Source organism: Takifugu rubripes, chromosome 13 (assembly GCF_901000725.2).
Source record: "Takifugu rubripes chromosome 13, fTakRub1.2, whole genome shotgun sequence".
Taxonomy (NCBI): domain Eukaryota; kingdom Metazoa; phylum Chordata; class Actinopteri; order Tetraodontiformes; family Tetraodontidae; genus Takifugu; species Takifugu rubripes.
Genome location: NC_042297.1, coordinates 10,166,546 through 10,310,724, shown reverse-complemented (window position 1 = coordinate 10,310,724; position 144,179 = coordinate 10,166,546). Strand labels below are relative to the sequence as shown.

Below are 144,179 nucleotides of genomic sequence, written 5' to 3'. Positions count from 1 at the left end.
GGGAAAATGAGGCTAATTTGAATTAAGGTGATGTCATTTAACACGATGTACAAGATAATACATAAAGCCAGCATCTTTGTAGAGCCTTTGTACTCTTAAAGCTTTTATGATCAAAAACAACTTAACCTTTGAACTATGCGCTAGTTTTCTTTTACTTTCTACATATTGATGAGCAAAACCGTCATGCGCGGACATTTTGGTAGGACATTACAACATCAAAGGACTGTTTGAGGGTTTCCACACCTGCTTGTTGGCGGTTAGGGTCTGGGTTATGTAAAACTGTAGGAATCACAAATTGAACACCTTTTGTCACTGGATTACACACATTGGAACTTTATTCATGTTTAAATGTCATGTCGAAAGAAAAAAGAAGTGCAGGTAATGAAGTGCTAGGGGACTCCATCCTGTTAACAAAAGAAGTCCTTCCCTGTAACTTTTTAGAAGACACAGTGCAGGTGACAGCTGAAGAAATACAGACACATTAAAAAATAGACAAAAAAGTGTTCAGACCCCCGCCAAGCTGGACATTTCCCCCATTTACTATGATGATATAAATAGGAAATAGTAATGAAAGACATCATAGCAGATTGCTTTGGTCAAATCTTCTTTGATCTTAAAGGCCAAAGTGACCACCCCAACCCCCCTCCATGTAGAAACGTACACAATAAGTGTGGATCATCTCATGAAATCATGTTTTTTATGTTAATCTCTCTTATTTATTTATATTTACTTTATTTCAGTTTTTATTAATGAAAAACTGAAAGCTCATTACTGAGTGTGGGTGACCGAGGACTTTACATGAATAACTCACACATGGGGTGTTTCCTGAAGCAACAGCAATAAATGTAACAGACAGACAGACACGCACACACACTCACACACACACACACACACGCACACACACAAACAGTAGCTTTATTTGTCTCTGCTCTGGTCAGGGGTATAGGCGATGCTGTGGATACCACGATCACTACAGCTTTGGAGAAAACTCTCCTGTCCTGATGGCAATATTCAGACCTTCCCCTTAAATCTGCCCCCAGGGCTGCTGGTGGGTATCTTCTAATGAGGAGGCAGCCATTGACCACGTCCTTTACTTGATTCTCATTGGTGACGCATGCTAACAAGGCTCTTGATCTTGAATTATAAACAAAAGCGAGGCAGTTTGAGAAGACATGCAAGACACACGTATACATTCGATCATTTAAAACATGTGCAATAGTCGGATTTCTGTCAATTTTCAGTTAAGCAATATTAAATTACCAGATGTGCTCTGGTACATTAACATTCACGATTTCAAGCTATTGATGAACAACAGTTTTGAAAGCAATTGGATACCATCAAAGCTGTATTTGTAGATTAAGGCAAAAAAATTTGTCCAAGAGATTAAAATAGTTAAACACATTAATCACCCAGTTGGTCAGAATGGTGTTTTCACCACATCTGACAGGAAAGTAGCTGTTGCTACCGAAGAAGTTAAATTGAAGGTAACACTTCAGACCGCAGGGACAGCGGCCGGACATCTCACACCTCTTTACCAGGCCTGGAACAAGACAACAGGCCTTTTCCATTTACACCCATTGATTCTGACGCTGACATGTGTTTGAGTCTTGTTTGGCTAAAAGTCGAACTTTGGGACACGTCTAACTGCTCGATTCATGTTCTCAACCTCCATGATCGAAAACTGTTTGAGCGAGGGAGATTATGGGAGTGCTCTAGGTAGAGAACAGTAGCTAAAATACCCACAAAAGAGAACGATTTGTGGGGTGTTAGAATTTTAGCTTTATAAAGTTCCCAGCATCTCCAGGTTGAAAAGGAACATCTGTGCCGCAGGCATTTAAAGGATCGGTTGAATAAACAATACATCACATCATGCGTAGCAGCTTTCTGTCGGATTCCATGAGAGCATTGGATAAAATTTGGGCAGTAAAGCTGCCTTGCTGTGTATTTTACTGCCCAAACCGTTCAGCCTGCATTAATGATAAAGTGTAACTAAAACTGGCTGAAGAAACTCAAAGCAACACAAACTGAATTCAGCACTTTGTCTGGAGGCAGCCTAACTGTAAAAAAATGGTGAAACTTGTCCCTCAGCATGGCTCTCTGCCACACAGCTACAGGTAAGGAACTAATTCCTCTGCCTCCATCATTCTGGATGCCATTTCAGTGCAAACAGAAAATATATAGATGATGTACAATCTTTATTGTTTGCCGTTATATCAGTTTTTGCTTTGTAAAGTCGATCAATAATGATATAAATTCACATCCAATTTTTGGTGCCCTCATCATGCTCCCAGAGCTTAAGACACACTAAAATCCACAGTCTTCCAGCCCTTGTGTTTGTCGAGGCATTCATTTAAGGTGGCCTCTGCAGTAGTGGCGCGAGTCTGTAAAGTGGAATCATCTTTCCCGTGAAAGGACAAATAGTTAGAACTCCTCTTTTAGAGTGATCGTTAAGGATAACCACTAACACCACATCCTGAGAAGAGACAATTACCTGCAATCACATGGGCCACCAGTGGAGTGGCGTTTTATGCAAGTGTTTGTGTGTGTGCACGCGGAGGCTTGTTCGGCCCTTCGATGGACGTCTGGCTGGCCCCCGTCTGCCCAGCCAGTCATCTGTCACCATTACAGGACAAAGGCAGCAGCATCTCAGGGCCATTACTGAGATTGCTAGAGATGATTTGGAGTGTCCTCCTCAGCACCGAGAAAATCATTTCCTCACAAAGAGGCCGACCCTCATCTCTGCGGGCCCCTGGAAGCCTACAGGGCGGACGGCAGAGCCACTGTGTTGCTTGAGTCGCCTCCAAGAGTGATGGACATAGAGAGACGGAATCAGGTGGAGAGAAAAGACAGTCAGAGTGGAAAATGTGGCCCATGCTGAGGGGAACACGTATTAAAGCACCGAGAAAAGTATGAAAAATTAGTGCACCTCTAAAGGGAGCGGAGGGAAAAATGATATAAGGTGTGCTGCAGACCTGCGAGATGGAGGAGGGAAAGTTTAGGATGAGGTTGACATAAACAATCTCCAACACCCTCTCACAACTCACAGTTCATGCACTAGAATATTTTTGCACTCATCCTTCGTTTCTCTTATTTAACTCTCTCTTTCTCTCTCTCTCTCTCTCTCTCTCTCTCTCACACACACACACACACACACACACACACACACACACACACACACACACACACGCAGTCACTTGAAACACACAGACCAGATTTGTGGCTTCATTTACAATCTAGCTGACCTTGGCTGGAATGTGGATGGGTGTTTAAAGACCAGTGAAGTCAGAACAGTTTGTCTATATATGTGTGTGTGTGTGTGTGTGTGTGGCTGGACAACTGGCCAGTGGCTGCAGTACTGGACTCAGTCCACCAAAACACTGACCTGTTCACACACAAACATGAGCACACCTCTGACACACAGAGATCATGATGAATTGTCCTCTCTGCAGGCTCAGATTGTTTTTAAGGTTTAATTCAGTTTCTTCCTGTGCTTGGATGAGCAGCTGTATATGTGTGTGGATGTGCATGTTTATGCGTGCGTGCGTGTGCGTGTGTATTGGCGTGGGCCTTTACACCTCTGTGTAGGTGTGCCACAGCATGTATGTGAGAGAGAAGCAAAGAGGTGAAGGGAGAATGAGGGAGTGAAAGAGAGGCGTTATGGATCTCAGGTTTAATGTACTCGAGCAGGTCACAGAGAGGGGGCTTCCAGTCACCATGGAAATGAAAAAACCTGATCGATACTCAAGGTTACGACCTCTAAACTCTGATCCCTCCCCCAAATTCATGTCCTTTCTATCCATGTTTCCTCCTGACCATCTATCTATCTATCTATCTATCTATCTATCTATCTATCTATCTATCTGTCTGTCTGTCTGTCTGTCTGTCTGTCTGTCTGTCTGTCTGTCTGTCTGTCTGTCTGTCTGTCTGTCTGTCTGTCTGTCCGTCCGTCCAAACAATATTATGATTTTTTTTTTTTTTACTCAATGTTAATAAGCTCATGGGTTGAAGGGGCACCCTGATGGAGGGCAGCTATTTCCATTGCCTAGGTGTGTGTCGGTGTGTGAGTGACGTGTGTGTCCTGTGATGGCCTGGTGACATGTCCAACGTGTGTTCCTGCTTCTCACAGAGGCTCTAGTGGAGCGTTGGACTGTGTGCCAGTGCGTCCTGAGAGCCTGAGGAGAAACAGCCACTTGATAAACAGTAGCAAAATCCCTTTAGATCATAGGTTGGGATTCCGCCTGTTCTGCTCAGCACGGCCCAGCATGGTTGTGGATTGGGTTTTCATGCCACACGTGTGAATGTAGTTATTCTCTGATTATAATCTTTGACCTTGGAACACTTGTGCAGCAATGGGGAGTGCCTCTACTGAGACTACTGGACTGAAATGGTGGCACGGACTGTCATACACTTTCACAGTTTCATATATGAGCAGATTGTTTTGCAGCAGAAATACTAAAGTCCATCATATTTATGTTTTCAGGAGAAAGGTTAGTCAGCAGGGAAAAACAATGAATTGCACAAGAGGAAAGACAGAAGTGAAGGAAAGCGGATTAACTGTCAAGAGTGGAGTGTATTCATCAATATGGAGACAGCATCCGTCCTGTCTGCAGGGCAGGAAAATATCAGACATCTTCCAGTCTACAAACCACAGACCAAAGTCTCCGTCTGAAGTTATCAATATCAATTTATCCTTGCCTTCTTTCAAACTGTATAAAAAGAATGGGCTCTCTTCATCAGTGCTAAACAATAAACTCGTACCATCCGGCACGAGACGTAGGGCAAAAACCAGAGAACGGGGCTAATGAAGATTGAATACGAAGATTCTGGGGGTTCTCATCGATAATAGGGCCACTTTTGACATGAGTTTATCCCGTGGTTTTTCAAAGGCATCATTTATCACCACAGGTGCAGCAGAAGTAAATACACGTGCAGAGTTTGTGCATCAATGCACATCAGAAGATGCATAAAAATGGCATTAAAATGTGAATGTCACATCATGGCTCAACAGCAGGCCTGACCCCGCCACCCCATCACTCATTTTTATTGAAATAGGACGTCTCATCTGTGCACTAATCTGTCAGCAAAGAAACTAAAATAAATGTGATGGGAAAAGGCAACTACGTGTCCATATGAGAATTTCCATCGGATCTAATTGTCCTCGAACATTTTCCAAAGCAAATCAACAAAAAGTGAGTGAATGAGACGTAATGAGCTGAAGACGGCAGAGGGGGTGCCGGCGGGCTTCCACACTGAGTGACTTTAAACCCGTTAAACCCTCCACAGATTGGGCTAGTGTTTTGACAATGGCCAGTAAACTATCTAAATTGCAGTGTTTTAGCACCTGTCTTTCTGTGCTGAGCTGGGCGGCGAGGCGTGAGCCTGTCAGCCTTGTCAAACGGCCTTTCTTTCTCTCTCGCGTTTCTCCCTCACTCTGCACGGCTGCTATCATAATCATTGGCCTTTCAGACACCAAACTTTGTCCCTTTATCTCCGATTGTGCTTCTCCCTCACTATCCTGCAAAAATTACCCTTTCATTTTGTTGTGCCATAAAATTACAGCCTGGTGAAGATTGGCAGTGTGTTCAGCAAAGGGGGGGATCAATGTTTTTGTTGTGTGTGTGTGTGAGAGAGAGAGGGAGAGAGAGAGAGAGAGCGAAAGAGAAAGCGTCTTCAGAATGTCAGAATGTAGTAACGTGATCGATGTGCCATTGTTAGTGAGTGTGTATGTGAGTGTGTAGTTAAGTCTTACAACTGAGGACAATGCCGCTTTTGGTAATGGCAGACAACAGCGGCAGAGACTCCTTTTTTTAAAGTCATGTTTAGATTTTTTTCAATCAGTAAGAGGAAAATAACAAAGTAGTACTGGAGGTGAGGACCTGCTGCGCAGCAAAAAGACAAACTGGACGTAGTGCTGTTGATCTCTATCAAACTATCACACGGTTTGTTCTCCATCGACGCCTCAGCTCCTACAGGAGTAAAATCCAAACACGTCGGAGACACGCAAACGCACATCTCATCCCAGAGTGCAGAGTCACACCCTGGATTAAAAGCGAGGGGGGCCCCATCGCAGTAATTTCCTCCACAAAAGAGGTGACATTTTGAGTTATGTGAGTGTGTGTGTAGGTGCGTGTGTGTATACTGAAAAATGAGTGGTTTTGTGAACCTGAGAGACAAGAGGGTTTAAATCCAGGTACATTTTATTTGATCTTATTGCTGTTATTAGTGTGTGCCCGAGCCGAGCCAGATCCTTTGGCTCATCTCAAAGCTGCTTCAGGCTTTTGGCTCCTACATGACATCATCATTAAATAGTACTTAAAGCTTTTCTAATTAACTCATACTTGACCTATAATTGCAATCTGAGTGTATTATATTGTTATAAAAAATGATGGAACAGCACAAGGCTAAGAGCTAAAAATAAACTGACTATAATCACACTCATACCTGCAAACGACTTACTAATGATAATGTCACATAGATTTATCGTAAATAATGTGATCAAATTACAAAAGTGAGTGCTACAGCCTGCTGTTATCAATACAAATGCAAAGACAGAAGCAAACAAACAGGACTCATTTATTTAAATCCTACAGTGACATGCACAGATTGTTACAAAGCAGCAGTTGGTCCACCTTTAGCTTTGATTACGACCCACTTTTGCTGTGGCGTTGTTTGGATAAGTCGCTTCACCCACCTCCCCTTTACCCTACTCACCCTTTGCTCCAGAGTTGAATCTTTGTGCTCCTGAGCAAATTGAAGCCTCTTTCCCCGATTAGCCTAACTTTCTTATGGCTGCAGAGCTGTTTAATCCCATTCACTTGAGTTCTCGTCATATTTTGCATGTGGACACGCGCTAACCTTCACCACCAAACACAACCCTGAGTCAAACTACTCTTACTTTTATCTGCTCTACCAAGTGATGACAAGATGGTAAAACCAATTTTGATTCATTTAGCCAAATGCGACCCTGTGTCCTCATATGAGGATGCTCTCTGGAGTTTGACAAAGTCTTCACAGGTCTGCATTCACGTTCATACCCAGAGGCCTCAGCATCAGGACAAATGTTACATTTAGTGCAGTGGTGATATAATTTAGGGATGCTGCAGAGGCAAAATGTCAGGGAATTCCATTTAGAGTGCTTGTTTCGCTGTATTGATCGTGCCAGTTCTTTTAGCTTTGTCTCTTTAAACGGAAGGAGTTCAACAGCATTTTAGTTTGATGTCATCTTCTACTGCTTCATTAAAACTTTTGTGCGTGTCTCTATCCTCAGAATTTATGAATGTTATATCGTTTATAAAGATGCAACAGCCAGCTTGTAATTTAACATAAAATACAGCCAAGTTTTCCTTTAATTTAATTTAATTTAATTCCATCCATCCATCTCAGGTGCAACTGCGAGGGCACAATCAAGCTAATGAGCATGTTTTAGGTCTGCAGGAGGCACCCAGAACCAGATAACAGTGCCACATAACCCAATCTGCACAAACCGACATTGCTCGAGCTGATTAGAAGTTACTTTAGCATTAATAACATCTGATTAAGTATAATAACATCTGGAACTTAAATTTCATTCTTTTGACAGGGACTGAGCTTCTCACCTCTCATTATTCTAAAACATATTAATGGCAGGACAGTCTACTGTCCACTATAGAGCTATAGGCATTACTGTATATACCGGTAGCTACTATATCTACAGCGACTGCATCTGATTAGAGCTGAGCATGATCCTAAAGTTAATATTATCTTTCCAACACCTCATTCGGTCCACCATTGTCTCATTACAAGGTCTCTGTTCTGCATTTTGCTCTCAACTCTGAGGCTCGGAGACGGCAGCTCCCTGCGGTTATCAGTGTGATACAGCCTACCTCCTTGGATCGCTCTTTGTCTGGTAAATTAATAACCACTATCGATATGAGTGTGTTTGTGCAAGGAGTGAGAGAATCAGGCCCTGATTTCTGACGCCGCCGATGTGTTATCTCCGTCTTAGTTTGCTCCGCTGATACTCCGCCGCTTCCTTGTTGGCTGAAGAGTCAAAACAAACACCGACCGGGGTTTGCATTAAAAAGACGGCCATCTAATTGGGTAAACAGTGTTGTCTTTGTGGATTTTGTCTGGTATTTTCCTCATAATGCATCTATTTAAACAGAATACAAAAGCCTCTTTGCTTCAAAAGTAAAACGTGATTTATTCATCAATCGGTCTCACGCTAAACTGAGAAAAATCGCATCTTCTCACACCAGTTCATACTTAATTCAGAAGACAAAAAAGTAAACACTTTTTTTTGGGAAATCCACTTGAAAAATAAAATGTTAAATTCAACTGGGCACAATTTGGAAAGATACACAGCTGCTAGATTCGTCCTCCAAGTTGTATCACAGTAAAAAAAATCAAACCATTGGGGTCAAAATAGCTTCCAGAATTCATCGACTGAATTTTATTGAGGCACAGGTTTATCAAGGTTCTGGAGAACCTCCATCATTCTTAAATCGAAGAAATTTAGTATACGCTGACAGCTTCTCAGAGCTGGCTCCCAGCCAACATCTGTCCTCATTGAAAGACACCAGAAACCCCACTTAGAATTTATAAAAGAGGCACCTGAAGAACATCGTTGTCTAGTCTGATTGATCCAAGATTGAACTTCTGTCTTAACTCATGTTTTGAGCGAATCAGGAAGGGTTGATCAGGTGCCCCAGACCGTCCCTGATCCAGAGCACTCAGAACCTTTGATGGGGACATCTGAAACACAGTCAACACAATCAAATTTGTTTTTACTGTCGTCAAATTATTTGTGCGTGCAGAGCGCAGCCTTCCTCATCCGTTAAGAATAAGAGGCAAAAAAAGAAAAAGAGAACATCTTAAATAATTGTTATGCTTTTCTGTGTAACCCGGCCGTGTTGAGAGAATATACAATATGGGTAATGGGACTTATTGAGCCAGCCCACCTCCTGCTAACCCTTGACACAAGACATCAACGTCTGCAAAGCAGGCCGAGCTTTGTTACTGGAGTAAAATCGTTTGATATTTATTGCTCCTCTCTTTTCTCGGCAGTCTTTCTGGATCCATACCAACTTCTTTTCTCCCATGTATAAGCACGGAGACTGACCTTTATGGCTTTTGAATAGCGTGCGGCTGTTAAGACCTCTTCATCCGCAGTGTGGGTTCTTTGTCAGAGCCAGGCCTCTCTGGTCTTGCAAAGTCTTAGAGTATATGGTTATTGTATCAAAAGAATGCCAAAAGAATATGGAAGACATTTATTTGCGGCGAAGTGAAGCAAGAGGCAGAGTGAGAGGCAAGCTGCAAGGTGCCATCAGTGCAGAGAAATGGGAGTGAAAAGGATGAAAACCTATAAATGAAAATCAATATGAGAAGGCAGGAAGGCATAAGAACTGGAGGGGGGTGGTAATAGAATAGACTAAAGATAAATAATGAGGACAAGAGGAAGGGGAAAGAAATGTGAAAGGAGAGCGGAAAGAAGGAGACAAAGAAAAATGATTGCAGAATAGAATGAAGGTCAGTGTAATAGAAGACAATATTTGTTATTGTGTGGCTGTTCTTCTCATCAATGGACTCAAGACAGATGACCGACAGCCTCTCTTCCTGCTCTGAGGAGTAAAAAGTGGGTGTGTTTTTTTAAGGTTTTCTGGCAATAAAATGAAAACTTTAAAGTCTAAGTCACGAAATTAAAAGAAATAACATCTTGAAAATGTATTCCACAATGGCACAATTGTTAATTCACCAAATGTTAGACCTTGAAGATGATTTAGGTGTTCTGTTGCCTCTATGGCCTATTTTCTCTCTTTGGCCTATGGTCATCTGTAGCAGAAAACTGAGGGAAATTGTCAAATTTTCATATTTGTCAGAATTGGTTTCCTGGGCAACTGGTTGCTGGGCAAATGTTGAAACAAGAGAGAAATCTTGAGTCATGATGTCACAGATGAGATCATAAAGCCTTACAGAAATGCTTTTAACGACGCTAACGTGGCTGATTAGCATGCTAGTATAGAACAGAAGAGAATCATATCTTACTTACACAAAATCAAAGGAAAACAAAACAAAAGCAATAAACATAAGATAACAATTTAAAAAAAATTGAAATAAATATATATACACCACATATACATGAAGACATGTACTATATAGGCACAATTAGACATCACCAACAATAGCAGCACCCTGTATCACATAGTGTCTTTTCAGACCCTCATATGTGTCTTATAGACATGACATTGAAGTGTTTCATGCTTGGACATTGTTTTAATTCTTCACGCTCCATATTTTTACAACACTGAAGGAAATGCAAAATCTTGAAGAAAATATGTAGAAATCGTATGTTGATCTTATCATGGTCAAATGATAAATATTGGCTATGGTTTACAAACGCTCTTTAATTCCTCCTTTAAAGTGCTTTAAACTTTTCACTTGAAGTCCCCTTTAAGTAGTTGTATTTCAGAAAAACTTAAATAAAACAGCATTCTTCTTAACTTTTCTCTTGAAATATGTGACTGATATTTCATGTGATTATAGTACAATAGCTGTAGGCGCTTAAACATAAGACATAGAAACAGATTTTATAGATTGGATAAGAAGTCCTTTAATATGGCATTTTATAATCAACACAGAGACAAATGACAGCGCATCAGCGTGAAATTACAAGAGAAAGATGTCCCCCATCCCCCCGGGACATCGCTTTTCTAATGAACATTATGTCAGTGGGGTGTTTTACAGGCAGGAGATCTATCAGACAGTCCTGAGCCTGCGTCGCTTTAGCTGAAATGTTAAGTGGAGGAGCGGCACGAGCTATCAGTTGTGTAGCAATCAGCCCTTCTGGGGCCGCCTGGTTCAAGATTGAGCGACATGTGTTCAAAGCCCAAGTTGGGACAAATCTGTCCTGCCAGGATGCCCGTAACAAGCCCCTCCCCTTCAGCTCCAGGAACGCTCTTCAACGTCCAAAGACCGGTTCAGGTCATCTCCTGCCTGATTCCATGATTATAGAAATGTGTTAGTGACGCTGCTCTGGCTCAGCTTGTATCAGCTGCTCTGGGATCTGTATCATTTGTAAAATCTATTTGAGTGTGTGTTATGCAGGAATGTTTGCTTGCGCACAGAGTGCACGGGTGTAAAATAAGCTACTTAATCATATTTGAAAACACTGGTGATGCATCTGAGCCTCTGGACTGTCGATATGTGTCTGTGTGTATAAATGCAGCATCACATCATTCCCAGGGATATTTCCACACATCCATCGATCAGCTGCAGCAACACCCGGATTGGATGATACCAGCCCAGGTTACAGGAAGCCCGTTTGGGCCAAGGACAAAACTGCTGCGAGGAATAAAAACTGCATGGCGTTTAATTTTTATTGGTGAGGCAGCGGGGTGAAGGAATTGATCCGAATGGTCAATGAATGTGCAAGATATATTGAAAGATGATGATAAGGATGAGGATGATGATGAGGACGAGGACAAGGATGATGATGAGGATGTCTTTTTGTTGTACAGTGATGACAATGTTGGGTGAGATTTGTCCAACCGTATTCCTCATCCTCAATCATGAACAGGGCAGATACTTCACCATCACAGCTCACACTGGAAACAGGCCAAGAGAGGAGAGAGAGGCTGGCAGCAATTACACACACACACACACACACACACACACACACACACACACACATACTGATCACAGAACACCAAAAGCACAGAGCAGTGAGGCCAGTTCCATCTGTGATTCTTCAAAGAATTTGGCTGATATTGATTTGGTGCCAAGGTTAGCAGCTCATTCAGGCAGAGTGGAGCTTTCAGGAGCAGCTGGAAGGAGCTGAGACCACAGCCAGAGACGGAGGCTGAGACCTTGAGCTCAAACACACGGCAGCGTATCCTCTGTCGGGGCTAACAATGTCTCAAAGCACACCATCACAATTGCAACACAGACAAAGGCAAATAAAAACACACACACGCACACACACACGCACACACACACACACACACACACACACACACACACACACACACACACACACACACACACACATGCATGCAGAGTCTATGTGGACCTCCCTCCCACAGCATTCTGCACTGAAAATAGAGTGGAAATGAATAAAAAGGTGTGTGTGTGTGTGTGTGTGTGTGTGTGTGCGCGTGTGCGTGTTGTAGAATGACACAAGCTTATCTGTTTCTTTCTGTTTTTGTTTATTTTTTGCAAGAGAGTGATTGAGGCAAATTATTTCAACCCTCCTCCTGGGATAAATGACACGCATGTTGCCTTGTGTGTCTGTTGTGACGCCGCTACTACAGCAGTCAGACGATGCAATACAAAACACCCCAAATCTCAAAAATTCCCCATAAATATTCCCTGTTTCAGCATCAGTGTGAAATGTTAGAAAATTGGATTTTATTTCTTTCATTCTTGCAAAATAAACTCAAGTGTCTAATGTTGCCTTCCAGAAATTTCTACAATAGGAATAATAAGAATTCCTTTGCTTTAACTGGCCTTGTGGTGGAATAATGCTAATAAAGTTTAAGTTATTGTTTTAAGGCTGCCTGTGATGCTGTAGTCTTTTCTTCTGTTTAGGAAGTCATAAATTGAATTCTGCTTGAAGTCCTGTCCAGCCTCTCCATCTCATCATCTACAGGCGCTGCATCTGCTTTGGATGTCGGACTCCATGTGAACGCTGCATTAATTCCTTCATGTCTGAGTTCCAGTCTAGTCTGTCCAGTGGTTTCACAGCAGAGAATTTACGTTTGCTGAGCAGATTTTCAGATGCGAGGCCGATTTTACTGCTGATATAAACACGTTTGACCCTCTTTGCCGCATTTTCACAAGGTCGTTTGTTCACCTCCTGCACTTTTTAACTACAGAGTTAATAGACAGAACATGTCTTCTCTCTGAGCTGTGAGACGGTCACACAAATCCAGATAAATCCGGGGTGTATATATCCTCAGAATAGTGATTTATATCATGTCTGTGAGGATTTAATGAAGCAAAAGCTAATTTGTGGGTTTATATTTTACAACAGTTTACAGCTGCTGGATGTAAAGACTGCATAAAATGTAACTTCATCAATATAAGGAGGTATCAAGGACCTCCTCCAGCAGGGTTACACGTCCAGTTGTGACGTTCTCCTACTGATTTTCGGCGCAAAGAGGAGAGTTTAGCTATATACTGCAGCCCAAAGGACCTTTAAGGACGTGTTGCTTTAGATACCTCTGTTGCAGTGAGAGCTACAGCTGTGGGCACTACGGTTTACAATCGTACTTCACATTCTCTCGAATCCGACACTGAGACCTGGAAGCGATTTCTTCACTTTGACACACTCAGAGAGGCGTGATTAATATTTGACGGTGAAATGTTTGAAGGTCAGTGTAATATAATAGGTTATCAATGAAGTCTTCCTTTGGGGCGTTTTGTTGCAAATGTGGTTTGATTTTAGATTAAACATTCCTGAGATCCTTGTTAAAATGTTTCTAATGATGAGGCACACTCTGGTCTGGGATACAAATCACAACATGTGCCCCCTTCTGGGATAAGAGCAGTGGTCCTTAAATCAAACCAGCAAGTAACAATCTTAAAACCTTGAACGTCACCTCAGAACTTTTCACCAGTTTCTCCTGACGGTACCTCATCAGGAAGGATTTAAAAAACTGTGATGGGTCCGATGGATTTTTTCCAGTGCAGGTCTGAGAGAGCTGCTTTTTCTTTTCTCTTGGTTGTTGTACAGCCAGATCAATGATGACTACAGGGGGAGAGTCCAGCTCTGCCTCTTCACATGTATACGAGCCCATCTGTGAAGAAGACCTGCTCTGGAATCGGGTCCAGGTACACGATTCAGGCAGACAGCAGTTTTCATGTTTACTGTGGGGTTTTGCAGGAACCTCGTGTTGCTCCTTGTTGGAAATCCCCTCCCTCGGTTCAACCCAGAGTAAAATCTGATGTGTCCCTCGCCTGGAGAGAAGGATCCTAACTAAAACATCAGGTGAAATCCAAGGAAATAAATTAAATGTTAAAAAAACACACCTGTGTATGTGTGTGTGTGTGTGTGTGTGTGTGTGTGTGTGTGTGTGTGAGCGCGCGCTCACACTCGCGCCCGCGGACTTCCACCGCCTCTGCCGTCATCATTCAGACTAATCCCCTCACAGACCCCTCGTGCTGCTCTTTGAACGGAGTACAAAGCGTGTTCTGGGCTTAAAACAGCAGCACAAGACACAAATAAAAAAACCTGCTGAGACTTTTGACCTTTCGGCCTGGATTACAGTTTTCAAACGGCGTTCAAGGAATTCGGCATTCGCATCCACGCAGCATTTCAAACAGCCTCCCTGCACCCTTCATCCCTGCTTGTTCACCAACTTAATGGCCCTTCTTCCTCTTAAATATCACAAACGGGCAGGAGACAGCGTGCCCTCTTTTTCCCAGACTCAAATATGCTTTAGCGCTGTGTGTTTTTCTTTATTTACACATAAATTAGAATCACTCCTGGGTGGATATAAGAGACAAAAAAAAAACAACCCAATCCTTTCTTTGGTGCATTGTTTTCTTTTTACAATTGTTCTGATTAATGAATGCCCCAAAACAGAAAAAAGCACAGGTGAATGACAGAACATTCGATAGTAATTTTGGGTCATTTGAGGGTTGGGAAAGACAAGAATAACATTAAGGCGGGGATTGTTGGAGTCATTATCAGTGATGGCGCTCCAGGCTTTGTCTCTTGATGACATCACACACTTCGGCTCGGCTTTTCCCAGCTTCCCATTTTAGCAGATAGTTATCCATGCCCACCGTTATTGATTAAATCGTCAGCAACACGAGGGATCGGGCTGTTTATTCTGGTCTAGGCAGGATGTTTCCTTTAAACAGGCGCTCGCCTATGATGCACGTCCGTCAGCTCGGAGGCAGGCGAGTGTGTTCATGTGCCAACAGCTTTGCATTAGCAACAATGTCAACACTCAATAAGAACAAGCTGCAATTTCTTTTATTTTTTATTTAAAGGGAAATGGGCCAGAACCACAGCTGTGGGGACCGTCCTGTGATGGTGTACTGGGATATTTGTCATTGTCTGGTGATTCAACCCACACCCACATGCCCTCTCTTAACACCTCCTCCCCCCGTTACAGGCCCCAACACACTCACACACACACACACACACACACACACACACACACACACACACACACACACACACACACAAACACGTTTCTTCTCACTCCTGCTCGGCCGTTGACGCCTCTGCGAATCAATATGTGCAATTCTGGAGAAATACTGCATTACCATGGCAACTAAGCCTCCTGTCCTATAGAGAGGAGAACTACAAACTGTACAGTCTGGTTTTCTGTCCCACCTCCTCCCCTCATCTTCCCTATGTTACAGGAACTGTCTGGGAACATCAAGGCAACGCCGTGCTAGTGCTGTGCTGGCATTAATGCTCTAGTCTGTTTCTCTCTGGTTATGTCCTGTACAAATTCAACTGTCTTTTTAATTATGTTATTCTTCAGATATGTTTCACATTATTTTCTCTGCGTTTTTGTGGATATAGAATCTGATATAATCTCTCTATATATATTTAAAAGATAGCACAGGGACACCTTCTCTCCTCTCTCATTCTCATCTTTGTCAACCACTTTATCTTGGGATCCCTGTGATTTTCGTGTGTGTTGAGTGGCCTGGACTGTAGCGGAATGTGTTTTTGTTCACCTGCCGGCAGCTCAGCGGTCCAGTTGTGGCAGAAGCACAAGAAGCTCATTTAAATTCCGCTGCACAACTACTGCAGAAAATGAATTTATTGGTAGCTGTTCTCAGCGCCAGTGATTTAGCTGGCAGCACCCTGCCTCTCTCATTCTAGATGGATGCTGAGAAGCGCAGGTGAAAAGTTCATGTTTTATATTTCGGACCACAAATCAACGGCCTCATTTACTGTCTTTAAAACTGCGGTACAGACTGACTGATTATTTGTGTGTGTGTGTGTGTGTGTGTGTGTGTGTGTTAGTGTGTGGCAGTTGCAAATGAAACTGGCTGACGAAGAGTAGGAGGGTGAGGGTAGATTTGCACCGACCAGGCTGCTGGTCTGTTCCCAGGAGGTGACCCGACAAAACTCTGGATCCTAAAGAGCAAAAAATTGTAAATCGCTGTAGATGCCGTTGACCAGGGAACATTAGGATAATGATAAGATAAGTGCTTGTTTCTAACCGAGATAAACCTGATATTGTCCAACATGTTTCTTCACTTATTGATGTCATCCTCCTTTGTGAACACTTTCAAATCCATCACCTACAAAAGGCGCTGCGATAGGTGTGTGTTTGTGAGGGTGAGCGCGTGTGGATGGGAGAGTGTGAGTGCGCACGTACATCTCCCCAACGTCGCTACGCTCCACAGATCTGACAGACACCAGCCGTCACCAAGTGTGACAGATCTGCAGCTAAAAATACACTCATCGCTCTCCCCCACCGTCCCTCCTTTCTTTCACCTCCATTTTCATCTTCTTTGAATTCTGGTTTAAAGAGGACTTTTTGAACATGTCCTGCATCAAAGGCTGGAGAATGTGTGAGCCCAGACTTGAGCTCCACTAGAATGATTTCATTTGGCTGCCCCCTGTGTGAAGCAGCTACCTATGGCTGTTGTTGTCACAGTGCCTGCAGAAAACTTCTTTATGGAAACGAAAAATCGATGACGAATTCATGAAGGACATTCAATGACATTCATATTCAGCACTCCAAAGGGAGGATTAAAACATTCAGCGCTGGCTCTTAGGGCCCTGACACACACGTACGCATGCACTCACAAAAAGAGGAGGGAACGAATGAAAAATAAGCTGTTCACTGTAGAACAGAATAAAGAAATCGCCATTATGTAAAAGTTTTTTCTTCATGATTTTATTGCAGAAAGTTATTATAAGACAGAAGTTTTGAAATCCGCCATTAAAAAAAGTTTTTACGACAAGATTTCTTGAATAGTTGTCCTCATCATCCCCTGCCCACGCACACCGCCTGGAATTACTCAATGGCTCATCATACGGAAATCAGCAGAGGCACTGCAGAGGAAATCAATAGCGAAATCATGAAGGAGATTCAGAGAATATCATCAGCTGTGAGGGGAGCCTAAGGAGAAAAATGTCTGAATACAGACGATTATCCCACTGTCTTTGTCCAAAGTGCTACACAATGATCGATACTGTATTTTTTTGGTTTCTGATGCTGCTGTTATGCAGGATGCATACCATCTTGAACCACTTGATACAGGAAATGCCTATCTTAACGGGGAATTTTAGAGTGTTGATGAGTTCGTTTTTTTCCTAGATGTGGAATGCTCATAGATTTCAGGTGGAATGAGCCACTCAAAGCAGAGCAATGAAAGCTCCACCGCCATCACGTGATGAAGCACTGTTTAATTCCAGCATTTAAAGAATGTGGAAAATCGTCACAATGTACAAAGTGAATAAAAAACTATTGATTTTTGGCTTTAAACGTGTGCAGGTAGCAGGTGTGTTTTGCTGAGAGTCGAAGCTTGTACAATAACACCCAAATGCTCCCAGGCTGTGCAGCAGAGCTGCTCACCTCTGGTGGCTCCTCCAGGTAGCTGTGGATTGGAGAGCAAAGCGACTGTAAGTGAATTGGGCATCCTCAGTCTCCCCCAATCACTTAGAGCCTGTGCATCAGCGCATGTCATCCATCATGTGGACCAGAACATGCGCCAGACAAACTGTGCATCAGCATTCTGCGGAGGCCTCAGCGCTGCAATCTCGGATCACTGGGGCTACTGGTCTACACCCGCTCTGACCATCCAGGAGAGGAACGACCCTGCTGCGGTGCCACAGCCAATGTCCAACACCTAAAATGACCTGGTCGTGCTCTTAATTTGGAGTTTTTTGCTGAGTGTCAACACCACTGTGAAAGTGGTGCCAAAAGGGGACAGATGAGGTCTTGATCTGGGAAGCAGAAATGTGTGTGAGTGCATGAGGGAGTGTGTGTATGATAGCAGGGAGAGACCTTTGTGCACTTTGGTGTGAGGCAAGAACTGGTGTTACCAGGGTAGGGTCAGTGCAGTAACCTTGGCAACGCATTGCTAAAGGACAGTTGGGCTTATTACTAAATGCTTGACCCAGAGCTCGGCCCTCTTTTGGAGGGATGAGCTCCATCTCCTGATGGCCTAACGTAATCCATAGATGGAGGACCTGTTTAATGGATTACTACACCTTTTCCATTCTTTGTCTCTCCTGCTGACATGCACATGCTCACATGCACCGACCTGGAGATTATCTTAAAACAATGATCACCAGTATTGAACAGATGGTAAGAGGTTGTACATCACCACATTGATTGAGAGTACCGCATGATAAATAAAAATTGGTATTTTATGAAGGAAAAAAGTGATATTTTAGCGCATTTATGGGAAATACAGTGGCTAGCTGAGCGCTAGGTGGGCAGGCCAGGTGCGTTTTAAATCAATTCCATTATTTATTTATACTATAGATTTCAAAGCTGAATTCAATAGCGAGAATTTTGCAGCTCCACCCCTTAACCTCTAAGCCACGTGTAAATCCATTCCCTGCATGCCCGGAGTCGATTTGTGCACAACTTAAAATCAGAAAACACAACTTTTACCAGCATGCAGGGCTACTCGATCGTGAGAGACAGAGTGAAGATTTCTCAGACTGTTTATTTAAAACCTTAGCGCAAATAAAAGATGCTATTTGTTGCTTATAAAGTACAGATTTACGTCGAAATGTCTTTCAGGCAAATAACTTTACATAAATAAAGCAGACCTTGTCTTGGTTGTGTGAAAGCAATTTGTATGCAAACAAGGGTTTGCATACTGGGGCTGTGAATGTACAGTGGGACCTCTACTTACGAATGTCTCTACATGCGGAATTTACAGGTTACGAAATGTCTCAACGGGAAAATATTTCTTCTTGTTACAAAAAAAATTTCAGGATACGAAAGGCAAAAATACGCTACCGCTGCTATTTGCAGCTCGCGGAGTTTAGCGAAACATGCTTGTAGCTGCTCTGCCATTGGCTATCGCCGAGCATCTTACTGCAATCCCATTGGCTAGGAGGGAGATCAATATGTACACGTTTGTATATATCCCAGCGTCGCCTTCGTTTAACTTTTATTTATTGTGGGTGTTCCTATGTTGGTCCATTAGATGGCGGTGTTACCACAAGTGTTAACGTTCATTGCTAGTAATGACGGCTAATGTAAAATTAGCCTATAATAAAGTTCATTTTGTTCCTGGAGAAGCCTTGCACTGAATTCCTACATTTATTGTACGGCAATCTAATTGTAACATGTATTTGTTACATGTTTTGACGCATTTTTATGATTTATAAAAAAAATATGTCCGAATTCTTGGGGGCTTGGAACGGATTAGGGCATTTACATGGAAAATGCGTCTCTACTTATGTAATTTTCAGGTTACGAAACAACTTCCGGAACCAATTAATTTCGTAAGTAGAGGTCCCACTGTATGTCCCCTTAGTGTTTGTGTTGACTGTCATGACATTACTAGCCCCTTCGCCGGGAAGCATGAATAGTGCAAGAAACAAACAATTGCATATTGCAAAATAGAAATACTCCACATTGATTCAGCACAGACTCAGCTGGCACCGGGCGCAATCGCTTGTCCTGTTGACACATAGACGCAGAGGAGTCCAGTAAGACAAAACGCTCCCGTGAGCGAAGCTATCGACAGGACAAACATCAAGGAGTCCCCCTCATCTGGGCCCCTCTGTCACCCAGTGTGTCAAAGCGGACCCTCCTGACCTCCAGACTCCAGAGCCTCCACCTCACACTGCTGGTCACATCAAACTTTCAGAGGCAGAAGGTGTGGGAACATCACACGCATGCACGCACACACACACACACACACACACACACAGACACACACACGCACACACACACACACACACACATCCTTAGTAAGGACTTTGATAGCCATATCTGCCCATCTCCCTACCCTAACCAGAAGCATCCCAACTAACCCCCCTGACCATAACTCTAACCTCATCCTTAAAACATGTCTTAACCCTCAAACAGGTTAGTGAGGTTGCAGGGACCAGCCAACATGGACTCCATCCACAGATGTCCTCACTTTGTTTGTAGAATGAGCACACACACACGCACACACAAGAACAGGTACTCAAACACAGAAAGAGACTACAGACCGGTCACGTCCATTACTTAAATATTAGTATAATCAAATCACACTCTACAGAGTTAAAATGCTACTCTTTAACATTGACGTTAATTTTATTAAGCCTTGATAAAACCATGAGGACACGCTCTGCTTGTGCCACATAGGACTCTGTTATTATAGTGCTGCATGACAATGTAATCCTATAGTAGCGAAACAGCACTCTCCCATCTTCATTAGCCGGAGTTTAAATTCCTGAAGCCTCTTTGAGTACACTCCACTGGGGAACTGTATCCCGGTCCACACCGCTGCAGACGGAGGTGGCGCCTCTGCAATTTCATTTCGTTTAAAAATACTCCCCAAACGTTGTTAGGGCTGCATTAAAGGATCCTGTGTTAAAACAGGCAGGAGGAGAGGATTGAATCAGCTCGCCGTGGCCCGGCACTCCTCACAGCTCCACTCTGCATTACAGGCCTGTTGGGTTACACTCTCAGCAGGAGACAGCGCTACCGCCGCCCACGCTAACTGCATTAATGCCTCCGTGTTGTTAAATACACAGCACCTGTGGCTACAACTTGAGTTTGAGTCTCTAATTAATGTTCTGAACAACAAAACAATGCGTGCTGTCAGAGGCTACCGGAGCCGTCAGGACCAAAGAATCTGATCCGGCGAGATTGAATTCTGACCTTTTACAACCACCCAGTTCAACAAATATACATTTCTTAGATATCAGAAAGGGTAAGGCTGACTATAAAGAGCCTATAGTGTATCAAACCTGTTGGAATTTTAGAGATTATAGAGAATTAAATACTGTACGGCTACATACAATTTATATATATTTTAAAAAAACGTCTTTTTTCTGGAAGAATAGAGGAATCAACAAATGTCATTCATACTTTGTAGCACTAAGAATCTATCCATCGTGTGGCAAAATATTACAATATCAATAGTTTCAGAATAAAAAGACATGATCTATTACTGATTTATCCCTCTTTTGAAAATCAGCACATGTCAGAAAGGTTTGTGGATGAATCAATCCTACTGAAAATCTGTGACAGAAGACTCTAAGTTCATTAACAGAGTTTGTCTTGACCTGATAAAGGTACAAAACTGCACACTTTTATGCATCTGTTTTGAATTTCTCGTCTAATGAAAAGGTTTTGGAATTCAGTCCACACTTCTACAAAATCAAATCTAAAGACAGGTTGATTTAAATCCTTGTTGATATTCATTAAACTGGATGCCAAAGATCCAGCACTGTCCTAATCAATATCGATCCATATAACATACTTTCAAAGAAAGGAATACTTTATTTTTTTTTCTCCACTTTCCATCCGTCAGACTTGTATTACAGATATCTTACTGAGATAACCCTGGAAAGAATACCATTGTTTTAACAATACAGTATGTACAGTCAGGTTCATAAATATTGGAACATCGACACAGTTCCCATGTTGGCTCCCTACACCACCACTATGGATTTGAAATTAAACAACCAAGATGTGCTTTGACTGCAGACTTTCAGCTTTAATTCAAGCGTCTTTACATCCAAGTCAGTTGGACATGTCTATAAGGCTTCATTAATGTAAATATGCTTCAAAATAATCGAGCGTTTGTCACATTTTGGTCTAACAGAAAGTTCCCACCAACGGGGAGAAGCCGAATCTCTCAGCACCACACATACGGGGCAGAAAGTGAAAATTATCTGTACGTGTTGGAGAAATCTATTGATTTTCCTGCGGTCTGAAAAGGACTGTGCTCAGACGGCCCCGGCTCTGTCTTTTATTTGTACAGTCTGTATCCGCTCGGCGTTGATTTGCATCTGTCTGGCTGTGGAAGCTTTTCGGGGCAGTGGACTGCAACTACTCCTACATGAATAGAGAACCAAACCCAGTAGCCTGGGAGTTTCTGTACATTGTTATTTTCTGTCTGTCAGCTGTGAAGCCCCATCTGCAACACCACTGTGGTGAACAATGAGGTTTCCTCAACCAAATCTATGACATAAAAAGGTAGTTCTCACATTGTATCATTCCTAATATACATATAGATATATCTTTCACAAGTAACTCCAGATGTTCCCATACAACCTGGAATATGTCAGCTGACAGCTGACCAGACCTAATTGGTCTCTTAAAACTAGACTAAAGGATCCACCATTCTCCATATTCTTCCTTCCCTCTGTTTTTGCCTGTTTTGTCTCATATTTGCAGCTTACTTCTTTTTTTTACCCTTTCTCTCTTTGCAGGTCGCAGGAGCCCATCAATGCAGAAAAGGAGCTTCTGTCTTTATTTGTCATCCACCATCAGTTCTGCATGCAGACATTCTCTACACTTAAGAGCAGACATACATTTTGATTTAGACCACCAAGGGACCTCACATGATGACATTTTATTAGCTAGTAGGCAATAGAGATCATTTTATTCTAATGTAAAGCTGTGTATCATCAGCATAGTAGTGAAATCTAAGGCCAAGATACCGAGGACCTTTGCAAGAAGTCCGAAGACAGAGCCTTGTGGTATGCCATAGTTTACTGAGGATAGGCAGTAGTGTAGACTACCAGTGGTGATAAGATCCCCTAGTGGAACCATGACAGGGCAGTGCATGTTAAAGTCTTTGAACCACTTAGAACTGACAAAGAGTACAAAGATGGGCAGTCATGGATACATGTATGAGGAAGGTCTAGATGAATAACCTCGGTAACTAGGAGCATTCCTCAGAAGGACACAGGTGGCTGATGACGAGAGACACTACAAAATGCCTCTAATATGATTTGAGTCTCTTCTATTAAGAACTTTGACAGGATTATTTTCACACTTTCATGAAAACCAGGTTTGATTCAACAGACAAATCTACTTTGTTCTCTTTTTCTTCTTTGTTTTATTGTTTATTTTCGAGCACCACAGACTGACTATATAAGTCAGCCAGGTGAATTCTCAACATATTTACTGCCGCCCTGCATCGGAGTAAAGACAGAAACATTGTTGAGATGCCTGTAAATACCTGATGCCATTGCCACTGGAGAAAGAAATTACACTTGGGCCATCGTTGAAGAGAGGGTTTTTATCAATAAGACACACCACCAGCTTTAAGAAGAGACAAGAAATCAGACATTTCACCAGCTTTTCTATGTCCCTGTAACCTGCGGCCGCTTGAAGAACGCCATCAGCGGAATATCTTTACCCAAAAATGCACACAGAAATGTGTACATTACCCAAATCTTACCCCAATACCTAACCATCCCAACTGACCCCCTGACCCGAACCCCAACCCTAACTTTAACCTAAACCCAACTCTAACTTCAAACTTAAAAGATGTCTTAATCCTGAAAAAGTCCTTTGAATTTGTGTGGCTGAGCTAAATTGCCCCACTTTCCCAATAGAATGAGGATTTTGGTACTCATTACGGATATATAATAGTAAATGTGAGAACATGCACACATATGCGTGCACACACACACGCACACACAGCCCAAGTAAGGGGTCAATACTCCGTCTTTCCTTTTGTGCAGACTCAGTGTCATGTCAAGGTAACAGATAGACATTGACCCTCCCCTCATGGACTCCAATGGACTTCTGAAATCAAGATGGATCTCGGCTTCTTCACATTTGCACTCTGTGAAAAAGCCCTGGGCATTCATCAAGATGACACGCCAAGAAACCCCCTGTTTGTATTTCCAGCACAGATGGACAAAACGACGGCTCACCTCACCACAATGCCGTACAGACTTATCCGTGCGTAGTCCACAGCTTCATTACAGGCTGGACTGGGCAACTCATTGATTTATCCCCGAGTCAAGTTAATACACAAATAATGTGCAGTTTGAGAATTAGTGAAGAGAAATAGCATTTCAATACTTCAAGGCTTTTGGTATTCATTCACCTTCAGGGTAAATCATTTAGCTAAATCAAATAAGACCATTCATCACAACGGAGCTTTGCTTAAACCGTCTTTTTATGATTAAAAGCTTCTTAACGGACTTTTCTTTTCCTAATACGAGCCCCAGGTGGCGACGGAGGCCGCCACAAATGCAGACGTTGCCTCTCTGCATGTACCGAAGCGAGCTCGCGAGTGCGGCCGGCCTTTGTGCGACGCGTCGAGAGCATGTGTTACAGCTGAGGCAAGCAAAAGAGAACAAAACCCGACTGGTTCCGAATGAGTCCTTTCATCAGACGATCAGTGACCGGTGGGAAACCTTGAGAACCCAAACTGTGTTTTAAGTGAGGCTGCAACTGCTGGGGCCATTATCCATTCACTCTTAAACCTTTCTCCTTCTGTCTGTATGGTTCTATGTGTGCATGCAAGTGTGCCAGGGCCTGTGTGTGTGTGTGTGGGTGTGTGTGAGCGTCCTTCCCCTTCTTGAAAGCCCTCGGAGCCTCAGGGAGCTGTGAAAAATCAATACTCTTCGGCAGCTCTGCCTCTTTATTCATTTAATAACTCACTACCATTGCATTACTGTTCCACTGATCTCCCATCACAGGGCCCAGATTGACACCTTTGTGCTCTTTTACCACACTGGAGTTTGATGTAATCAGTTAAACCTCCACCTCACGCCTGACACATGCACCAAATGGACCTTGAATACGAACACGGGTGCATCAACAACGCTGCAATATGAAAAAGAGGAGTCAAAGTGTACAGCCTGCTGGTGCGAGTCGGACTCCGTGCGCGTCTGGCGTCTGCTCGATCCTCTGACGGCGAGCTCAATCAGTGGGCGTTGAGCGGGAACAGAACAGGCAAATAACGGCAGCGCTGTGAAAAGGCGAGGCTGGGAACTAAGGGACCACCTACCCACCAGGGCAAGCCAAAGACACAAGCTCCAGTCATCGATGCGAGGACGAACTCAGCGCATTATGAGTGTGCAAAATGTTGAAATTCTGCCATGTGAAACAGTCGGAATGCGCGCATGCGTTCCTACGTGCGTGCGCGCCTTTGTGTACCGTGATTGTGGTGGTGGATGTGGGGGTTGCCTCCCTGTGTGGGACTCGGAGCAAAGAGCAGGTGGGCTCGGGATGGAGCAGAGAATCTGTATTGATTGTTTTTGTGCCTCAGAGCTGTTTAGCCGTTGTCAAAGCTGCCTCCACCAGCTGAGAGGCAAATTGCAGCATTTACACCGGGAGGCGTTTTCCTTTCTTTCTTTTTTTTCCTCTTCCAAATGTATTTATTTAATTCTTTTTCATTTTACAATGGGAGATGTTTTTACATCCTCGTGTGTCAAGAATGGTCTCGCTACATTCGACCTGCTTTCTGATGAATTGACGGACAGAATTTAAAGTCAGAGAAAGCAATAATGTAAGTGTGTCTCCTGCACACACTTACATTATAGCTTTAGTACTACTTTACTACTGTGTGATTTTACTGTTTAGAGCCAGGATGTGTCCACATTTGTGTTTCTACTTCTAAATATTCAGTGAGGTTTACGATTAGCTTTTAACTGTTTTAGTAGGCAGTTGGACAGAACCATGTTTATTCATTTGACCCATAGAAATAGAACATCAACGTGACTTTTTGCTCTTGAATGATGACATTAATAAAACAATCCATTTAATATTTGTCAGTGAAATTGGGGCATTTCATGTTTACAGTTTGCTGGGTATTAATCAAATATTGTCATTTTAAGGGTTAATTTGCATCAAAGACACATCTCAAATGACATCACAATCGTGTTACTTGGCTAGGAGGAATCGCCGGGCTTCTGGGTGGAGGCACAGTTTGAAAGTGTAAAACATGCAATTCTGTGTATGGTGGTGGGGTCCAAACTGCAGCAATGCTACGCTGACCCACGTCTCAAAATAAGCAGCAGGGTTAGCATGCTATAGCCAGCTATCAACATACACCTTTATCTCTATCCTTTTATCCTACAAAACTTAGAAAAGACATCCTAGATGTGGCCAATGTGTCACTTTATTGTGGAAAACTTTTAAGCTACCTGACAGATGACACACATGAAAATAACAGCAACAGTTTGCAGTCCGATGATGCTGCCCAACCATCCAAAACTGGATTCAGAGCTATGTGGAATCGTTCTTTCCTTTTAATTTGACATGTTTGAAATTAGGAAGATGGGTCAAAACGCTGCACATTAATGGTACCTCTCTCTTATATCTTAAGAACTCAGATGGAAACAAGCAGGCGGTGGATAAAATAAAGAAAAGAAGGAATCTGTGCTTTCGCTGCAGGAAGGTAATCCTGTCCTACGCAGCTGATTTCTCCTGCTGACAGCCATAACAGAAAGATGCAGAGAGAGACAGGAGAGCACTGCAGCCAGTCTTTCACCACCATAAAGCAACAATTTATCCACACCAAACTTTACAATGCCATGCTCTACCTGGGCTGACTGTAGGTGTGTGTGACTGTGTGTGTGTGTGTGTGTGTGGGGGGGGGGGGCTGGATGGGGTGTATGATTTTATGATGGTGCTTGAGCAGAGTATGCACGCCGGAGTGTATTTGCCGATCTAATAACCAGCAGGGAAAGTTAATGACATGAAAGGAGCTGCTGTTTGCCAAACAGACGAAAACACACGATTGATTGATAATGCAGGGAGGCGGGCCGTGTCGGTCAATAACGCCACGGCGTATATCTGTAGGGCACTAAAGTGGCGTCTGAAAGCAGCCGCACAAATACCCCAAAACAGGTTATTGTACACTAATTGAAGCGTTGAAGAGAAGGTCATTGACGGCTGCAGACATTGTTGGTGTGTCACTAATGGCTGGTTTACACCAGCAGATGCCCCCCTCCCGCCCCTACACACACAAACACACACACACACACACACACACACACACACACACACACACACACACATAAAGTCAGGTGCTATCAAGTGCTTCAACCTTCGGCCTAAATGGCTGCACAATGACTCTTATTATTTTGTCTGATAGTAAGAAGGTAAACGTGTTATTATCCCTGTGAGGTCACGTGGGAGCCGGCGTTTGTTTGTCTTACTGTTAACAAAATAACACAAAATGTTAAGAATTATTGAATGGATTTTTCCTGAAATTCCCAGGAAATGTTTAAAATGGAAAACTGTCCCGATCTGGATTCCAGAGGAACTTTGACCTTTGATCTTTCAAAGCAAAGGGGCTTCCTACTGCCTGCTTATATGCTATACTAGTTGTATGTCACAATATGTGGGGAAACGTGCTGTTTGGTGGTCTGGGCACTGAAGGGCTTTTTCCTAGTTATTTTATTATCGATTATGCCATTTTCATTGTTTTTAGCTCCCAGGTGACGTTTCACTTCATAGAAAAATTTTCGCCATTGAACTCGACGCAGACACAAAGATGCAGAAGAGGAGACAAAGGCTGATGTTGTTGTTGCTGCTTGGCTCGGTTCCATGCAGAGAAGCTGACATTAAATCATGCATCGTGCTTGTTTGCCCGTATGCGTGTCCAAGTGTGCGCGTGTGCGTGTGTGTGCGTGTGTGCTTATTGATTGGCTTACACAGCTTTATAGCGCTCTGTTGTAAATGTCATGTTTTTACGGGCTACTGTTTGATATAAACCTGATTAAAGTATTTGCTTGCTAACACACATTGCAGGCAGCAAACGGTTACAATCAGATGATTACTCAGCAATTAGGAACCAACAAAATGACTATGTGCCTATCTGAGTAAACAGGTGAGGTAAACAGGACTTGGGGCCCCTCTTCCCTCACTTTTAGTCCTTTTTTCATGTCAATAATTTCCCATGGCACCTTTTCATGTATCACAAGGACAGAGGATAGCCACAATTTATATTAAATGTATACATATACTTTATATATATAGATCCCATATTTCTGTACACACACACACCCACACATTACAATGTGCAGTAAATTTGCTGTGTTGACATTGGTTTCCCTGGAAACACGTGCGACTATACAAAATAGATGTACAACATTGACTGGGCCTGTAAGGGATCCACTTTATTGGTTGTAAAGTGATAATTGGCAGCCAAATTGATCTGACAATACCGATCTGAAATGCGCGTATTGGCTTAAAGATGAGTTGAAAATCCATCGACCACAGCTCGGTCACAAAGCGGCTGCTCTCTTTGCAGAGAAATGAGCACGTCTGTGTGGAGCAGGAGTTGCTGAGGTTCCATAGCCCTCAAAGGTCCCTTTCCATTTTTATACAGAATATGGGATCTAACATGAGAACCTTCTTATTCTTTCAACAGAAATGAGGAGAAACAACACATTTGTATGCTGCAGAGATGGGAATTAAATCTCCATAACATTTATGAAAAGGAAATAAACGGATAGTAGGAAAACCACAGGATTATATAGCATATAGGATACTATATAAATGACTCACGAATGGATTTATGTGAGAACCAGAAACTCCCCAGAGAGGCTCTAACAGCACACTGCTGGATCACTGGAAATAAGGATCCCCCTTTCATGGTTAAATTAAGGATAATGTAAATGAAAAAGAAGTTAAAAAGATGATACCTGCCTATTTGAACATCTTATCTATAAGTAACTGTCGATTAATGAATCCGAGAGAACATTTTCCACCCATCAGGGTCCATAATTATTGTACTCTATAGATTCTGAAGGCTGCAGTGTGTGTGTGGGCTTTGTTCTACCTCATCCTCGCTGTATTCAGCCCTTATTGTAACCTCCCTCGTGTGCTTTAATACAAGAGTTCAGATACCTGTCTTAATGGTTCTGATGGCTTCTGATCAAAGTGGTCACAGATTGCCTTTGATAACTTTCAAAGGTAGTTTGATAAAAGTCTCTCCTCCAAGGTGTTTTGAGTACGTTCACAATAATGTTCAATGACAGGGAGAAAGGGAGGCTCGTATTTCACCCTTTCACAATTTTTGAACACCAGTAACGTGTTCGTTGATCAAAATGATCTAGTTTTCCAGGAGAGAGGCTACAGTAGGTAGAAGGGTCTTTGTGCGTTCAAGAATTTCAGGGTGGCATCTCATTTGGATTGTTACACTTTGACCAAACGACAGCTTTCAGCCCAGACAAACACTGATGATTTTGACCATTGACCAACAGTTTTAGTCCAAATTGATCATTTTGGAACACTTTCACTTCATTTATAAGGGTTTTTAAAACCAAGCAAACAGAATACTATGTTTGGTTTTGTTTTTAAAACTAGCAACTGAGGTTGATCACCTCAGTAATCTACCTAAAATATACTTTCATCCTTCCTTTGTTGCTTCCTTGGCCAAGTATAAAAACTGTCAAATCAAGTGTTATGTTCATCCCCCTTCATGGACACATTTGAGTTAAAGTGAGGCCCCTCAGATACACACACAACACTACATCTACTACCGCAGCGTCTGTCACCCATCATATTTGGCCAAACTGCTTAGCAACCCTGCTGGATGTATTGATTTGGCTTCGTGTATGTGTAAATGTGTGAATAGAATATAGGAGGCAACATGCTGAACGAAGGTGTCTGATGGGCTCTGAGTTCATGCAACATGGGTTTTAAAAGTCTCAACTATGAAACTACAGCGACACGCAGCGGCCATACTGCATTATTACAACTCGTCATCACAATCCAGGCTGATCAGTTTTGCACATACTAGACATGCAGCCGGAAAACATGAACCACATGGTGTATGTGTGAGTTTCTGACCCATCCCTGAACTGATTTCAAATCAACACATAAAATCAATGCGCTTGAATGCAGGGTACATTTGATAATGCCAAATGGAGTGCAGCGCTCACATAACCCCTCCCCAAAGGTGCCCTGATCTCCTGAGACGACTGGATCGGTGCTGAGCCGTGCGAGTATAACCATGTTCTGACTCATATGGATATACCCTTTGTGAACAGTGACTCTGGTTGTATGTCAGCACTCAGGGCAGAGCACACTCGCTCACCTTTAATTAAATGCCAGCCTTGGCAGGAAGTGTCCTGCTGGAGGGGGCCTCCCTCCTGTCTTACGTCTGTCTTCTTTCTTTTTTATTATGTAAATTCCTTTTCCCATTGTGTGAAACAGAACTATATTTCTACAGAGAAATAGATATTTCTGAATAAATGAGATGGTTCCTCTCTATGATTGGACTGCAAATGCGTCATACATTGTCATGTTCTATGGGAAATGATGTACAGTATGTGCATTCGAGTGTCGCTTAAATCGCACCTTGGTCATGCTCCAAAGGGAGCCCAGGGCCCACCGCACCAACATCTGACACTGAGTCTGACAATCTCATCCTGGTATCTAACAGCAGTCAGGGAACCTGCGGCCAGCACATGTACGTCTGAGCAGCCCTCCGAGGATGTGCCATCGCTGACCTGCTGCTAAGCCAGGCGTCCTGGAGGATGCTGCAGGCAGCAGGATGTTCTCCACAGCAACTACAGAGACTCTCACATCTTTCACATTTGCTCAGTGTGAACCTGCTGTCGACTGGGCAGAGAACAGGTTCAGCAAAGCTGCTAGCAAAGCTGCTAGCTGCACTACGTGAGCAGATTCTATTGGCCTAGTGCTGCCACTAGTGTTGAGGAGGGAAATGCAGAACTAGTCAAGAAGCAGACAGAAAAGGTGGAGGGGAGGAAAATGGTTTGTGGCCACCAACTGCAAAAACCCTTCTTTGATGAGAGGGGGAAAAAATATCACTGTTGCCTCCTAATTACACATGTTGATGTCCTGGGGGTGTACTTGGAGTTATGCTGAAAGATGTCAAAATAGCTGGAATTGGTACAATATGCGCATAATCACCATCTAAAACAGCAACACACAGCCTTAAATGAAGACATTCTTCCAAACTTAGTTCAAATTCATCTTTATGTTTCAAGCTGGGTCCTGTTAAAACATCAAACCAATCCCGACAGCACTGAATTAAATTCACCCCCTTTACTTCTAGAGCTCAGGCACATTGAATTACCCGGGATTTGCTTGGGTGAGCATGAATAATTAATGTAGGGAATATTAAATAGTGATAAGTCCTCAAGTCCTGGACTTTGCACACGCCGACCCCGACCTGGATTTTAATAGTCTCTGCTCTTTCACTGCACGTCTGTGACTCGCCCACAAAACTGACTCTTCACAGTCTGAAGTTGTCTGAGCCCGATTATCATTTTCCTATGTATCAAGTCAACATTCAAAATCTATATTCAGGAAATGCTTCTTTTGATAAGAGTACGATAGGATTTACAGCATAAGTGCATTCAGCTTTGTCCTCATATGAAGCAGAAACGTGTTGATCACTGGCCGCTGTATCAGGTTTGACCTGGAATATTGAGAACTATATTTATTAAGTGTGATGATCATCACAGTTTTTCACTGATAATAGACAAAAGTGCAAACTATAACAATTTGGGCAATCACTCAATAAAGAAGTGGAGCTAGTTGGCTCCTTATTGCTCCCATTAATAAAATGGGATCCTCTGAGCTAATGTTATCTCTGGCATCTCCGTTGTGGCAAACTGGACTCAGAAAGGCAACTAAAAGTATGCCTAAACATAAATCTACAACAGCATCCAGCCAACATATACAATGTCAAAGGCCTGGAAAAGCCCTGATCAAAGTATTCGCTTAATGACATTTAGAAACAAATTAAAATGCCACATTAGCCAGTTTATTGCTGTCTCATTGCCAACTACATAAGGAGCACTTCAGTAATCGATGGTGAGTTTATGTGTCTGCATCTGTCTGTGTTATGAGCATAAGTTTCTATTGGCACTGTGAATATAAATCACTGAATGCAAATAAAAATATATCGAGCGAGTTTGTGGCATCAGAATATGAGTGCAACGATATGGTTTCAGCCGCAGCCTGTTCTCGGGGAAGTCAAACTGCCTGCTGACGTCCAGACAATTTGCTGCCATCAAATGATGATTTGACCGCTGTCCTGTTTCTTTCCCCACTAGGGGGCAGTATTGATGTGTGTTCCCATCCTTGGGTTCTCTATTGGAGCATTTACATTTGCATCTAGCAGGATTATTTTGGATTAAAGGGTGTGTACCACAGTGTTTTTTAAAATAATGTCAATAATATTTAATAAAAATAATAATAATGAAATTTAAAAAATGCAACATTTTAAAAAGTCTTGAATTTTTTTCTCTTTTTGTCTCCAGATCTTGATATTGTAATACCACAATATATTAAAATTATTTCATTTGTTACACTACAACAAGACATGGTTTTAAAAGGGTACGCTGCAATTACAACTACACCGTTCACGTGAATGGGCAGTATTATGTTATGCCCCCCTCAAGGCATTTTGAAGCCCTTGGAGCAAAGTCCAAACTGTGACGTCAACACGCTGAGATTTTTTTTCTTTCAAAAATGCTTCGAGAAGAACTGCAATAAATTAGTTCAACCTTTGCCTTGTGTACTGTCTCACTACACAGCACAGTGTGGTGCTATGGAGCTGATCCATCCATCCATCATCCATCCATCCATCCGTCCATCCACCCACCCACCCACCCATCCATCCATCCATCCATCCATCCATCCATCCATCCATCCATCCATCCATCCATCCATCCATCCATCCATCCATCCATCCATCCATATTAGCCCAAGGCAAGAATAAAAGGAGGACTGGCTGCTATCTTCCAGCTGAGCAGTTCAAATTAAATTTCTTAAATAAATAGCTATAATTAAAATTAATCAAAGGAAGTGATTGTTAAGACTGTTTTCCGCCTGCGACAGGCTACAATTGTTTTAAAAGGTCCTGCTGCTGCGCTGCATTTATGTTCATAAGTGTTTCACAGTAGACACAGTGTGCAAAAAAATCACTATGCACTATACGTTTCTATCATAACTTAAATGACAAAACAATAATAAACAATTAAGGAAAGTCCCCCTGATACAGTACGGTATGAGCAGCATGTTATTTCTGTTGGCTGAGAAAAATGTCATATCTCAGACCGTGTTTAAAGGACCATGTTTTTAGCTGAAAATGCAAAAGTTTTGATATGAAAATGGGCTCCAGAATGGAATGTTTTGAAAATGCTATGTCACTACAGCTGCAGGCAACTGAATTCGTATAGACAAAGAACATTAAATAGAAGAACTGTAACAACAAGGACGGGACTTGTTGGTGCCCTTCACCATTTCGACCAGTAGAAGGCTTCTTCCCCCTCAGTTCGGTTCACTCCTACAATTCCTTAATGTTCCGAGTATGAATGTGCAACTACGCGTACATATATCTGGTGCGTTACTGCCACTCATTGGACTGGCATGTGTACTGCAATATTTTGGTGTTTGTGGACACGGAGCTCATCGTTGTTGATTGCATGGGAAACGGATTTGGAAAACATCTTGTAATCAGGCACTTAAAGTCTGTCTCCTACAGATACCTTCGACAAAAGTATTTTTTATTGTCACATGTATAAACACATCAAGTACAGTTAAGAGAAAACAAATGGAATCTCACATTGTGTGAGTGAGCGTGACCTACAGTTACGGGTCAACATCAATGTCACGGCCTTAACAACGGTGAACAGTACTGATATTAAAGGTTGTCACCATGGTTGAAGCCTTCATCTTAAACTGTCAACTGCTCTGTTGATGTGGGGACACAGTCTTCACCTCAGACACACAGCTCAAAGGTTGAGCTCTTAAAGGTACAAAGTTGCACAAAGTTTTGGCTCACAGTGGGACTGTGCATCGTGTAAACCGAATCAATAACCGAATGAATGGACACAAAAAGGTTAGATCCTCAATGAACTAATTTGCAACAGCAAATAGGATTCAGAGTTCACAATGAAGTATAATTGTTACCTGGCTTTAGCCTGTGGAAACATTTATTGAACTACTGAAACACATTTATGAGCCCACTGGAGTTCCCAGAGGGGACTGAGGATGAGGAGGACTGCATACCAAACTCAGGCTTCACACATCAGACAAGTCCAGAGTCTGATCTGTGGTCAGCCATTGGACAACAAAAGTGCCACACTTAGAATCAGCCAAAGATCATGTCAGGGGAAGGCCATAATTATGATGTTGGTGGAGTAATCCATATATGATCATGATTTTACTGACATATTAATAAACATTATCAGCAGCTCAAAGAAGTTCATTAACTGATAAGAATCCAACGCACCCTCCAAGCTAAAGGGACGGGGTCATTAGTTTCAACAAGCTAATGTGACCCAGAGGAATGATTTCCACATTAGCACTCTTACTGGTTTATGCTTGGGCTACCAGTCACATACAACTGTGCAAAACAAACACACACAAAAGAACTTTTAGGTTTGTGTTCTGTAGAACATCTTTAGTTAGTCAGTTAGTTTGTCTGTAGCTGGAAAACTACAGCTGCCCATGTAGCTACTTTGACCAGCAACAGCAACATTTGCCCCGTATTATGGTGTACAAAGTGTCGCTTTTATCATACGTTAAAAATAGTCTCTTTTTTATGATGAACGTGGTTTCCTGTGTGTAGCAAAGCGACTGAAGACTCCCAGCTACACAAAGAAATCAGTTTCTTGGCAGGTTGTTGTGGTCCGGATGTGCAGCCGTCCTCCTGTAGGGAGGAAGGAAGACAGTCCCTGAACAGGTCTGGCAGCAGTGTTCATGCGCCTGCTGATGTAAATGTCCACAGTGTTTGGAAATCACTTTACAGCAGAGCCTTGCTGTCTGCACCACAACACTTTCTGTACCACTGGGTGAATTGGACAGCTGGTAGTTTTATACTAACATGATCCACACATTCTCTGCTCCTTTCCACTCCTCCATACTGCTATTCTGATTCAGGGGCATGTTAACCTTTTCTTTGTTTGCAGATACACTCTTATGGTTTACATTTTTTACTGTCACTTGTCAAGTCTTGTGTGCATAGTTTACATTCAACAGCCTTAAACAGCCACACACACACACACACACACACACACACACACACACACACACACACACACACACACACACATGTGCGTGGAGGACAAACTTGTCTTCATTCTGTCGTTGTTTCAGGAAAAATCTTATCTGCAATGATTCAGCATCCCCTTGGAGATCATTAAGGTCATAGAGATAATTAAGGTTTCAGCTTATCATTTCTGATCAAATCTAACATAATGTAATATGTCACAACATAATCCCCCATCCCAGCCTCTCTCTCTCTCTTACATGCATTGTACAGTTACCTCGACAGGGTCAACACAGGCTATTATTTAGCCTTTTTGTAGGGCTGAGAAAAAACCTTAAACCCCAACTTATCTGCAATTAAACATCTTGCACTAGTTTATCCTGTAAATTAGTGATAAAGTTGTTGGGCCTCAAAAGCTGGTCGGACCTCTTGAAGTCACAAAAATGTCCACGGACCCCACATATGCATAAAAATGAATGCGCACAAACTCACACACAGACACACACACACACATCAAAGCTGTTACAGAAAAAGGACATTTTAATTGTTTTCAGGACACACCCACACATCCATTACATAAAGAAAAATCTGATTGTAATCAATTTAGCCTGTTCTGGTCCCAACAGAACTTTACAACTTTAATTAGTACAGGGAATTTAATTTTATTTTAAGTTTGGATGATATGATTAGCAAAGGGGAGTAGAGCCTTTCTCTATCAGGATTATGAATGCTATCTTCTGAAAGTCATTGCTAATCTTGTTAAAACGGGGAACAAGCGTGGGTTTTACCGCATGTCGAACTTAAAACACAATTACTACTTTGAGTAGGAGGTGAGAAGATAAGAATCTCACCAAAGCCACATGGTAGCGTAAGACATATTAGTGTGTAGATGCTAACAGTTGTATGTATGCTTTATGGATATTATATCTAAAATTAAATGTGACAAAAATGAATTACAAAAAAACTTGCTACTTAAGCTGGATAGAAGGGAATTCCAAAGTTCCATTTCCGTTTTTCCATTGTGGTTTAAATTCTAACTCCTCTCAGTGACATATTGATATCAAATGATGAGTTTTGCATGTTGTCCACTGAGCCTGTTATTTGAACATTACTGCAATTATTTCAGGATTCTACCCATGAAGGAAAGATCTGAGAAATGTTTTTGATGCAGCAGTTTAAAGACAGCTTCATACCCCTGCATATGAAAATACAGAAATCTACAAAGTGTAAATATATATGATCCAATGTCTTGACTAATAAATGGAAAACAAATTTCTGTGTGTAAAATAAAAAATAATAATAATGTAGATGAACTGAAAACTGATAATATATGAAGTTCCCATTTAGTCTTACATACAGTTGAGTTCTTTTTCAAGATTTCCAGATGTTTTTCCATGTTTTTTTTTCAGAATGGAAGCAAATATTGAAAATAAGATTTGCATATAGACCTGAAAAAAGTAACAGACATTAATACTTTTCAAAACATTTCAATTGCTATTAAAACAATCCATAAACACAATCTTGATGTAAACCACCCTGATGTTTTTATAATCTCACTTCAATGTTTTAACAACTGTTTTATTTTATTTTATTTTTTTATTTTAAAGGCTTGAGAAAAGCGGATTTAAAATCCACGGGGAGATCCTGTGATCCTGTGCTGGAGGCATCGGGGTCCAGACATCAACAGCAGCCATATCAGCAGCAGGATGAGGCAGACACTCAGCAGTGGTCCTGGCAGCTGACAGGTCCGGCGGGACTGAAAAACTGCTGGAGCTGATCAGTCTGTGAAGACTTGGATGGTGATGAGGAGGTGGAGCTGAGGTTGGAGACAGCAGCAGAATAATAGACTAGCAGTGAAGGTGGTTCTCCTCTTCCTCCGCCAGAACAGATCCTCTCCATGCAGATCTACCTAAGATTTTTTTCCCTACGTTATTAAGAGTACAAAGATAGTTTTGATCAAATGTTTTTTTTGACCAATTATTTTATTAAGAAGAAACAATTGGAAGGAACAATTCTGAGATATGACGCAGTTTGTCTCTTGAATGTCTTGAGTGTCGTTTAAAATAATCACTTAAATTAAGGCACAAGAAGGTTTCCTCTCACACAAACCATGGAATTAACATTTAAAAATTTCATGACCAGAAAAAATTGTTCTTTCTTTGATTTTTTTAGAACAAGAACAAATGACCTTTTCTAATTCCTAATGAAAAACTGAGGTTCAGAACTCATAGGACGTCTTCATGGGGCCCTCTCACTGCAGCAGGTGCAAACTTCATCTGCATGCGTTCTCCGTGAGTTTGTCCATCTGGGAGTGATTAGATGTCCTCTGAACTGAAGCTGGGTGGTGGACCCGTGTTGAGCACGTTTGCTGGTGAGACAGTTTGAGTGCGGTTAAAGTGTCCTTGCATCTCTTTGGGCTCCAACCTGCGTTCCTGCCAAGATCAAAGATGTGTAAATATGTTGGGGACAATATGTCTTTATCGATGTGAATGAATAAAATCCGACTGCAGATGATGATGCACTGATGAATATGATAGTCCACAATGACCCTGGGCAGTGATTAACCAAAAGATGACAAAATAAACATTAAAGGTTACTTTAATTACAGGCCTTGATGGTGTCCCTAATGCTTAGCTATGGTAAACAAAAACACTCATAATCTATAAAAATGAATCATTATTCATAGCACACATAAACTGAAGCCTCTCTGAGTGGCAGCTACCTAACAATGTCAAACCAAGATGCACCATCTCCACATCCAGGACCTTGTTTTTTTGTAAATTCAGTATTCTTTAGTGCGCTTACATTTCCACAAGGAGAAACCAGATGGCAAGTCTGCTGCAGCAGGCTGATTGTGTCTTGCGATTAAGGGTGAAGTCTTTCTGAACCAGTAAAACTCCCATGAATTACACAGCACTCCCCCCCCTTCCTCACCCTCTCCCTGCAACTCACCATCACTCCTTATCTTCCTCCCCCTCTCCCCTTGGGACTCGGCCTGCCTGCGTGAATGTCTCTTCTCTGTTTTGTCACATGTACCTGTCTCAGAGCGGTGTTCGCAACATGGGTTGTGTTGCAGAGGAATGGAATTCATGTGTCTCCATTTTTGCATTGAACCACTCTACCTGCCACATGTCGTTTCATCTCCAAGCATCTTAAGGTCCTTAACCCTGTCATTCTGCATTTCTTTCTAATTCCCTCCACTACAGCCAATACTTGTAATTGTCAAATCGCTGTAACTGGCATTACAACAGCTACAGCATTGTTTTAGCCAACATAATTTTACATGTCCTCATGGCAAAAAGGGAGCCATTAACAGACATGTCATGATGGTGCACACTGCAGGGAGGAGCAATTTGGTATTTTTAACCAGAGTGCCACTTTGTCAGTCTTTGGTCTGGGTCTAATGCCTGGCTACATGTTTATATCCTCTTTTGTCTTTCCATTGTCACAACAACAAATAGAAGAAAATGGGTACTTATTGAAGTGAATTTTAACTGTGATTAATCCTGACCCATCTGAGAACTTTATTTGTTTCTAATACTAATATAGTCTTCAGCCATTTAAACTACAGAATTAGGTTGCCGTAAAGCGGAAAGGGGGGAAAAAAGATTTAAAATAGAAGCTCCGGAAGCAAGAAGGGAACGGTACCGATAATGAGAGCTGACATTCTGCTTTGTGTGTGCAGGGGCAATAGGAAAGCCGCTCTTCAGGGTGCTGTTGTGCAAGTGTGTTTGAGCACCAGTGGATGTGTGTATATTTGTCTGTGGTTTTGACTGTTTGAGGGCAAAGGAAAGCCTACTCCCAGGGAGAGAGGATGAGAAGGATGTTGATTGATGTGAGGCGATGTGCTCGGCAAGCAGAAATAAGCTCCAATGATTCCAAATTCAAACCTGACATTTCACCCAATCCTTGACCCCATGACTCTCTGCAGCAGTTGGATATTTAACACAGACACAGGTATAGGTGATCCATATTGTCCACCCTGACCAGGCAATTTCTTAAAAATGGCAGGCATTTATTATTCAATAAAAATCAATATTAAATCAGTCTTTATTTAGCACTGGAGATAACTCCAACAACTCTGAGCCATTTCATTTTATTTATTTCCAAAGAAAGTACCGTACACCACAGAGCTGGGATTGAGGATAGTTTGGGTTTCTCTACAGAAAATTCTCTTCCCATGACCCAGAAGGGTGCGGATCTTTCGACCCTGCTACCAATAGGTCGCAGCCTTTGCAGATTAAAGGTTGTATAAGTAATTCTGAGCAAAAAACACAACATTCTCAAAACAAATCGGAGTGTGTGGCCCTTTCCCCTGCACCACTATGAAAGATAACTGGTGCTGAAGCCAAATTATTCTCTTGTCTTCTCATGAGACAAGCTGCTTACAGCTTGAGTGGAATGACTGTAAGTGAACAACTGTCTTGCTGATGCAACCTTGAAGATCTACTTAATTTGTAAAAGGGTGCATTGAGGATTGGTTGCTATTAGAAACCAAACCAAGTCAAAAAATAAATTAAGAATTAACAATACAAATAAGTAGAAGATTTCAGCACATCGATTAAAATCAGTTCCAAATCAGTCAGCAAAATGGTACTGCCGCTGGTCTATAGGTATCAGAACGGAAAGCATATAAGATGGCAATACATGCAAATGCAAAGTAAATGCCTTAAAACAAACATGGTCCCAGTATTCTTTGGGTGCCACAAATTCTTTACCTATTTCCAGACCCCAGGTGGGTTTAGGGGAGAGTGGAGTTTGGAAATATTAGAAATGCGAAGTGAAGTTTCAGATACAGCGGTAGGAGCTCTAACGGCAGCTTCTGCTGCAACTGGAAAATCCTCAATTGTGGTTTGGTATATGGTTATGATGCTCCTGGGATGAATCCAGTAGAAGGTTCAAATTACATCTGAAAGGAAAGGGAAGTGAAACTGCCCGTCTTTGTGACGCTCAGAAGGAGATGACAATGGTGTTGGGTAGTGGGAGGACTGGGATACAATGTTTAAGCTGATATTAAGACCTGACATGCAGTAGGTGAAAAATGGAAGGATAAATGGATGGATGGATGGATGGATGCTCAAAGCACCTGTCGAGTTCAGCCTGCTCACACTTTTTTCTCTTCCTTAGATGTTCATGCAAACTGAATGGGTAAAAACAGCATTTTCTCTTTTGTGGGCTTAATAAAGTCTTCTTTGGCTACTTGCTGATAAAATCAGCTCCTTTTCAGCCAAGTGCATCAACTAAAAGAAAAAGCAAGTATTCAAAAAGCTGGACTTTTTCAAAGTGACAGTGAACGCAGCCTCGGGGCAAAAGGTGGAATGAGAAGGAGGTGGGGGCAGGATGAAGTCATATGTGCACATGTTTGTGTATGAGATATTATACAGCAGCTTCCTTTATTGCTTTGCAGATCGGAGATCCCTGTGTGCACATTTTGTTTGGATTTAATTAAAATGCTTTTAGAGGATCCTTCAAGCTAATTATGAATATTCCTCTGGGGCTTTTGATGTATCACTGGATCAAGTCACTTCTGCGCTGTCCTCACTCCAGACAGTGTGCACAGTATTAATTCTTTGACCGAACACATCTGCCGAATAACCATTCTGATTTATGGTGAGGCTGCTCAGATTTTACTGTTGCTGCATTTATAATGGTCGATGATAAATGATGACAAATTTGTGCACTCTCCAAATTGCCTCTGCTCACCTGTTCTGTGGTGTATTCAGTTAATTAGCGACGTTCAGCAGAATTTCAGGCACATCCTGTCCCTAAAGGTGGGGGGGGGGGGACTCCCTAGACAAGAAAGTGAACAAGAAAGTGAAATACTCGAGAAGATTCTAATGTTTTCTCAAGCAAAGCTGCTGCAATATAAATATGAACGGAACGAGTAGAGAAGCTGGGAGTTGCCCAAATCTTTGCCAACAGAAGACGGTGGCAGCTGTTCTACCTTTACAATTTTTGGTCATTCAGCAGCACTTCATCATAACTCACTTCTATGAAACGTCCCCACCTCAGATCTATAAAGTATCCAACTTTTTTCTTGCTATCCTACATCAATTTGAGCTCTGGTTCGAAGCATCCTGGGTAAATCTGTCCTCTTTTCTTTGTAAAGTCTCCTTATGTAGCCGAGTAGCCGCATCTCCTCTGCAGACTGGAGACTGCAGGTTTTGGCAAGAATGAGTGACTTTAGAGCCAAGAGTTAAAGATTCTTTGGTCAGAACTTGGATTAGGTTGCTCCTGCAATGGATGGTGGGGACGGCGATGATCGATCTCATGAGTGTATCGATCAGCTGAGACAGAGTTTTTGTCTCCCCTCGCTCTCATCCATTCCCACAGGACTAAATTGATGGGAAGTCTCCTTTATCCAGTTATCAATTGGAGAAATTTTCTTGAGACGCTTTCTGTCTGTCTGAATACAAACTTTTCTGTCTGTGTCTTCCTGTGTAATCTTATTTGCTTAGCCAACACAAAGTTATCTGCAGACCTGGCGGTGGAGATTTCTATTGTTCTCAAATTTGATTCAAACCCTCAGAGACTCAAAGATCATTGTTTTTTTTCCCCAAGTCTCTTTAATGTGAGCTTCATTGTGTTTTTATATCAGCTTACATTTTAATAATGATCTTTTTTAAAAAAAAATACAGCCCTTTATACATTCTTGGTGTATTAACTGTAAAATTGCCTTGCTTGATTGGATTATATGATGAAAGTGGGGCAGAAAACACACCCCAAATTAAAATGTTATAAAAACATCTATTTGGAGGGCATATTGAAGAAAGTAAGCAAGGAGAACCTACTATGTTCTCAACTATTTGCCAAAATCTTTATTTCAATAAAAGTTTCCCCCAAAATATCAGTGTTTGCAAGATTTTTTACAAGCTGCTCAGTTTACTGTCCACATTAAACTGTAGACCTTGAATTAATAAAATATTTTAACCAAACATGTTTCCTGTAATTTCTTTCTCCATGCAAAAACATACCACAAAAATAAACATTAATAAGAGAATGACCTCTGATACATATATTTTTCTGATGTTGTCTTGGTAAATATGAGTTGTCACCCTTCCTTGTTTTATATTTAGTTATATCATGTGCACTAATAATCAAAATCAACAAACACAAAAACGCAGAATTGCTGAAGATAATCACAATTTAAATGTCAGCACATTCATGATTAAGACAATATGACTCCGATGTGGCATTTTGGCAACAGTAGCATGCATATGTGTGTTTATTTTAGGGATTTCCTTGTTGCTACAATGAGTAATAGCATCACCATGTTTCTTCATCAAAGAAGGTAGGAAGAAGAGGAGCGTAAAAGCTGAATTACAAAAACACTGGTTGTTTCTTAGATTACATCCTTTGTCCTGAATATTTTATAATATTGCACCATTTCTCTCTTCTATTGCACAAAATATTGGTTTATTTCCAATGAGCTATTCCCACATGTGCACACACATGCACATTATGTTATTTGTGGGGGGCCAAGCAATTGTTCAGAAAAGATGTACAAATAAAAATGAAAGTAATTCTCGTTCTCAACTCACACAAAAGGGGTTCTAATACCAGCGTGTCACAAGAATGAATGGGAAACGTTATTTGCTTGATTTGTATTTACGTTCTTTCTGAAGTTCTGAAGTTGTTCTTGCTGAAACAACAAACAAATTTATTGACAATTTCTATTGACTCATCCTGTCATGCTCTGACATTCTGAATGGAACATTTGCTTCTCTGATTTGCTTTCACCAATGGGAGAAAACCCATTGTCTGCATACAGGCTGCACACACAATGTACAGAGAATAACACTGGTTTGAATACAAATGCTCTTTGTCTTGCATTTGTTGTCCTGGGTATTTCACGTGAAGGTTACTTGCCTGACTGAGAGACAGGGACATTTAGAGGAGACAGGTGGGCATCATTGCTGCTGAGGGTGTGATGCTAACAGAGTGATAAGTGCCTCTCTCCTATTATTACACTGGAGCTGAGCCCTGAAACCTGCATGTGAGCAGCTGAGGGAGGCACAGATTGATTCTGCCCCTTCTGAAACTTGGCAAACTTCCTCTGGATGATGAGAATATTAATTATGTCCTTCATTTGCTTTTAATTTGAAGCTCCTCTGTGTGCAAGGAGATCACTTTAATGTGTAATGCTATTGGTCTCTGGGTGTGATGTACTCAAGAAGAAAAATACCTCCGGTAAAGAATTACACTCCAGAAAAAATGGGGTGTGAAAATTTGGGATGATGTTTCATCATCTCTTCTCTTTGCTTTTATGGTTTGTTTTTCCTCGTGTCAGAGAGATATGTGTGTAACACCCTGCTGTCAACAGCTATGGCTAAGAACTCAATTGTGATATATTACATTACAGCGCCGCACAGATGCAAATTCACAAGGAAAAGTAAACAAGAGCTCAGTGCTCGACGGTTGTGACAAATTCAATGAAATAGGTTCTAGATGGCTCTACCTGAACTGCTGCCTGACGCATCTCCGATGGAGTCGTGGCGCCGGCTGCGGGGTCGTCACCTTCCACGATGAACAATGATGAAAATATGTTTATCCCTTTATGTGTTGATTTTGGAGCATGACGAAGGCAGATGAGAAGAAGAACAGAGGGACACGATAGGAGCAGCCTGTAGCGGTGGGAGGATGAGCTCTATGGTAACATTATTGGAACTTTAAATATAAAAGTGTCTAGATGAAGCTGTTGAAAACTCTCCTTTCCTCTGGGAATTTATCTTCTAAGATCAATTTTTCTCATCCAAACGATAAGCATCACTGGACTGAGACATAGCTGCGCCAATGAGGACTGGAAGTAAAACGGTGTTAAACTCTGTTTGGAAAGTGTTGTTTTATTAAACACGGAAATTTGCCAGCAGTAAATGCTTTCTTGAGCGTACCAGGACAGTGATGTATAGCCTCATCGATCTTCATCACACCTCTGTGAAAGAGCCAAACCGCTCTTGGAGCTGGTGTGGGTGAGCAAACGAGAGAGAGAGAGAGAGAGGACAAAACCCAAATATGTGCACATTCACTAATTAGTAATAGTGAATTTAAGAGAAGGATAGAGAGAGAGATAGATATATATATATAAAGAAAGTCAAACTGTTCAGAAAACCTCTCAGTGTGTCCCTCTGAGGTCTAACTTACTGAGGACTGACCATGTGTTGCACACACACACACACGCATGCACGCACGCACGCACACACACACACACACACTCACACAAAAACAACTGCAGAAAATTGTCAGATGTGCATGTAAATTCTTGAACAGCGGGTTTTTTCAGGTTTTCTTCCCCGGCCCTGATTGATGGGGGACTGAGGCAGTATTATTTTCAGCCTTCCTTATCCGCTGTCAGAAGGCTCCACTAAGACATTCCCACACAAACGGCTGAAGCCAGTGCGAAGGGTACGCTTGAGCAGGAGGACAGACATGATGTCATCACACAAGGACATGGAAAACCACACAGAAAGGTGACGAAGCGGCGATGATGTCGTGCAGACGATGTGATATTACAGTCGACAGTGCACGACCCCCTTCACACATCAGAATCTGAATATTTTATATGACTTGTGTATTGGCCATGTCCTGTAGAGGCACCATGGCTTTAAAAAAAACAATAAAAAACCTGAGGCGGCCCCGGATGAGCGTAAACCCTGTGGGTGTGGGTGTGTGGTGGTATATAAGCCTTTCAACATGCATGTGTGCATGTGTATGCCAATAAGACTTTGCTGGTGCATGTGTGTGTTGTCTATGAGCACAAATCCTTACTTTGTAGGTTGGAATTACTTAACATCTCCCATTTGTGGAGCGATGGTGGGCTTAATGTCCCTGGATTAGTCCTCCTCAGATCCTTGAGCGAGTGTTTGATGCAGACAGTCGGGTTGTGCATGTTTATCAAACCGTTTGTTCATGTAGGAAATTGTATTGATTGCATGCATCCCACAAATGTTTAGTATCCCATTTCAAGGCTTTTGTTTCATTTTGATTGTAGGCTTTAGCTTGGGAGAAGATGCTGAGCACAGTTTTAGACCTGGTAGGCGTTGGTCATGGTGAAATAGCTTAAGTGAACAATGGAACATATTGGCTTTAAATATAAATATACTCAAACAGCATATGTGTGAACCCACTCTTGGGTGGAAATAGCTGAGAATCACACAAATCCAATCCTTGGGGATATAGATCACAGCACTTCTGACAAGCTTTGGACATCAATAAAGATGAGGGAATTCACAAATCAGAGATTAGAGAGAATAAATAAATAAATCTGCTGCTGCAGTTCAAAGATGGCTTGTTGCTCTACTTCCCATAAAGTCCAGTCGCGGGTGTTTGGCAGAATTTTGCTGCTGGTAACAGATTGTAGACAGATAGATGGAACATTATAAGATGTCCTGTTTTTCTAATCAAAAATGGGCCAGCTGTCTAAAATTAATCAAATGACAAAATAAGAACCAAAAAAGGTTGTTTGTTCAACCCAGATCTGTACGTTGGAATCAATCAGACGAGAAATCCTATACAAAGCCCGGTTTAGGCCGGAGAAGGTCCAATTCCTCAGGAATGAATGCAAGGAAGCATCTTAAAACCAAACATCGAGTACATCCATAACCCTGATTTAAAGTTTAAAAGGGTCCTGGCATCACATCTAGGCTGGTCCCCTTAATGGGTGAATCAGGCAGCAGCAACAGTCCCAGACGGACCCTAGAATTAAATATCCTGACGCGTCAGCACCAGAGTCAGCACCAGAGGGGTCAGTGCAATATTAGACAGCTGGTTCTAATGGTTCTGCTCCGTTGTTACTCCTGAAACCACTGGTTTTCTAGGGACTGGACAAATAGATGAGGAGGCCCCATCATCCATCCTTCCATCCATCCATCCATCCATCCATCCATCCATCCATCCATCCATCCATCCATCCATCCATCCATCCATCCATCCATCCATCCATCCATCCATCCATCCACCCATCCATCCATCCACCCATCCATCCATCCACCCACCATTAATCCCCATTTTAATTTCCAGTAGCAGTTTGATAGGATTTCTTTGCATTTGCATAATTAATCAGGATCGCTTAATTTCCATTTGCGTGGGGAGGGACGTTCCGCACTAGAAAATCAGTCTCACTTCAGGGACTAAAGTGAAAAGTTGGGCTCAGCACTTTTGATGTTGCCACCTGTCTTTTGGCAGCAGTTAAGGAAACATTTCACTTTAAGGCTGTTGTTGTTTCTGGTTGGAGCACATTCATCCTGTACTTCACCAGTCTAATTTATGCTTAAATGCACTTAAATTACACTTAAATGCACACAAAGCAAAGTTGAGGAAGGATTAAACTGCCCTTCATTAAACAAGTTGAGCTCATGGGGAAAGGCCGTTCGCTAACTTTTAGCGTTGTTTCCAATTCCCCGCCGTTGTCAGAAGGCAAGGAAATCAACCTGCTCACACCCCAGCTCATCATTTATTCATCATGTTTTTACAGCCCCTCATGATTTTCGTGATCCAGAGATTTTCAGCGTCCTACGTCATCCTTCTGATTCGGCTGAAAGTGACAGTCTGACGTGTCTGAGGAAAATGTGGTGTGCAGCTCTCCGTGAAAATGATGCTTCCTGTGCTTCAGTGGGTCATGAATTGCTCTGTTAAAACATTGATAACTGGACACAGAAAGGTCTGGAGAGACTTTCTAACACAAATCGCCATTAAGTGACTTCCCAACACGGAAACTATCTTTAGCAGATCTCATCTCAGGATTTCTAGGTGTAGACAGTAAAACATACCAAAGAAATAAAAATAGAAATGAGTTACCTGAATGGTCTGAACATGTTCCAACCTTTCCAAACCTAGTCCTCCATTCGTAAGCCTCAACCCTTAGTCATTAATCCCTTAAAATGAAGATATAGAGTTGAAAAAATTATTCTGTCTACCAGTGCCTAATTCAGGCTTTTAGACGGTATTTTGCTTTGGAATGAACCTATAACACTTTAAATCCTTCACACTCAAGTAGGAAACCTCTCAGTATCATGGTGATATGATGGACAGATTGACTTTAATGTGCTTTGTGTGTTTAGTGGTGCCATTCCTGTCTTATGGGGATTATGTTTCACATCACATAGATTTAGTGTGACAGATGGCATGTGAATGTAGGAATTTTATGTGTTTATGATGTCGTCAGATGTCCTTATTATTTACGCCACAGTTCTACTCTAATTGTACAACATCTCTGCATTTAACTGCACATATAGCTGGGTAATCATCCAAACAGCCATTTAGGTCAAATCATGGACTATAATAGAACATAACTGCGTGAAGGAATTTGTGAATGATCTCAAGACGGTGCCAAAGGAGGTAACGGCGCTCTGATTGTCCTGTAATTGCATTCTTGTGCTGGCGTAATGTTATTGATGTGTTTCATCGAAGACTGGCCTTTCAGGGCAGGAGGAGAGTGACAGATTGGGCTATAACCTGGGGTTGCAGGTTAGAACATCAAGAAATGTCTGACAAGGTGGCATCAGGAGCGTTTTGACAGTGAAGTTCCACACTGCATGTCCAAGATAAGCTACCATAATTGCATTTGAATGCTTCTTTTTTCAGACACTTCTGGTCAATGCCTTCCAAAGTGCTTGCAGTTCACTAACACTAGCGCTCTGCTGTAATGTGAAGGCATGAGCTGATGTGTTTGTCTGCTCTTATTCCACTCGTAGCATGTTTACCGTCCTTGGACTGTGATCCAGTGGCGATCAGGCTCCATTGTGGCCGAGTGTAACGGCACTGGTGGTCGTATTTCCGGCCTTCTCTGAGAGCGGCGCTGTCTAAGACAGCATGCCACAGGACATTACATCACTTCTCATCTTCTTAAATCTCCCAGCCATCCAGTCAGAGAAGCGTAGGCAGCAATAATGGCGAATGAAAATGCCACCTCTAACTAGGAACAGGCCTGCGGCACCGAGATGATGTCCCACGAGGGAGGATTGTCCAAAATGAATCAGCCTCTCCCCTTGAAACTTGGCAAAAGAAAGGCATCTTAATAGGGCTGTCGAAATTAACAAGTTAAATATTTTAATGCTATAACTGCATGCACAGACGTGAGATCCTTTTTGTTGTTTTAATTGACTGCATCACACTCGGATCCTAAAGTGTGGCCAAATGAAATTATCAAGTGAAAGTAATTGTTTTCTCTGCTCAGCAAGTGTGACGGATCTTTAGTCAGCGTTTCTCCAGTCGGAAAATCAGCACCAAGTAGAGTTGGCTCCAACTAAGCGTGTTCTAGGTATAAATGAAAAAGACAGAGAGCAGCAGGTTCCTTCTTTTAAAAGTAATCATCTTTGATTTTTGATTTGCTTTCATTTAAAAAAAATCTCTTTGATTAACTTGGACCACAGACGATGCCATCAAGCCCCACCGAAAGCAATCAACGCTTGTATTATTTAAAACTTCACATTTGTTCCTATGAATATTATTATTATTATTTTATTGTTATTATGAATATGCTATGAATTTGGCTTCGGAATTTGCAGGTGGAGGATTCTGCTGTAAAACAGAATGTCTTGTCTGCCAACTTGGCTGCTAACGATCACTAACCGAATCATATAGAAATCTGGTTGGGAGAATTTCCATCAAGCTGACCCGTGACTGCTCACTGAGTGTTTCCATGGCAACCCCTTTGTCCCCTTATTCATAAATTTGAAGCCAGTACATTCAAACACACCCACAAATACAATGAAAGTATGCTAGTTATTCTCTTTCTTTCATGACTAAAATACCATTATTATCCAATATATTGCCTGATATTGCCTAAACTTATGCTGCTGTTTAGGACAGCACCATCATTAATTACATAGTAATAAATGTCATAATTATTTGATCAAACTAAATCATTTTCCCCCAATAATTTCCATCTTTTTACGAGGTAGTGAGATTCCATCATAGCTTTCATCTAAATTAAATTAAATCCTTTAACACAAATGCTGCAATTTTATTTTTATTTGACATAAATAGATACTTGTAAAACAAATACTGTATTCTGTGTAATACTAATAAAGCTGAAGGACGTGAATACCACAGGGAAGCTATTGTCGTCATGAGCTACATTGGCAGAGAAACCACTTACAGCAATCAACTTGATGGTGCATTCACTGTCTTCTATGAAGGGAGGGAAGGAAATTGGATACTTAACAGAAATTGACATTAAGTGAATAACCGAAGGCATCAAAGTGGCAATATGCTAATGTTAATGCAAATTACACCGCAGATTCCAGTAAATGCTGAAAATGATCGCCTGTCAAATTTTTCTTCCAAAAATTGGAGTAAATATACTCTCGTGCTCATCACAATGATGCAGCTGATGCTGACGGTAGCCGTGATGATTACTCGACTTGTTCAGAGAATATTTCTAAACTAATCTGGGCTGACTGGATATGTTGCCTGACCTGATGTAACCTCTTAACAGGAAATGGATTTTCTATAATGAAATTCCGCTGGACAAAACCCAGGCTCCGGAGATCATTGAGGGGTCAGGGGGCGCTAACACACAGTTCTTGATGTCATGTTTAGGAAAAGCCTTAACGTCACAAACAGCCTTACCTCTCTGCATTGCACGCTATAAAAATTCTTCCCTTTCATTCAAAATTATTATTGGATCATTTGATAGTGATGTCGCCAAAGAAGTTTTCAACCCACAATATTGACAGAAATGTTATTTTCTCCTAGTTGTACTTTTTAGCTGGAAACTTTGCCAACCTATTTATGACTCTGTCTTGGAGGAGTATGTATGGATACAGTTACTTGCCACAAAATTACATTATGTTCTGTCATTTTTTTTTTTTACTGCTTATGATAGGGAGTGCAAAAACTTTAGAAACAACAAGTAAAGCAGTAAGAGAGGTTGAAATTTTTCATATCCTATCCTTGCTTTTTGTTCCTGAAAGGTATATGATAATGTATGTTACTAAAGGTCGTTCTCAGCACGGTACGTTGCTCCGCATATAAAACAGGCACAAATATCCCCATTCAAAGAAAGACTATTCTCTCTTCCCATCAGCTGGATCTTGCAGTCGGTCCTGCTTTCTCTATCCGCTCAACCATATTCCACTTTGTGGATCCGTTTCAAGCACCGAGCGATAACGGCTGTCGGGGCAGACAGGAAATGGTTTACGATAAAGGTTTCGTTGTAGATTCTTGTGCAAATATTGCAGAAGAATATGGCTTCATATCCATTCTTCAAACAGCAGCTGCAGAGATGGTAATAGCTGCTTATCACAGCATCCTGTCCTTCATTCAGAGACTGTTAGAGAACCGATGATGCGAGTCTTATCTAACCTCCGACAGACACAATAGGCAGCATTGAGTCAGGACTGGATGCAAGACTGCCAAAAAGGTAAAAGCAGCAAAGTAGTTCCTCCAAGAGAACCCGCTGCTGTCCTTTTTTCTATTTTCCTATTGATTCAGGGACTTAAAACAAGTCCAGCTACTCACTTCATTTCCTCTCCTTCTATATTCCCAATCAATCAGTGATATTGAAAAGTTACAGCATTTATTTTACAAGCAGAGATGCCCAAATTTGCTCTGCTCAACGTCTTTAAAGAAATGTTTTTTCCATTTGTGTCCATATAAAATTTTGTATGTATCAAGCAGAGGTAAAGAGAGTTTTCACCTGTGCGATCATCCAGGTGTTGCATCATCTGTCAGGGTAAAAGAACATACATGACTCTGGTTTGGTGGACACACGTGGTAAAACCCGCCGAACCGGAGCAAAACACTGATGTTTCAAGATATGATGTGAATAAAAATACGAAAGAACGGGTTTAGAGGTAGAAAATGACAACAACAGATGCATTTAGGATGAGCACACAGTGATAAAAGAGCAGGGAGTTTCAGGGCTGAATGGTGGCAGGGATAGATGAAGTATTTGGGTGAAAAAATACCTAATGTTTTAGGACAGTGCCCACGGCTAAATGTTGGTCAGTCCAGCCTTGACTTCGGCAAGTTTAAATTTAATGCAGTAAATTTAATACAAAGGCTTGTTTTGCCCTATATAGGTTTATGTTGTGTGAATAGGTTTGACCTCTCAACTCTGCATATCACTGCGATGCTATGACATTTCTGCTATTGCGTAGAATCAGCATCACAGTGGATTTTGGCGTAGCTGCGGAGGTTTGGCTTCATATTTAGGGTAAACAGCATCAAAGCTGGATTTGTATTGGGTGTTTCCTCATGTGGAAACCGTATATACTGTATGTGACATAAAGGGCAGGGATGTAGAGCTGGCAAGATGAAACACGATCTCTAAACCATCTATTCCGATTGGAAGCTCCTTCCAGAAACAGAGAAACACTATATTTGCCCATTGGGGATTTGGAAGAGGAGTCAGTGTGGGAAAGACGGTGGGGGAGGGGAATGGAGCATTTCTGAGGGAGCTGCGGTTCAGAGGGGAATGCTTTTAGTATGTTTCTGCTATTTCATAGGGGTCCCCCCCTCCCTCCTCCTCCATCACTTCTGCAAACACTGCCACTTTTCTACTTTAGTGCGATCTGGATCAAGCAAATCCGCATCAGCTGCGGTCGTGTTACATCACCGAGCGTTTCGAGCTACTTTTTTCAATACATTGTTTTTAATCTGATTTTTCTAAGCAGAGCTGCAGCTCCCATGCATAATTCTCCCGCTCTGCGTCCGTCCCTTTTCTCTTTACGTTGTTGTTTTGCTCCCTCTGTGCTCCTGCATCCATGTGTGGCGGCGCGTAACAGTTGATGCCGTAGAGTTTGAGCAAGACTACGTGGGCGAGTGTCAGCCTTGATTAGACCCAACGGGTCTCATCACGTTGGCACCCACACAGCACATTATTTCTGACTTGATGTAAACAGTCACGAGGCCGAAGGATGGAGACGGTGGTCTTCTTAATCCTCACGTCACAGCTGCCATCGCGGCCTTCCCACCTCGGCGCAGCGACAACTTCAGATTTCCTCAGCAGAGTTTAATATCGCCAGATGAAAACACAAAACTCGATCCAGCGTAACAAAGGCCTCTGAAATTTAATATCACACTTATGTGATATTAAATTTCTTGGTGCTGTGTCCTTCGCAAATAATTCATGTCTCAAGCAGGTACAAATATAGAAGACACGCAGCCTTGTCACATAAGCTCAGATTTCAACAACATAATAGGAGGAGCAGTGAAGAAAAGCTTTTCATTGAGCCAATAGGAGGAAAAATAGTAATAATTCATTGTTATTAAAGTTAAATCTTGTTCTCAAAGTCACATATTAAAACCTTAGCTTGATTATGTTGTCCCTCAGCCATCCTCAGTTATCAGGATGTTAACCTCGCACCAAACATGACACATTAACCCATTAAAGGCTGGTCACAGATCAATGCTAAGTGTGATTCAAAATGGGAGAAACTGCCGAGGATGAATGCAGTCGGGGCATTTATATTTATGTTCTGTTGCTCCATCTGTTGTTCTCCAGTGTTGTTTTATATATGTTTTCTATATGTACACGCAAGGCAAGCTGTTCTTCGTAGATGGATCCCTCCAGGTAGAGTATATCTTTACGCACAGATGCATTTTCCAGTTACGGGCGATAAATCAAATCTTCCAAACAAAATTATCAGCAACCATATTCCCAACATCCCTGGAAGCTGTTTCTGGCCATGAGCTCAACACTGGGGATTAAATCACATACCCCCTGCCCCCTCCTCCTCGTTTGGGACTTGAACGACTCTCCACGTCCGTCTAGATCTTAAGCCTGACACGACCAAGACCAACTTGATCGGCAGGCAGAGGTTGACATTTGGCTGCTTACTTGGACAAACGAGAACACACACACACGGAAAAAAAAATCGTTAGTATTGACCCTTCTTGTGAGGAGTCAAAGTAAGTTTTGCTCGAGTTGTTGTTTAATTCCTTCCCGTCCCTCACGGCGGTCGGCGCTCTTTTACTCTGACCTCTAATAAGTGATGTCATCAGCCGTCAGTGGGAAGAGGGCACTCCTCTGGAACAGCCCTTTCTCGTCCGTTGCAGATGGAGGGAAAAATAGAGGAATGTCCTCTCCCTGGGCTCTGGTTACCCAGCCTCATTTGCTTTTGCAGAACCGCCTGAGCCTGTGAGCAATGCAGCATGTGTTTGTGAGACATGCGCTGTTGCTTGCGAGGCACACACGGGTGCATGTTAATGTACACGCTGAACACAACCACGCGCGCCTTGTCGACACATTTATCACCAAGTCACCACGTTGAACAGCTGCCAACATACCACAATGCTGCATGCGAACCAAAAAAACCCCAGAAAACCCATGACACACACACACACACACACACGCTCATATGCATATTCATCCCCATTCAAGCCTTTTCTTTTCTCATGACACATCCACACACATCAGCTGCCAAATGGTATTCTTCCTGAGTTTAATGTGGGGAGGGGGTGTTAGCTGGAAGAGAAATTGCTGTTTTTTTACACAGTTTTGTTGCTTGGAAGGAATGCTGAATTGCATCCCCTTCTCCGTGTTCAAGCAGTTGTGGGTTTTTGGCTTGTGGACATGCAGCTGGATCCCGTTCACCTGTGCGACCTCAGTATGAGGTTACAAATCCATTCATGCAATGCATCATTCCTCTGATGATCCCAGCACCCTTATGCTTGAAGGGGACAGCTCAATAAGCAAGGATGTATATGCATTGATGCACATTTAGTCAGCAACAAAACAACACCGTGGACTTTATTTTTATGTGAGTGAGGGTTGTTTTTTTTTGTTGTTGTTGTGAGCAGCCGAGCATAACAGAAGATTGGATCAGACAAGTGTGGGTTCTGCCCGTGGAGCTGTTGTGACAAAGGGAGTAATTGCGTCATGAATGGCATGACGTGCGGTTCAGTCAAAAAGCAAGAGTATTAAAATTCACAAGGTTCGGTGGTCAAGGCTGGTCGTCCACTAATGCTCATCGATGCTGAAGAAGCATCAACAAACGTGACTGGCGGTGGGAGAAACTGCAGTCGCTGAGTGAGAGCCGAGGATTATCACTGCAGAGGGAGAGTGGGTGACCTGAATGGTTTAACTGTCTTCAAACTATCAAAAGTTTTGAGGGCACCTTTAAGATAATAAAAGTAAGAAAGCAAGGCTGAAGTGCAGGGATAGTGTTCGCTGCTGCATACCTCAGAGACCCAGAGCCATCGAATTTCATTACTTTGCACGTCAGTATGCTATTTTCCACACTTTGTTTTTGGGTTTAGCCTGTCAGCTACACAAAAAATGTGATTTCCCAACAGCATTATGTCAACAGAGAAGACCGGCTCACAAAGCAAGTTCCTCTGTCTGTGCTACAGTGCAGACAAAAGAAGTGTTAAAAGCTCTTTGTTGTGAGCTGCAGGATAGGATGAGTGCAAGCATTCTTCCTCCTTCTCATGTTAAAGGGAATGCAGTACTGTATTAGCTCACTTGTCTGTAAATACAGATCTGGACTGGAGCTTGATTACACTGCTCTTTCCTTCCATCTCAGCTTCTACTTGACTTTCTCTCCTGTGTAGAGAATCTCTTCTCACGCTGTCTCTTAGTGGTTCAAACTGCTGCTTTGCTCTGACTCCAATTCAGACCATTCGAGTGGCTTTTATTACAGAATAGATTTCCTGTCTGCTATTTCTATATTTCTATTTCTCTCTATTATTTTTAAGACCAATATTACATAATCAAATTCTTTGATTTTTATGTCACTGCTCATGCGTCGCTTGTGAGTGTTTAGCTTCTAATTCTGTTCACTCCTGCTTGTTGCAGTGATGGAAAGTAGCTGCACAATATCTACATAAAGCTTGAGGGAAGAAACTACTGATGCAGCATGGTTGAAAATGTTTGGAGGTTTGAGAGTCTTGCAGTGCTCTGCTGTGAGGTGCTTAGAAGCAGAAATAATATATTTGGTAGGACCCCACAGAGGAGCATTAAGCTGTAAAGAAGGAGGTTCCAGCCACACATTGTCAAGCCATAAAACTCACAATCTATTCTTTGCTTTTCTGTACTCACACCAACCTCCTTTATTATTATATCATTATTATATATTTTCTATTTATAAGTGCCTTCCAGGGACCTCAGGTGACCTTATATATGATGAAATACATTAATATATATTAAACAAATTAGAAACATTTACACATGCCAGATACATTCTGAAATGCTGCACAGGTGTCTGTCTTGATATCACAAGGGACTGAGTTCCATGGACGAGGGCCAGAGCCAATAATGGTGGACAGGAGGGAAGCAGAGGATAACCTGAGGGACCAGGAGAGTGTGTAGGTGTCTAGAAATTATGTGAGGCAAAGGGGAGCAAAGAGTGACGCTGTTTGAGAACTGGGTAGATCTGGACATGTGCAAGTTGCAGTTTGGGAGGGATTTTTGGGGAAAAGCATGTAGAAGTATATCAACACAATCAAGTTGGGATGCGATGATGGTGCCGCCCTCTTCATCAACACCAACAAGATTCTAACGCGACTCTTCACGGCTGATGTAGTTTCTCCTGTTATCGCCTCAGAGCAACAGAGCCTGTTGTGATTATATAAAGGGTTTTACCGAAATAACGTGAAACGCTGTCTTTGAATATAGAGACTCAATTTAGAGTTTTGTCAGTAGTAGGAAACTATGTTTATTAGGAAAAGTCTTCAGTATCATCACTAATACCTGAAGAGAAAAGTGCACCACACCAGGAGTAAAGTAAATAACACAGGTTTTTGTGGGGGTTTTTTGCTTCCCAAATGCAACGCACTAGGAATACAACTTAATCTCTGAGAAATGAAAACTTTGTTTCTGTGTATAAAGGGGAGCATCTGAAAGCCAGGTTTGATTCACTTACTCAGGACAAATTAGATCACAGAGGAGCAGATGAAGAAAGACCTACAACTAAACTGCCAGACGGGCAAAATCCATCACAATATCAACTAGAAATGAACTAATAAGTCATAAATAATGTCTAGCTGAATGAGCTGGAGATTATCTCTTCATACAGGAGGCCTCGGTGCTCGACATCAGCAGCAATTATTCTTTTGAATTTGACCACTGAAGCCTTTATTAGTCTGCTACACCAGCACACAGACTGTGTACATCGATACACATGGATACTGCAAATCTCAATAAATCAAACGTGAAACATCAGTTCATTATGCTCAAAGGCAGTTGGACGTCAAAGTGTCATGTCAAAGGAGTTTGATTTTTATGTTACAACAATAATGTTTATTATTTCACCTGTTTCTTTATGCATCTTGTTCAGGACACAAATGAGGTGATTTATATAATTTTTATTTTTTCCTCAGAGAAAACCTTTAAGATGTTAAAATATAGATATGAAGATTTAAAACAAAAATTGTTATGACATAAAAAGAATGAACATTCGCCGCTTGACTATAAAGTTCCTCACATCCCAGCAGTTTCTGTCTGTTTGGCCATTCTGGTTGACGTGTTTCTCAATTCCTGAGCAGAAAAATGCAACAAGAGCAAAAGGAAGGTCATCATTTGCTGCCACAGGTGTTTGGCCTCCAAATCACTCAAACAGGCACAGTTCTGACCAACGCGTGAGTTGCACAGTCGTAGAAAAACAGTCCAACACAACAAACAGGCAATGTGATGGTATCTGTGAGATCAGCCGAGGCAGCAGAGTAATTGCCGAAGATATTTATCACAGTTAATGTAGATGCCAATTTAATATTAGTTCACTCTCCTGATTGAAGTAAACCTGGGAGGCTTGATAGAATGTCATAAACTAAAGTGTCACCACGCGGCGTGCGGCCGATTGTTCAAGGCTTTCAATCAAATCTTTCATCGGGTATTGGGGGCAGTGGCATTATGGAATTTGATTGATTGCATGTCTTGGGTTAGGTCACTCTGATTCCATTAGGACTGTTCACCTGCCGCTGCGTAGGAACATTCGGCTGCCGGTCGTCCTTGAACACTTTAGCGAATTCGACCAAGTTCAAATTGACGCTGCTGATTTTTGAAAGTGTACTCGACTCTGGATCAATGAGGGGGGGGGGGTGCATTGTGATGATTAAGTAAGGTGGTACATTGCTTTTTTCCTTAAATGGCGAGAGCAGCGGGTCGCTCGATTGAGCATCGACGCGACCGCATCCTCGGACATTGGGTCAATCCGTGGCAATATGCGATGTGGTGATTTGTGTATTTTTCTAATATGGCGGCTACCTGACCACAGTCAGAAAGCTAAGAGAAATTGCAACAAAGTGGTTTCACCTTAAATAAATAGAGTTCAATCAATTTTATTTAGTATTGAAAGTATTATTATTAGTATTGAAATTGACTGGACAACCCACCTGCAGTGTGGTGTAGCTTCATATGTCAGTAGATTCTATTAAAAAATAAATCAGTAGTCATTAATTAGCATGTGTTTGTGCTCAAAGTAGCTAACTAGAGTGTGTGAATGCACCCGTGTGGTGATCTCTCACCCCCAGGGGTGCACGGTGGGCTCTTTCTGCAACAATACACAAGAATATTAAGACAAGGCCTGATGCTGGGAGCTCACACTCACTGAACTTGCTAATTGTTTTCTACCCTAATGGGGAATTCCTCAGAGCAAATGAAAATAACAGCATAATACTGATTTTCTGCAGAATGCAAATGTGTATTATACCACTTAATTATTATGTCCAAATATTCAATTGATTGTTAACTCAAATAGCTAATTAGCCGATCACATGACAAAAATGACTTTGAACATTGCCTGGTTGTTGGTACGAGGACGGTCTGGTCTGATTCTTTCAGAACCTGCTGATCCACTGGGATTCTCACACACCAGGGTTTACAGAGAAGGGTCCGATAAAAAGAAAATATTCAGTGAGCAGCAGTTGTGTGGACAAAAATGCCTCGTTGATGTGAGAGGTGAGAGGAGAATGGAGAGGCTGGTTACAGATGATAAAAAGGCGACGCTGGTTACAACCAAGGAATGCAGAAGAGCATTTCAAAACCTTTATGAAGATGGACGACAGCAGCAGGACGCCACACCAGGGCCCACTCCTGTCAGCCCAGAGCAGGAAAGTCAGGCTGTAATTCAGAGTCTCAAAAAAACTGGACAGTAGAAGATTGGAAAAGCGTTGGCTGGTCTCACAAGTCGCATGGATCTGTCTTGGGTTGTATCAAATGTTCAGGCTGCTGCTGGTGCTGCAGTGTTGAGGGGGAGATTTTCTTGGTCCCTTTGTAACAATTTAGCATTGACTGAACGCCGCAGCCTGTCTGGCTATTGTTACTGACCATGTCCGTCTCTTTATGACCCCAGCAGACCATGTCACAAAGCTCAGATCATCTCGAACTTGGTTCCTTGGTAAGAATCCAGATGAAGCCCATTGCAGTCTGGTGGGGTGGGAGTACAGGTTTACAACAGTTAAGGTTTATTTACCGGTTTATTTATCTGCCTCATCACAATTTAATGATGGCATGATATATTTTAGGAGGACCCGGCCAGCATTCATCAGGTTGAGACAGCACAAAGGGTCACTTTGATACCGACTGTCACTGATATTAACATCGGATGGAAAAAAAGACCCCAAAACAATTCTATTATTTGGTGTCGGCTAAGGTTTAGCGCTGCTGTGGTAGGTCATCAGCAAACAAACAGGAAGCGTTATATCCTGGTCATCTGCGGTTTCCCACCGATGGATGAATTCCAGGGAAAGGCCATCTGTTCCTGACATTCCAAACCTCTTCTGTTTACCCAGTCACAGCCTGGACCTTCCTCTCTCAGTAACCCAACAGAACTGCCTTGCTGTGAGGATATTAGGCAGAAAAACAACATATAGAGTCTGTTGAAGACTTTATTCTGTATTTTCTGTATTTGCTCATCTCTGTAAAACTTTCGTCCACTGTGACCAGGTCTGTCTCAGAAGGGTTCTGCTGTTTGGCAGCTGATTAGTTTAGCTTTCAGGTCAGTGTTTTGGTTCTTTCTCAGAAGTCTGGTTAAAAAGATTTTTCCTCACTGCTTCTTTCCAGTCAAAAACCTCCTGTAGGACCAACAGACAAAGACCTGATAAACAGCATAATATAATACAATATAAAAATAATAATAATATAATGAATCAATGTTGAGATTTAAAATTAAATGTATCAGCGCTGAAGAAGAAAGAAAGGTGGACTCAAGATAATTTTGGGCAGAATAAAGTTTTATTTTTCTTGGTCATAATGATAAATACTTTGTGTTGGTACAGATTCTTTTTTTGAGAAGCTTATACAGTATATTGATTTAGGCTACTGTACTGTACATTTATATACAGGATATTGTACAATGTATTCTTCTTACACCTGTGATCGATAGTTTGCTTTAACACTCTTTTTTCTTAAAATGAGTACAATAGTTAGCGTATCGCTACAGCAAACCAGTAAAGAGACAGATTCATCAGGGTGTGTTCTCAAGGACGGTCCTAATTGTTCTCAGGAGGAACTCAACACACAGTGTGTGTGTGTGTGTGTGTGTGTGTGTGTGTGTGTGTGTGTGTGTGTGTGTGTGTGTTGAGGAGGCCACATTCATCACTGAGGATGAACATGAAACCCATGGCTGACAGAGTCTCCAACAACATAAAACACACAGATATTTCCTGCTTATTTCCAGGTAAGGACACTCCATTGGGAGTAGTTCCTCATTGAAAGTTGGGATACAGAAAATAATTCTGCTTTTGGTTTGGTTTGAAATAAATCCACCTCTAAGTGAAACACATCCAACAAAACCAAGATATTTACCAGAACCTGCATGTCAGCGTTTCACAGTTACTGCACATTCAGCTCTTTTAAAACCAAGTTTAAAAGTATTCGCAAAGACAAAAGTGAACATTATGTTTCCAGGCTCAAGCTCAGGATCTGAAATGATTGAATTCAGCCGAAGTGAAGCGTTTCTTGGTACATAAATATTTAAGAACTTTGTCAAATGAATGTGTGTTGGATGTCCAGACTGGGATGATTGGTTCTTCTGCTGTGTGGAACAATGGCAGAACAGCTCCATCTTGGGAAGTTAAAGCCCGTTTCCTTTAGGCCGGTTTAGAATGATGTTCAAAGTGATGTCAGTAATACGACCCCAGTGTCATTTCACCAGTGAATGTTTATTCTTCACCACCTAGATCTTCTGGATTAATGATCCCTCCCTACTGAGGTTATTTTTGTTGGAAATTGTGGCTTCAGCTTTCACTGAAGTATCTGCGGTCAGATCATCCTCTATCCTCCTGGATATGTGACCTTTTCCAAGTGATGGCGCGTCTCGGTTTTAATCTCAGTACTCCACACAGACGCAGACATAAATTCCGACTTTGGCCACATGTGGTGGCTGAGCGTGAGCGCATGATTCACACCTTTCAGCTGCTTTTCTAATGAAACCCTGAGACGATTATCAGAACTATCATTCTTTATGTCAGATTTTGCCTCCCTGGTAAGAATTCAGAATTGTACTAATGTTGTAAATCCTTTTATGGTCATCCGATCATGAATTCTGATGTGTATTTCTCCTGTGCAGTGCAACCAGGTGATTAAATATTTAAGAATCAGTTCATTTTTAATACAACCTGGAATAGTGTGACAGTCTTGACAGCTGGTATAAATTAATAAGACATTTTAATAAATGCAGTCTTGCTCCAAGTTCTCCCCCTCAGCGTCTCAGTTAATGAACGTTTGTCTGGTATCACGTTAACTGTGATCCCCTTCAACGTGACAATGTGGATGTAAATTCACTAAATATCTAAACTAGCCCTGAGAACATCGTACAGGTACATGGGTTTCTTGAAAAATTTGAATTGGGAAATCCTTTATCATCATCATCAAAATTGAAGAGCGTCGGATCAGTTCCCTTAAATATCTGGGAATCCAGGAACAACTCCCATTCGTCCAGTTGTGCTTATTTTAACTGCTGAAAACACAAGCCGTGCTGAGCGGAGAGGAAATGTGTGTCCCGCCTGAGGCTTGAACCAACTTGGCTGCCTCCAAGTGCCAGTTTAAGCACTTTTCCTTAATAATTTAGTTGATTTACTCAGTTTGTCTGGGTCTCTCTCTCTCTCTCTCTCTCTCCCTCTCTCTCTCTCTCTCTCTCTCTCTCTCTCTCTCTCTCTCTCTCTCTCTCTCTCTCTCTCTCTCTCTCTCTCTCTCTCTCTCTCTCTCTCTCTCTCTCTCTGGCGCCGCATCTGCTGTTATTCCTATACCATTTGGTTTCAGACCAAATTCTACAGATCTGCGATCAGTCTGCCCCTGACATATGGGCAGAATGTGAGTCCAGAGGGTTAATAATGTTGGATTTAACCTACTTTTACTTCATGATTACAGTGCAGAAGTGAAACACCCTCTTAATCAAGCTGAAAGTGTTCAGAAACTTCCCTAGAACCACAACCTTTCATTTCTTCCTGCGTTCTCCACTTGCCTGGTTGTTTGTGGGTGTACCAATACGACTACCCGCCGATTTCACCGCACCAAACGGCAGGCGCTATGGCAGCCCGAGCGTATTTCATGGCGCTTTTATCTCCCAGCATGCTTTGTGCCGGGTGTTATCGGTCGTCTGCAGCCATGCTGCGAGATTAAACCGCAAAGAGGAAGTGCCGCGCTGACACAGCTGGCACCGCTGTATTATAGAGAGCCTTTACTTTCAGAGCTAATTTTAATTATAATCAGCCACGCGCTGTTACAGCATCAGGCGCCCGCACCTGGGCAGCTGTTTGTCAGAGTGGAGGAGAGGGAAAACTGCATCTCTGAAAATGTCATGTGACCTTTTTTTCCCATTATTATGCAATCTATTTGTGCGTGCGGTAATTAGCGCTGTCGCCTCACAGCAAGAGGGTTTCAGGGGCTATTCTGTGTGAAGTTTGCTTGTTCTGCCTGGACGTAGCCTCTCTGGGTACTTCCCACAGGACATGCACCTTGGGGATACAGGTGAACTGGTGAACTGGTGACTCTAACTGGCTTTAAGCTGTGAATGTGTGTAAATGGGTAGCTGGATGTTAGCGATGTGAGGAGCTGGAAAGAGTGTAGCCCTCCTCTCAGCCCAAAGGCAGCTGGGATAGGCTCCAACAAATGGACGGGTGGTTTAAATCTATTTCTATGACCATAATATTATGTGTAGGCGGTGGTAGCCTATTCTCTTCAGAGCACTACCAAGGTACCCTTGAGCAAGGTACCGAACCCACAAATGCTCGCTATGATGAGCTAGCAGCTCATCCAGGGGTGGACCCTGCAGTCACCCATATGTGCACCCTTCCCGTGACCCCCAAAGGGATAAAGCCTTCAAGAAGATGATGACCCAAATGACCCAAATATATAATTTCAGCATTTAGCCAATGTAAATGAACAGTTCAACCTCAAGAAAAATAACAAGTAACGTACAACATTAATGGAAAGCAGCAGACACGTCACCTTTCGGCTGATGCACATCAGACAAAGACGGTTTGAGCGGCACTATTACCCAAAGGTGACGCTCACCAGCCCTTCGAGTTAACAACTTCTCCAACTTGACATTGGTGTGATGACCTGAAGGCCAGTTCAAAAACAAAGTCCTGGAACTTTGTTTATTGGGTCACCTTCAGCAGCATCAAGTGGTGCCAACAGCTATCAGGTTTCATTTATCTCGTGTTTTACGTTGTTTCCCGAACACTCGCCAAGTTACTTCGTTAGCCCCGCCAGCCAACACTCGCAGAGTGGTGGTGCCAGGTTCTCTTTTGTGTTCTTGTTTCTTAGAGTACCTGAAAAGTGAACATAGCTCGTGTGGGAGGATTGATGTGGCCGTGATGACGCAAGATGACCAATATCGTGCCATTGCCATTTAGCCACATCCCTCACCTGATTATTGACCCAAATTTTAATGCCAGACTGTGTGATTTGCAACAAGCAAACATCTAACTTTATTGTAATGGGACAAAGTGGTACCTTTGCACCCAGGAGGATCCACCCCAACACTGAATTGTTCTCAAGGGTCACCTTTAAGATGGAGGAAATTCTTTCTTAGCTGCACTGCAGCACTGAAGTATCGAATGGATCAACGTGGGAACGCTGAATCTGCCAGGGACCGATGCCCTCAGATTGATCCAAGGCATCACTCTTCACATCTTTTTTTAAACTTGTGGCTGAAATCCAAAGACAATCGTGATGGATTTACATTGTGGGGAAGAGAGAAACAAATCCAAAAGCGCTTCTTTTCAGTTTTTCTTTTCTAAAAATCTCTTGTAATGAAGCCGTGGTCAACGATTTCAGGGCCGCTTATCATTCGCTGAGTTTTGAGGACTCATTGAGGACCCATTTTTTTGCCTCTAAAATGTGAACGATATGGGCGATGATAATGATACATCATAACAGAACAGTTCTGTGATAAAACTATGGATTGACACCTCAAGATATTTGTCAGGGTCATCAATACAAGCCATCTGTTAATGGGTAATGTGCAAGAATCATTAACAGTGTGGGAAAAGTAAAGTAACAGCAGGTTGAGAACTGAACTCCATTAAGGGTTCTTTAATTAGAGATTGATGTTTGCCACCAGTTGAACAGTTTGGATAATGATGGTTTAACTCATTCAAAGAAATTCAATATTTAATCTAAATACATCCAAACAGAATGAAGTACTTGCCAGATTATCATCGTGATTATATCGATTTTCATAATGGGTGGATCACAATTAGTAATTCAAAATGTCTTCGATTGCCACCTGAAATATACTGCAGTGTGTAAAACATCTGCTAAATACATTTGCGTGACATTTACAACACATTAAGAGTGCCCATTAGAATGATGGCTGTTCCTTTTATCGTCCATCAGGCAGCAGCAGGTGGTAGATGAAAATCTTGTGTCGCGTGCGGTTGTTAAACGGTACATTCTACAAATGGTGACAGGACGGCGGCGTCTCCCTTTCTGTTATGTGCGAATTTTCATGCGAATGATCGCGGGGGAACGAGGAGGGAACAACATCATGGAGCTGAGAGCGTGACGGCGGTCTGCTGCGAACACTGAGATCACTGGGCAGCAGAAATAAACCACTTTTTAGCAGCAGGTTTTTGTGGCTTTTCACAAAATATTGTCGCAGCCGTTGCTGATCTCTGGAAACATTTGTTTTTGTGAAATCACTCAAATGTCATTTTTTGCCACTGCGAGCCATTCTTAGGTTATTAGAGAAGTTCTAACCCTCACTGGCAGGCGTTGTTATACTCACTGACACCAATACTGTGTTCACAGCTGTGACTACACACTAGTTTGTGCTCCATCTCTCTCGGTTTTCCCTGGAGCTGATGATCAAGTGCCAGACGGAATTCTTTAGGCTCAAGGCTCACTCTTTATGCTTCAATAGAAGGATTTTAACTACTAAAAGTCTATATAAAGGCCATCTGTCCGTCTCATTAGAGACTTGCGCCTCCAGGATCCAGGTCTGTCATTGGAAACGGTCGTATGATGGATGGTTGATTTTCCTGGATTACGAAGACAGTTTCACCTCATTAATCTTTATCGTTGTTTTAGCAGGCGAGAAGATTTATTACAAAGCAAACAAGGAGAGCATCAAAGCTGTAACGATCTTGGCCAATGGTCATCGAAACTAGTGGTGCTGGGTTGAAACACTAGGAGATACAGATCGTTGGTATCTATGATGCAAACGCCTCCAGAACGCTCCTAAAAATTCTACTTTGTGTGTTCACATCCTCATTGTGCGTTCATAAAGCTTCAGTCAGCTGTAGCCTTTTGAAAAATGATGTAGAAGTACAGACTCGACAAGAGAAAGCAACTGAGAGAGCTGTGGTTTGAGATTATAGATCTTAGAAAAACCTATTTGTGTTCATCTGTTGACCTTGTAGCAGCAAACTGAAGGATGGTGAGTGTGAGTAGAGGTGCATAACAGGAAGCGAGGTGCAGGAACAAAGACCAGAACACAAACTCTTTAATCCAATCAGAAGCAGGAGGTCATATATAAACTTGCCAGCAGATTCAGGCAGCCCGACAGGCAGGCAACACAAAAATCCTAAAACAAATAAACGAGTCAAACACAAGAGACAAATGATACAGGGATACAAGGACAATCTGGAAAGAAATACACAGAGGTGGGTTTAAATATACGGGGAAACAAGCCACACGTGAAACACATGATCTCAGGCAGAAAACAAAGAGGGAAGTAAATTGGTTACAATGCAAGACTTTCAAAATAAAACAGGAAGAGTCAACAAGAGTCTGACACCAACATGTTGCTGAATCCAACAGTTATATCGAAAGGATGCGTGAAAATTTTACTGCATTGTTTTGTTGTAAAGCTCCCTTTGCATACGGAATTACACAGTAAATGCAATATAGTGTGGATGAAATCAATTCGATTATTTAAAAAATTAATTTTATTTTTAATGCCAAGCACAGTAATCCACAAAAAAATCCATCATACAAATAAATTACAGAAAAATCTGAGATCTGCTTTTAAACACATCTCACTCTTTTCCCCTTCCACCACCTGTTTCTGCATGAAAACATTTTTGGAGAATATTATGCAGCTGGAACACAACATTGGTGCCAAAGCTAAGAAGACGTGCTCATTAAATGTGTTCAGTCGGTCACTAAGGTGTGCAGAGAATGCAGGTAACGGTCTGACCTATTAAGCCTTTGCAGAGGAGCTGACTGACTGTGACACAGAAAATGTTGGTTTATTTACGCTGGAAAGTGTTGAAATGTGAACAGCAACCATGGTCTGAGACAGGAAGGGAAGTAGATTACATCTCATATATCCGCTTGCAGGGATTTGGGATAGGAGAGGAAAGAGTGGGGGGTGGAGGTGAAGAAGACCTTGGGAGCCTCGGCTTGGGATCCTTCTGCGTTAGCAAGTCTGGGTTGGTTTCCAGAGAGGAAGCAGGAGCACTTAGAGGAAAAATAAGATAAAATTGCGAAGCAAGGTGTGCCAAATGAAGAAATGAAGAATGAGGTTTTTAGTTATTCCCCAAATGTAATGTTTATGTCAAAGCATTCATAACTCTGCCCCAAAACATGATCAACTCATTTCACGAAACACAAGACGCCTGCCAATTTAGCCCAGAACATATTATTAAGAAGCACATTCGCACCAACAAACGACCCGTTAGTGAGACGTGAGGAGCTCAACTGGATCAGACTGGATCAGCTGACCGTCGACGACAGCAGTTTGTTTTATCACCACCAGGGGGCGAACCAGACGCATCTCTATCTGTACTACGGATAGAATAAGACAGAGAAAGAAAGGAGGAGAGAGATAGTGAGGCTCGTAGAGGGAGAAAGCGAGCGAGAGAGAGAGAGAGAGTGATGGGATTTCGCCAGAAGGCCTGACAATTAGTGGATGTTGGAGGAGCGCATGACACACATCCCTGCTGAGAGAAGAAAACAAGTCTGGCAGAGGGAGGCAGCCTCACCCACGGCCTGGTGGTGGTGGTGGTGGTGGAGATGAGGAGGGGGCGGATGAGAGAGGCTGAGAGTTTAGGGAGTGACTGTTCTTTTATATGAATGCTTCATGGGCAATAGGTGGTAGTGGTGCATGGGACTGTGGTGTTTACATTCCTCTGCGTCCGTCTTCATCTGTCAGCCTTCATTCCTGTCCTGTCAACGTGCCGTTAAAGGCTCAATTAACGAGATGTCACAGGCGGCCAAGTTAAACTAATTGGATGGAATTGCATCGGCCCGCCATTATGCCTTTGACGCGCGCGTCTGTGCGTGAGTGCACCTACGGATAGAAGAGAAGGAATCGTTGGAGGTTTGGTACTGTGTCCCCACAAAAGAAGAGAGATCCTGGTGTTCCAAAAGCAAACCTGTGATGCCATGAAGGCGCGCGGAAGCGTGCAGTGCGTGGAGCCCCAGATTAACCACAACAACGATATTCTTTTACCAACACAGGTTTGTTAGAAGTAGAATTGTACTCGTTGCAACTCTTTGTGTTGTAGAATGAGCCTCTCTCTCTCCGTCTCTCTCACACACTTTCTTCCTTTTCTTTTACTCAAAGTATCTACACTCACACACTCAGAGAGAGAGCGAGAGCGAAAGAGAGACAGGGAGAGAGAGAGATTTGGTGGAGGGGAGGGACGGACACCGTTTAGCCTCCGTCTCGGCGGCCAGTAGCAGCAACATCAGCAGCAGCAGCGCTGTCTGCCGCCCTCCCAAAGACAGCAGCACCCGTCTGCATCGTGTTTTGGACTAGGCGCCCCACGTTGTGACACCTCGGAACAGGGGTGTGAGAGCGTGTCAACCGTGGAGCAAATAAATCCCAACAGCTTGCGGCATTTAAAGGCAACAATCCCCCAAACCGCCCCCATTCTACAAAGGGGACGGACGGGCGCAGCAGAGGAGCGAACCAGAGGTGTGTGGGGGGGAGAGCACTGAAGGTGGCATGGAGGAGAGGTGTATGTGCATCTGTGCGCGGAGGCAGGCCAGTGGGATGTGGCGTCTGACGGAGGAGCGGCGATGCTGTGAGCTCGGTTATTAGGCAGCTGCGCACCGAGCCTCTATCTCCCTCCCTCCCCTCCCCTCAGCTGCTCTCCTCGCACCGACCAGTCGCTGGAACGCGGGGAATCGGCTCCACGCGGCGCGCTGTCCTCATCCACTGCTTCCGTCCTGCGCGGGAGGACAATTTGACACCCAGGTATGTGCACCGGCACAGCCCTCTGGCGCCGGATAGGGCTTTTGCATGGCCGGGTGGGGGCAAGAGGGTACTGGTGAGTAACTAGATTCCAGGTCTTCTCTCTCCTCCATCTGTGGCCCTGTCAGTGCGTTCGTGCACCGTTTTTCATTTTACATCGGGGAGACATTTCAAGAATGAGAATTGCTATTGTTGCATGTTTTATTCTGTGGGAGAAAATCAACAGAGACAAACTGTCCTCTTGCTTCCATTCATCTATTTCGCTTAACGCGCAGCATGAACGCACGCGAGCGAGCGCCGCCGCTTCGCGCCGATCCAAACGTGATGGGTCCGCGTCTCGCCATGAAGCCAGAAGACACGGCAATATTTTGATTGGTGAGGGGAGGCGATCTGTTGTGATGTTGGCTGCTTTCCTGAGGCTGCGGGCGAATATCTCTCTGTTGGGAGATGCACAGGTTAAGAGAAGGGAGGCAGCGCGGAGCCGAGGATGGGCGTGAGGGCAACATGATCTCAGAACATACACCCTCCTGTCCATCCTCCCGCTCACAAGCGTCTGCGTGCACGCGTGAAAGCCACCACGCACGGAGGCAGGCATGTTGCACATGTGCGTGCACGCACAGCTGCACAGGCATGCACACACCCACAAGTGCATTAATCCATAGAAGGCCATAATCCATAATCATGTGTTTTGGAGACATGACGTAACGCAGCTCTCATCTACAAGCACGCGTTCCTTCAGGTCTGCACACAATATCAGGCGGACTGATGAGAGGATGGCTGCACATTACTGCATGTAATGTAATTGCTCGCAGCATAATAACGTCAAATTGCAGCGCTGGTGTTTTCATTAGGGAAACAGAGCAGATTGTGCTCTTGAAAAATAGGTTAGCATGCCTCCAACTGACACGCATTTTAATTATAGCAGGGTGTCGAAATGGGGATAAATTGAGTGTCCTGGTGTGCAGCAGAGTGTGTTGTCTTTTTGACATGGAGAAAAAAGGGGGCTTTTAATGTTCTTTTACCTCTGGGCCCAAGGAGTGGGTGTGGCTGAGGTGCTCCCCTTTTTCCTGGTATTTACTTTTGGCTGACTCACAGAGGGGAGGTGCTCTAGCTCAGGACCAGGAATTCCCACTTTCTGCCGCTGCCTCCACTTTTTTTGTCGTTTCTTCCTCTCTTTCTTCTCCTTTATCTCTCCCAGAAAAAAAATAGAGCGGGGAGCCGGCTGCATTACAGATCCGCCAGATATGCATGAGCGATCATGTGCTGACAGTGCAGCAGATGAAGGGATAGTGCCTTGCTCAAAGACATCCAACAAGGAAGACTAGCGCTAAGATAAAGGAATGAAGTGATTATATAAGGCATCGAGTGTGTTCTGGGCTGATGTGTTTCTGATCTCATTCAGGATGTACTTATAGGGCGTCACATGGCAACACATGATGTCGTAATGTCTCTGAATAATTGGCACATTCTGACTTGTGGCTCATGGGTCTCCTCAACAGAGTCATTTCTTCAGGGTTTGTGGTCATCAAATTGATCAAAGACAAGCAAAAGCCACATTTGATTTAGTAATCCGTCAGCTCTCGCGTCATTACACCCTAATGGTGACGCGACAGGCGGTACCTTGTGGATATTATCAAGACACTTAAATATCACCTCTTGCGGTGGTGGAGAATGAATGCCCCATTCTTCAAACCCTAACAAGCAGACATCTAATAATTGTGGTAAAGTCAAAGGTATCAGCACTATTGATGTTATATGATGGTTTGATTATTGGTGACTTGTCTGTATAGAGTGTTTACAATGGTCATCCTTTAGTCCCTACTGCAGTAACCATTACTGACCTGGAGCATTTATTAGATCCCTGCTGCATCCTCATGTTTGAAATTGCAGATGACACCATCTTGATTTTTCAATAGCAATAATGAGTTTATGGATGTGGATATTAAAGGGGAAGTGAGTAATTTTTGTTGGGGTGACTGATAATAAGTTACTGATATAAACATCAGAAATAGACATAAAGAACTGATTGTATGCCTTGAGGTGTTCTGCTGTACATTTTAACTTATGTTAAGTTAGGACGTGAGACTTTTGAAATTCTACCACATATAATAACCAAGAGGGGAAAGCCCATATTGGCTTAACATAGCAACATAACCCACAATCCTGGGCTTTTCTTCAGCTACAAATGCACTCTTTCCTCTTCACAGGTTTCAGCACCACCCTAAATATTAATACTAAAATTAACAATTTAATTTAATCAAAGAACGCCAGATTGGCTTCCTGGTGGATGCTGACTTTGTGTCCCTGCTAGTGCTCGCTTGTTCTTGATGTTGTCTCCTGGATGGCAGCATCCTCCCTGCAGTACTTTGCTCCTGAAAGTAATGCATATCACAAGTTAGTGTATGCGTCCCACACCACAAGACATAACCCACAATCCTCTGCGGTCTGTGGCAGACACAAACACACTCACCAGCACAGTGGTGCATGAAAACAATAAGTTTGTTTGTATCGCCCCTGTTTTGAGCAGTCAGATCAATTCTGAAGTGATAGGAACATCAGCCGATGCCGGTGGCTGGCGTATCGTGCATCTCCTACTTGCATTTCTACCTCATGTAAATACTTAAAGCTATTTACTGTACTGGGTCTACCTTCAACCCTGGTAAAATCAATCAAAATTTAGCAATCATGTTTGTGTTAGACCTGTGGTCATCTGGACCAACCATCATTTAAAACATGGCTAAACATTTCGAACGTATGTATTCTGCAATAATATATACATCTTTAACATGCATGGTATATTCTTTACAATTTCTTTAGGTTCAAAACTACATTGATCAGCTCTGTTTTATAACCCCCACTGTACATACAGGATTTTCATTTCTGCCGTTCACACTCTAAAGAATTATTCCATGAATATAGAATTCACTTGTGTCAAATGGAGTGATTTTAACTGTAGACATGTCTATATAGACGCTGGCTCCGTTGATTAATGTTATGCTATAATTAAGCATCTTGCTTTTTCACTTCTTGATGAAACCCTTATTAATACTTATCAAGTATAGCAGAGAAAAAACGTGCTCATGTCGGCCTTTTTTTAATTATTCAGGCTAACTGATGAGTCCTTGACTCATGCAGGCTTAAATCTGGCATTTTTTTCTTATTTTATATATAGTAAAGATGACATATGTCACTTTCAAACTCAATAAAAGAGTTTGCACAATGCAGATTGAGTCGATTGGCCTATCATTCTTCCATAGCAGAAGTTAGAGTGTAAGAAAAAAAAACCTTGCTGCCTCACTGGTGAATTTCCAATATAGAGGGCTACATGGATGGCCCACATATCTGCAGTAATAAGGCAGTGTGTTGGAGCCTGTGGCTTTATAAACACACTTACAGTGTTTGTGTCAGGCTGTGAGATGTTGTGCACTGCAGGATTACATTTGCAGTGCTGGGAATTAAGTCATGGTTCTGAGGCCTAAATATTACTCAGAATGTTACAGTAAAAGTAGAGCAGAGAGGCTGTCCAGAAAACATCATATAGTATTGGAATTTTCTGAATCACATTAACTATTTATTTACCATGAGTGAGTTGGGTGAGTTGGGCAGTAAAGAAGTCAGTAAACTCTGAAAATCACTACTGATATCTTCCAGTTTTAACACCTCAATTTCAAGAAGTGGAGCAGCAACATCCTCCCTTTATACTCACAGCACAGATATTACACTGTGTAGCATACACTTTTTAATTTAAAAATGTGCATCTCCATACAAAGCCTTTGCTAGTGGATTAGCCAAAATGACCAGAATACACAAGTTTTGGCCTAGAGAGCACTTTTCAAAAGTTTATGAGTGTTAAAAATAACTGATACAATCGGCATGTATCAGCAATCGCCTTGAAAACTGCTTCAAAAACAGTAGTGCAACACCATATTTCACTGCCTTTACACTTTAGTTGTTTTGTATCCATCTGTTTAATCCATCTGTCTGCAGCGTCATCGTAAAACTACGTGACTGGGTCTGTTGAGTGTTGCTGTCGCTTATAGCACTTAATTCTACCAAATAACACTCCAGTGTAAAACAAACAATCGTGGAATCATTAGCAAAGAAACTTGCTCTAGTGCTACAATCTCCATGTTGCATAATAATAACTTCTGATACCCCTGAGCAAGGCACTTAACCCTTAGCTGCTTGCGGCAACTTCGGCACACGTTTTCAAAACTATCTGACACGATTTACTTATTGGAGGGACAGCTATGGCTCATGACCTTACAGCTGCAAAAATAAAAAAATAAATGCTCTTGGGTTTCAGCCAGATTTCGAGATTAGTCTTATATCCTATATACCAACTACACTTTTCTGTAACCCTTCTATTATAATCTGTAATGAATCGTTTTGTTTTCAAGATGACATCACCATTTAGAGAACATTTTATTTCTGTATTATGCAGATTACTTTGATGGTTGTTCAGCCATAAAGACTGGTGTTATTGCGCATCACTTACCGAAGCATTAAGGCCTGTAATCCTGTGGCAGACCCTGTATCGGTTAGATTATATGTCAATCTCCTGTACATGCATCTATGCTTTCAACCTTAAGTTCACGTATAGCTCTTCCTATTTCAGAGTCCCACAGAAAATGCTAATTGCGTGGCTGTGTTTTACAGCTCATTTGAAGTGGGCATGGTCTAAGGTGGTCATGTGACTGTAGACACATCATGCTTAAAACTCCAGAAATAATATGGAGCAGCTGTCAAAATTGCTGCTCAACAAACATTCATCTTTTCGTCCAGTCTGCCAGGTCTACTGTATAGAAAAAACTCACAGAAAATAGAACATGTTCACATGTGAATCAGGTGCCTGAAGTTGGATATTCTGTCCTTTCTTTTGCCTGTTGGATATGTGCTTTATTGAGGGTCATTCAGGTTTGGAGCTTTTTACACTCATTAGAATATGAATATGTTCACATCATGGTTAGAACATGGTTGAAAACACTGCTTTTAAACCCTCTTTACAAGTGACGCAACAAAGGACAGTACTGAACTGTAGAAGCTGCACAGGGGGTCTTTCAATTTTGATTTAAGTATATATGCTGGAGTATAGAGACTATCCCTGTCCAGAATGCCCTTAGCACAATTTTACACAGCTGCACATTTCATTGTCATGGTTTTTTCCTCCATTGTTTCTGTTGGTGAGCAATATTGTTACATTGTTAGGGTGTCACATTATGTAAATAGTCAATGGAAGTATCATTGTTCACCCTCTATGGAAAAATAAACCAGATCAAGTTGTGCCATCCCAGTTATGCTGTACTGCATTATTCTGATCCAAAAAGTTTATTTTTAAAAAAGGTAGTTTTGCTGGCTATACTGACTGGTGAAGGGTTTACTGGGTAAACTGGGTGAAAAAACACTTTTATGTCCTAGCGTACTGTTCTGAGTCGGAGGAGACCACATATATATACGCTTTGTGTTCTAACAGCTGGGGATCTACAAATAATATTCTCAATTTTGTTTGTCTTTCAGAGCGATGGTCCTTTCCCAGATGAAGAGCACTGGATTTTGAAACATTCCTTCATCTCTGCACAGACTGTACTTTTGTTTATTCCCAGCCGATGCTGCTGTTGCTCACAGATTGCTTGTGCTTGGTTAGAGGATAAAATCTCAGTTGTCCAGCTTGCCATCCATGGTTTCAACCCTTATAAAGACTATATCATCATACATACATAAGATTTGCAAAGGAATGTTTACAAAGAAATTGGCAACCCCAATAAAGAAGAAAGAGAGAAGTGAAAATAAAGAACCAAAATTGACCACTGATTTGCAAGCACAAAATCTAACTCTCTCAACAACACTGAAGACTACAGTTAAAAAGATTTCCAAATGCTCTTCGACACGTAACATATCGCTTGAAGACGAAGACGGAAAGAAAGACTCCTCGTCCCTGTCTCCCACTTTCAGTTATCGTGTGGCTATTGCAAATGGACTCCCGAAAAGCTCTCCTTTTCTGAATAATAATAATGAAAGTATATTTCCTGAGGTTCTTTCAATTGATAGTAGTTACTCTGACTCTTTGAGTGACACGAAACCCGTGAGGAGACTGGATGAGCATAAATCTTACACTATGCCAGTAAGACGAAACAGGAAGAGCCTTATCAGTTTGGCTCCTTCTGATGGCAGCTCCGAGGGTGAACGAGTGGAGCGTTCAAGTCTACACACACTTCGGTTGGGTGCACTGCGCAAATTAAGAAAATGGAAAAAGAGTCAGGAATGTGTCTCCTCAGACTCAGAGGTGAGCAACTGGAGGAAAACTTTGGGCATCCGGAGCAAGTCCTTGGACCGTGCCGGACGGCACCAAAAAAGCTCCACGCTAGAGCCCGGCTCATCCTCCACGGGCTGCATCAGTCAGACACAGGATGTGATGGAGATGATCTTTAAGGAGCTACAGGGGATCAGTCAGATAGAAACAGAACTGTCTGAACTTCGTGGCCATGTCAATGCTCTAAAAAGCTCAATTGATGAAATCTCTAGCAGTGTGGAGGTTGTTCAGAGTGAAATTGAGCAGCTTCGCTCAGGATTTGTCCAGTCTAGAAGGGAAACGCGTGATATTCATGACTACATAAAACAAATCAGCCACCAGGCCAATAACTCCACCTTGAGATTCCTCAATGTTCCTGAAGAGAGGTCAGAGAAAACAGAAACCCTCATATATAAAATACTAAAGGAAAAACTGGGTTTTATTGATGCCCATAAAACAATTAAAATTGAGCTAGCTCATAGGTTAGGCCAACAGAGAGAATGTTCTAATGCAAAACCTCGTCCTATCATTGTTATTTTTGCTATGCCACAAGATAGAGATGTTGTCTTAAAAAAATGCTATAAATTAAAGGGGACTGGCATTACAGTCTTAACTGATAGCTTAACTCATGATGGAAAAGAGAGAAAAGATAAAACTATGTCTTCATCTCAGACTTATGAAAGCATGGATATAAAGATTTCAGGAAAGGACAAAACAATGGAGAGTGATGACTGGGACTCTATGGACAGTGATAAAGAATTAGATGAATTAAGCAGGAATAAATATGGAATGGTGGTATCAAAACCTGTTCAAAAGAGCAAATCTGAGAAGAGACGATCCCATGAGCGCCGGTCTGGAGAGGATGCCAGCTACTCGGGTGGAGTTCACTATGCAGATGATTCTTATTATGATCCAGAAAAGCAAGGAAAATCCTATTACACTGATATAACTTCTGGGTGGCTTTCCCAGAGTGACTATTCCACCCCTAAACTTAGCCGTTCTGAATCTGATTGCTCAAAACTTTGCCAATCATATTCAGAAGACTTTTCAGAGAGCCCGTACTTTACACGGGCTAATGGCTGCTCATTACTGTCATCCTCAGATCAGGAGCTTTGGCAGAGAAAACAAGAAGACATGGGTTCCTCTTGGTATGCAAACCCTAGTCACCCCCTCGATCATAGTAATCATGCCTATGAACACAACGAGGTTGAAACAACTGAAACAATTGACAGCGGAGTCAGCAATGGGCTTGTCTGCATGTCTGCGGACAGAAGCCACTACAGTGGCTCCCAGCTTTCCTTGCAAGGTGACATATCACCATGGAAAGACTGGCATAATCTAGAGCAGGGTGCTGATTCAGGCTTGGAAGCATCCATAGAGGTCAGCAGTCCTTTTGACCCATCGACTATTCCAGGATTTCCAGAAAACATCACAAAATGTCAGGAGGTTGATTTACAGTTTGAAGGAGATGAGGAATTCATGATGCTTGACAGAGAATCTCCCCTACCAGCTATAACAACCCACATTATTCCACCAATCACAGAACGTGAGTTCCCAAAGACATCTACTCGGCAATCTAAAGAGGGATGTAAAGTTACCACTAAAGAAAGTAGCAAGGCAGCAAAAGATACTTCTAAAGTTGTAGCTAAAACAACATCTAAAGTTACACATAAACAAACTAAACTGGCCCATAAAGAGGAAACCACTAAAACATTGCCAAAGGACAGCCCAAATGTGTCGAGTAACATTTCATCAAAAACTGCCCCTAAAGTGGCACCAAAAGATATTCAGAAGTCAGCAGCTAAAGAATCCTCTCAGGCTGTCCCAAAAGACATTCCTAAACGTGTATCCAAAGATGTAACAAAGCCTGCAGTAAAAGAAGTGACTAAAGCTACAAGTAAGGCAACTTCAAATGAATCAGTGAAAATTACTCCCAAAGTGACTCAAAAAGATAGTTCAACAATAACCTCTAAAGAAAGTCCAAAAGAGTCACCTCGAGAGAGCCCTAAGGTAACACCATTTGAAAGTCCTGTGTCCACCCCTAAAGAGTCCCCAAAAGATTCCTCTAAAGTCTTTGCTAAAGAGCCTCCACAAGCTCTATCTCAAGAAAGTACAAAATCTGCTCCTAAAGAGGTTACCAAAGAGGCTGCAAAAGTGGCTCCAAAAGATGCACCTAAATCAGTACCTAAAGATGTACCTAAAACATTAGCAAAAGAAACCAGTAAAGCAGCCTCTAGTGAAACTTCACAGACCCTACCTAAAGAAGCTTCAAAGACTGGTCCAAAGGTGACTCAAAAAGAGACCCCTAAAGCTCCTCCCACTAATGCCGTTAAAGAGGCAAATAAAGTGCCACCCAAAGAGGTCCCTAAAGAAGCTAAAACAGTAGCAAAAGAAAAGTTCCCTGAACTGGATGTGAATCACAGTTTTATTCAGACACAGAATAAATCCTCATCTATGTACCGTAGTCAGAGTGAGATTCGAACTGAGAAGGTTGAGGAAGTTCCTAAATCCTGGAGCAGTAGACTCAGCATAGATCTCAGTGAGAAGTCTTTTGGTTTTGGCTTTGGTTCTACACTACAAAGAGCTAAATCTGCTTTGGAAGTCGTCTGGAAGTCTGGTGGTCAGGGAACTCCAGCACCTCCTCCAGAGGAGCCCAGCAATTCTTCCTCTTCATTCATGGGCCGTTTCCGCACCCTCTCAACTTCTAATGCTAATACCTTTTGTACTACAGACTCAGATGTGGGTGCAGAACCTGTCTTCTGCAAGGCAGAGGAAGAAAAAAGAGGCAATGAGGAAGAGGCCAGTGAACAAGTGGACAGTGAGACACACTATGTTGAAGTTATGGAGCAGGTATTGGCAAACTTGGAAAACAGAACTAATGTTAATGAGACAGAGGAGACAATTGAGCAAGGACAGGAAAGTGAGACTTCTCAGGACTATGATGTCTCTGATGACATTGAGGCCTCTCAAGATAATGAAGATTCTCAGGATTTTCCAGATACTGATGTCACAGAGGACCAAGGACCAAGTAAAGAGCCACATGTTATGGAGTATGACTGCAGTATGGATGAACATTATGATGGAGAATACAGTGAGGACTATGAAACTCAAGTCGCTGAAGACACAGCTGAGTATGATGCAATGGTGGAGTATGTAGATGTAGAGGACCCAGATGACAATGACATGACAGAGGAGATGGAGGAGGGTGATGAGGAGTTAGAGGGGGTGGAGGAGATAACAGAAGAATCCATCGGGGTGGCTGAAAAATTGGAGCAGGGGCAGGAGGACGAAAACAAAAATGTTCCAGAGGAGAAGCCCACAGAGGCCCCGCCGAAAAAACGTGTTAGACCCACATTCAAGGAAGCAGCCTTACGCGCCTACAGGAAGCAAATGGCTGAACTTGAGCAACAGATCCTGGCTGGAGGTACGACTTTTTTGCTGTCATTATACATGAAAAATACTATTGCGCTAATCACATGACATAAATCTTGAACTGCCATATGCCAACGCACAAGACAGGATGAGTGGTAGTTGCTCAAAAATTGTAAACCTGCTTAAATTACCTGTATTGTTATATCACAATTGTGTTTTTGTAACAAGGCACAATCCACAATATAAAACTGTTGTTTGGTCTATGGTAAAGGGCAATGCAGAGAACAAGATTTAAGAGGGTCCTGTTTTCCATCTGCTATCATATTGTCTTCATTTGCTGAAAACAAAATGAAGACATTTCCGTCAAGCAAAACCTGGCCTTACATAGGTTCCTACCTGTATACACAGAAGGCTCAATGATGACTCAAAATTCTGATCTACCCTCTGTTTAATCAACTAGTGTACTATGCACACTCCCATAGACATACAGTATATACACACAAAATGGCCCTTACAATGCACATGTGAAGAGTGTAGGATGATTAATAGAAGTAATTGCACTCTTTGACCAGCGAATTTCCACTCTTCGTGATAATGAAAAATCTATTGACTCACACACACTGTGTTGCTCTGCAGTGCTCACATTGGGATTCAGGTACTGTGGGAAGTAGATGGTGTTGTTGAGGGAATGCACTCAACACCTAAATATTGACTGTAGTGTGGGTAGTGTTTTCAAGAGCCACAACTCATCTCCTCAAAATAAACCCAGTAGTTCAACTGGCTGGCTTGTTTTGTTGTTGTTTTTTGCACTGGTTTTTTTTTTTTTTTTTGCTCCTGGAGAAGAGCTACAAATTATTCAATCCATGTACAATCACAGTAATCACAAATTAAATTTAAAGCCTGAAATTAAAAGCACATTTCTGTCATGTGGTTTAATAGTACACATTGCACACAAATTAGAGAATGCTGTAAGTTTTCTACATGGCACGCAAAAAGACATGCTTTAGCTGTATAATCACGTGTTCCAATGTGCTTCAGTTCATGTAGCATTTGAGACTGTTTTGTAGTATTTTATACATCAAAAATGTATAGCTTTAGAAAAACCTAGATGCAAGAGAATTGGACTCATACATACAAATGAAAGCAGGCATCATTCCACCCTCATTTAGAAATGAGCTTTGTGCCTTCATCTCTTGTGCATGCTGTGTGCTCATCAGGCTCACGTTCTGAAGAATGCTAGCTGGTATGTGTTGAAACTGCGAAGGGAGTCTCAGCAGTGCTGCCACTCCTGCCAGGCTTGTCTTCAACTGGCTAGAGCAGTGGCTGTATTCAGATGCTAATTCACACTCCCAAGGGCGCTCAGTAACCAGGTCAGCCTTGCTTGGAATATTTATAGAGGTCTGCTGCTCGTGAAGTTTGCTGCTTGCTCCTGGGGGAGCAAAGGAGGTAGACCCTCTTTGTGCTTAGTGGACCATTTCTTCACTGAGTAAGAAAATAAAAAAAATTCAGATAATGGGAATGAAGGGGCTCTGTTGGTATTGTACATGAGCCAATCCAATACCAGTGACTGACTGATAGAAACAGAGCTTCATGGAGGAACATTGAGTGAGACGGAAACACTCTTTGATTTCAATGTTATCAGAGTATCCTCATTATGACCATGCCTGTAGGGCCAATATTTCCCCTTAAGTTATATTAGAATAATTAGGCCAAAGTAGTGCCTTTATGTGTAACATTTAAATGTAAAGAATAAGAACAGGATTTCTAGTTAGAGGAAGGCAAAGGAACCATTTTCCCAGGTCTCTATTCCTAGCTTATCCTATGACTGTTCTGTTTTTGAGCAGGGATGATTAGACAACCCTGTGGGAAAATTGAGAGGAGCTGCACTGAGGTCTAATATTGCTCACACACAAACATATAGAAGAGATGGTTTGTCATGTTGAAAGTGGTCATGTGGTATTTTTGACTCACGCGTGGCACAGGCGGCATCCAAACTGCTCATGCACTAAATTCCCTCCGAGCTGAAGCCAAGAGGGATTTCGCAACATGTCATAATTTTTGTTTTTTATCCTAAAGCTGATATCATGTCAACAACTTGTGAATGCTTTAATTCAGATGGATCATAACAACAAAAAACATTTTAAAAAGCAAAATAAATAAAGATGGATACGTGAATATGCTTTCGTACAGATTAAATCCTATCAGTGAAAGAAAAATCCAAATATGTAAAATGCATATTACATCTGAAATATACCTAGAGACATAAAATGCATTAAAATGGTATTTTGTACTGACAGTGTTTACCATGTGTCCCTGCTCACACGCCCTGATTTTGGATGTGATAATTTTAAGTGAGGCTCATCCTTCCCTTCCTTCCATTAAGGGCAAATGTTATTAAACTGTGATGATCAAATTACAAATTTATTTAGAGTCTCTGTTATAAACATAAAACTGGGTGCACGTTTTCACATCTAAGTCTTTTTTTATCTTCTTATCTTATTTTCATTTGGCAGCAACACTACCAGCCCATCCATCACTTGTGGTTTTTGGCTGTATACGCTAATTAGGGCACTTTCACAACGGACTATGCCAGTGTGAAAGCCACTTTGGTCTCCGTGCACAGTCCCCCCCAGGGTTAGGGTCAGGGTCAAGGTTAGAGTCGCATTAACTGTGGTTTATTCATTCTAACAGGCTTAGAACAGTAACAGTAACAATGTTTATAGGTACCTCAGTACCGCGTGGGTGTTATTTTGTAGTCTTTAGTGGACCCAGACTGGTTGAAGTCAGATAGAGACTGCCCTCAAATAAACCCATGTTTGGATGTTAATAGCACGGTTGCTGGTGTCTCGGCAGTAGTGTCTGATTTCTGTCTTGCTTGCTACATGAAGGTCAAACTATAATGCCTGTCTTGGCACTGAATGATGTGCCATTTTCAACTGCCTGGACACCCAGCTCATCCAGACAGTGTAAAACTGCTTTGCTGTTAATTTGCACTGTCTTTAAATATTGAATCCTTCAATGCAATTTTAAAGGGGACTCTGTTGAGCAGTTAGCCGACGCTGAAAGGCAGAGTGAAAGTCAAACATCCTCAAGCTGAACTTCAATATGTTCTTCAAATATGTAGATTCTTACTATTACCAACGGTGTGATGAGAAACACCTCAAAGTCTATTATCACTGTTGATGATTTTGTATAAATGATCCCGTGCTGTTATTGGTTAGAGGAAAAGAATATTACCGGTGTACAAATGGATGTCATCAGTCACCATTTGGCCTGAGATTTTGCTTTTCACAGCCCTGCCCATGTTAGAATGGGCACCGCAGAGTGGCAGCATATTCTAAGAGGTATTTCTAACGTGATTGACAGCTTGGATACATTTTCCACCACACACACTCCGCCGAGTCCCTTGGACCACTGGCTCAGCTGCTATGCAGAATAAGACGTGATGCATGGCTTGACACCGACACTCTTAAGTTCTGATTAGAATGCATCTAGGTCCAGTACAGTGTGTCTCTAATGTGCTTTGTAAATGAAATGCAAATGCAAAAATACCTCACCCTGTTGATTGGTTGGTGCCACTTAAAGCCACCCTAAATGCCAGGGTTGCTCTCACATGCTGCTTCTGATTTTAGAATGAAGACAGAATTGATGAGGGCTTTTATTACATCTGTGGGAGTTTATAGCATGATTGTGGGTTGTGGAGTGTGCTGGACACTGCGTTAGTCCTGATTGTATCAGCCAAATGCAGCCTTTTTTCTCTGGTGAGGCCTCATACGTGCCTGGTGCGTTATCTTGAATGCCACTGAAAAGTAGGACTTAGTGCTCCTGCGACATGGCAGCGTTTCCCTCCAATCAAATTCACTCCACAGTTTTAAAGCTCCCTTGAAATGAAGTTTATATCAGCAACCTTTCGGCCTGTCCTGGTGTTCTGACTTTTGTCTTATGTCCCTGCAATCTTGCTTGTACAGGAAATGGCTCTAGCTTGTGCAGCCATGCTGAAAGTAGCTTAGCTCATCGCCATGGTACCCACAAGCAGCTTAGATCCTCATTGAATGCTATGCCGTTGCAGCTGACATTACATACATTTAATGAATACATAAACAAAAATAAGTCTAAGGAAAATTTTCAATGTTTTTGGCACTGACATGATACATGATTAATATTTTTTAACGTTATTACCTAAATAAGGATTATGAGAACACTTGTGTTACATTCCTGGTAGGCGCATACAACAAATACAGATTTTGCTACTGTATATTGATATTTTAAATTTTCCATTATAATCTTTTTTACACTGCTGTGGAGTTTAGAGTAACTGAGTAGAATTAAACCAGTTAATGAGCAGCAGAATTCCAGAAGAAGCTCATTTTTAAAAATCCTATTGTGCTATATTAGTAATGCATATCAGCAGACATGTACGACCGTGTATCATGTCATTTTAATCGATGCGCAGTTTGATTTTTCTCTGGTAAACAGCGGATTTCTGTTTGTAGCAGATAAGATTACGATTATGCAGCCATTTATCACTCACGGATCAATAGCACAGTAATTACACGTCTGAATGTGCGGATTTTAGGGGTTTGTCCTCTTACAGTTTTCTAAAACAGCATTATAATGTCAACTGCCTGTGGCTGCCTAATGTGCCATGTCTTCATATCTGCTAAATCATGTAACGCTATCGATCAAAGCCATCATTGCTATTGTAGCTAATTCAAGGCACACTGGTGAAAAATATTGGACAAAATGAAATTCCTAGATCAGCCTCGAATTGATCCCCCTCACTTGTGCTCACAAAGCCTCCCCCTGAGGCGTGAGGTGACTCTCTCAGGTTCTGAATAAAAGTGTCACCGGCTGTGATAGAAGATGAACGTTCAAAAAAATGTGTTTGTCTTTACAAAAAAAGCTTTTCTTTGCTAATGCTTTGCCTTCCTTTTTATTTTCTCCTTTCAGACAGCAGTGCTTTGGACACACAGGTTTTTGCTCATTTTTACCAGCAGCCATGTGCATTTGTGATTCTCTTGCACGTGCATGTGTTTTCCACACATTTGTCTTGTGTTTGATCGTGTGAGGCTTCGTTGAGCTTGTCACACCTCTGAATTTGAAAACAACTCTGACCAGAGTTCCTGTTTTCCTAAACGGAAGTCCTCTCCATAGGTGTGAATCCAGCATGTGCCTCAGAGCCATTTTACTGTCACTCTGTGATGCCTGCCCTTTTATTACAATCCTTTTCCCGAGAATGATTTGTGTTTCAGACTGAGTGTTTTGGTCAGCGAGGAGGGAGCGTTACACAATAGACGAATCTGGCCCCAAGCACCAAGAGCGGCAAAACTCTCAGTCTTGAGCCCACAAAATACATTGATGTGGAATAATCTCGTATTTTGCCTGAGGCGCTCCTTTCCTTCTCTCTTATCATTTATCTTATCCTAAACTGACCTCTGAATGTGTTGGATTTAAAGAACTTTTGGTTTGATTGCGATTAGACACTGCTACCTAGGATTCTCCTGCTTCATATCTGTGTTTCCTGTCTCTGCAGCCTCGCAGTATTTTGGATCCCAAATTGCTCGGCTTGCAGACTGGAGGGTGAGTACCTGCTCTCTTCTCAAGCAGATGCACGGATGCATGTATGAACCAGTGTAAACATCGAGTCACAGTTGAAGTGTAAATGCTAAATAGGGGGAGCTTAACAGTTCTACTCTTTAGTCATGGAGAAAATGTAAAATCCTATTTAGCCTTTATTACACCAGCATAGCTTATGTAGCCAGCTGTGCAGGGGGTCAAGACGGTGAGAGCCAGGGGCCTAATAGAAGAGAGGGCCACTGAAGTTCATCACACTGCGTCTATAAGGTTATACCATGATGTAGCCCAGGGGTCGCCGTTGAAGCTTGAGGAGCATTATCTGTGTGGTGGTACTGGAGGCCAGATGTCATGTCGAGGTTATTTAAGAAGCTTTGAGTGACAGCTAAGGTGATGCCGCCAAGAGCCCCATGGGGAAAAGTGAAAAGAGAGATAAAACAACGAGAGTGCTGCTGGGTTTGGGGGGTTGAGGGAGCAAAAGAAGTGTGAGGTATTGCAGAGACGACAGACAGGAACCCGCTGTAAAAGCTGCATCCAGTTGGAGGTTTCATCTAGAACCGCAGCAGCAGCACGGCATAGAAAGGAAAAAACATTTGGATTGGCCTCATTCGAAGAGAAGATGGAGGACAGGCTAAGACAGGTTAGGCAGGAAGCATGATCCATGATGCATCCCTGGAGAGTAAATCATGTGCCCCCCCCCCCTCCCCAAACAATCTTAATGTCTCCCCCAGTATGCCATTATTACGATATTAATACACTTTAAATCTGTCTGCTTCTCCAGCACTGGCAGTATTCTTTACGGCATTGACAGCATGCCAGATTTACGCCGTAAGAGGACAGTGCCTCTTGTCCGGGACCTGGTGAGTCATCTTCTTCAACAAGGTTACGTTTGATTTATGTGAGATGTGTCTGAATGACCACATGTTATGCCACGCCGGTGGAATCCTGCTCTGTGTGATTACAGCTCCCAGCTGAGGACAGTGGTCATTTTTATCGGAAGCCTTTGTCCTGACTTAAGACTGTTTACTTCCACAATAATGAGCGCCTCCCAACATAATGCATCTATGGATTACTTTGCTTTACCCACTTTCTGTGGGATGACAAAATAAGGAAAAATAATAAACTTTTCATGCCAAAAACAAGCAGCACAAAAGCTCAATGGTGGCAAAAGCACTTGTCATAAACCTACTTATTGTCAATCATGGGGATAGTCAATGGAAAATTAGCCATATGTGAGTCCCTGGCCATGAACCAGTGTGCCAGAATGATGCTTCCGAGTTTTTTAATGCAGCATAATGTGTGGTAACACATCCTGCAGAGAGGTCTGTTGCAGTTCAGTTGACTGCAGCTCCACCACATGCTCAGTCTCAGTTAGAGACGATAGACTGTTGGGATGCAAATAGTACTCACGGCTGTTTACAACGGTTTGCCTGTTGTATGTTGCACAGTCTGTCCTGTGAATGTTTGTCTCTCATCTTTATGTACTAAAAAAAAAAAAAAAAAACTAAAATGAAGCTCTCTAAACCTTGGTTAAGTGACTTTCTTGTGAAATGGTATGAGTATATAGCGACATAGATGCTAATGAATGTATATATCACAGTGAACAACATGAGTTGATGCTGTATTTGTCCATATCTCTCATTAAATTAATAATCAACAATGCTTTGGTAAGTATGGGTTGCCATTTATTTTATCTATTTTCTTTGGGTTTTGCGTGTATATCTGCCATTCCTACATAGACCCATGACAGCTACATGTGATATTTTTCCGTGAGTTGTCAGATTTCAGCCTATGCCCATGCTAGGCCTTTGACTTCCTTTCTTTGCTCAGCAGGCGTTTAAAAATGAACATACAAACGAACCAATAAATAAAGAAACTTATTCACAACTTGAAAATTTGACAACTCAACCCAAAAATATGTCTGTAAGACTTCATTGACTTCTGATTTAACAGTACGAGGCTTTTAAATCATGTAAAAGTGACACTGAGCAAGCCTTTTACACATGGGATGAAGTCAGTATTAAGCAGTCGAATTTGTCCCATGCCTCTCCTTTGTCAGTGTCCCCCATTTGCTGTGTGATTGCTTCAGGGCAGCAAAAGAGTCTGATTTAAGCGGACAACGAAGTTACCCCCCATATTATGGTGGGATGCATGTAAAAACAAACAAACAAACTACAAAAACCTCGAATGAATTCACAAAGCTGTATAGATCACATCTGGACACGCAGGGTCATATTGTATTGCCCACAGCATCCTCAGCAGCGCTGGTGCATGTTGATAAACTTACATCAACACTTTGGTTCATGTAGAGGTCACGTTTCCTCCTACATTTTCCATGGCTTCCATGGATCTTTACCATAGCTGGGCTGCAAAGACAAGAGGGTCGTGGTAAAGACTGATCCAATATTGTCGGCTGTCCATGTCTGCATTCCTCTGTTCCGTAACTTCCTCCATTACGGAGGACTTGTTAATCAATCTCTGGTCACCCAAATTTGTTGGATATAAAAGCAGCAGCTGATTTGTGTGTGTGCGCGCGTATGGATATGTGTACATCTCTCTGTGTGTATTATGGCGTGGGTGCGCACTGTTGAACTCATCTGTAAATGTCGGAGCAGATGTGGTGATGTGCGAGTGTGTGTGAGAGAGAGTCACGGTGTTGTGTAGTGCAGCTGGCTTCACCCATACGTGTGTGCGCGTGTGTGTTTCTCTGTTTGTGTCAAATGAATGTGCAGAGCAGACAGCAGAAAATATGATCAAGGCTTCATCCAACGGAGGAGTGAATTAAAATGCCAAGCATGACTGCAGTTTAGTCATTTGTAATGCATGAGTGGTTAACAAAAATAAATAAATAAATAAATAAAAGAATCACAGAATCAAATCACGGCAACGCTGTGCCCCTGTAATCTCGCTCAATGAACAGTGGAAAGTTTGTAGCTGACCAGCAGTCCTGCATGGCAGTTGAGATAGCTATGCACTCGGAATGGATAATAAACTCTGTACCTCTGCTGTTTAGGCTTCAGCCTCCACCTGTCTCGCTTTTTTCTAACCCAATTGCTCGTTTTCTTTCTCTCTTTTCATGTGCTCTTGGAAATATCAGGCTTTGGTGAGCTTACTTTGTGTTTTATTCCCTTATCTACTTCAGAGCAAAGGATTAATGATAAATTATTCTCAGGCATGTCAATTAGAGACAATTTAAAATATTTTTACCTGTTCAAATCAAATCAAAACAAGTTTGACAAGGTAAAGCTGCAGGCGACACTGTGGATATCCAATCTTTCTTCTCTTCTTCTCAGACCCTCACTGCTCGAAAGGCAGGCATCTCATTTGCTCTGGTGAACCGATCAACGCTGAATAATGAGGACCTGGTAAGTGTTAACATGCCCTTCATTTCTACATCCATCATTATTCATTTATCATAGAGAAAGAGAGCTAAGAGATATTGGTCTACTTCTGAATGAAGCTCTGGATCCATGTTCTTATTGCCCAACCCCAGAATTTGATAACTCTGTCAAAGTAATTCAGGATCTTAGATTTCATTTGGGGACCAAAGATACAGAAGAAAAAAGAAACAGCTTTTATTGAATTCTGGCCTCATTTCTCCAGCATATGTACTCTGTCCACCCCGAATATATATGGCGGTTTATTAAAGTAGTCTCGGTGGCCACTCGGTATTTCTGCTGTGCTCATTCTGTCGGATCATTTGGCAGAGTTCAGAAATAAATGCCTCACGATTAATAACGTGCACGGTGGATCGGGGCGCTGCGGAGAAAGGCTAGGACGTCTTAGTCGATGGCGTTAGACCCCTTTGTGTTGACCTCTAAAGCTCTCTCTGCATTAATTGATTACCATCCTTCCCCTCCCAGAGGGAAGAGTGAGTTATAGGATGCAAAAAAAGAAGGAAAGAAAAGAAGCATATAGTTTCCTCTGCAGCTGCGTAGCACAATGCATCTTCCAGAAGATTGAAATAAAATGACATCATGCAAGAAAACCCTTCTTAAACGTAGGATTTCATTTTTGTTGCAACTCCATCCAAATCATGTGTTTCCCTTGTGTTGCCTCATGCCCCAAAGTGACCGCTAGCGTTGATTGCTTACTAATAGCAGTGCTGGCTAAAGGGGCTTTAGGGATGAACAACTCTTGTCCCAGATGAAAGGATGAGGTCATATATTTGGGCTTGTTGGTGGTCAGGAGGTGGTTCCTCAAGAGATTTGTGCTGGCATGGAAAGAAAGATGTGGAGGAGAAATATTGACTGAAAGGCGTGCAAGTGAGTTTACAGTAGCGTTATGACGTAGGAGATCCCAGATCCTCGTAAAGCTGCAGATTGTGTGGTCTTGGTTAAGTGGAACAAGCAGATGTCAGAGTTTGATCTGCCGTGCCGGAGCACACAGGAAATTACCATATGCTAGTGAACAGGACAAAGCCATGGGATCAATGGGTGAAGCAATGGCTGTTGCATTGGGTTCAGATTCTGTGTCTCTTTTCAAAGTAATGAGTTATCATTTGATTAGGATGCTTTGTGTGTCACTGCTGACGTATGGAAGTCTCCTAATGCTCTCTCTCTTCGCTTCCATCTGCTATTTAGAGCAGAAAGAAAGCATTCTGGGTGGGCAGCTAACAGCCCCTGCTTCTAAACTGCATGTGAGCCAAGCAGGGAACATTTTAACAGCCACCGTCAACATGAACTCACCTGTCAGGACCACAACAGGGACAAAGGAAGAGTAGGGCCCTGATGTGACATGGGTCAAGGAGTGTCTGGAAAAGAAAATGTGATATGTTGCTGGAAGTCGGTTCACATGTCATCAGGCTGTTTGTCAACAGCCCAAGTCGTCTCTGGAAGTTCAGACAATCCCATCTGACAGCACAGCACACATCTTCTTGGCTAGACCTGAGATGGTGCCATAGGTACCATATGAGATCTGGCCCTGACAACAGGTGGTGAAACCGGGGTGGTGGGGAGATGCGGCTCTCCTCTATTATCATATTGCTCTTTCATGTTGCAAGTCTGAAGCTGTCGATGGCTCCGAGCACCGTCTCACACCGAAGTAGCAGTGTTAGCTCGCGGTGTAACACAACGGACCCACGCGCAGCGCGTGTGTGAATGTCTGGCTGATGGCAGATTGTGACAGGAACACCAAGGTTGTAAAATACAATAAAAAAAAAGAAGCACAATGCTCATATTACACATGCTGCAGTGGCAGGATTTAGAGAGGATAGAAAAAGAGTGTCTAATGGGTGTGTTTACCAGCCAAGTTCACTCCCCAGAGGAAGCAAACACAAGGATTGAGAAGCCTCAGAGATTTCCCAAGACCCCTCATTTCCTGCTGACCATCCAGTATTAGAAAGCCCAGTATTAAATTTGGTGTGGAGCAGACAGGGGTGGGTGGGGGTGGGGGATGACCCTGGTCTGAATCATGTGTAAATGGTGGATCAACTCAACATCTGCTGCACCACCGTCTCCCAAGATTAAAAGCAAAATCTCTTTATCTCCCTCTTTGTTTCATTAAAGGTCTAGGGGTCAGCAGGCCTCAAGGAACTTCCGCATGTGTGTATTTGTAGTCCATGCACACATCTATCACTATTTGCAATAGAACTTTGCGACATCTACTGGATCTACTGTACCGCGGGAGCACCACTTCAAGATTTACGAAAGTGCCATACGTCTCTCTCTCGCTCTCTCTCTTTGTCATCCTACCTTCTTTCAAGCTCTCTCTCAATTGGGATAATGCTCTCTTTTAGAAACCTTATTTACAGCATTCATTGATTCTGCCTCCATGAAAAGGCCCATTCCCAGGCTTCCTGAATAGCAGGACTGTTGCAGTAAAGGGTTCAATCTGAAGAGTCTTCACTTGCACAGTAATCAGTCCAGGCAGGCCTCAAGTGGGGGTTTAGCATTTGGTCTGGATAAGCTTTCTGACAGTAAACCACTCAATTTAAACAAAGCCCCTTGGCTAAAGATGCTGATGATTCAAAGTTAATGAATGAGATGTTAGGTTGATGTCCTCTCACTGCTGACCTTTAAGAAAAGTTTGAGCGACACTCTTCGAAGGATCTCAGAGAATAATCTCTGTGATTGCTTAATTAAATATGGCAGCAATAGATGTCCTTTAGTTGACAGAATGGATATTTTACAAGATGATTAAAATGTATTGTCTTAATTTGCACTGTTTTCACTTCCAACTTTAATTATTTTCAGAAATTACACGTCTTCAAGAAGACTCTGCAGGCCTTGATTTACCCTATTTCATCCACGACACCCCATAACTTTGAGGTGTGGACGGCGACCGCGCCGACCTACTGCCATGAGTGCGAGGGGCTGCTATGGGGCATCGCACGCCAGGGCATGCGCTGCTCAGAGTGTGGTGTCAAATGCCACGAGAAGTGCCAGGACCTCCTCAATGCAGACTGTTTACAAAGTAAGAAAACAGAGAATCATGATTGAATGATGGGCTTAATTTGATTTTGAATTTGCAGTAAACATTTTATGTAGTGGCGTTCATTTCTTCAGCAGAATACCTCAAAGAAATAGCACAACACACCTGAAATGGTCTTGTTCTGCTAGCATCACAGACCTTGTTTGTGTCATTTAGCACAGCTGCGCATAAAATATCTGAGAAAATATGAACAAAATGAGTTAAATCTAAAACATGTCAGGAACATTTCGCTGCTCTTTTGCTGATAATGTAAACTAGCACACAAACACACCCATACACGCTTTAAGGGTACACGTGAGTGCTGTTATAGGGATTTGTCTAATAGATTTTGCATATCCCCTGACACTCATTGCTGCAAGTGACATGGTGCATTTACACAATTCACCCAGTCACTACCACTCATTACAGCCTCCACTCGGATTTTTCAATCAGGCACGCTGCTGTTGTTACAGCCTATGCTAATAAGAACAATGTATCGCGTAGGCTTCGGGATGATCTGCACAGTAATCCCCATGCACCCTAACTTGATTAGCTACACCCCCTGTGTTGCAAAACCCAATGTTTAAAAATGGTTTTATGAAGAGTATAACAAAATTTAAAGCTTCAAAATGGGATTCAGAGATTTCTTTTTGGTCTTAACGACACTTGCTTGAGCCAACACACATGCATCCTAACTTAATTTTGGATTATAAGACCTATCATCGGTAAATGTGTAACCATTCACGCTTGAGACTCTCTCTTTGCTTCAGGGGCCGTGGAGAAGAGCTCCAAGCACGGGGCAGAAGACAAGACCCAGAATATCATCATGGCTATGAAGGAACGCATGAAAATACGGGAGAAGAACAGCCCAGAAGTGTTCGAGGTGATCCAGGAGATGTTTCATGTCTCCAAAGAGGACTTTAACAGTCACCTGAAGACAGCCAAGCAGGCTGTGCTCGACGGGACCTCCAAGTGGTCTGCAAAAATCAGCATCACAGGTCAGCTGCGTTTGATATCATGATTTTTTTGTTGAAACACGCCTGCCCTCCCCACTTAGAAAGCAGGATAGAAGAATAACAAAAATTAGATATAAGAATATAAATAAAAAGTGATGATTACAGAGATTGCAGGGAATAACAGCCATGTCTGCTGGATTTTCCAATTAAATAAGAGAAAATATGAATATGTCAAAGCCAGGTGGATTTTTTTGTCCGTGTCCTCATTATGTCTGCATCATTTAGGTCATCATAAGGCATAAGCATATAATCAGACTATAATCATCAGTCAGGTCAGAGGTCCTTTACAGCTAGTGTCACCTTTGGCCCATCACCTATGACCTTGTTACCCTCCCATTCCAAATCAATAAAATCTCCATTATATACGAGGCCGTGCTAACATGGCAAAAAAATCTTGATATTTCCTCCTTTTTTAGGTCATGATTTCCTCACTGACCTCTGACCTTGACTCACATACATCAGTCTAATGCAGTTATTCACACACAGGTATTTTGCTTTGTATGTCATTAAAAAATCAAATCAATCTTTATTTATATAGCGTCTTATACAATCAAAATTGTTTCAAGGCGCTTTCCAGAATCCCAGGGCTTAACCCCAGAGAAGCAACAGTGGCAAGGAAAAACTCCCCTTTAACAGGAAGAAACCTTGAGCAGGACCAGGCTCATGTAGGGGGACCCTCCTGCTGATGGCCGGCTGGGTAGAGAGAGAGGAGAGGGGGAGGACAGGTAGAGGATAGAATAGGTAGGAGAGGAGAGGAGAGGGGTAGAGGAGAGGAGAGGAGAGGAGAGGAGAGGAGAGGAGAGGAGAGGAGAGGAGAGGAGAGGAGAGGAGAGGAGAGGAGAGGAGAGGAGAGGAGAGGAGAGGAGAGGGAGAGGAAGAGGAAGAGGGAGAGGAGAGGGAGAGCTAATCTAATTTGATTGTGAACAAGCATAAATTGAGGTTGCCACTTTGTACGGTTCCTATACCAATCCAGCATTGATACCTGTCAGACTGTAATATTTTTTACTTACTTTGAAGTAGGAGGGATTTTCCTCAGTGCTCATTTGGAAAAGAAAAGGCTTTATTGAGTCTGAGCACATATCTCTGGCCGCTGTATGAAAGGTTGTTATGACAAGAGGATCAACCTAATATATTCTTGGTTTTAAAAGAACTACGACTATCTTTTATTTATCAGATATCAGATCAACTTTTAGTCTGAAATTCAAAAAAATCTTGTGCATTTCTATGATCTTATAACTTCTGGCAATGTTCTGTTACTGGATGTAGTAAGGGCTGGGTTGTGTCCGATCTAGTGGTAGGCTGTATAACCGGCTTCTTATTTTGGTATCTTAGGTCAGGTGATCCAGTGGTTGCTCCTAATTCTGAAATAACTCAATGTGTGTATTTCTTAATTTATTTTCTGTTTTACTACAATATGTGTTCTGTGTTTCATGGGAGCAATGCTTTTTTTTTCTGTAATTGTGCGTGTCACCTCAGGGCCAACTTTTGTGCTGGGGAATATTTTTCATGCTTATGCAGATGATTCATAATTGTATCTCTGTGTCAGTGCCTCGTGACAGCAAACCTTAGGATCTGTCTGACAGCCATTAAGAGTTAGTGATCAAGTAATTTCCTGTTACTTAAAACAGCATAGAGTTAAATGATGGCTCCGTGACCTGCCAAACTCAATCATCTCTTACTTGTCAGTCATGAGGACATTTGGACTGGAGCACATGTGTATGGACATATTAAGCCAGTAGTGGCGTGTCTTTGCTGTTCAGGTTAGAGCTGGCTGAATGCTGCTGTTAACCTATACAATAAAAGGCATTGGACCCCCATACTTGTATGACACAGTGAACCTTTAATTACTTGCATGTGCTCTTTTCTCATCTGTTGAGTTCCCCCAGGGGTCTGATGGGTCGTGATTGGACAGAAACAACTGTAATCTCTCTGTTGAGATTAATCCACATTCATCATATTTAGGACTTGAGTCACCTGTTCCTTTTCCCTCCTTTGCCCCCTAGAAAGCCTCTTTGTAGAAGTAATACCAAGAGACAATGGTGTCTTAACTAGTGGAAGACAACACGCCGCTGCCAAAGGTCTCTATCCACCGTTTGAACCCACTGACATGTGCGCTCTACTTGTGATAAATCCCTTGCAGCAGCACATTCAGCCCTCTCAGAGGTGTCACTCAAAGCTTGGCCCCCAAATGGAGTTTGACACAATAGACACAAGTCATAGATCGTCAACATTAGCAGCAGCTGCGCTCGATGATTAAAAAGGAAATGCAATATTTGGTTAAGTAATATGCTCTTTTAGCTCGTCGTCCTGCGTCTGGTGTTATGGGGAAGAACAGGAGAGACAAGAGATCTAATCGGCCATCGCCAAAGCAGTGACTCAGCTTGTTTGTATGAGTAGTAAAAAGTCTTGTCTTTTAATTAACAACATCCTTTTTCATACGGGGATGGAACAGCGCGACACAATCATTTTTTCTTCGAAGTTTGCTGTCACAAAGAAGGTCAGGAAGTTGCCCGTGTAACTTCAGCCCGGGGCTCCAATCGATCCCTGTGGTAACTGTGTCAGGTTCAGCTTATTTATTGCTCACCTTGCATTTCTGACTGTGTCAATACGCAGGAGAGAAATAGGAAGAGAAAACGGGGGAATAGAGAGAGAGAGAGACTGAGGAGGAGGACGATGCAGAAGAAAAGCAGAGGAAAGGAAAAAGCGAGATAGTAAAAGATGCAATGTCTCCTCCATTAGTGTTTGCTTTAGCATGTTTGTGTTTTTTTCCCATCGTATTTTATTGAGTTGTTAGTTGTCATTAAATATTAGATAAACACTGTCATGGTGAATCTGATTGGTACTGTCTTCCCATCTGATCTAATCCATATTTACAGAGCTTCCAACTCACAAATAACACCTTTAGTATTGAAGAGAAATTAAAGAGTCTATATGCTTTTATAATATATATTTTTGTGTCTATTGTGTCCTTCTTAAAGGATGGAAAATGACAACAACCTATATATTAAGCTTTCCTTGTATAATTTTCAATATGTTTTTTTTTGCTTTTACTTAAGAAATATTGAAATTGAATCAGTTAAAGGCTTTATTTCAAAATAGCCCCTAAAATGTTCAAACAAAACCGGTCTGTAAGCTATTTTTCCCCCTTTCTTTGTAGCAAATTCAACTTTATTTCCGTCTACATACATGGCCAGATCTTACGAACTAAGAATATAACCTTTAGGGTCCTGGGGTTGAAGTGCCATCGATGGCTTGACACGCACATTGTTGTCTTCAAGGACCATTGCTCTTCTTACCTCTAATACCTCCTGCCCACCAGCTTCTGTCAGCATTGAGCTGGGGCATATATGTACCCTGAATTATTTAGACAGTCACTTATGCATATTTAATGGTCCAGTCTCCTTTTTCCCTTTTATGGTGCAGTGAATTGCTACAGTCTCTACGTCTCTGTACCAACTTGTGGGAGGAGGCATGATTTAAACTCACAGTTCTTCCCATTAATGCTTTTATTGTAGCACATTGTAGCAGAGGGTAAACACACCAGAGGGAACTAGCTATAGCCCAGAAGCAGTAGGAGATAAATGAAATATTAAAATTTCCATAGATATTTAAAACCCTCCATACAACATACAAAAATGTTTAAAATGACAGTGAATAGAAGTGCATTGTTGCTTTTCTGTTTAACTGTTGTGGGCAGGTTGTGCTCAAATCAAGTTTTAATGTTGACAAATATGAAAATAAAGCAATTTATATCTCCTGTAAAAATACACAACCTCCAGGATTGAATTCTCAATGAAAAGGCTTAAAATCAGTCTGTCAAGAAACCCAGGAGTGTGGATCCAATTGCAAAGGGAAGGAATAATAACAGTACCAAAGTCCAGTGAACCATCTCTTTAATCTGCACGGAGGTCTTACAAGGGAGGAAAGGCAGAAAAACACAGGCAGGGAGCAGGCAAAATTCAGGATGTCTGAAACCAAAACAGTCACACACTGGTCAAGAGAATATGCTGGTGTCAGTCAAAACAATACAACACACACACATTTACCCACCATCTGCCACAGAAGGGCAAATGGACTCTGTTTAACTGGATACAAGGGTGGGATGGTAATGACATAGGTGAAAGCCATTGACCACTTAAGTAAAGCTCACTCACAACACATAAACAGGAAACAGACGCATTAACAAAACATGAGACACACAATTAAAAAATAAAATACAGAATGACAAAGTATCACATCAACTTTTACATACTACAAAATGTAAAATTTGGCATTGTTTTGTTTCCAGTTATGAGTGCTCAGGGACTACAAGCCAAGGACAAAACTGGTTCCAGCGATCCCTACGTCACGGTCCAGGTGGGAAAGACCAAACGGAGGACCAAAACCATTTTTGGCAACCTCAACCCGGTGTGGGATGAGAAATTCTACTTGTGAGTGCTTTCCATTCTTTTTCTTTTGCCTGCTTGTCCTAATCCTTAGTAAGATTACAATAATCTGTTCATGTATTTTTATCAGTAAAACAGCCCCTGACTCTTAATAGTTCAGGAAAGTTCTGGTGTGGAGCTGCACTGCAGAGGCGATCAAAGACGCCAGCTCAGCTAAAAGTGCAGCACAGTAACATCCATCATCATGTAGAGCACAGTGATCTAAAGCCTTAAATTCCTTTTGTGCTGTTGGGTTTTTATTAATATATTACCTCAGTTATTTCCTCAACTAACATAAAATGATATGGTGCTTTTTCCTGTGATTTCAGTCCCAAATCATTCTCCTCCACTGTTCTGTCATGACTCTACTCCTGGGAAACATCCTGTCACCACTTAGTCTAGGCTGCTAGCTAGCCTCAGTCAACCATGGCGTACCGCAAGGCTCTGTACTACTGAAACCAGTGACTCACAACTAGACATCAGCATGCATCAACAGACCTCTTAGTCGTATCACCTGAAATGTAGCTTCCAAAGGTTGGAGATTGCCTCCTGGATAGCAAAGGATGTTTCATTTCCCCATCCTTCGAACTCTACAAATCCATTGACATCCTTGATTTTACCCTCCCATATTCCATCTCCATGGCTGAAACCTTCATCCACAACCTCATAACCTCATGACATCCTCACCTGGACTACTGCAACAGAATTCTGACAGGGCTTTTCAGCAAAGCCCTTAACAGGCAGCCCAGGATTCTGCAACAAGAATTCTCAACTTCAGGCAACCCTGACAGCACATCACCCCAACCTTCATCCACCTCTTGTCAAATCCCAATTTCAATTAGATAACTTTATGTATTGGTTCAGAATATAAAACAACTGTCCCCACAGGAATGTAGATTATTAGAGCAGTTCCTTACAGTTGTATTGGCACATGGTCCCTGATGAGTGCAGCAGCAGCAGCAGACGGTGTTTTCCCCAGGAAGGGATTAGTTTAGAAAATATACTGCAAATACTATTTTTCACCCAAGACGTCATTAGAACAAAATGTAATCTGCCAGTTTTAATTCCAGAGCCTAACAGCCTGACCCCGTCTGAAGCGCTTTAGCCACCTCTGTTCTGTTCAGAAGAGTCATCATTGTAAAGCGTCTGATGATGCGAGGGATGAAAGATGTCCATAAAGCTTTTGCAAAGGAATAATCCTCACTGTGGATGCAGCATTCCTCTTGTCTGTGTTGGAATATTGGGGGGGAGATAGTGTGTCCATTTTTAATAGATACACACTCTGTAAATTCAGTCAAAGCAAGTTTTTGCAGATCCAACTGTCCCAGGCGAAGCTCCAGTTTGGTGTTAATGGAAGATGAAGGAAGGAGAAGTAACCTTTCAGACTGCGCTCTCGCTTAGCACTAATTTATTCATCTTACTCAGCCCGTAATCTATAAGTTGCATGTCTGAACCTTGTCTGAACTGTGTTCATGCCCCCGTTATACGTTGGTCTCTGCGCCCCACCTGACGACGCCTCCCTCCATTTGTTGAAGCCGTTGTTGACCCTGTTGGTGTGATTGGTTTGACCTGACGCGATCGTCTTCCGAATTACAGCGAATGTCACAACGCCACAGATCGAATCAAGGTGCGCGTGTGGGACGAGGACGATGACATCAAGTCGCGAGTGAAGCAGCACTTCAAGCGCGAGTCGGATGACTTCCTGGGCCAAACCATCATCGAGGTCCGTACGCTGAGCGGAGAAATGGATGTCTGGTACAATCTAGGTACGTCAATGTCGTGATCTTAACACGTTTTCATCATGGCTTTGATAGCGTTGACCTAATGTCAATGAATATTGAGTTTCTGTTATCAGGACGTAATACCTCTGTTCACGCCGTGGACAGGAGGCTCATTCAGGCTCATGCTGGTGTATGTTCTCTCCGTCCCTGCATGGACTTTCCCCAGCTTCCTCCCTGTCTCTGTTCTCTATGCTGATTGGAGACTAAATAGTGTGTGAGTGGATGGTGTGTGTGTCCTGTGATTGACTGGTGACCTGTCCAGGGTGTATTCCTGCCTCTCAGGAACTGCTTGGATAGACTCCAGCACAACCTGTGACCTTGATAGAGAACAAGTGATGGCTAACAGAAGATGGGGGGATAATACTAATGAAGGCTCCTTTAGTTAGATCAACAACAGTCTTATCATATGAATACATTTAAAAAAAATGAACTCTCAAATTCAGGTAACGGCTCATATCCAAAACGTCCATTGTAACAAAATGCAACTGCTAACATTAGTCAGAAGTATCTCAGAAGATCATCGTAAACCATTAGCATTTTTCAGTGGGAAGCTGGAGCTAGAGATGCTGATAGAAATTTTATGTGATTGACAAAACCTCAGGGCAGCTGCTTTTCATTGCCTCCTGTTGCTCTCGTGGGGCCACATTAACTCACCGGGAAGGTGTTTGGTAATTGGATTTATAGAGGCTCAGAGCTGCGCACCCAAGTGAACATTCGTACACACTGCTGTGTTTATGGCGCTTGTCTCATTGTCTGCTCAAAGATTTGTCATTTCTGGGATTTTTTACCAATTTGCAATTCTTTGATGAGGAGTCATGCAATATTCATATTTTCAGGCTCATTCCATCGATCGAGCAGTTCACAAGTAGCAGTAAATAAAACGGAATAATGGGGTATAGGAGACATTCCAAGCAGTTGCATTCACCTCTGTTTTGAGAAGGGTGTCTCCAAGGGTCTATCCAAGCAGTTCCTGAGAGGCAGGAATACACCCTGGACAGGTCACCAGTCAATCACAGGACACACACACCATCCACTCACACTCTCACACTCACACACTATTTAGTCTCCAATCAGCATAGAGAACAGAGACAGGGAGGAAGACCAGGACTGGAAGACCAGGACTGGAAGGCGTCTTATCTGGCATCTTCTCCATGTGCATGAGTGAGCGCTATGATGGGCTGATCCAGGGTGCGTTCCTGGCTCTCACCCGCTGACTGCTGGGATAGACGGGAACATTTTCTGTTCGGAATAAGTTGACTAATTGACCCAATTGTTCTTTTAGCAGGGTATTTAGCAGAGGAAGCTTGTGGAGATCCTTTTCACAGGACTTGGGCTGTCGTTTCTGCGCTGATGCTGCTGAAACATCACTAGATTCCCGCTACATACATGTTAAACCGCAGTCACAAAAGCTCCCGGATACGCGCAGCAATTATGACTCGGCCTTCTCTCGAGCTTAACGGAAGCAATTTGTGGTAACAGTCGCCCGCCAACCACTTTTGGTGCTCCGCTGCTTTAGAAATGTCAACAGTGGATGTTTAGAGAGGCCTTTTCTGCTGCCGTGGGCTTGTTCCTCTCCAGCTGCTCCTCTCCAAACCACTTGTGCTCCTCTTCAATATCGGCTTTTGCATCCATCACTTAAGTCAGTTTCACGTTGCTATGTTATTGTTTTTCACTTGAGAGTCCCTTAAGTGAGAGCGAGCAAGAGAGTATCATTCACTGTAGCTAGGACACATGAATTGTAGGTGAGGAAAGGGGCAACTTTTCAAAACAAAGTGCTCGAATCGTCCTGGTCACCAGTGTTTCGACAAAAAGGTGTATGAATATGCCTATGAAGGTGTGTGTGCGTGTGTGTGTGTGTGTGTGTGTGTGTGTGTGTGTGTGTGTACACGCATGTTCATGCACAATTATTGCACCCAGAGGATAGAATTATGTCATTCATTGAAAGTGCTCAAGTATCACAGGATATTTTCTTATCTCTTATTGATTGGAGGTCGTTTTCCCCGGTTTAGTATTTTAGTATATTTATCACAAAGATGCTAATGTGGATTAATTATGGTGTAGGTTTAATCATAGTTTTCATCTTACTAACCTGTCAGAATGTTTGTTTTTGTTGAAACTGTCATGAAATGAAATGGAAAAGAAAATCAAAGATGGATTCTGCTCCCATCTATGCAATTCAGCATCTTTAACAGGAATGCTTAAAAAGGTCAAGGAAGATCATATTCACATATAAACATGAGGATTAATATTATGATAAGTAGGGTTGGAACACAACATCAGTGCATAATTTTGCCAAAATGGCTCTAAAGCATTCCATCTCCTCTCTCTATTCAGCTTAATCTTAGCTAATTTAACCTTGAATTGTAAAGTTACAAAGCAGCAAACTAGCCAACGCAGCGCAGAACAATAAGATGCTGACCTACGTGTTTATGTGGAAAATAAACACGTAATTTATGATGCGGCTCAATTTTTAACCCTGGTCACAACAACATTTGCCCAGTGAACAACTGCATACGATACCATTCTGTTCGATCAATCTTTTTTCCCTGTAAATAAAATCCCGATGTCACTGCGGTGTGTCGGTTCATTGCTTGTTAGAAGGCTGGACTTGCAGGTGATGTTTTGGTGCAGAATCAGGAATATAAATCTAAGGAAAGATACCTGTCTTTCCATTTACTGACTTATAAATATAAAAATGAAAAAAATATAGTATTACATTTAGAGCTACTTGTGTGAGACCAAAATAAGAGGGATTATGAAGTACTTATAGCAGCAGGAATGATATAAGAAGTGTGCCTGTGTGAAGTGGACCTTGTAACTACCACTTTGAAGTTGATTTGAAGTCATGGCTGATTCGTTTTTGCTTGTGTTTCGCAGATAAACGGACTGACAAGTCTGCAGTATCTGGAGCCATCAGACTCAAGATTAGCGTGGAGATGAAAGGGGAGGAGAATGTGGTTCCACCTCATGGCCAGTATACCTGTTTACATGAGGTAAAACCATAAACTCATGCAGCTCCATCGCAAATTAAATCAGAATCTCTCTGATTTCTATTTGGTGGATCAAGATTGTACTGTATTTTAAAGGCTGTACCAGAATTTCTCAGTGATCAGCAGCTACAGCAGCTTAACAGACAGCGACGGTTGCGATAACGTGCACTGTTAACATGCACCGCATCACTCACCAGATCCATCACCAGAACCTGTCCTCTGTTATCTCTCGTGCCCCCTCTAGAACCTGTTCCACTGCCTGACCGAGGTGAAGAACAACGGAGTGGTGAAGATTCCTCGGGTGAAAGGGGACGAAGCGTGGAAGGTCTACTTTGATGACGTATCTCAGGAGATAGTGGATGAGTTCGCCATGAGATACGGAGTGGAGTCCATCTATCAGGCTATGACGTTAGTAGCACCCTGATCTATGGCCTTTTCCCTTGCCAATCTGTCACTGTCTCATTCAGCAAAGTGAAGGAGAGAAGGAGACAGGAAAGGAGAACAGAGAAGGGAAGCTGCAGTAAAGATGTCCCCCTCAGCAGAATCAGAGCTTTCAGGACTATTGAGCCTCTGTTTGATTGATGATTCACTGGTCTAGTGAAAAGACTCCAAACATGGCTTGGCCACATTGATCATGGATACTCATAAACAGTCTCATTTCCCTCTCTGTCGGTCTCTCTGATCCTCTGTGACCCAGTCCATCCATAAATGCCTCTGTCTTTGCTTCCTTAATTCTCACATACTCATTGAGAGACCCAGCAAGGTCAAACAGCTCTCCGTTGCAGCGTGCAACCAGAGCAGCTTCCATTCATTAGAATAATCCCAATATTCACCATAGGGTGTCAAAGCTACACATAAACAACAACACATAAACAAGCTCCCAATGCTGGCTGCAGTTGTGAGGAAAGCATTCAGTTTTGTAGGTTCTCTGACATTCTGGGAAAGGGAGATGCTTTTAAATTTCACATCCTGAAGATGGGGCTAAACACCATAAATCGGGTCCAATTTAATGTCAATAGCAGCTGAAATAACTTCCATTCCCTTGGTTTTGAACTCATGAGCATGGGTTCAAGAGCCGTTCTACGAAAGACTCCATGGGCATTGGTCACAGTTTGAGTTTGTAACCTGAATCTTACCTCCATGGTCTAAAATATAGAGCAGGAAGGAGCAATTTTCATAATGTTCTGTCACGTCTCTTTTCTTTTAAAATGCTAATTATTTAATCCAAGAGTGATGAGGTAATATGAATGTGCAGCATTGTTGTTTTATTCCAAATTTCTGCAGTGCTTCCTGTTTAAATGCACTTTTCTAGCTTTTTCTGTCGCTGATGACCTAATTAGCCGCTTTAGTAAATCAGAGGCTAATTACACACTGACTGTGTGGGCAAATTGAATGAAAGATACAGCACGCTTGCCAAAGCCACATCGCATGGGATAAATGGCCACTGAGAGTGTGCTGTAATTAAGAAGGAAAAAACAGTTGCAACATTACCCCCTTTAGCACTGCTATTAGCCTGCTGTATCCTTTCTTTTACGCCACAGTAGGTTATTCAGACACTACTTGTCCTACGGGGTCAACGGTTGCCTCTTAAGCTTCGTAAAGCAGTGCAAGAAAACCAACATGTCCCCCAAACGTGCTCCTGATGTTTGTTTTGTTGTTGCTAGTGTGGGGTTCCTAGATGTTCAGCGTGACAGGGTATTTCAGCATAAGAGGGATTACTGGCTAATATAAGTGCAGGAAAGTGAAGGAGTAGGTGATTATTTCTGGCGCGCATGGGTCGAGTTTAAGGCTCCGGGCAAGAACCTTGCTCAAATTCCGATGCTTTTCATATCAGCGCTTATTATGCTTCATCAGGAATTAATGAAAGGGCCTCTTTCTGTTTTCTCATCATAGAACCTTGACTCCTAGTCCTCCGGAGGTGATAGCTGCATAAATCACAGCAGCTGCAGCCCCCCCATTAGCTTCTCTCCAGCTCACTCTATTCCCGCCCTTCCTTCCTCCAAACCTCATTCTTCTCATCATATCCCCTCTCAACACTCTCAGTTATCTGAGACTGTAAAGCGATGCATGTGTGTGTAGTGCGTCTCCTCTGCTGGTACAAACCCAAGGCATGGAAACCCTAGAACAAGCGTCTTCCTCTTGAAAAATGGCTCAAAAGAGGCAGCTCTAAAAGCGCCATGGGAATTCGGCGGATGCCATCATCTCTCTCACTCAACATCACTCTCTTTGCTCGCGTAACCCTCGAGTGCTCCGGTGTAATTTGTAAGCTGAAAGCAGAGTAATTAAATAGGCCTCCCGATGAGAACATGCTGGTGTTTCTATTTGTGACTCGTCAAGATGGCACCTATGAATCTGTAATCGCTTTTCCTCTTAACTCTGCACCTCTTTACTCACCGGGATTTATGAATAGTTACAGTCAGGGCCAAAATAGAGACAATCAGTAAATTAAAAAAACAACAACATTAAAATATTGATTTTTAGATCATATTTTTTAAATTTTCTTCCCTCTAGGAGATTTTTGCTACTAGCCAAAGATCCAGATGTTTGTTTACTGAAAGTTAAAACATCCGTTTGCATGTAATTATGTCTGCTGCACAGGGCGAGCATTCAGGTTTCTTAACATCTTTTTTGCATGTATTTGTGGAATATTAGTCTCGGTGCTGTTCGGGAGATGCCTTGCTGGTGCTTTTTGAATGCGAGCACCATTGATTTGGAGTCGGATGCCTTTTACACCACCTGTGGAGCAGCAGTGTGAAGTATTAAGCTGCTCGTATGCTTTTCACTCAGAGGTCCCGTCTCAAACGAGGCCTCTCAGGCTGCAGCTCTTAATTACCGCTGGGCAGCTCAGTCGGCTGTGAGGAGAGAGCCGGGAAAAAAGAGCACACAGTTGGTTAAACAGAAGACGCGGAGTTGGACCCCCGTCCCCCCCCGGGGACAGATGTGCGTGTGGTGTTTTATTTATTTTTTGCATGCTGCAGACTCTTATATGTGGCTTCGCCTCCGTGGGAAGAACTTAAATTGGCAAGCGCACATTCCGAGCGTGAGCCGGTCTCTGCGGAGCCTCCGCTCGGCAGCCTTTTGACTTTGACATTTGCGGTGATTGAAGATTCCGTTTGAAAACATGAACTGCGCGGTAAACTATTCACACACTTCCTCTGCCCCCACAAGCAAGTGTTTGGAACAATAAATTTGTTCAGAGGACTGAAAGTGAGAACACAGCACTGCAGTGCGTCAGCTCACGTTGTCTCTTTCTTTAATGTTTCCATAGTAAAGATCACCCGAGGACGCCGGACCGAATCACTCCATCATTTTAGGAAGCAATGTGGTGAACTGTTGCAGCTAATGTGGGCCTTTTTTCGCCTCTCTGTAGGCATTTCTCCTGTCTGTCTGCTAAATACATGTGTCCTGGCGTGCCAGCCGTGATGAGCAACCTGCTGGCCAACATCAACGCTTACTTCGCACACACCACCACGACTACCACAACCACGGCGTCCGCCTCTGACCGATTCGCTGCGTCTAACTTTGGGGTAAGAGCTGTCTCGCCTCTGCACGGAAAGAGAAAGCCATTCCTATAGAACAGCAAATCCTAAAACAAAATAAATGGGACATCCTTGATTCCTCCCTAACTCTGTCTGTGAGTGCTCGCAAGCATCCCGAAGCTCGGTCCTTTATTTCGGACTGAACTTTTAATGAGCTAATGTTGTGAGACTTAAAATGGTGTCGACAGTAAGCCAAGTCCAGTCACAAACAGTCCGCTTCTTCTTTTCCGGGTAGTGAAAGTGAAACAAATGAGCGCGAGGAGGCTCCTCTTCTTAATTTGCCTGATGCGGTTCTATCAATGATCTGGACTGAAACAGTCTTCTCTTCCTTGCAGAGGGAGAAGTTCGTGAAACTGCTCGATCAGCTGCACAACTCGCTGAGGATTGACCTCTCCAAATATCGGGTAGGTCTGATGCACGTTTATGTTGTTATTGCACTTCTTCGGCATCGGTAAGCCACTGTGGACACTGGAGTGGACTGTGTTTTTGTCCCAGTCTTTTTCCAGTAAGCTGGCTGCCACCTGATTGGGTCTGTTTAGGTTTCCAGGTTGATTCAACAGTATGTTTGATGTCTGATGTTTCACAGCCAAATGTGGGTATTTGACGGGTTCTCTGGGTTCACAGGGACTTTTTCCAGATGCTGTTTCATCACACATGATGCATACATTTATTTTTTTTCTAAGATGTTAAGAGATTTTTGCTCAATATCTGGAGTTTGGGGATTCAAATGTCATTTCTGATTCGACTAAGCGATGGTATTTGTGGTCCTCGGATGAGGGTGGGGAGAACATAACTTTGAATTCTCAGAGCTTGGATTAAAAAAAGAAAGAAAATCTTTTGAAGTGTGTTGAATATGAATGATGTTGAAATAGCCAGTGATGAAGGTGGGTGCATAAATATTCATCTGTGGTTTGAAGAGGTCCATCAGAAGAAATTGGAGACCTCATATATTCCAATAGGCCGTGAGTGACCCACGTTCTCTTTGCAGCAGAGGTTAATGAGTATGAAGCATATATAAAATATCCCTAATTGTGTGAATTTGTACTGATTTTTGGCTGCAGGATCACTTTTACATTTATATGCAAAACTGACCGCATGTTCTCATCCAGGCTGATTTTAAAGTGTCCGAACCTGCGACATTTTAGCAGGATTCTGGGGGATTTAAATGGAGTTTTCTAGTGTATACCCACATGAACTGGGGATGCAAACTGTAATTACCTAATCTGACAACACTTTAGTGTAGGGAACACATCATTAACTACCGTGCAGAATGATGTCACAACAAGTGCTTTGTAGTGAATAATGAAGTATCATTATACTGTTAATAACCAGGTACTTAATAGTGAATAAATGTACCCTAAAGTGTTTTGAGATCATAGTTCATGTACAGCAAATGTGACTTAATGGTGTAATAAATAGAGAATATGGTGGAATAAGGTATAATATACCTGTTATTAAGCAGGTAGGTAGGTTGCTTAAAAAAATAAGTTATTTACTGCTCTTACATCTTTTAACTCAAGGTGCTAAAGCTGATATATTCAAATCTAATGAAACCATGACAAGGAATGGCGAAAACAAGCTGTGTGTTGTAGCAGGGTTCCTTAGTTCCCCCCATGGAGCATCTTTTAGTTTTACCAATAACAGTCTGGACTTCTCTGCTGTGAGAAGTTTGATGAGGCTTCTGCTACACCCGGTATGCATTTTCCATTAAAGCATTTCTGGACGGCCTGAAAATGTGACACAAGGCTGCCGGCAAACACACAAACAGCATAGAAAGGTCATGATCAACACCTGGGGGGATGACTGACTGTTGACTGTTGATATTTTGGGATGGAGTCCAGAATGCATTGCTTCCCTCACTGGATGGCGTAACCATGCCCAACCTTCAAAAACAGGCTGCTCAAGACTCAAGACATAACTACTGTATATAATATATAGCCCCATATATGTGCATACATGATGGTAATAGGGTTTTATCTCCTCCCAAGTCACTTTCAGGAAGTCACCAGGTCTTCTTCCAGCAACCATCAGTTTTTACTGCTGTCCCTGTGTCCCGTGTGCTGTCGAACTATTTCAGTTCTCCCTGGCCTGCATGTTTTATATCCAAGACAGGTAAAAATTACCAATCACCCAGTCCATCAATCTGAAGCTGATAGGTAAAATAAAAGAACTGAAAAGGGAATGCATCACTAATGGATTAAAATCTGCCAGTCACAGGACTCAAAGGGCATTGCTGCACACACACACTCATACACACTTACACACACACGCATACACACACACACACACACACACACACACACACACACGTGCACATGGGCAAGATAAGCTTCCAGAGCAATCCCTTGAAAGCTAATCCTGCTCAACACACATCACTAGTGAACACATTTGCTTGGCCTTGAACATACACTTACAGGCACACGCACACACACACACACACACACACACACAAACAGACCTATTACTAAAAAATCACCCATATGGTATGCATCCTCACTCAGATGTACTCAAGGACCCGCCACCCCCCCACCATCCCACACACACACATGATTCACACCCTGCTGGTGGCAGGACACAGTGACCTGTCACTGCGCAATGTCCCACTCACCTTTGAGCACTACAAAAAAGGCAGAGTGTTGATGCTTTAGCTCCTCATTCTTCAGTGTGGCTGAGTGTGTGGTGCTACATGTGGTTGCTGAGACACAGCCTGATGACAGTGGACACACACACACACGCACCAATAAGCAGGAGAGAATGAGAGAGGGACAGCAAGTAAATGTACCAAGAGTGGGGGAGACGGTGGCGGCTCGAGTGAGCCGTAATGAAAAACAAGGTGAGTTAATGTGAACCAGAGGTGGGCGAAACAAGCTGAGACAGCAGGGTGGATGAGATGTGGCTCGGACCCCAAGAGAGACAGAAATGCATTTGGAAAGCAGAAGGATGAAGAATGCAAGGAGGCACCCTGGGTGGAGAACAGAGAGGGTGGACCTGAGCAGATATTTTCAGATGGTGCGACTGTGCTGCCATCACACACTCACTGAGAGCGGAATAGAACATTGGCCTTACCTGCCAATGCTGCCCTGCTGCTCTCCTGTCACGATCAACCACAGAACACTGCCCCCCCCCCCCCCCCCCCCCCCCCCCCATTTCTCTCTCCCTCTCTCTTACACACAAACCCACACACTCATATTTCTTTCTGTCTCCCATTCCGAAGGCTCCCACTGAGGTGATCTGACACTGAGGCTTCAAATCATTCCACTCCACCTGATCATTACATGGATTTTCATCATAATGATATCCCGCGCAGCCGCTCACTTCACCTTATTTTTTTATTTCTTTTTACTATCAAATCAGAATGTGAATGAGAGAGAGAGAGAAGCTGCCACTCCACGGTTTGCCTCGTACGTGTTTCCTCCTTTTAAGCTGTTTTTCAGCAGCCCTGATGAATGGTGACGCATCAATATGTCCCAGCTGGGATTTGCAGGTTTCTCTGGGCGACACATAAAACTCTGCTACGGCGGATTTGGTCTATTTGTTGGGTCGGGACAGCTTGATGTAAAGTGCCGGTTGTTTATTTGCCGCCCACGGGAGATTTAGGTTGTTTTCTTATTCTCCTGTTGCTTTCATCTGTGTTTTATTTCCCGCTTCTTTGCCACCGCGCTCCGAGGTGTTCATGGGGGTAAACACATCTCATTAACAACGCTTTAAAACGTACTTCAGGAAAGCGTCTGTTTTATACTTAAACACGTTCAGGGCAATTATACATCACTGTCTGCTACAGACACATCTCAGCGTCGGATTAAAAATTGCATTATCCAACCTGGAAAATGTGTGATTGAATATGTTGTGGATACAGCTGTCTTAAGAGTAAAAGTGATGGGAATCATCTGAAGCACAAACCGGAAAGGTTGAGAAATTGAAAATAAAAAAACGATTTGTGAACATCCAAACCTGCCGGTCTAGAGTACAGCCAGTACAGTGTCAGCTGCCAGCTCTAGTAGACATCAGTGCCTGGATGCTTTGTATCCCCTTTTCCACATGATTACCTGCACAACCACTTTTTTGAGCTCTGCATTTTCTCACTTTACTTCACCGGCTCCACTTCAGTCACATTTTGAACTTATAAATCCAGTTATAACGTCTTTTAAATTTGTTCCTCGAACTTTTCGTGTGAAAGCGGGGAAGCCTTTCTGCATTTGTCCCTGAACCAACATCGAGGCGAACAAAGACGAAGAGCCAAAAGCTCATGAGCATCACTCTCTTCTTGTCTCATGCCATGATGGACTTTCTGCCATCTTTGAAGGCGCGACTGATGTTGTCGCAGCCTTTGTCTGAGTGATGGATGCCTTGCTGGGCTATTATTATGCTTCCAAGCACAAAAGTCTCTTCTTTCGCCTTTCTGCCGATCAGATTGGAGATTCTGATGGCTGGCGCTCTGCATCCAGACGGAGTGGCAGGAACATTTTCAGCTTGGTTCATCCTTGATTTGCGGGTGTCAAGCAAAGTTGACTGAATTTCTGTGAATCATTGCTGGGATCAGCCCGCAGTAGCTCGCTCACATTCACCCGTGACCTTCACGACAATTCCAGAGAGCAACGATGACCAACTGACTGTACTTGATACCAATCAATGCAATCAGCCAGACTCCCCCCAGATAACAGAATCAGTTCATTAACAAGAAGCCTTCGCTGTGATGAGGTTGGAATGAGTCATTCTCATAGCTACTCTAAATAGGCTCCAACTTCTTCTATTACTAACATGGAAAACTGCAGACCTGAAAGTGTATTTTTCTGTTTAGAGTTTAACCTTTTTATTGGTGGGCTTTGCCTTCCTAGATAAAGGTCTTATTGCTTTGAATAGAAAATATAAGAAAGCTGAGATTACTTTGACATTACTTCAGCGGCACGGGAACCTCTTGCGGATTAGCTGTCTTTACGGTTCACACTTTTTGGCACCAGAAAAACACAAAGAAAGTGCGGTTTCAGTTTAGTGTCACATCCTCGACATCAAACAAATCAAACAGATAAAACACAGTTTGAGGTGCCTCTGGATCCACTGTGGCTCAGCAACCTCAGAAATGAGCTCAGATGCAGCAATTCAAGGCTGCAGCTCTTGGCAACGAGGTCCTTCTTTTCCCACGCGGTGATGGTTCCCGAAGGCTACGTATATGTGAGTTCCTTGGGAGAAAAATGACATGGCCGCAGAGGAATTGAGCTTCGTATGACTAACAGCGCCGTGTCGGCCTCCGACGTGTCAGGCTTGTTTGCCCAGAAGCTGTTTTGTGTCCGTTTGACAAAGACTAAACTCTCACCTCTAAATTTGAATAAATCTCAGATTGAGAGAAGTGTACTGCAGTTTAAGCTGTCTGACTGGGGTCAACAGGCCAATTGCTTTTGTGTGTTTTTTTTTTATTCCTCAGCTTCTGATTACAGGCTGGAAGATTTTGCTGTATTAAATAAATCTCTGCTCTGCTTTCATTGACAGCAGCAGAGAAATTTGAAAAGCACACATCTGTGAGAGTGGTGAGAAAGAGGATAACGTATGAGCCAGCGGCGCCTTTTCTCAGGGCTGTCAGGGCTTTATGCGCTCCCCCGTCACGCCACTCTGCACTTCCCGATGACTTCATGGCTCCTAAATAGAGGGTTTTCATCAACTGAGACCTCCCTTGTCTAAATGATTAGACAGTTGGTCATTTATTTATGATTGCTGGGTGTTGCTTTGTAATCAATTTCAATGTTCTGGAAAAGACGGTGTGATGTGAGATGTGTTTTTAGATCTATGACTATGGATTTTAAAATATGGCCTTTATGCCGAGTTTTTCAATGATAGTAATTCTCTCTCTCTTTTCTCTTAGGATAATTTCCCCGCAGGTAATCCAGAACGTCTCCAAGATCTCAAGTCCACTGTTGACCTGCTGACCAGCATTGCTTTCTTCAGAATGAAGGTGTGTGTGCCAGTCTATGTAATTGCTAAACATTGATTACGAATTGCTCAATCTGGTCACAAAATGAGGACATTCTTTTAAAATGGGGCCATTTTGGCTGGTCCCCATAAATTCAAAGGGCTGAGGCTTAAGAAATGGTTTTAAGGTGCTATGGTTAAGGCTGGGTAATGGATAATTTCAATGGAAATTCAGACAAAGATAGAATATGAAGGCGTGTGTGGGTGTGTGCGTGGCTGTGTGTCCCTTAAAACTAATTATGGAGCATCACACAAGTGGCATGTCATATAGAAGCATGACAATGGCAGTGCTGGCCTGTCTCCTTCCCTGTTGATACAAAATCCACCAGTGATTGATTTTTCATCAAGAACATTTAGGTGAAATCAATTCACACTCTTGATCCTTCCAATGAACCTCACTTGCTGATGCAAGAGGCTGTTTAGGCAACACACACCTGCCTGCTGCAGGAAACCTTTATTACTCAAACACACTTGTAGGCTCGTCTCGTTTCCTCTCCCTCGTCCCCTCTACCAACGTGGAGCGCCTTGAATCGCTTGCTGCTGTATGAAAAGCTCCATTCAAGCTCTCTTTTGGCGGGAGTGGGGGTGTAGCATGGAGGCATTGAGGCATAGCTAAGATGGCAGCTGTGAGCGAAGGAATGAAAACTGTCACTTTATGTTATCAAAGCTTTCAATCCGTTCCGTGCCCATGCGGGGCTTTGCTTTGTGCACGCCGCTGCTCACATACAGGAGCTGCAGACGCACCACACTGGCTGCAGCACGTGCAAGTCTGTGCACCTGTGAGTTGCTAGTATGCGAAACAGATGCATGGAGGTAATCTGATCTGGGGTAAATATTTAAGATCAAATCAGCACATTAGCCTTAATGTGATGGATGATCATATACAGAAACACATTTAAGACATTAAATAATTGATTCAAATGCTTTGAAATTAAGGAACCTGCTGTAAGAGAGTCATTTATTATGTTGACAGTGGCATATTTGTGTGCGCCCAGGTCCAAGAGCTCCAGAGTCCACCAAAGGCCAGCATGGTAGTGAAGGACTGCGTCAAAGCGTGCAGCGACTCCACGTACAAATACATCTTTGACAACTGCCACGAGCTGTACAACCAACTCCTCGACCAGGTGAGTGGCCTTCACGTGCGTCTGGTCACCAGCGCTGTAGCCAAGGTCATCAGATGCCCATATGGTGAAAAGATCTGTCTTTAATTGGGTTCACTTAGAGCAGCTCCTGAGGCTTATTTGGCAAATTGAAGTACATAGTTCAGCCAAACAGAAGCTGAAGGTAAAAAGGTTACTTCCTTGTAATTTGTAAATGCCCTTTTTTCCAGATAAGAATAATTCTGCAATAAAATCCAGATATTTAAATAAAAATCCACCTTGTTCTCCCACTCAGTCTTGATGATTATGCTGTGAATGAACAGCAGATATGCTTGGTTTTATGATGCTTCTCCTCCACCTCCCTTCTAAAACACCTGCTGGGGATGTTTCCATGCATTCCCACATCGAAGGATAATGCATTTCCGTATTCAAAATGTCACCGCCGAGTTTATCGCTCATGTCGTGGCACCCGTGCATCAAAAAAAACAAAACACGCCACCTGTTGCTCTGTGCCTGCGGCGAAGTTGTTCCATCGTAAAATGCGGTTGTAAAAAACGTGCTTTTTGTCTGCTTTTTTGAGTGCAAATTGTCGGCCACTTTTTCTGTCGCCATGGTTTCCTATAGAAACCAAAGCCTGAATGGAGCCGAGTGATATCGTGCACAATTTAAAGACATGGGGCTGTTAAATGGGGGGTAAAAATATCCTATTTATATCAGGCAAACAGGAAAAAAGTGTCCTGCAAATCGCTGAGGCGGAGGCACCGCTCACTCATGCAATAACACGCAACACATCTGTTACTCAACAAATATCCGACACCAAATCACACAAAAGACACACAGCCATTCAACTGAAATGATCTGACCTACCGTTTGTGATGCATAAAAACAGCAGTGGTTTAAAGAAAATGGCTGCCGGCGCCGTCTCTGTCATCTCTTCCTTTTATCAGGGATCACCTTCAGCCTGTCACAAACCTGACCTTGCACGTACCCTTAAGCTTAATGCACTTTGTGTTGACGTGCAACAGTACCAGGAAAAGTCTTAAGTCAATGCAGCATCGCCTGAAATCAATAGTGACTGACAGCTGTGCGACAGTGGCGTCATTTTAAAGGTTCCATGTACCACGGAATCAGGAGTTCACAGGAGAGCAATGACATCATTTTGAGTTAGAGCTGCTCATTCAAAAATCCACACTTCTATTTCCCCCTGCTTTCTTCTGTAGCGCAATTATTTAACGTTTCCCTTCTGAGAACGGCCCTCACGTGAAGACTACTGGTGTGGCCCACAACAAGATGAATAACGTGCTTCCCTTGTTCCAACGGCGTGCAGGATTGTAAGTGATTACCGAATCAGAGAGATAGATCCAGTCAGTAATTACAACTTCATCTAAGGCAGACAGACTCTCCGTCAAGTTAGTCCTCGCTGCCGTGGAGGAAACCTTCAACTACTACCAGGAACAATGATGTTGCCATTGTCAGCTTTGACTCAGCAGATAAAATACGCTCGCTCCAATTCCTGGTTGACAGTGACGGAGCGAGACGCTGTGGCTGGCGAGGCAGTGAAACACCCAAGCCGTGACGGCGCGCCTTTTTTAATATAGCAAAAAGCTCTCTGCTTTTATCAAATGGTAGGTTTCCCGGAATCCTGGATTACCGCTTCCATAATTCTAGGTGGACAAGTGTAGGAGAATGTCCACCAGACCAAAGATAAAAGCACTTTTGAAGGGTACAGTTGCAGGAGGAAATGGTCCAACATGTACAGTCAAAAGCACACACACGTGGCATTGCATAATTCAAATATGAATTAATCAGTACCTTCTGATTTTTGAAGTGGGTCAAAGATGCTGTGCGAACGAGCTGCAGAGGAGCTATGGAAGGCCACCGCGCTTGTTTCTCTGCACACAGTTCAAATAAAATCAATCACTTTTGCATCTGCGCCTCTGCCTCGATGCCCAACGATCGATTTAAACCCCGTTTGAAGGATCCTCTTCCCAGACTTGAGACTTAGCTCCCCCTTATGTACAGTACGTTTACATCTGCTCAATGCCTTTTTTTTCCAAGAGCACTGAATTCCGTGCGACAGCATCGGTTCCGGTGGCGGAGAGTTCCCCTGGGAGTTGGATCGCGTTGTCGGAGAAACTTTTCCCATCACACACTGTAATTTATGTCACATTGTGCAAATTGATGAGCAGCCGCTTATATGCTAATGCTGATTTCTCCCACGCAGGGACCCAAAGTACCAACCAATAAACATAAACTACTAGGTTCTCTCGGAGGAACGGAAGGCTGTTATGAATATTTCTGCTCGTGCCCCCTCCCCACCGCCCCTGTCACACCCCTCTGTGAACTGAAAGTGCTCTGAATTTACCGCACTCCCCTTCTGACACAGCTGAGAGTAACACCCAGGGGAGCGTTGTTGACAGTAAAAAGACTTACAAACTTATTTACTAAAGTGTTTTTTAACGACTGAAAGGGAACACAGATGAAGAATGGGAGGATGCTCATTGTTGCAGGATCCATGCTAAATTCAGCAGGGACACAACCTTAGCACCCCCCCCCACACCCCCCCCCCCCCCCCCCCACACCCCCACCCCACACCACACACACAGATATGATTTACACAGATTTTCATGGTTGACTCAACTGCTGTGGATTTATTTATTTCTTTATTCCACCAAATAGCAGAAAGGCTCATTCAGGCTGAGGTGACCTACTGAATATCCGCTGTTTTGTATTTTCAGTAACAGTCCAGATTTCTGAATTATTTTAGGTCCTAGATGCATCTAATATTGCTCACTGGCCAGGATCTATAAGGGTGTTGGTATAAATGTCAAAGCGTCAAATCTGATTTCTAATAAAATGGAACTGAACCCTGGAATTGGCTGATGGTGTAAAATGCTCTCAGTGGTTTTTCGCAGAGGCTTGTAATTTATTGTGCATCGCTATTCAAATCAAGCAGACAAAACAAATCGAAAAACATATAAATCTCTCACTATTCATAATTTGTTGTTGTTGTCACCATTCCTCTTAGTTGGAGCAATTCCCCAACGCTGTTCACGGTTAATAACACAGATGATTTGGTCTCCCAGGCAAACACGGACACATGCGAATCATCCATAAGTTGAATATGCAAGTCGGAAAATTTTAAGCCTGTGATCGATGTGATCCCTCAGCTGGTAGGAGACGTAATCAGTTTTCAAGAAGACACACAGGATGGCAGATTTACATTTAACAGCCCCAAAAGCCCCCCGTGATTAAAGAAGCAGGATGATTGACTGTCACTGAATCGGCTGTAAGCCCTGGGGTTCGTGTTCCTCTGAGATTAAAATCTGCAGCACATTAGCTGCAGCATCAGCGGGCCTCGCCACGGCGCGCCGTGCGCCACGCCGCTGGGTTTTTAAAACAACACGCACAAACTGATTGTTGTTTCCCTTGATTAGACCACACGGGCGCCATTGCGCCAAATACCGATGCATTTGTGCCTCTGACGACAACAATAGTATCTCCTCTTTTGGAGTCGCAACATAAATTACGCAATCAACGATCCGAACATGTTGCGTTTTAACCATTCGAACACGAATTTCATCTGCATCGATTTTTTTTTTTATGTCCCCTTTGTCCAGACTGTTGTTTTTCCGCAGCGTGTGTTTTGGTGTGTCTCGTCTGGCTTGTTTTCTGAAACCAGTCGGCAGCAGAACGAAAGAGGGTGACTGTTAGTAGCTGATTGGAGATCAGTGTGATTGCTCCCAGCGTGAGGTGAACAGATGGTGCTGTCAGTGAGAGCTGTCAGATCGAGCACCTTCAGCCATGTAGGTTCTTTAGGTGCTTTACACTCCTGAAAGTCGAAAGATTTCTGTCCGGCTTGATTTGTCGACACCTATAAAAAAGAAGAAACAGAGGAAAGAAAGAAAAAGAAGGTGAAATGCTTTCTAGCTGTATTCTTAACACACTAGAATGACTATTGCAATCCTGGTTTCTTTCCCACAGAGCCGGAAACAGGACATTCCCCGTGAGGAGCAGGGTCCGTCGATAAAGAACCTGGACTTCTGGCCAAAACTCATCACCCTCATGGTGTCCATAATCGATGAGGACCGCACGGCCTATACGCCAGTCATCAACCAGTATGTACTACTTCACTCTACCCCCCCCCCCCCCCCCCCCCCAGCAACCAGCTGGTTGCTATGCCAACTTTGAAGGAGCAAAGTGTTACAAAGCGATATAATAGGTACGAGTTTATGAAGAGATCGGGGACGAGGATGGCTTGGGGTGATGGCGGGAAGTGAGGATCAAGACGTTGACGTTTGTCCCACACCCACTATTCTGTTAATAAATCCAAACGAATTGCATGACCTGCAGAAAAGGGAAGAAATGAAGCTTATTTTTTTCCTGGTTCCGTCTCGCGTTGCGCTTCAACGCAGCCCAAGCCTCCATTCTCCTTCCTGCTGCTGATTTATGATGCTTATTAACGCTCTGTTTATGCCCTGAGCTCCCCCCCGACACCGTCGAATAGATAGATCTGCAATATTCATGCCCGATTCCACCACATTCCCCTGGTCAGAGGGACGGCAACGTCTGCGCTCTGATACAGTCCCAGAGTCGAGGTGTTGCCTCAAAATCCACGGGAGCTCCAGCAACCTGCTTTCCAACAGACCAATAATACATTAGTGTTTATTTTGACGCGTAAATGATCAGAATCTACATTTTCCCCAGGTAAAATGTTGTTTTCTGCGCAGCTGTGCCAACACAACTGTTCGGACAATGTTGTGTTTGTCATTGAGACCCTGGGGGCCCATAAATGGACATTTTTGATGGGGAGACGCCCCATCTAAATCTGTCCTCCCATCACAGCCCGTGGATATAGATAATTAAACTATTGGCATCCCAGACGAGCGCAGACCAGAAATCTATATGCATAGCAGATTACTGGGCAAATAGTCTGCCTTCTTTGCACTGATTTCCCTCTCAGCTGTGCCATTTCCTCCCGGATTCATTCATTTCTCATCTTTGTCACCCCCCCCCCCATCTCTCCGCTCTAATTCAACCAGTTTTAGGAATGATAGAAAGGAGATGGGGGATTATTGGATAATGAGATTCAGTGAGCATGTCTTCCTGCACATCTGAGGTGTGCTAGAGTGCCAGGCGTCAGGCCACCCAGTGGAGCGCGCTGACGCGGGACTGATTCTGACCGGAATTCCCTTTAATTCCACCAGGTTCCCACAGGAGCTGAACGTGGGCAAGATCAGCGCTGAGATCATGTGGAACCTGTTCGCCCTAGACATGAAGTATGCAATGGAAGGTAAGTGGCGCTACTGGTTAAACTTATTTCACACTGATTTGCCGCTCACACCCCGGGGGTGTACGCCCCATTTATTGGTTGGCGCCTCCGCTGTTGTTCACCGGCTGTCTAGCAGTGGTCAGCTCCTCTTCCTCTAGATCACATGTTGGCTCATCGATGACTCTATCGATCATTACGAAGAAACCGGAGCTCCTTAACAAGATGAACAATTGATCCGTAACCCCTGTCCCCATTTTTTTTTAAAACCAGATCCTCAGGTACTCTGGCCTGCATTTTCTGTTCTCGTGTGTATCCCAGTTTTGGTTCCCATCTGTGTTGTTTTTGTACAAAGGAAAATACTTAAGGTGAATCTGGATAAAACCTAGATATCTCCAAAAGAAGCAACCCTCTGAGATAAATCAATAAAAAAGCAATTAAAGATTCTTTCCACTAATACTCACAATTTAAAGGTTTTCCTTCTCTAAAAAGCCACATTGCTTCTAAACTGGGGTAAATCTACCCCATAATATCGTGCAAATTTATTCTAGAAATGCTCTGATCCTGTCTTCATTGAGTTATAGTGCCTAACACTCCGGTCACACACCATTTTTACGCTGCCGAAATTATGATTTTCCCATCAAAAAATAAATTGAATCATAACCGTTTGTTGTACATCCTCAGATTAGCAACGTTCTAGGAAGGCTCACCTTTGACCATATCATCGTGTCGTATCCTTTGGTGCACGCACTCCCTATTCCCACTTCTGTAGCAGCAGAAGACTAAAATCAGCAAATGGGGTTCTCTGCTGGCAGGAAGACATGTGCCTGGTTAAATAAACACTTTTGATTTCATTTCTTCTGTCCCCTATTCACGCGCTAACAGGCGGCAGATGCCTGCTGTCGATGATTGAGTCGTTGTTAGGCGGGAGGTCGGGAAAATATGTGAGGATGTGATGCAGCAGAGAGTTAATGGCCCTGTGTAGTGTGCTGCTCTCAGCAGGTTACCAGCCTGGGTTATTACGATAATTCTGCCGCAGTCACTTAGGTTTCACTTTTCCTTTTTTAATGCTTTAATTGTCTAGAAATTACAAAAAAAATGAAAGCACATTGTACTGAAAACAGCGCTGAATTTTTTTACTTTTTCATCTCCATCGTCGCTCCTGTTAATCTTGAGGACTCACATGATGTTTACGGGTTGTAAGAGTAAAGACAGAGGAACTACAAAGAGGCACACACACACACACACACATACACATACACACACAGTAACTGCTGTCTCGCAGCCATCTTCAGTCGCTATGGAAACCAGGTGCCATATACCAGATACTGCAGCTCTAACTGTACATGCAGGAGCAGGTACAGACATTGAACGTATATATGCTAAGTGTTGGCAGCGTTAATGTTCAAATTGGTTGGATTTTAAGGTAAATTCATTTGACACGTGCGACTGGAGCTGCGGTTACTTTGTATATTGAGATTTATTTCTCACCTTTTAATTAAACCAGTCATCATTTTTCAAAAATCACCAAGACATTGCAGATGCAGTCAGTTAAGATTTTACATTATGATGACGTCCGTGTCCTTTCAGCCTCTTATCCTAGAACAAGAACAGGTTCTATTAGCTGTTCTTCATCCGCTCCCTTCCTCATCAACCAGAGCAGTTCTATTCCTACTGCAGCATAAAAAGAAAGAAACAAACAAAACAAAGCTTTTTAAGAAGATGGCGTTCGCAGGAGTACACATTAAAAGTAATCATTTTCTTAGATGATTAAGTTCATTAAATAACATTACAGTAAACAGTCCTCACATTGGGTACGCTTCGAACACGTGTGTGTGTGGGTCTGTGTATGTTTGTGTGTGTGTGTTTGTGAGAGATTCTTACTTGCCTCAGGGTATACATGTTTAAAAAATGGGACAAGAAGCACAGCAGCACCGCCTTGCCCTCCTTCCCGCCCCACGAACACCCCCCGCCGCGACCCACCAGCAGGAGGATGCGACTGTCATGACAACCTCTGCATGAATCATTGCCCATTTTCCTGTCGTCTCATATCGGTTGACGGGGGGAACTTGATGGCTCGTTCGCAGCAACCAGGCCCGGACCGTTTGAACCACCTAATGCGTTTGACGGGAGGGATCGTAAAACCACAGAAGACAACAGATGGTGCCAGCTGCAATTCAGAAAGCGAAGCCTGCGGTTATTGATTGATTCTAAGCATAAATCCAATTTAATACCTCAGGTGTATGTGTAGAAGCATTTAAATGCTGCTGTGATCACGCAGGAATATCTGAGTACAGTGTCTCCTTCGCTCAGTGTTCTATTTTGCTCTCGCCGCTCTCGACCATCAGAACGTCCATGTTGCAAAGAATCAAAACATGCATGGGATGCAGCAGCTTTGGCTACTGGGAGATTATTAAATTGTAAACGTAGGCTATTGTAAATGTTCTGGTGACCCACCAGATCCGCTTCTCTTTGCCATTGTGCAACATATACTGTAAAGTGACAGATGCAGCGAGACGCTCAGCAGCATAAAAAGAGATCAAAAGAAATGGATTTAAATGTCCACCTCCTCTTATGTACAATCACAATCACATTTCAGGAGTTGCTTTTTATTTCTCCAGCTGTCTGATAATGCAGTTAATAATTCCACCCACCTGATGTGTTTTTAGCATGTGCTTGTTGTACTTTTACCTTTTGAACAGGTAAATATTTGGAGGAACATTTAGGGGGATTTAACGGGGATTTAATGGCTCTCTTCTCATTGGTTTCTGTACTAATATTTTTCCGCCACATATTTTCAGAAGAAACTGTCGGTAGATTACCAGAAATGAGGGTTACTTGTTGGGTTGAAGCTCAGTATAGCTGTCGTAACATCTGATATTCCGGTTGTGTGTCTGTGTGACTTGAGCTGCTCAAACATTGCACACCATCAAAGCTGTTAAACTTGGAAACTTGAAAACTGGGATTAGGGTTAGGGTTGTTTGCGTTCTCAGCCAGGTTGTTGTCTTTTATCCCCATCCTCATAAGTAGACCTCAGAGTGGCATTTTCTTACGTAAGACGGCTGAAAGATACAGCTCTGCTGCTGGTGGAGACACCCTGGAGGAGGTGGACCAGAATTCCCTGCTTTGTCTGACTGTGCTTCTTCCTTTACGTGTGTCTGGATGTGTGTGTGTGTGTGTGTGTGTGTGTGTGTGTGTGTGTGTGTGTGCAAGCATTCAGTTTTCCATATCGGCACATGTGAATAAGAATAAATGAGGCATGCCTATGTGTGTGTGTGTGTGTGTGTGTCTCTGTGTGTGTGTGTGTGTGTGTGTGTGTGTGCACTTAGTGAATGCACGCATTACTTAATAAAGTCTTTGATTCATCCTCGGAAGCCTCTGGTGCTGTTGCAAAAAATGGATGCTGCTAATTTTAGCATCTCTGAGAATCAGACGGGGGAAAAACAGAGACAGAAAACAGACGCTGGCGGCAAAAATCACCCCCCTCCGCACGCTTGATATCCAAAACCATCCGGCTGGACTGCCGATCCGCCACAACGCAAAGGTGTTATTCCAGCCGTGTACGGAGTCACATGCTATTTAAAATGTGTGTTTGCGTTCCAGATAGTAAAGATATTGTAAACCAGTTTTATCTCTGTGGTCTCTGCAGTCTTTCATGGTGGCGCCGAGACACCAGCAGCCTATTCATTCATCTTCAGCCGACTGGAACGCCTTCACTCCGCAGAATATTTTAATTGAATCCTAAATTAATGTACCTTTCCAAGGGACCCTTTGGTTTAAGAGAAAAGCTTGTATTTATGGCCTGGCTAAAGGTTGTCTGTCGTCCTGCAGCGAGCTTTTAATAAGCTGGGTTATTAGCCTCGACTGCCTGTTGTTCTTACCGGGTGCTGCTCACTGATCTCCCAGCGCCTCAGCCAAGCCTCTCATGAAACGAGACCCCACCGATTCGTCCGGGTTGCCAGCAGACCACATTTTTAAATTGGTTTTAGCAAAAATGGCACGCGAATGCCTCATTTTATTTTATCATTTGATCAACTTGAGACTCTGATGAAAAAAACAGGAATTTTCCCACTTCAGAGTCCCTCAACAAACGTGGTTGGAGAAACAGCAGCATCGCTCCTTCGTGGAGGGATTGGGGAAATGGGGAACCGTCGCTCTTGTCCTCGCCGTCCTACTCAGATTGACTTCGTCAGACCATGTCATGAGGGGCGATCTGAAATAGCAGCAGATGCCATGAGCTTGTCAACAGTTGGAAATGTTCCTTATCTGGGCGCGTTTGCTTCAGGACAGATGTCTTTTCTCTGCCAGACTCTAATTTTTCTGGGCATAACGAGTTTTAACACATCATCGATCCTCTTTCGCCCGCGGTTCTCCTGAGGTGCAGCGAAATTAGCACAACAGGGGAACAATTGTGTCCATCAAAATGTCGGTGATCAATGGAAACCATGGTGGGAAAATGGAGTCATATTTGCTTTGGCTCATTTGTTTGGGGTTGTCTGAGAGCAGAGAGAGAAATCTTTATTCCGTCTTGGGTTTGACTCTGTCTTAATGCATTATACCGCAGGTTTGAATCCCATCAAGCAGAGTTAATGTCTCTGTAGAATCCGATGTTTTAGCAGAGCTGTGTCAGTAGGTCCATGTGACCCTTGAGGACTCCCTTTGACAGAACTGGCTCAGAGGCCAACATGAAGGAATTATGTCACAGAAAGAGGACCGCACTGGCCCTGGCTGGCGTTCTGAACCTCCAGCCTTCTGTCTCCTGTGACGGTATCAGACCATGCCGATCCCACAGATAAATTCACCAAAGGGTAATTAGAGGCTGGAAATTGCTGTGGCGAAGTGCTACACTTCATCATCTCATTCCAGGCATTTAAATCAATGAGGCAGAGAGTGAACATGTCTCCTGTGAGTTTGTCTGTCCCTGTGGGCTCCGTTAGACAAGATGACATCCTCACCAGGGACCTTCAGCCCCGCGTTCCCCGAGGAATGTTTACCACCAGCGCGAACAAAGACGTGCACACACATACAGCTGTGAGCACATGCACACTAAGGGCTTATTTAAATGGCCTGGGTGTAACTCTGATCATGTACTCTCCGTGTATAATGGTGCCAATGACACCAAAACCAGTGGTGGAGAGATCACTGGAATCTGGTGCCGGTAGGTAGGTAGAGAGGGAGGAGGAGGTTCGACATGCAGGAGGAATTTAACTCTATTGATGATGTTATACAAGTGGATTTGGCAAATATAGTAGATAAACCAGGGAGAATCTGTTGCCTTCTGACGCTGATGTTGCTATTAAGGCTGCAGCAGCCGGCGTTCCCGTCCTGCCATATGGACCAAAACTGGGCTGCTTTCACTCCCTTCACGTGACAGGTTTTCAGGTGAAAGCGGTAAACTTCTGTCACATTTCCAGGGAGACCTCATTTCCAGTTGTAAATGCAAGTACTAGAGTCTGTATGCATGCGTCTGTTACTGCATCAGATAAAACACACTGCTAACTAGTGGTTAGGCAGGGAGACTACACAGTTCTCAGTCCTGACACATAAACTATATACAGATATACGTATAGGCCGCATGAATATGGTGTTGGAAAATGTTAGTCCTTTGTCTTCCTCTGAAAATGCGGGTTGAGATCGAGAAAAGCACAACTTCAAAGCTGATTCTCAGCACAGTCAGAGATCAGATCATTTACACATGGTCCCTTTGCACGTTCTCACGCATCAAAGCTTCACATCAAAAGTCTGCAGGATACACAAATGTATTGGATTACTCGTGAATCACAGCCCCCCCTCCCCCCTTCCCGTCACAATAAGAGCGGTGCACGTTCAATGATGCACATCCGTGACAGCACTTGTGACACCATGTGGAGAATTTGCATGAGCGGCATAAATAAACATGAATCAACCTCCGGAACGACAGATTGCCAGTTTTTTTCCTCTTTTAAAAAACTACTCAGGCACCTGAGCTTCGTAAAATTACTGTCAAGGAAATGAAATTATGAATGCTAAATTAATCTGAAGGAAGACCAACAGGCTGCAGTTCATGTGAAGGATGCCTTCATTTAGTTTCAAGTTTAATAAAAAAGAAGAATTAATTAATTCTGCCGGTTCCTTTGTCTAGAATTCACCTCCTCTGCCGGAGCAATCTTACTGGAAGCAGTGAACGGAAAATTACATAATGTATTGTCATTCAGAATGTGCAAAGAAATGAGCCCTGTCATTTGTACGGTAATGTTCTAAGAGAGAGCGTCCTGACTTTTATAAGGTTTTCGATGTATTTCTCTTCCAAGTGGAGAGATTTTTTATCCTTTTACCGTTAATGACGGAGCTCAAAAGAAAAAATGATCAAGCAGATTTGCTCTTGCATTATATTCACTCCTTCGTTTGCTTGTTATGATGCTCCTCATGCTGGATTATTGAAGTTCTTCTCGAGGATGCGCCCTCGATCCTTTGCTGATAAACATGACATGTAGTTCCAAAGCCACTGGCGGAATCACCTTCAGATTAGACTAATCAGAAATAAGAACAGATAAGTGAGGGTGTGGCGAATTCTGTGATTGCTGCTCTGAAAGTGCTACTGAAAGGAAAAAGAGGATTCATAGATTTTATCTGTGGATTATCTCGACAATATTGCAACACAGTTGGCCGTGTAATGCCTCTTCTATTCATGCTAGCAAGCTGCTACAGGCGTTACACGGCTGCAAAAGTCACAGACGGGCCAATTTAACATGCTGTCACGCTATCAGATCGTGGTATTATCAGCCAAACAACAGCAACAATAATACTAATTATTGACTGGTAACTAAGAATGCAGCGGCGGGTTTCTCTTTTGGCCATGTTGACCCTTCTCATCCAGCTGTTTCGCTACATGAAACTTAGAAAGATAAAACCAATATGACATCATTAATATCTTGGTTACGTTTATAACTGGCTGCACAGTTCATTGGACACATTTGTGCCTTTTATTTCATTCACTAGATAGAATAAATACTTTACTTAATATTAATATTATTATCATCATCGCCACCTGCCAGTTGTTCTGCCTATAACAAGTTTCATCTTTCTTCCCAGTGTAACGGGTTGTGTTTTGTGTTTGAATAGTGTTTAAAAGTAAATATGTTAATTATAAGAATGTATATGTTTTTGCTGTGAGCTGAAAGCGCGCTGGCAGCCTTCAAGCTCTCATTGGGATTAAAGCGGGACAGCCAGGGTTCACTGCATGGATTTAATCGCCGCTTTGATGCGACGTGAATATATCGTTTATCTGCGCCGTGAGGAAATGCACCGCTAAAACACCCTGCTTTAGCATTTTCAAAGACCGCGACGTTGCACTGCCGTAAATTCCCAGTTTTTTTTCTTTTCTCTATTCGCAGCACTGGCATATTTTCAACCTAAAGAGGCCAAAAACGCCTCAATGTTACTAAAATAGGACAGGACTCACAGACCATATATAAAAATGTGCTTCTCAAGGTGGAACAATGAGGAGTGATGAAGAGCGAAGACAGAAAGTTAGACAGGCAGAAGGAGAGCAGGGTGCTAAAGAGTGATTCTGTGGAATATTTATTAAATAATGGTACAATATTGATCATGGGATTGGTTGTGGGGCATATTTTTGATGCTCACAAGCCGAGATCTGACCGTGTATAGAACTGTATCCTTTAAGCTAAAATCAATGGCAACGATCTCTGCGACAGCATGGTGAATGTCGGTGAAATGGGACGTGTGCTCAGCGGTGTGTCAGTCAACCGAGCTGTCTGCCAACATATTTGCACAGACGCAGGGCTGTTCAAACATTTGAACAAAGCACCAATAGTGTCACTTTTGGCCACACACCGTCTGTACTGAACACTTTGGCCCAGAGTGAAATAGTCCAGCTGAGAGTCTCGGTTGAATTCATTGTGTCCTGTTGATGCTAACAAAGCAGCTAAATTGCAGTTGAGATCTGACGACAGGGACGCTAGCAAACATAAATGTGCTGCCTGTTGCTAAGCAGGCAGTTTATATGAAGTGCACTTGCAAGCGAGCTGGAACTTTATAACGTTATTTTGACTGTCCTGTGTTCACATCTGATGACAAATTATGCAAGATTAAAAGAAAAATGTATGAAATGTTGGAAACAAAGACAAAATATGTCACATAGAAATCAATACATTGCTAAAAGATGATTTTAATGACTGCTAACAGTGTGTGTTGGCTATATAAACAGTTCCTGTTCAGGTCCACATCTCTGTTTTCTGTCTCGCATCCCGTCATCCCTCCTTTCAACAGTCCATCTCGAATGCCACCCGTCTCCATCTGTTTCTCCTCCAGGGGATCACAATCCAAAGTTTAATTGTTCTGAAGTGTTTACAGTGAGCTGGGCAAAAATGACTCAGCAGCCATTTCGGCTGGAAAGCGAATCTAATAACGTTGCAGCTTCGGTTTGTTTGCAGTCAATCAAAGACTCCCGTTTTATGATGGGAGCTTAACTCACTCAGCACCTCGGTATTATATTTTTTATTCTTTTGTGGCTTAAGGCTGTTGGTAATTAAGTCAGTTTTGATCTGAGAAGCAGCCACCAACCGCTGCCGATCCTTTATGTGCATGTTAATGTAGTCCACGTCTTATCAAGCGCATTTGTGTGATTTTGTGTCTCTTTGTATTTGTTATTTCCTTTCCTCTCTAAGTATATTTTGCCACTGCTCATGTAAAACATGACCCCCCCACCCCTCTAATTCATCTCTGTGGGCAGTTCACAGTTTTCTCTCCGTGTACAAGGTTGTTGCACTTTTACCTGTCCTTTGTTGGCTATAATAAACCTGTAATCGTGTCGATAATATATATGCTAATGTGAGCTTTCTGTGTCTTAATCTGCATTGCAGAGCACGAGAAGCACCGACTATGCAAAAGCACCGAGTACATGAATCTTCACTTCAAAGTCAAATGGTTCCATAATGAGTACGTCCGCGACCTGCCGGCCTTTAAGGGGGTTTCTCCCGAGTATTCTCTGTAAGTGTCGTTACCCACTTATACCAATTAGAAAACAACCAGATTGGATACTTCTCTCAAAGCTAATATCTATAAATGAGAAGCTTAATGTTAATTGTTTTAGCTAACTACAAACATGGGAGAGCAATAATTTGTGAAATTGTGATGCAAACTGGGAGCTGGGTCTCCTCCATTTAAGTTTGGCAGGTTAATTTATCCCTAAGCTGCTATCAGTGTCTGCATGGAGCAGCATGCTGAAGCTTTTCAGGAATTGCTTTTGTCCCGAAAAATGTTTAAATAGATAAAAAAAGAAATGGCCAGAGATGTTCTTTGAAAGCCCCTGGTGCTGTACTGCACAACTACGACTCTGACCCTACAGATGTTTTTCTCTCTTTCAGATGGTTCGAGCCATTTGTCATCCAGTGGCTCGATGAGAATGAAGACGTCGCCATGGATTTCCTCAATGGAGCGCTGGAACGGGACAAGAAGGATGGAGTAAGCACAACCCACTGGAGCCATATTTTTTAATCTAACGTCGCCTTTATGACTGCTTTCTTATTCACGCCAGCAGTTGGGAAGGACAGTCTGGGAGTGTGTGGAAGACAAATTAAAGGGTGCTGTTGACGCTCGGGGCTGCAAAAGCATCATAAAGCCATTAGACGAGGGAGCACCAAAGCTTTAGGAGACTATTTCAACATCTTGTTGTGGCTCCATGTTCCTGTGTCCACATGTGTGTGCAAATAAAGCTTTATTTTGTAAGACACTTTTGAGAAAGAGGACTCTATAGCTTTAGGACGGAGGTCTCCATGGAGGTCAGGATACGGCGGTTTGTTTGAGGGGTCAGTGCTGTTCTTCTTCTCTCTCTCGCTCACTTTCCTTTTTGTTTCCTTTCTTCGCGCCGACAGTTCCAGCAGACTTCGGAGCACGCTCTCTTTTCCTGCTCGGTGGTGGACGTGTTTACTCAGCTGAACCAGAGTTTCGAGATCATCAAGAAGCTGGAGTGTCCAAACCCGCAGGCTCTGGCTCACTTCATGTGCCGCTTCGCAAAGGTCGGGCTTCTTGTCGGTGCTTCGGAGAAACTCACCCATAATTCAAGTTTAAAGTGTAAAACCTTCTTCTTTCCCCCCCTTCAGACCATCAACAAAGTTCTTCTGCAGTATGCTGCAATCATATCCAAGGACTTTCCTTCGTATCTGAGCAAGGAGAATGTGGTAGGTCTTCACATCGCACCTGTAAAAGTCTTTGGAACGGCTACGTTAGACAGTATTGTTACCGTGGTGATGATCTCTGGTAATGATCTGGAAAAAACCGAGCATGTCGACAATCCAGTCTCTTTTGAATCGCACTTAAAAGCATCTCAATTAGCTGAGTTGCATTTATTCATCTCAGCCTTTTCAGATGGCAGCTCTTTACTGGGGTTTCTGGCCTCTGCGTGTATTGTTTAATGTGACGGACAATTAAATACAGTCTTCTGATCGTCCTCATTACCCTCACGGCTTTAAAGAGCCGTGAGGGGAGCGAGCGCAGAGGCCTTGAGCGGAGGAGGCAGATGTTTCTTTACGCTGCTGACAGACTCATTACAACTGACACAGACAAAACACAAAAGTCCCTGGAAATGACGAAAAATCTAAAATCAGAGGCGGATGAAAATGTGCGGTGGCGGCGCTTCATCAAACGATTTCACCCGAACGGCACTGAGGTATTAACCTTCCTGGGCAGGAGATCGTATTATCAGTGTTGATACAGAAACCCCCCCCCCAGCCTCCAAATGATTTTTCTTTAATCATTTTGGGCATAATCGCGCCTGCCGGGACAGATCGAACAACCATACTTCACCTTAAACCACTCTGATCCTAAACTGGTCCTCAGAAGAACATCCAGGCGAGAACTGCAGTGACAGCTGGGGGGGGGGGGGGGGGTGTAATCTTTTGTCGGAGCCACATATAATGTGATATAAAACCACAGAGGGTATGTGCACCTTGTTGCACCTATAGGCCACAGGTGCACACTTCAAATCAGTTTGTAGATGATCTGTAGTGGTTTAAGGTCTCTTCCATCAAACCAGATTGTACCGGAGTTATTGCACTTCACCTCCGTCCACTTGTGCGGCCTTGACACCAGCCTGGTTGACAGGGGAGAGCAGGTGGTGTTTTTCTGTGCATAAGCAGGGTAATCTGGACTACACCTGCTTTAAAGGTCACGCAGTGGATGAGTTAAACGTTTCCTGCAGAGTCTGAAATGTCCCCGGGGAACATTCCTGTATGTGGTGTGTTTTCTAGTCTAAAAGAGAAGATTTCCTCAGATATGGGACAGAAAGCAGCAGTATTATTACAGATTATTCACATTTACAATGAATCCTTCAAGCTCCACCCCCATTCAGTGGTTTGGGTCTGTAGTTTGTGGTCACACCTCCTAAACGGCTCACTTATTGATCATTTTCAACTCATAAATAGTTTATTTTGGAACCGGAATGCAGAAATATTGCTCGTAAAACTGCCTGCAGAGACAATATTGACTGCTTTATGCACTCACAGGCAGGTACCATTGATCAGAGGGTGCTAAATGATCGGCTGAGTTTGCTGCTGTTATCATAATTGTGGGGCTTTGAAGCGCATATAACATAATAATGCGCGACACTGAATTGCTTGCATTGTCTCTTAAAGACAGTCCTATCAATGTCTGTATCTGGTAAACTGGTTGTGGGGCTCGGAATCGATGACGTTGGACACATTCGGTCCAAATGAAATACAATATCATCGTTGCGCAGACCCTAATGGAGCGACGTCACCGGGCATAAATGTGTCATGCGCAGCATAAACAGCACCCTGCAGGGTTAAGATTTATATTAATTATTTTTATTCTGTTTTTTACAGCCCTGCATTATCCTCAACAACATCCAGCAGCTCCGTGTGCAGCTGGAGAAAATGTTTGAGTCCATGGGGGGGAAACAGGTCTGTACTCACCCATGAGAGTGTTTCTGCAGCGTCTCTTCGGTGTTTTAGGGCACCTTATCTTCAGTTTCTCCTTTACCTCTATCACGGGAATTCTGCTCTTGCTCAGTTTAGTTTAGTTTCTGTTTGCTTCACCGCTAACAGAATTCTTGTCTCAACAAATGTAAATATGTATCTGTATAACGCCAACGCTAAGAGCAGAAAGCGTGCGCCGCCCATCTGGATACAACTGAAAAGGATTTCATGTGAGCGGGCAACAGCCAGACAGCGCTGATTATGGCGTGGGCCGTGTTTTGAAGCAATCATTGTCAATATTATTATGGATCCCAGTTTGGCTCCGTTGAAGCTCCAAATCCTGTAGGGTTATTTTGGTCACAGTTGGCATTGAGATTAGCAATAAAGCTACTGGCCATACAGCATCTTCTGTTGTTGGCACTTACACCTTTCAGCTCCAGTTACAGCAAAACTCGAGGTTACTGTTTCGGGTTCATGCCCGAATGTAAATAGTACCAGCAGTTTATCCACATATTACCAATTCACATATTTGTTTTTTCATCATATACATGTATGTCTTGTAGTCGATAGAAAAATGTTCAAATCTTCAATGTGTTCTTTTGTGTCCCTGTACTGAAAAGTGATATTTGGAGGTTAGCTGAAGATCAGAGTGCTCTGGGCTTCAGAGGATTGGATGTCCTTTAAAGATCACTCCAGCCTTGTTGATGCAGCTCATATGAAGGTTCCAATGACAGCTTTAAGCCCCCGTTCCTCAGAGCAGCAGAACACGTGGCGTTCTAACATTATGGAAATAATCGGGTCAGCCGACCCAAGTGAACGTGATCGAACCCCAACATCAACCTGCTGTAACCCCCACACACTATTTAATAATCTAATGGAATCTGTCCTTCTATCCCCTTTTAACCTCCACTTCCTGTCAGTAACCTCATCTATGTCATCATTCTCCGAACTCCTGTTCCGCCTGTGTCTGACATGTTTGTCTGTGTGTGACTACCAGGTTTGTGTGTTGGATATAAAAGGCTGTGGATGTCCTCCCCTGTTGACGAGTCCGTCGGTGGAGCCTGAGAACCCAGATGCATGTGTTCCTGCAGTATCTAACTCCTGTCTCGCCTTGCGTTTTTGTCTCCTGTCGCCCCCTTTTCTGTTCCCCCTTGTTTCCTTCCTGTGCTCTCTCTCTGTCTCCAGGAGGAGGGGGTTGTGTCCTTCTGTAAGGTGTGTGCGTTAGGACTCGTCAACAGCTCCTTCCTACCATTTACCGAACGATATGTCAAAAGCACCCCCTCCCCTCCCCTCCCCCACGTGCTCCCCGCCACCCCCCACGTTCCTGTGCTTCTCACCCCGCACCCTCTCCCACTCCCAAAACCCCTCCAGCAGCATGTGCCACAGAGCATACGGAATCAGAATTACCCATCATGCCTTTGGGCGGGCCGCTGCTCACCATTGCTGGCACTCTGGGGATAGTGGCTCAACCCACTCAGTCATCTTTATTTTTAGCCACTTCTCTATCCACATGTAAATACAGTGTTTATTTATTTGGATTTGATTTGTTTTATTTACTATAAGATCTTCCTCATCTTTTTTCCCCTCCTACTGGAAACATGGCTTCAGAGGCTCACTGAGTCTCTGGCTTTAGCTTTGATCGCTATCATCTCCCCAGGCCGCAGCTCCAAAACTCTTCACACAGGATTTTTCAGGCCAAGTTTAGTAAGATTTACAAATCTCTCCAGCTGTGCCCACCTGTCAGACCGAGTCCTCGATGACTCGCAAGGCTTTTCTTGTCCATCCAAAGATTTTAGATCCTGGGAAAACAGCTGTGGAATTTCAATGCTAATGGACAATGGGGTTTATCTTTAAGAAAGAATATCTCTTTGTTACAAATGATGTAGCTGTATTTCAAGTTTTACTTTCTCACTAGTTTCCTCTTTTCTATGGATCCTATTCATCGTGTAATGTGTTCCATATCACCAATTAGTTCCCAGAGAGAGCCAAAGTAATTACCCAGAGTTGTTATCCTATCAGTCCAAATAACAGAGATTAGCAATAATCACTCAAACTGCTCACATTTGTGAAATCATCATCACCCTCCCTCCTAAAACTGTCTATAAACTTTGATAACATTGTGCTTTTCTCACTCAAGAGATGGATTTTGATCCAACTTTATTATGCCGGTATAGAGAAACAGGCCACATTCTGTCCTAATTAGGAATGCTTGAACATGACTTTCAGACTTTATTGAATTGGTATAATATAAACTTGCTTTTTGAGCCCAACCAAAGTAATTGGGTTTCAAAAGCATCTTGATTCAACTCACAGCAAAACAATACCCTTTGAACGGAAATGAGACGAAAAGAGGAAAGACAATGAAAAGTGAATCTCCGTTTCAGATGCTGTCAGGCTGCAGATTAGAGGGCTTGGATTTTCCTCCAGAAACTGATAAAAGATAACAAACCTGCAGGGGTTTCCTGCTATCGCTAGAGATCTTACCTCTGATTTAAAGAATAAAAGAATACCCCTGATTAATATTCCAATATGTATAGCTGCATCTGTTCATTAGAGTATCAACACGTGTTCATTTCAACATGCATCCACAAATGTACCCTACAAATCTACCTGGAGTTCACATCTCTGCTTTCCAGCTGAGCCATCCGCCAGTAGACTGTGAGATGAGCGGCTCCATGGCTAAGCTTATTTGGGTCTAACGTGGCGGCCTGCTCTGCATGTGATGTGGTGGCTGCCCTCGCACGTCCATCTCAGGCGCCAAGCGATGTTTTTCTCCCCGCCTTCATCAAAAAACATCAATATTTAGACATTTCTACACGGCAAATGGGATTCATGAGCAAACAGCCGCGCTCAGATGTCGCGGTGGCATCCGCACGTGCACGCACAAACGCACAATTACAGGCAACCTTGCCTTTCCCAGGGCCATGCCAAGCGTCACAGATGAGAATCTCCAGATCCGGAAACCAAAAAATGGCAACCTAACACATCATGCATGAGCATGTACAGTGCAGCATATGTTGGGGATCAGATATTTTGCTCATTCGCTGAAAGTCCAAGTCAAAATCACAATGGATTAATTTACGATGCTTAGGGTGAATTGTGGCCATTCACTCTGCTTGTGTTTAGCAAATAAGTTGCACTGCCCATGACTTATTCCTGCATTCACCAGAGGATTTTCAGAATCACAAACTCAAACTTTGGTGGCAGTAAGCTTTAATCCTATTAGATGTTACAATAGCGAAGCTGTCTGACAGAACATTGTCTCTACATAAATCTGTGGGGTATTAGGCGAGGGGGGTTGTGTTTTAGAGCACGCTGGCGATGTCTTCGCTGACACCTTATCTGATGACTCGGGGAGCAGTCATCATGGCAGTGCTCTGAGGTGAGCCGCTGCATTTGTATTCAGAGCAGCGCTCCGCACAGATGGCGGACAGGACCAGTGGATGGCCACCAGTGAGGCAGGTTACTCCTCTGTGCCTGCTGCCCCTCTCACACCCCCCACCCAGAGCAGAGAGATTCAGAGGTCTAGTCAGGGAGGATGGCCAGTGTAATAGTGTGGTAACTCATTTTCTCCCTCTGACAGCTGGATGCAGAGGCCAGTGATCTGCTGAAGGAGCTGCAGAATAAACTCAACACTGTGCTGGATGAACTCAGTGGAGTGTTTGGCTCCAGGTGAGCATTGTTGTGATTCTTTAAAAGTCTACGTGAGGCTGTTTTTGTGAGTTAGAACGTCTTCTTGCGGATGACTTTTTGTGCCCTATCAGCTCAGAGTATTGCTGAACATTTCCAGAGGAAAAGATATTTATGTTTCTGCCACCTTTTTAGTGTTATAGTTCACTCCTCAGGACGGAGCCCAGCCTCCCATCAAAGAGGACTTATTCTGCAATGCAAATTACAACCCTGGTGCACATTTGAAGGATGAGCCTTTTTACTTTCTCCCAGCTTCAAACCCGTCATTGAGGACTGTGTGAAGCAGATGAACCAGGAGCTGGTACAGATGAAAGGATCAGCCAAAGGGAGCAACGCTGCGATGGATGCAGAAACGGTCCTCCGTCCTCTGATGGACCTGCTGGATAAAAAGTGAGCTTCCATTAAATGCAAAATCAGCATTGAGGCTTGACAACATTGAGCTATCAGTGGCTTCATCTTCGACAAATATCACATTGAAATAATTAATTTCTTTGATTTGTACACCCAGTTTTCTCAAAATCAGTGCACGTGGTACAGGTGACACTGGGGCTGTGGGAGGAATTTATTTCCAAAATAACAGCTTGAGTTATATTCCAGAGGTGACTCGAGACTCTTCTTGGTGTCTCTTTAAAATATCCAATTTAACAGCAACAAGTAGTGATGGAAAATACTTCAACAGCTTCCAAAATAGTTGTTTACGTCTTAAGCGTTGTGGTCAGCCATGCTTATGAGGCGCGTCCCTGCCAGTGTGTCCACTTTCAGATTAGATTCATATACAGCACTTTATAATCTGTTCTTGAGGTCATTTCTATCCCTTAATGAAAGGTTTCATTTATTTAGTTTATTGACGCTTGACGCCAGTTGAAATTTGACCATCTAATGAAATGATAAAGGAGTGATGCTCAGTGCTGATTTCTATCTGATGTAGATGCCGTCATCAGTTCTATGGAATAAATTCTATGGAAGATACGTTTCATTCCTCACGTCTGGGAATCTCTCGGAACAATTTGTCAAAGCAACATTGAGGCCAATGGGGTATTAAAGGGAATCCTCTTAATGATATGTGAAAAAAATAAAATCCTTCCTCTCGTCTCTTCCTCTGGAGATCCCGTTTGCACAATGGTGAGATTAAAAGGCAGCCACTGCTGTTCTGCTGCAAATCGCAGTTGTTCCTCTCTCTGGATGTTCCGAGGATGTCGTCACTCTTCACGCCAGCTCGTTGTGAGTGTTTCTGTTGCACTGACAGATACTGTTTTTGCAGTTTGATGCTCTTCGCCAAGATTTGCGAGAAGACGGTGCTGAAGCGGGTTCTGAAAGAGCTGTGGAAGATCGTGCTGAACTCCATCGAGAGGACAATAGTCCTGCCTCCTCTAAATGACCAAAGTGTGAGTTGTATGCTTAAAAAAAGTCATTCCTGTCATGCCTGACTTTGGCCTTCGCCTGTTTCTTTTTCATTTCCTGCATCTGATACACACACACACACACACACACAAACACGATATAAACTGGAACAACATGAACCCTAGAGCTGATTCCTGCTCATGTTTTGGACGTCTGATTTATGAAGTGTTTGCCTCTCCAACAGCAAGGAGCACAGATGATCTTCAATGCTGCAAAAGATTTGGGACAGCTGTCCAAGCTCAAGGTAGGGTTGAAAATGGACCCATAGTGAGCACTGCTCTTCTCTACTCTCTGCACATTCACGCTGTGAGATGTAAAAACACCCCATGTCATCATGCAGAAACTACTCATTTCAGTAACTCTGAAAAACAACAGATACACATTAAAAACCATCATGAAACAATAAATGAATTCCCTTGACCTTCTCGTGACCTAATTAATTCCCTCGACCTTCCTTTTTTCTATACATTCGAAGAGATCCTGCATATGATTCTATTCTGAAGCAGAACAATGGGAGGTGTTCTACGGGTGTAACAGAGCAACACTATCCAGACTGGTGCCTAATTGTTGATGTAGCCAGAGGATGTTTGATCCCTGGAGCTCTGTGTAGTGAAGCACTTGAATGGATCAGTGGTTGCGCTGAGGTTTCACTAACAACTGTGGCGTGACAGTAGCTCGGAGAGAAGCTGCACTGGGGGAACGTCTGGGTAGTGTCCACCATTACAGCCATGGATTCATTTCAGCACTTCACGTCGCAAAACACAAGATTTCTATTATGTTCAGTAGTGTAAAAAACTCCTTTATTAATATTCTTAACTAATATTTGCTTCATGTTTGTATAACATGAATGCATTATTCAACACATCAGATGCACTCCACATTAGCATTGACCCTTTGACCCGTGTAGCAGCGAGTATTCATGGGTCATTAAAGTTAATTGGTTTGATTGGAACAACCTTTGACCCTCGTTACTTCCATTTCTACACACAGTGCTGCACCTGTGTAGCTATGTTATAAAGGGCGATTTTCCTTCTTTAATAACCTTTCAAAATGCAGAAATGACAGACACACAATGACCTTAGGGACCAGAGAGAGAGAGATGTGTTTTTTCCTTCCTGCAGGAAGTATACCACCATATTGTTTTACATTCAAAACAGTATACTAACACAATTAACTTTCACATTTTCATATCGTAGCAACAAACACCAAGGACATTAAAACAGTCCAAAATAGAATTGTTAATTAGCAAGGCTGTCTTCAAATGAATGTAAAATCTCTCATTTTAAATAGGTAACTATAAATATTCACCATAAATGCACCCGCAAATGCATTCTGGTAAATATCAGTCAGGTTTGCACATCTGAACCTGGACGTGTTTTACTGTTTGTCTTTTGAAAAGTGCCTTATTTCAGTCAGGTTTGACAGCATTGTAAAGGTGCGTGATTCCTTTCGTATCCTTTCAGGAGCACGTTATCCGAGAGGAAGCCAGGAGCCTGACACCGCGTCAGTGTGCAGCTATGGACCTTGTACTTCCCACCATCAAGGTAAGTTAGGCTTGATTATAAGACTAAACAAGAACCATCGAGGAAATAACTCATTACAACAGAGGCTGACAAAGCTGTAGAAAAATCTGCAAAGCCTGGATTGTTGTTTTTTATAGCGTTGCATTTCCTGGATCACTGACCACTGAAGCGACATGTTTGGGAAACAAAGCCATGCATATCTATAGCCCCGGGAACAGAGGATAATAATATACCTGAGTGGGGAGAGATGCCTTAAGCTCCTGAATAAGAGAGGCAAACACTGCACTCTTAATTTACTGCTTGTTGTAAACTAATATGCGATAGCAAGGCTCATGTCTGCTGTGACGTGAGAAGAGTGATGCCGAGGCTCTGCTGGGAAAAACTCTGCACTAATTAATTCTCGTGTCCCGGAGGAATCTGCAGCTGCATTCAGTTCAATCATGTTACTTCAACAGTCATGTAACGCAGCTCGGGAGCGCTTCAGGAAAACTGGCCATCGCATGAATTGAAAAAAAAACATCAAATCAAATCTGTTGTATGTTAAATCTAATCCATCATCCAAATAAAACCTCGCCGCAAGAAAAATCCCTAAACATTGTAAATGGGGCTTTATAATAGATCCCCCTTCCGCTGCATAAAATGTCCAGGTTTGCAGCAAGAAATCGATACGAAACTCTTGTTCACATCAGATGTTGAGTGAACAACTAACCGCAGACTGTTTGCTAGATGTCACTTTAGAGTTGCTGAGTTTGATCAGGCCACTTTTGTTGTTTTTACGGGCATTTAAGCCAGCCGACAAATAATATGGCTCACTGTGCGGTTAATTGCCAACATGCTCCTATTAGCTCTTATTCCCTACTTCTGAGGCTGCCATAGAAACAGTGGCTCCACGGAAAACCACTAAAGAGCCACGCAGCCAAATTAGTATTATGTAAATATCTACGTGAAACACTGGCATTGAACCATCTTCAGTCAAATAAAATATTCAAAATTTTGCACTAGAAAATTAGGGAAAGTTTGCTTAAGAATTAAACCAATGACTTTAAAGTCACCACTCTGTGTGTAGGAATGAAAATACTGAGATAATGAGATTGTTCAAAGTGTTCTTTTTGGGGCAAATGGCCTGGCAGCACAGCAAATCCTCTGACAAGAGAAGCTCTGACAACCATCCCTCACGTCTCACGGGATGTGCAAACGAGAGCACGAGTGCCCAACGCATGAAAAACACTTTTTTTTTTTCTGTCATGATGGATTCGGGGCGGTAACAAGGTGACGGCTATCAGCTCGATTTGAAAGCCATCACGGCTTGAAATGCTTCGCAGGAAACCAATCATTTGTGACAACATAGGATAGAGGTGTACCCTGGCTGTTTTAGCTGCTGTTTCCATTTTTATTTACAAACTGCATCCATGACTTAAATGTATATCAGGCTATTATAATTCATATTTGGTGTCTAAGAAAAAAAACTTTGCTGAGTCACCTACAAGTCTGTAATGTAGTCAGTCTGAGGTCGGCCATAAGATATATCTGAATATATTATTTAATAGCGTCTCTAGTCTGTTCTGCATTTATATTCTCTAGATATTCCACACACAGAGTATGGAAAGCAGATAAAACTACCTCAAGTGAACTTATCCACAGCTTCTACTTTATGCTAAACCCCCATCATGCACCTCCTGTAATTACCATGTGTTTCAAATGGGATTTCAAATAAATAGGCGCAAAAGATTAGAGGTTATAGGTGGTTTCGAGTTTGTCTTTTCACGACTCCTCTGTTCCGCCTCACCCTTTTGTGAGATCTGTCCGTGGCTGCGCTCCAGCGTGTGGGAGTTGTGATGCCAAATGAAAAAAAAGCAAACCTTCTCTGTCCTCAGCAAATCAGATATGCATTTACCAAGCAACCGTGGGTTTAAGGGTTAAATGCACAGTAATTAATGAGTAGAGGGGCTCCTAAAGCTGTCTCTCTGCGTCGCCTCGTTGGGAACTGCGTGCCGGCCTTAAAATCCTAGGTTATGCTCTGAGCCCACTCTCCTTCTGTGGTGCAGAAACATAAAAGTTGCCATCGTGTTGTGTGAGGTGTCGAACGGTTCCTCATATTCACGCTTCTGTTGCTTTTTATTCCATGCAGCAATATTTCCACGCTGGAGGAAATGGGCTGAAGAAAACCTTCCTCGAGAAGAGCCCGGATATGAAATCTCTCAAATACGCTCTCAGCCTTTATACTCAACCTACAGATGCCTTGGTCAAGAAATATATATGCACCCAAACCTCTCAAGGTAAGCAGCGTGTCCACATTTCACATAGTTTCCTGAAGCTATTAAACATAAAGACCAACAGAAAACAGCAAAGCAGGCAAACAGTAAGGCTAAAAGCTACTACTTTGATGTCATCTGCAAAACAAGCACGCAGTGCAGCACATTGTCAACACTATAGTGCACTTTGACACTTAAACAGTCCCTGGATGGTAAACATACCTATAAATAAACACAATGTTACATCAACAGCCTGGAGAGCTCCCGCCACTGAATCGCTTTCTGCACTTGTCGGTGTTTTAGAATTGATGTGATAATGTGGTGACTGCTGATGTCATATGTGTCAAAGCCAGTTATGTTTTGCTTTCTCATCGGCCTTATCCCACCTTCAGTGCTTTGATGAATAGTTTGTCATTTCCTGTCCCTGGATATTGCAGTAATGACACAAATTTACCCACGATGGCCTCTTCATGGCTGTACCCTGAAGGCCAGAAATGCTGCCTGTCTCTTATTAGAAGCACGCAAAATCAGCGTCACAATGTATTCATGAGAGTATTTTGCGGTTTGAATCATTCTCTTGCTTCCTGTCTTATTTGTCTTTGTCATCACTGGCCCACTTTTTTGTTGCTGCTCTGTCGTCTCTCTCGCCCTCCCCTGTGATTGTAACGAGGCGCTAACACCTTCAGGTTTCCTGAGACATTTGAGAGGGAATTCACCGCAGTGTGTCGTTGAATCTCCGGGCTGTTGGTTTCTTTTGTGTGCTCAGTCTTGCAGAAATGGGACTCTAGAAAGGCCCATCTGCCGCTCAGATGGGTAAAGATTCACCTCATTTTATTGTGTGCTATTTTAAGAGTTTTCCCCTATCTTGCAGCTTAAACAGCATCACATCCTTCTCGCCTCCTCCCCAACATGGAGAGTGATGTCCTCGATAGGGGGGTGATCTAATGTGAAGTCCGTAATTGGAGTTAGCGACGTGGTTGATGGGCATTAGTTCGGTAAAAAGCGTGGGGATGTGCTGATGCTCCGTGTAGCGGAGTGGACACGTTACCATTTATCACCAGCCGTGCACTCTGACAGCGACACATTTAGACCACAACGTGTGCCTGTATGTTGTGCACGGAGAAGCCCGCATGTGTGAAGGATGAGTCCCTGCTTTAAGCATCGATGATATATGGTGTGATGCCAGTTTTATGTGGCTGTTTTCCTGGACCTGACTGTTTGTTTGCTATTTTGATCAAACTAAGAGAGATTTATTCTCCAGGACTCACCTTTCTCATCCGTTTTGGTCATATTAGTATTTTTGTCTCTTAATCGTGTAGCCCTGCTGACCAGATTTCACATTCTCTGCCCCCCGTGTGTGGTCTTTATACACTTGTTTATTATTTATTGAGGGCGCTGTGCTGCATGCGCGCAGCATCATTCAATGCATTATTTCAGCCAATCTCTGAAGTGCGTTGTGGGTTTTGCTCTGCTAAATTCCCACTATCCAGAGCTTAATTGTGCAGCATCAGTGCCCCCCCCCACCCCCCACCCCACCCCACCCATTCCCCGCCACCACCCATTACAATAAATCAGCCAGCTTGCTTCTTCATTAGCAGTTGTAATGGCCACTGCATGTTTGGCACGTATTGATTAGTTATTGGATGAACACGCTCCTTCATCAATCCCCACCGTCGGTCCCGGAGTGCGAAGCATCTGTTTGTCCCAGGCTGGGTGAAACACAGAGCAGTTGAATGGAGCCGCCTTCCCTCCATCAGACAGAGTGGGACACCTGGTCAGCAATCACTTCTAATTGTTTCCTGGCAACAAGCTCACCCCGCGTGAAAGAAACGGCTATCTTGGTTTGAGCAATGCTCAAAAGGGCATTTCCTCTTGTGTCACTGATATTTCTGCCCCCCCACACACACACACACACACACTAATTACCACTCGCCTGGGCCAACATTTTGCTTTTGCTTTCGTCCATTTCAACTGTTTAATGATTTAATTGTGTAGGACATCATTTTCTTTGTGATTCCATTCTCTTTTCCATCTGCTTTTCCCACGGCCTTCAAACCAGACTGAGGATTGTGTGTCTTTGTTTTTCACTCCTCTTGTTTCAACGCAGCCTCAAGCTAGAGGAAACCATACACTTGTTTGCTGTTGGACTACTAGTGGGGTGAAGGGTTTCTACCCCCTCTTGCAGCTTTTTTTGTTTCAAAGACTGATTGATTTATTTTGCTCTGGTACAGAAAAATGAGTACACACATCTTATTTTAGTCCATGCCCTGGATTTAGAAAAAAGGGAGCCGATGCGCCCACACTTGTGGCTGCCAGCCTGCGTCTCTTTTCCAATCCCGATGTCTCAGTTTCACTCCCCGGCTTCCTTCGTGCCACTTCTCTCCATTTTCTCTCCACTTGAACAAACGCATCATTTAAATCCTCCCGTTGCTGTTTTGGTGTGTGTTCAGGTCAGTCAGCCAATGGATCAGTGGGGGAGGTGTCGATGCAAGTGAATCTCATCTCTCACCCTGGCACTGGAGAGCACAAAGTCAGCGTGAAAGGTGAGATTTTCATCTGCTCTAGGACTTCCCATGTTCCCTTCTATGGAAGAATAGAGTAAATAAAAATAATTTTAAATTGTTTGGGGCTCATGATGAGCTCATGGGTGATAATCTCATTTCAGTCTCAATCAATTGCTTTATAGCCTGAATAATAACATAATACAGAGAACCACTGACAGATTCAAAATAGTTTTACTAATGAACAAATCATAATACTAACTATGTAAATGTCACTTGTAGCGTACACTATGTATTAGTCTACCTGAAATGAACGACTGTTGATGCACCACATCAGCTACCGTCAATCACAGCATCGCTCTTTGTGTCTTGAAGTCTACTGCGTAAACTAAGTGATGAAGAATATTTGTACTCACCTCTAACATCTTCGATCTACTGCGGTAAAGATTCCTGCAATAGTTAATGGGTTATTGTTGTATGTGGTCAATACCAGATGGATGCATCTAGAGTGTCATAAAACATTTTTATGCACTTAAAATACATTAAGTGTTAAAGTAGACACCAAGTCCTCAATTATACCATCAACAGGCTATAGAATATCTGCCCTTGTTGCCATATATCATGAGAAACTGCAGTTTTACCAAGAATCCTTATAATCCTAATAAAGGAGGCTCTGCTTTGATGTCAGTCTGAATGAACATTGGTGTAAGAGTCCATTGGTGGAGGACAAGATGTACTCAATGTCTCCAAAAGCATTTGGGGAAAGCCTATATGGCTGAAGGACAAAAAGCCACTCTAGTCAGCAAGAACAGCTCAGTTATTTCTGCTCTTTGTGTGTGTGTGTGTGTGTATGTGTGTGTGTGAGTGAAATGAAAACATCTCTGTGCCTCAGCCATTTTGCTTTATGTTTTTATAACTGATTTTACAGTCAGGGACATCGTTGCACTGCGAATGCTACCACAGCCCAGGTATTCTGTTCATCGTGTTGTTTTCTTTGTTTTTCCACAGTGGTCGCAGTAAATAACCTCATCTGGCAAACCAACGCCATGTTCCGACCGTTTGTAGAGGTCAATGCCCTGGGCCCCCACCTGACGGACAAGAAGCGCAAATTTAGCACCAAGACCAAGAATAACAATTGGTCACCAAAGTACAATGAAACATTCCAATAGTAAGTAGCCATTACGGTAGACTATTGAGGCATACTGAATAATATAAGTTTAATATTAACAACTTGCTTTTTCCAAAGTAGTCTTGTTCAGTATCAATGCACTACAAAGTAGCCTCTTTTAATGACTAGAGAACTTAACACTTTTAATCTCTTAGTCCTTTTTGTTGTAGGAAGAAAGTAACTAAAATCCAGTTGCCATAGCAGCAGCCATGCTTGTTGTACTATCAAAGGAAGCCAAGTGATAATGATAGTCTTCTCGAGACTGTTTTCTTTCTTTAAGTTCAGAGCCAAAATGCTCTGAAAGTGCTCAAACACAAATGTGAAGTCATGGTTCAGCATATAAATGTAGATTATCATTTTTATTTGCTGAGGCAAAAGTTCTGCCAGTTCTGTATTGTATTCATAGTCTGCCCTGCTGTGTTTTACTGCTTCAGCAGTGGAATTAAATGAGGTACCTAAAGAGGAAAATTTTGAAAGCACAGCAGTTTCCTTTACATCCAACATGTCTCTGACATACATGTTCATATGCCTCCTAAACTCTTCAACAGTTCTGCCAGTTCAGATGATGTCCAGAATAAGACTTGAGAATAAATGTCTTTAGTGATAAAGATGTGCAGGAGGGAGGTTTTGGATGATCGAAAATTGATTGGAACACACCAGATTCCTTATTTGTGATGACGGTGGATGGTCAGCTTCCGCCATCTTGACTCTTTCCTTTTTCTTGCCTCTCTGTTTCATTTTTACTCAGTGTTCTAAGTAACGAACATGGTCCGGAGGCCTACGAGCTGCACGTCTCAGTGAAGGACTACTGCTTCGCCCGCGAGGACCGCATCATTGGCATGACGGTTATCCAGCTCCGAGAGCTAGCGGACAATGGCAGCTGTTCTGGCTGCTACCCCTTAATGAAGAGCATCTCCATGGATGATACCGGCCTGACCATCATGAGGATACTCTCTCAAAGGACCAACGATGAGGTGGCCAAAGAGTTTGTCCGTCTCAAGATGGACACGCGGTCGGCCGAGGAAGTGTCATAATGCGGAGGGAGGGCGCGGCATTGAAAGGGATGTGTTGTCTTACGTGAGATGAACGACAGGAAAAAAAGTGGTAGTAGCAGTTGTCCTCTCCGGAGAGATGCTGGAGGACGGGAGTGTCCAAAGAGGATCTGGCCCAAATCGGGCCAAGGCAGCAAGAGAGTGAGAGAGAGTTGTGTTTGTGTGTTTGTTTGTTTGTTTGTTTGTTTGTTTTTGTGCATGTGTGTAATACATCTGTTGGAATGTTCATTTTAAAACTACAGTATGTACAAGTGTTTACTTACAGTATGCTTACTATTACGTATTATATTCTGAGTTATGTTAACAGGACATGGAAAACCTTTTGTACAACATTTAGTCTTTTTGAACAGAGATTTGTTCCAATAAAGTGCCAAACCAGTGGAAAAAAAAAAGAACAAAACCAACGTATACGAATAATGGTGAACTTAGTATGTTTGAAATTTGCTAGGTTATTTTGTCCGGTGTAAGTCATTTTACTGGCCGTGTGGCGTTTTCGATTGTTGCGAATTTATTCATTTTGCACCCTGTTTTAGGTTGATTTTGGGTTGACGTTTTTCCACGCAGCACTGTTGTGCATGTCCTCTTCTCGGTCATGTCCGTCCCATGATTCCACAGTGGCCGTCGAACAGGGTCCCCTCCCCCGCCCCCCTTGCCTTCAAACTGTTTAAGTGCACCTGACAACAGACGTGTTTTTTTAAATGGCGATGACTGCTATGTAGACCTTCATAGATGTTTGTAATTTTATAACCATGACAACAATGACAGCCTCCAGTGCTAACAGGCAAACCAGAAAGGGTGGAGTTACTTTCTTTTTTTGGGTTTTCTTTCCTCTGTTTAACCATCAGCTTCCAGCCTTTCTGAACGACCACTGTGAATACGAGCTTTGAAGGCAAGCTTACGCAACACTGCAGGCCGTTTGATATAATCATCTTTATTCTTATTATTGTCAGTACATTTTTAAATTATTTTCCTGATAAACTGCCAAAGTTCTATAAATGATTTGTACAAAGGCAATCCATTTCATGTATGAACAAATGTACATGTGAAAAATTACTTTTACAATGATTCTTATTACTAGGGAGGTACTAAAGTTTGATTTATTTTTATTTCCGGTGAAACGGTTCAGCGATATGAAAGTTGCACATGTTACATTAACGCATCAGTTCTCTCAGCTTCTGTCGCTGGAATTATTTTTCTTCATAAATGAAAGAGTCTAACATTTGGTAAATATGCAACATTCCTATGTATTGCACTGATGGCGAATTGTATGTCATGTAAATATATTTAGTGAGATATTGTACAAAAGTCTACTTTTATTTAATGTGCATAAAGTATGTGCAAATGTGTTAAAACATCTGGGTCCTTTTGAACGATTTTCTAGTGAGCCTCCTTTAAATAATCTCTCAGCAGTTTGTTTCTTAGTGTACGATTTTTATCACTTCACTGTTTTAGCCTCAGCTCGAGTAAATTAGTGAGATATAATCTGGACTTTCTCAGACCGTCAACCGTTGGCGTCCAATACCTTTAAAGGGACGAACGTTCCACCAGAGAAAAAGAAGTAGGAAAAAAAACGCATGTTCTGTTCTCAAAACGAATGGTGGTTTGTGAAAAGGCTCCAGCATCAGCTAATGTACTGGCTTCAGCTGCCATCCTCTGGCATCTACTGGGCAGAGAACATTTGGAATTATGTCAGATTAAAGAGTTGCATAAATGGAATCAGAGCAGCATTACATGGAGGGACTGCAATTCCTAATTGACGCTAATATCCGCACAGACATTTTTCTGTTTCAGTTGTACTCTTTGAAAAGCACCTACAGATCCTCCGACAAGATACTGAGTTCCTTTGCAGCCAACACGGAGGGTTTTTTTGCAGTATCTTTTCTTAGTAGTGATTTGCTTTAGTTCTTTGGTTAACGCCCACAGGAAAATAATCTTTTAAAAGACATCCAGGAGCAGCGTTACTTTATAATGAGCCATCACTTCTCAGACAGTTCATTTCCAGATTCAGACTGCCAGTGCAACAAAGTAACATTTTTTGACACAAGAGACACAAAATAATACTTTTAATATTCCATTGCTGGACCTGACATGGGATTGTTTCACTCTAACGGTTCAAAAGTCATTCGTGAAATTGAATTTAAATACTACAGTTTTGTTTTGGCTACAAAGCAGATTCACATCCAGTATTTTTAGAAAAATTCCTTTGCAAACAATAAATGAATCATCATTTTAATGGCTCCAAATAATGAACATTAGAACAATAGCACATCAAACAGAGAACAGGGGTTGTCAATTAAATTACACTGCAAAAAAATGGATTGAATATGTCTTGCTGTGCTATCGCAATAAGTATAATTAGAGCAACACTTATTATTATAAATATTGGTATTAGTTGTAGCAGTGTGGGAGGAACTTTAATTCTCCTTTGAAAATCTTTTGAGAAAGTTTCAGTCCCCTAAAGTCCCCAGAAAGTATTTCTTAATTACTGGCTTTCCTCTCTGTTACAAGGTTACTTTTAAGAAAGAAAGGTCAAAAAGCTAAACAAAACATAAAGAATCCCCACACAGTAGAGTCCAACACAGCAGATGTAGAGACAGCAACAATTGCGTCCTCCCTGAGCTGCAGCAGAGCAGCAAGATGCAAAATTACATCACAGATGACTTCCAAAACCTTGACCTCTATCTGCATATTGTCAACTCCTCTGGGATCGTTTAGTCATCATCTGCTGCACATTTCAAAGGACAAACTGATGGTTGGCAAACTGTGATGTGAGTTGGTGCTGGCTGATACAATTAATGATATTGTTTAGGACGTCCCTGATACTAAACTGAATCTTGGAGGGGGGCTGGGGAGGGGCGCTAATCGAGCATGTGACAGCGGGATAAACCTGCGGCGGAGCTATGGAAGATGTGGATATGCCTACATTATAGGCCATAGGAACATGCCCATCTGTGTGATATTGGAATGCAGCCAGCTGTTCTGTATGTATGAGTACCAGCCCATGCTGAAACAACCATCCTGGACTTTTCTGTGTCCTTCACAGCAGAAGGCTCGTCATTCCTCAGGCCGTGATTGATGAGACTCGTCGCGAGGGACGGACAAGTCATTCACAGCTCCGTGTTGTGAGCCAGGTCAAAGGTCAAACCTCTACAGGGGTACATTTACATGTGGAATACCACCTCCAATCATAGCCACATGTAGCATTATTAGCATAATGCAGAATAGAAAAGAGCAAGTCTTTTTTTCCATGAAATCCAGCCAGTCAGAATGACACAAAATGAAAATCTGATGAAGTATTGTATTCATAGTCTGCCCTGCTGTGTTTTACTGCTTCAGCAGTGGAATTAAATGAGGTACCTAAAGAGGAAAATTTTGAAAGCACAGCAGTTTCCTTTACATCCAACATGTCTCTGACATACATGTTCATATGCCTCCTAAACTCTTCAATTTCTAGGTTTTAAACACTTTTAGACCCTCATTAACATTGACTATTATATTTTTTTTATGAACATTAAGAATTAATA

At 42.7% G+C, this 144,179-nt stretch overlaps 1 protein-coding gene across 3 annotated transcripts; it reads left to right on the top strand.

Annotated features, from left to right (window-relative positions):
* Positions 1–66,769: 66,769 nt before the first annotated feature.
* Positions 66,770–142,044, top strand: LOC101078171 (protein unc-13 homolog C). 3 transcript variants are annotated; one of them, XM_029846277.1, is made up of 34 exons: positions 66,771–67,412; positions 72,927–77,122; positions 82,021–82,043; positions 82,604–82,650; positions 83,426–83,504; positions 85,742–85,747; positions 85,938–86,009; positions 88,839–89,058; positions 89,826–90,053; positions 94,360–94,501; positions 96,092–96,261; positions 99,154–99,269; positions 99,511–99,674; positions 102,637–102,793; positions 103,141–103,209; positions 108,660–108,749; positions 109,762–109,890; positions 113,851–113,984; positions 115,074–115,159; positions 123,997–124,123; positions 124,501–124,597; positions 125,008–125,151; positions 125,236–125,313; positions 126,976–127,053; positions 128,254–128,280; positions 130,652–130,740; positions 131,011–131,148; positions 132,020–132,143; positions 132,344–132,403; positions 133,623–133,703; positions 135,811–135,958; positions 138,385–138,477; positions 139,444–139,603; positions 140,352–142,044. In XM_029846277.1, the coding sequence occupies exons 2-34, from the start codon at positions 73,087–73,089 to the stop codon at positions 140,635–140,637; spliced, it is 7,698 nt and encodes a 2,565-aa protein (XP_029702137.1). In that variant the 5' UTR covers positions 66,771–67,412; positions 72,927–73,086; the 3' UTR covers positions 140,638–142,044. The 3 variants fall into 3 exon arrangements, with proteins under 3 accessions (XP_029702138.1, XP_029702137.1, XP_029702139.1); XM_029846278.1 differs by lacking the exon at positions 85,742–85,747 and having other exon boundaries at positions 66,770–67,412; positions 85,956–86,009; XM_029846279.1 differs by lacking the exon at positions 128,254–128,280 and having other exon boundaries at positions 66,772–67,412; positions 140,352–142,043.
* The last annotated feature ends 2,135 nt before the right edge of the window (positions 142,045–144,179 follow it).

Bases quoted from the DNA above. Each gene is read 5' to 3' on its own strand.
- LOC101078171 (XM_029846277.1), top strand. From the start codon at position 73,087: ATGGTTTCAACCCTTATAAAGACTATATCATCATACATACATAAGATT. The intron at 124,598-125,007 runs GTAAGCACAACC...TCGCGCCGACAG, and splicing joins AACGGGACAAGAAGGATGGA to TTCCAGCAGACTTCGGAGCA. The intron at 132,144-132,343 runs GTGAGTTGTATG...CCTCTCCAACAG, and splicing joins CTCCTCTAAATGACCAAAGT to CAAGGAGCACAGATGATCTT.